This window comes from Grampus griseus (genome assembly GCF_964374135.1).
Source record: "Grampus griseus genome assembly, chromosome: 19".
Lineage (NCBI taxonomy): Eukaryota > Metazoa > Chordata > Mammalia > Artiodactyla > Delphinidae > Grampus > Grampus griseus.
Genome location: NC_139013.1, coordinates 54575408 through 54718550, shown reverse-complemented (window position 1 = coordinate 54718550; position 143143 = coordinate 54575408). Strand labels below are relative to the sequence as shown.

The window sequence follows — 143143 nt, the reverse complement described above, 5'->3', positions numbered from 1 at the left end:
TTCAAACTGTCCTTGGGTTTTCACAGCAGGGCTTTGTCATCTCTTAGAGCCACGCTGCTGTTCTTTCGCTCGCATTACGATATCTGAGTTGGGGGACTCTCTGAATCCAGATGTTACTTTGACCGCTCCCCAGCTTCACTGTTCCGTGATCCTCCATCAGGGTCCCTGTGGTCCTTCCAGTGGTGACCCCCTCCCCCCAGGAGCTCACCAACCTGCCCCCACAGCCCTATTCCCCATTCCCCACTGGGGCACACGGAACTTCTCAAACCCCCGCATGCCACTCCCAAGCCATGGGAAGCAGGGGTCTTCTCTCGGGCCCCAGTCTCCACCGTTTCTATTCTATCATTCGGGGCCATTTGGGAAGTGGTGCTGGGCTGTGGGGTCCTGGGCCTCTTTGCCTTCAAATCCCCTCCTGGTCCTTTCCTTCCTCTGTCCAGTTTCTCAGCCATTCCATCACCTGCATCATCAATTCCCTGCATTCAGTACCCTCCACTGAAATGCCCAGGAGGCTGTCTGCTTCCTGGGCTGGACCTTGACTGCTGCGTGGGCCCACAATGAGGCTCTCTGCCATGGGCCACCTTTCCAGGCCCACCGGGGAGCGGGGAAAGGCTGCATGGGGCCTCCGTCTCCCCAGCAGAGGGCTGCAGCCAGTCTCTGTCTCTCCCACTGGCCCTGCCCCCCAGCTCTTCCTCTCCATGTGCTTTTCTCTTCCCTCAGCTGCGTCTTGCAACCTCCCGGCCCTGATTCACACCGAGGTCAGTCCTCCTGCGTGACTCTTCATGGGACACGGCTCAGCAATGGGAATTCCAGGAATATTTACTCATGCTTGAAAGCCCGGCTTTCAAGACCACTGTCTCACCAAGGATTAGAAAGAAAACTCAATTATTTTCCTGCTCAAAGCTGTATGTTTATACCTTTGTAGTCATTCTCCTCCGCCCTGAGCAACAAGCCACATTTCGTGGCCCTGTTGTGATAGCAGAAGGGGTGCTGATAGGGGCACCCCCCAAAAAATTACTGGGCTATTTCCAAATCTTCTTCCCCTACAGGAGTAAAGCCAGTAGCCGGCAAGGAACAGAGCATATTCACGGGAGGACAACTTTTGTAGAAATTGGTGGATCCGTGGTTGCTGCCCTGTGCCTGCTCCTCTGCAAGGGCAGGTACTGGCGACTGGGAAGGCAAACTGGGTTCCGGGGCCAGAGGGAGACTTGAGTGCACTTTGGAACGGTCACACTTTCCGAAAATGAAGGAGGAAAAACATCTCCTCTCCCTCTCCACAAAGTTCATTTGGCTCAATCGCCCTGTCTGAAAATAAAGAAGAAAAGCAGCTGATAAACGTCTCCTGCTCGAGGCTGTCCTTTGAGGAAGAACCCAAGCCATGACTCATCACTCGCCTGTGATAAGCATTTGCAGTTTCAGGCAGAAACAGGCCACAAGCATGCAAGGGAGGGTGGGGGCAGCGGCCACGGGATCCCCTGCTTCTGGCTGGTTGGCGTTTATCTGCCTTTGGTAATACGGGGGGATTTGAGTGGCCATCATTCCATCGGCCCTCGTTTGGGGAGGGGGGGGTGTCTGTCCGAACACTCACAAGCACACACCCATGTGAGGTCTGAGATTACCCAGGATGCGAACGGGAAGGTAATCAGGGTCCCTCCCGTCCTGTCTGAAGTCAGACCCAGACCAGGCACCCGCTGGAGAAAACGCAGGCCAGCCAGACCTTTCGCTGTCTGGGCCTGCTCCACGCAGCCCTGGCATGTCCGTCTGCTGTCTCCTGGACAGCGTGGCTTGGTGGCATGCCATTTGGGAGGCTGGCCCCTGTGAGCTGTGTCCACCAGCATTAAGGGGCGGGCAGTCTCAGAAGGATTGCATCTCCACAGCCTGCGGGCAAGGGCTTAGACACAAGCTCAGGACAAGCCCTGGCCGAGAGCACTGCGGACGCCACTCCTCACACAACCACCAGAGGGCGCTGTCCAGCTCCAACCCCCGACCGCATCCCCTTCTGAAAACCTTCCGTGGCTCCCCATGGCTCTTAGGATACAGGCCAGCTTCATAAACCCGCTTACAAGGCCGTGAATGATCTGGCCGCTGACCTTTCCAACTTCATCTCCATCTCCATGCTCTGTGCTCCAGCAGTGATGGCTTTCTTCCAGTTCCTGGAGAGGACACTGCCTGCATCCACAGGGCTTTTGCCATCACTCTGCCCACTTCTCAGAGGCTCTCCCATTCATCTCAACCTACAGAACCCTAGTCAACATCTTTTAGGTTTTATCATAAGCATCAGCTCAGCCGCAGAGGGAGGTCTTCCAACGCCCCCAATGAGGTTATGTGGCCATGTTTGGTGCCCTGGTGTCTTGCGCTTCTTGGTAGCCCTTGCCATGGATGCAATTAAATCATTAATTCTGTCGTGGTTCGTTCACTGTCTCCCCAGCTAGACCGTCAGTGCGTGAGTTACCGTGTTCCCTGCTGACCCTCAGGCCCACATAACGCCCGTATTGCAGTGATAGTAGACGTTAGTGCCGGTCTCCGAATATCTCTGGACCTCATTCTTCCGGGCACCTGGTAGGATTGCGTTTTCCGCCCCCTTGTGGTGGGGACACGTCACTGCCTAGGTGAGAGCCTTTAATCGCCAATGTGACCCCTGCCACAAAGTTGAGATGGCGGCTGCTCCCTTGGCTGGGGTCCCTCAGTCCCTATGACGATGAGAGCTCCCCTGCCCCCTGTGAGGAACATGGAGAAGGACCACTCCTGCCATCTGTCACCTGTGACCCACCATCTGCTCGTCACATAGAAATATCTCACACACACATACCCCCCCGACACACTCAGAAACACACAGACACACGAGCATGGACATTCCTACCACCTAGCATAGTGCCCGGCACGCAGTCGGTGCTCAACATGTATCTATTTAGTAAAAGAATAAATCATTAAATGAATAAATGACTAAATCAATTAAGTGCTCACTGTGCGATAGGTGCTGGAGGAAACTCCCAAACACACAGTGTCTGGGGTCAGCGTCCCCACATCACACCCCCGAGGTGAGGCTTTGCGCGCAAGTGCTCCTGGGACGGCGGCCTGGGAGTCGGCCCAGTCCCGGCCTCAGCCTGATGCAACGTGCAGGAATCACGCGTGATACACACGGAGATGCTGCAGGAGGGAAAAACATCTTAACGAGCTTGCCCTGAATAGGAAAGGCGAAGGGAAGGGGGATTACCCGGCCACCTCTGCCAGAATCAGCCAGGGCCCCAGGGGCCTCAGTTTCCCCCTTTATAAATGCACGATGACCCAGGGTCCGGCCTGCTAGGGCTGCTGTTAGCCTCAAGCAGGGGGCTCCTACTGTCAGCTGTGACCGTCAACCATCACTCCGCTCGGGCACCCGAGGCTGCCCTGGTACAACTTCCTTCCGGTTGGCGTGGGGGCCTGTCCGCAGCATGAAATTAACCACATACCCTTCTGACCGAGGCAAGGTGGCATTAAAGCACGATCAAGACCAAGTACCAGCTTCTGGCCAAGCCCATCCGCTGCTCCTGCCCCGCCGGCCCCACCCAGGATCTGCCCTGCGGCCCAGCCTCACGGCTCTGCCTCTGGTAAATGAGCGGTGAGGGCCAGCAGCGGGCAGGAAATGGCTTACAGATGGTAGGTGGGCCAAAGGCAGCTAAAACTGAGCCAGATCGGGGGTCATTTAAAGGCTCGGTACGTTGAAAGCCCTGAGCTGGCCTGGCCCAGCCCAGCCACAGCTGAACAAGCAACAGGCAGGCCGGAAACACTGGGCTTTTTCAGGCTGCACAACGGTCTTTTTAAGTGGAAATGTCAATCGGCTTTGAGAAGACGACTCAGCCCTCGGAGAGAGGCCAGGGCTTTCCCTGACCAACGGCCTCGGCTCACACGAGCTGACCCAACGGGGAGACCCGCCCCTACGTGGCGTCAGGAACTCGGGGGGCCTTGAGGAGACCCCCAAATGGAGCGCAAGAGGCTTTGGCCTAGGAGGACATGCGATTCCTTCCTTCTCTCCCTGCCCACGAGCCAGTGAATGGATAAACCAAGGGTGGGCTGTCCTGATGGTGGGATATGATTAGGTCATAAAAGAGAAGGAAGCACTGACACAGCTACGACATGAATGAACCTCGAAAACCTTATGCCAAGTGAGAAGCCAGACACCATCGGTCACAGAGCGCGTGACTCCATTTACACGGGACATCCAGAAGGGATAAACCCGTAGACGCAGCAAGTAGGCTGTTGGCTGCCAGGAGCTGGGGGAGACGGAAAGAGGGAGAAACTGGCTAACTGTGTGGGCTTTTCCTCCGGGGTGAGGGGGAGGCTTGGGACCGGATGGAGGTGGTGCTTTGCAACACTGTGAACGTGCTAAATACCACTGAAGTGATCCCTTTAAAAGCGTTCATTTTATGTGATTTCACCTCAATAAGGTATTTTAGAACCGAAACGAGACCCACCAGAGTGGGCAAGGCTGAACTCCGGCGAGACCAGCTGGAGCTGCCGATCAGAGGAGGAGGGATGTGGGCAGAGGAGGGGCGGGGGGAGCTCGGCACGTGCGGAGATTCCGGAAGGGTGGCGTCCCCTGAACACGGAGGAAAAGGAGGAGATGCCCCAGCTTCTGCAGGGCCGGCTTGATGGTGGGAATCACCAGCGTCTGGAGCACAAAGGCCCCCGGAAGCTTCTGGAAGAAGAGCGATGAGCCGTCTGTGTGTTGAGTTCGTGGTGCCTGGGGCCCTCCCGGGGTCAGGGAGCGGGGCTGCTCACGTGAGCATCTTCCACCAAGTGAGTCAGAGGGAGGGCTGCTAACATCTACCTGGAAAGACAGGCCACATGTCCTGTCTTCCGGAAACAGCCCTCCCTCCCCACCCTGCTTCCGGGCTGAGCCCCGAGGTCAGAGTGGCTGCCGTCAGCTCAGCGGGCGGCAGACGGGGCGGGGGGGGGGGTCTGAGCCGGGTGGGGTCGTAGAGGCTGGGGCTTCCTGTGGCTGGCAGTGCTGTGCTCGTGTCAAAGGCACGGCCAGGATCCTCCCAGCTCAGCCAACCTTCCCTCGGGTTCGCCGGATTTGCCTCCAGCCATCTCTCTTTTGGGGCAGAATCCATTTGGGCATTAGGAGCCCCTCCTATCCTGATCGGGGCAGAAACACTGGAGGGCCCACATCAAGATGCCCGGGGCTTGCCGTGTGCTCAGCCGGCCAGGTTGGGGGCCCCCGGCCTCACGAGGGTCAGGAGGGGAACTTATCCTGCTGGATAAGCCAAACAGTCCCTCTAGAAGCCAGGCTGGGTTCATGGACATCTGGAAGCTGTTAGCCTACTTCCAGTCTCCGCCGATGCCCTTGGCGGTGGGAACGCTGTCCTCGAGACGCAGAAGTGGGCCCGAGGAGAGGCCGTCCCCGCAGGAGAGGGGACAGGGGCCAGAGCACAGTGGGAACGTCACGCTTGGTGGCCAGAGGGTCAGCGGAGGAGGCAGATCTCACTTGGGTCCTGTCTGATGTGCAGACATGGAGAGGATGGGCAGCTGTTCCGGAACCTTCCATGTGGTGCACCAGGCCTCATCTGAGGCCTTCTCCCCAGACCCCGGGCTTCATTTCCTCGTACGCCCCTAGCCTTCCCCACTAGGGGGGGCCTTCCCTGGGCTGTGGCCTTTGCATGCTCGTCAGCCCCCTTCCCTCCCCACCTCCCCACACCCCTCAGAGCTCATGGCAACATTCCCTGTCTCCCTAAACTGGGTCGGAGCCCAGTATAGGCTCTTGGAGCCCCTGGTGAAACAATGAATCACAGGTCTGTCTCCTGGTTGTCGGCCCAGGCGGGCAGGGGTGTGTCTGGCTGCTGACATCTGTCCATGCCTTGTACACGGTGGAAACTCAGGAAAGGATTTCTTGCATAAACGGATGATCATTGGAAAGCCCTGATAAAGGGTTTTTCTCGACTCCATTTGGTCTCTCCTATTGTAAACATGTTCAGAGACATGTGGCTGACAGAATTCCTAACTTTTCTTATCCTTGTGATGTTCTGAGGGAAAAGGAAGTAGAAACAAGAAGCAGCTGCTTGTCAATGTTGCAGCGACTGAAAGCTGCAGGGCACACTCTTCACAGCTCTTCAGCTGCTCCTAAACCTGCAGAGGTTGGCGCCCTGCGTGGGCAGAGCTGCCCTTTGCACTGGGTCCGGGAGGTGGGGTCGGGGTGGAGGGCTGAAGGGTCCAGTAGCATTCCAACGAACTCTTTCCTGAGGTCTGGGGTTCCCACCTGTGCTCTGGGAACTGTGGTACAGGATTCCACGTGCCTAGGTTTTCTTCAGTACAGCCGGGGTTGAAAACAGGGGTGTGCATCAAAATGCAGATACCTGGGCTTGGCCAATTCAGGAGGTCTGGTTTGGGACCCTCAGCGTGGAGGGGCTTGAGGAGCTCGGGGTGATGGCATGGCCTGTTGCCTCTCTAGGGACGGCCCCCAAATCTGGAGCCCAGGGATAGGGAACTCCCATGAACTACAGCTAATTTGGACATCCCCTCTCCTCCCCCACCTTGGTGACTTCGCGGGAATGAAGATAACTGGGGACCAGGGTGGCCCTGGTTAGCATTTAGATAAGCAGAATGGTCTGACTCATCAGCAGCCTCTCCGAAAGGCAGGTCTGGAAAATTTACACAAGGGGGAAAAAAAAAACACGGAAACAAACAAACATGAAAAGAGAGGGCAAAAATGTTTTTAAAAGAGGCTGGAACTAATTTGGGGGTTAAACCCAGCTGCCCACACAGATTCATTTCAGCTTTCCCAGTGTTATCCTGTATGATTTATTTCCTGCTAAAGCATTTGACCACTATTGTGTAAACCGTTTCCATTTATCCTGGAAAGGCATCTTTTCCGGCTTTGGGGAGGTCCGACCAGGCCCCAGCTAAATTGAACAACCAGCACCAGTTTTGATTTGGAAAAAACAGAACCCACAAAAAAACAGAAGAGTAAAATAAATGCTGAGTCCAGAAGGAATCTTCAGACAACCCGGAATGAGTCACCCAGGGCACCTCTGGCCCTTGGAAAGATCTAGGTTTGAGTCCTGCTATGTGTCCTTGGGCAAATGACTTAACCTTTCTGAGCCCCGCTTTCCTCATCTCTACAATGGGGACAGTAGCTGGACCACCTCACAGGGAGGTTGTGAGCATGGCCCATCACAAACACTTAAAAATGGTAGCCGTTACTATGCTTGTAAAACGGAAACATTGTGAACAGTGAAGGACTTTTTCTCCCTACGCATAAGATGTGAGTTCATACTGCAAAGTCTCCAAAGGGAACTGATAGCTCCAGGAATCCACTTTTGGACAGGAGGGTCACTTGTTATGGAGGAAACAGGTGAGGTTCAAGAAAGGCCAAGGGATTCCTTTGCTCAGGCTCACAGTCAGCTGAAGGTGGGGTTCTCTTCTGAATCTAAGCGTCCTTTCATCTGAAAGAAAAGGGACCCTCTTTTTGAAAGAAATGGTTTGCCAACCCCTCACCTGAGTCATTCTTTCATCACCAAGACCAAAGGAAAATCTTACGCCAATGCTGTGAAGCTAGTTAGAGGAAAAAAGAACTTTCCACGAACGGATACGGAAGCAGGATGGAATGCAGGTGTTGGGAAAGGGGCTTCCGGAAATGAGGGAGAGAGGGTTTCTTGTGTGTGCCGGGGTCCGGGGCAGTCTGGAAGGGGGCTTGGATTTTGCCATGAGTGTGTGGATGGGGCCTGCAGGAGGGCAGGGCGGCTCGCCACCTTACACAGCTCCAGAGCAGCTACCATTCTGTGGGTTGCGATGTGAGGGGAACCCCCTGACTTTGGCCCAGGAAGTCTACACTGGCCCACAGCTGCCGGCTGGAACCAAGGGCCCCACAGGTCACAGCACAGGAAAGGGCCACTTCCATCCGGTAAGTTCATCAGCACATCTGGGCTCCCCGTGGAAAGAGGAAGAGAGAGGCCAGGGGCTGGAGGCCAAGGGAATGATTCAAGGTCAGCACTGCAGAGCCAAGTGAGGGACAGATGGAACAAGTGCAGGCCGGGGCCAGCAGCCCCACACAGCCCCTGGGTTCCCACCAAGCCGGCGGCAGGCCAGGGTCAGCACAGGGATGCTGACCGGGCGTTGGGGAGCCCAGGGGTTCCCGGCAGTGACCCAGGCTGCGGCCGAGGACACAGACCATTCATTCTTGCCTGTGACCTTGGCTGCCTCCTGTCGGGAGGGGCAGGTGACGGGTGGGCAGGGGAGGCGGCCACGGCAGGGCACTTGGGATGCCCTAAGAGTCTGGGAGGTACCCTGTGTTTCAGCCTTTCAGCTGTGACGTCCATTCTGACTCAAAGCCAGGCTTAGCACAGGCCGGAGGGGCCTCAGGACGGGAACACCCCTGCAAATTCCACAAACCTTGCATGCACGTCAGGGCGACTATAGCTCCACCCCGTATTCTAATGAATATCTATGAATCCCCTCTGTCTTGTGTTTTACGTTGAGTTCTCTGGACACAGGGCCTGAGACAAGGATTTGGTACAAATAGCCTGTTGGGGAGGTGCTCCCAGGAAGCACAAGTGAGGAGGTGCCGGAGGGAGGCGGGCAGGGGGAAGACGATAAAGAGAGCGGTCCTGAGCGGGCAGCCTGCTGGGGACCCCACGACTTGGGGCGTGGCGCTGAGTTGTCCCATGGGAGGGGCAGGACCTGGGGTTTATATACCAGCCTCGTCCTTCCCTGCTTGAGGGCTGCTCCCTGGACGTTAACTCCTCTGCAAGGTGACCACCTGCCCCGGTCTGCCTGGGACTGAGGGTTTGCTGGGCTCTGGGGCTTTCAGTGCTAAAGCCAGACACGAGTGGGTCACCCTACTCTCTGGCCCTTCTGGGGACCCTGATGCACCCCGAGCTTGCTCCTGTGGCCAGAGAAAGCCCTTGCTTAGGGCACTGCAGGTAAGAAGCCGTTGGCATGAATCACGATGGCGAGTTCAGAGGGGACACGGGCAGAGGACATCTAGCATTCATCTGCTACACCAGGCCGGTCACCCCCGTAAATCGATGACTGCCACACCTCCCCACATCCTTCCTGCTGTCTTCCCTTACCCACCAGCCACCACACGCCGACCAGCCGCGACATTCCGCAAACGCTCCCGGCACCTCTGACCTCAGGGCCTTTGCACTGGCTGCTCCCTTTGCCTGGAAATCTTTTCCCCAGACACACCCATACTAAAATGTAACCTCCATGAGGGAAGTTTGTTAGGTTCGATCAGTGCAGTGATGCTCCCGCGGGCCCTGCTCTTAGACCCGGCCTTCAGTGGCCTCCAGAGGCCTCTTTTTGGAGCCATCCTCTACCAAGCACAGACTTAGCTTCCGCTGCCCAATGACGATCATATGTAACCCGGAGAAATCGCGGGCCCCACGGTTGCTCAGCAAGTCCTCAAAGAACCCGTCAGCCTCTGCCTTGTAACTACCAGGGAATCTTGAGAGAGCATTCGAGTGCATCCAATCCAGCGGTCGTTGCAATAGCGCTAGATGCCCCTTTTCTTTCCTCCCTGTTCTCTAACAGAGTGGCCGGTCTCACTGAGCCCCCCAGGCCAGGCTCTGTCTCCCCGACTCCCAGTGTCCGCTCTCACCCAGGCCTCAGCAACCCCAGCGTCCAGCGGGACCACAGCTCCTGGCCCCCACTCACTGAGGAGCCCTCTATCCTCTCTGACTTCAAAACCACAGTCCTCTCGTACTCTGCCTCTTCCTGGAGGATTCCTGATGATTTCTACAAATAAGCAACCTTTTTACAAATAAGTGCTATTCACCGAGGGTTTCTTGTGTGCCGGGCGCTCTGCCCAAGACTCGCTGGCCTACATGACCTTTAAACTTCAGAACCATCCTTCAGAATAAGGGTGGGTGTTATTACGCACCCCTCGCCCCTGCTGCAGGAAGGAAATGGGTGGAGAGGTCCGGTGCTTTGCCAAGGTCACCTTACTGGGAGGCAGAGGAGCGTGGGCTGGACCCCGGCCTGGCCGGGCACAGTCTCCAGCCGCTCCACCGCCTGCAGAGGACCATGTGCTCCGCCAGCCAGAACAGCTTGTCCATGTTTGCTTCCAGAAGGGTGGCCCTCGGGGTCCCCTAAGGCCACGGCTCTCTTCCCATCAGGAAAGAGCTGGCACTGTGGGTCGGCAGCTGGGCGGGGGGCAGAGGGACTCCGTGGCCAGGAGTGATGACTCAGCACGCACACGGCCCGGCCCGAAGGACGGGTTCTTCTCCGCCAGAGGACACGTGACCCCTTGCTCTGGCCGGGCCGGGAGGCTTTGCCGAAACAGCGTCCTGTCAAGGAGCCACACGGGCCGCAGAGGGGCCGCGGGTGGTACCACTCTCGCCCTCTCCCACCGTCTTGGAAACCTGGGAGAAGCTGAGGAGGAGAAGCAGGCTGGCTGGGAGCCCAGAGCTCAGAGACTCAGTTTCTCATCTGTAAAATGGAGCAATAGCCTGTTTCCTGTGCCCAGGTGCCGGGGAAGACCCAGTGAGATGGTGGAAGAGGAAGTATTTTGGAAACTCACTCACTCCCTTAAACACTTCGGTAGAAAGCCTGCGACGGGATGGGCTGGTGAACGGGACATGCAAGGGGGACCGTCCCGTGAGCCCTGCCCTCCAGGTGTGTGGCCAAGAAGCAAACAGGCCACCAGACCATCATAGATGGGCCTAGGAACCTGAGAGTGCCAGAACATTCCAGAAGGTTCCAACATCAGGAAGGGAGCTGCAGCTGGAAGGATGAGCGGGCAGTTAGCAGTCTGACTCTGGGGAAAGAGCAATCCTGGAGGTATGAGGCAGTCAGAACACGAACTCACCCCAAGACTCTGGGCCCTCCGATCCCCACTGGAATCGGAAGCTCCTCAAATGACCAGTGAGGATGTGAGGCCCGGGAGGGAGTGACTTGTCCAAGGGCACACAGCTGGCACCTGGTGGAACCTTCCCATGACAGCCTGTGCAAAGGCCCTGGGGTGTGGGGGACTTGGGAGAAGTGATAAGTTTGTACTGGGGGTAGGGGCAGGCTCCGAGACCTTAGGGCCACCCCCAGCCCTGAAACTGAAGTCGTGAGATGGTGATGGGAAGGTGTGGGGCGATCTGAGCCAGAGGGGAGACTGCGGACAGAGTCCTTCAGGCCCCGTGGGAAGCACACGTGCCAGGAGCCCCATCCATTCCCTGGTGGCTCTCCTCCTCCAGAGTGGGGTGGGGGGAGACTTTCTGGCTGGGGATGTGGGACTCTGCTTGGCCCTATTCTTCTGGACAAACATTTGGAGCAGGGTGGGGACATTTCCTCCTGGAGATAAGGCCAGGGCAGGCCTCCCGGGCAGTTGCCTGCAAGGACAGCTGCAGACACAGGGCCTGGCTCTCTGGGCCTGGAGATGCTGCAATTCTTCTGCTGATAATTTAGCCCCAAGCCCCCAAAGATCTTAGGGGCTTAACCCACCTCAGGGACTGTATGATGTTTTCAGACAAAATCCAGCTGCAAAGTCTGTAGCCTTTAAAAAAAAAAACAACCCACAATGTGATGGGCTGCCCTACTTTGCTGTGTTATGAAGGGCTGACCTTGAAGGAGAGGCTGCAGGACAGAGCCCTAACTTGGAGATGAAATTGAACTCGGGTACCTTTTCGAAACTTCTTTGCTCAGGGGTCAAGTTGGGAAAAAAATCAAAACGTTCACAGGTCACTCTTTCCCTCCCCACCCCTCATTAACAATAAAAAAAATAGCTTTAGGGCGTCTCATGGGCAAAACATGGGCTTTTTTTTTTTTTTTTTTTTTTTTTGCGGTACGCGGGCCTCTCACTGCTGTGGCCTCTCCCGTTGCGGAGCACAGGCTCCGGACGCGCAGGCTCAGCGGCCACGGCTCACGGGCCCAGCCGCTCCGCGGCATGTGGGATCCTCCCGGACCGGGGCACGAACCCGCGTCCCCTGCATCGTCAGGCGGACTCTCAACCACTGCACCACCAGGGAAGCCCTACATGGGCTTTTTTAAAGGAGCTCTTTTGGGATATAATTCACACGCCACACGATTCACCCTTGGAAAGTACACAATTGGGTGGGTTTTGGCATATTCAGAGTCTTGCAACCATCAATACAATGACTTCTAGAATATTCCATCACCCCTAAAAGAATCCCTGTACTCTTAGCCATCCCCTCCGATCCCCCCACCCCCACCCCAGCCCCAGCAACCACTAATCTGCTCTCTGTCTCTATGGATTTTCTTCTGGACGTTTCATATACATGGAAGCCTACAGGCCGTGGTCTTCCGTGTCTGGTTTCTTTCACCCGAGCATAACGTTTTCAAGGTTCATCCACGTTGCAGCCTGTGTCAGCGCTTCATCCCTTTTTATGGCCAAAATCCTATTCCATTCTGTGGCGGGACCACGTTTTGCTTACCCATACATCCGTTGATGGACATTTGGGTTGTTTCCACTTTTGGGATGCTGTGAGTAGTGCTGCTATGAACGCTCGTGTGCAAGTTTTTTTGTACCTGAGTTTTCATTTCTCTTGGGTGCATAAGTAGAATGGCTGGATCATACAGTAACTCTATAACTTTTTAAGGAGCAGCCGGACTGACTGGGAAACCATAGAGTTTTACAACTTAAACGACCCATTTATTAAAAACTCACTAACACTTGTTGAGCACTTACTCTGGCCAGAGTGTCACATGAACTATCATATTTCGTCCCCACAACAAGCTTATATGGTGTGTACTGTTGTCATCCCCATTGTATAGGGCAGGAGCTGGGGATCAGAGAGGTTGGATCACTGAATAGGGTGGCCCAGCTTCTAAATGTTGAGCAGGGATTTGAACCCAGGTAAGGGGTTCCCCTCCTTCCTGAACACCCCTGATGGGCAGGCTCTATTCTAGTGTCAGGAAAAGGACTGGGCTTCCTTTTTAGCTGTAGACGTTCTCATTTTGGAGAACTGACAACCCGAAGACCACTTTCTAATTCCTCCTCCCGGGAGTGGATTAGGGACTGGGTCACGATGCTGTATGACCATAACTGACCCACTCGCCCTTCACATTAACCACCCACCTGGCCCAGCGCGGGCCGAGTCCTGCCGGGCTGGATCCCTGCTCCAGAACAACATCCTTGCAGCAAACTGGACCAAACTGGGCTTTTCTTCCTCGGAGCAGTATTGACACGTGACTGAACACGAATCAGTGTTACCATCTTGCCTGCTACATTGAAAGCAGTGGTTCTCAACCCTGAGCTGATCAGGATGCCCTGGAGGGATGTTAAAACCCAAATTGCCTAAACAACCTAAATGTCCATCAACAGATGAATGGATAAAGAAGATGTATGTATCCACAATGGAATACTACTCAGCCATGAAAAAGGACAGGATAATGCCATTTGCAGCAACATGGATGGACCTAGAGATTATCATACTAAGTGAAATAAGTCAGACAGAGAAAGACAAATATCATATGATATCACTTATATGTGGAATCTAAAATATGACACAGGGAATTCCCTGGTGGTCCAGCAACTAAGAATCTACACTCCCAATGCAGGGGGCCCGGGTTTGATCCCTGGTCAGGGAACTAGATCCCGCATGCCGCAACTAAAGATCCTGCGTGCTGCAACTAAAAAAAAAAAAAAAAATGACACAAATGAACTTATCTATGAAACAGACACAGATATAGAGAAAACACCTGTGGTTGCCAAGGGGGAGGGGGTATGGGGGAGGGATAAATTGGGAATTTGGGATTAGCAGATACAAACTACTATATATAGAATGGATAGGGCTTCCCTGGTGGCGCAGTGGTTAAGAATCCACCTGCCAATGCAGGGGACACAGGTTCGAGCCCTGGTCCGGGAAGATCCCACATGCTGCAGAGCAACTAAGCCCACAACTACCGAACCTGCGCTCTAGAGCCCATGAGCCACATCTACTGAGCCCGTGTGCCACAATTTCTGAAGCCCGTGCGCCTGGAGGCTGTGCTCCACAACAACAGAAGACACCGCAATTAGAAGCCCGCACACCGCAACGAAGAGTAGCCCCCACTCGCCTCAACTAGAGAAAGCCTGTGTGCAGCAACAAAGACCCAACCCTGCCAAAAATAAATAAATAAAATAAAATAAAAATGAATAAAATCTATCTTAATAAAAAAAAGAATGGATAAACAAGATCCTACTGTAGAGCACAGGGAACTATATTCAATATCCTATGATAAACCACAATCGGAAAGAATAATGAAAAAGAACATATATACGTATAACTGAGTCACTCTGCTGTACAGCAGAAATTAACAAACACTGTAAATCAACTATACTTCAATAAAATAAATAAATAAATAAAACAAAAACAAATTGCTGGGCCTACCCTTAGAGAGTCTGATGCTGTGGGTCTGGGGTGGGACCTGAGAGTCTGCATTTCCAGCGAGCTTCCAGGTGAGGCTGACTCTGCTGGTCTGAGGCAGTATTAGGGCTGGTCCGTATGACTTGAATAAGGTGTAATGTGCTTCTTTCTCTAGTTGGGCAAAACTGCATGTGAGGAATGAGGTTCCTGATTCATTTGGGACCATTCTGGACTTCCACCTGGGGGATGCTTGGAGAGAACGTGGATTCACTTGGAAGGAAGAAGAGGGGCTGCCTAGACGGGGTGGGCAGGAGTTTCACAACTTATCAAAGTACAAATTCAGACCCCTCCCTTTGTATTTGTAAACTGATCCCTGGTGCTCTGCTGCCCCCTAGTGGTGGGCAATTCTGTACCGCCTCCTTTGGGAGGTGCCCCTTGTAGGTGGGGGTGCCTGCTCCCCCGACCCCAAGGCCAGGGTCCTGGTACTTGCTCTTTCTTGGGAACTGATCTGCTGTCAGTCATTTACACTTTAGTAAGAGTCAGTTCAAGTCCTTGAGCTCCGTGCCACTTAAATCCCAAAGCTTATGCTGGAGGACAGGAAGGATTCCCCACTGGCTTTAAGTTTCATGCAACAGAGAATAAAGGGAAGGGTCCTTCCAAGAACCTTGGAGAGCAGCTGCCTCCTCTGACCTGGGAAGGTGGGAGAACCTGGCCGAGGCCCTGATTCCCAGCTCTGGGCACTCCAACCTGGAAGGGCGGGTGTGCATTTTACATCTACCTCGTGAGATGCTCACCTCTGATTCTGGGCGCCTGCCCTGTGCTTAGCATTATTGCTGCATCTTACAGCAGCCCTCCAAGGTCACGGTTACTAGCAGGGGCTCAGATAGGCTCAGAGGCTTGCTACCTTCATAACCGGAAAGCCAAGTGTCTGGAAGACATCTGAGTGGGCAGGCCAGTGGGTGGTTGGCCCTGGAACTCTATGGACCTGGAACTCAGGGAGGCAAAAGCTGAAGGGGGATGTGGGGTGACCTGCACGTTAATGGCACTTACAGCTTTTCAGGAGGGTCGGTCCAAGGGGGAGGGAAGAGGCCCAGGGTCAGGCGTCAGAGGGGAAGGAAAGGAGCTGGCAGGAGATGCCAGGAGGGAGGGGAACGGGGCGGGGGGTGAGGACTGTAGGTGTTGACAGGCAGATGCCAGCTGGAAGTGTGCGGTCTCAGAAAAACCTGTCGTATGATCAGCCACTTTGCTGGCTGTAGGGCAAAGCCTGACTGCTTTGAAGAGGGGCCAGGGACCCAGCCTGCGGCTCTGTTCCTGGGGTGGAACTGAACTCAGGCACCTTCCCCATCCTTCTGTTTGAAGTCCAATTTGGAGGGATGCGGCCACAAGCCAAAGAAAGTCTGGGGCCACCAGCGGCTGGAAGGATCTTCCCCTAGAGCCTTCCGAGGGAGGTGACCCTGCCAACACCTTGATTTCTGGATTTCTGGTCTCCAGAAAATACATATCTGGGTTTCTTTTGTTTTTGTTTTAATTAATTAATTTATTTTTGGCTGTGTTGGGTCTTCGTTGCTGCGTGCGGGCTTTCTCTAGTTGCAGCAAGTGGGGGCCATTCTTCACTGCGGTGCGCGGGCTTCTCATTGCAGTGGCTTCTCATTGTGGAGCATGGGCCCTAGGCACGCGGGCCTCAGTAGTTGTGGCACACAGGCTCAGCAGTTGTGGCTCACGGGCTCTAGAGCGCAGGCTCAGTAGTTGTGGTGCACGGGCTTAGATGCTCTGCAGCATGTGGGATCTTCCCGGACCGGGGCTTGAACTCATGCCCCTGCAGTGGCAGGCGGATTCTTAACCACTGCACCATCAGGGAAGCCCCACGTCTGTTGTTTTAAGTCACTCAGTTTAGGTACTTTGTTATGGCAGCCCTAGGAAATTAATATAATAAATATCGAAATATCTGTATACATATATAGATATAAAATAGATAGCCTCCCTTGCCTATATATATGATATATTGTACAAAATGAGAGTATACCGGCTGTGTCAGTGTTTTTCGATGTGTGGTCTGAGGAACCCCTGCATTGCCTGGGGACCTCATCAAAAGTGAAGATCCCCGGACCCCTCCCAGACCTACAGGACAAGGCTCTCTGGGTGCAGCCCCCAAATGGGCATTTTAAGCCAGCTTCCCAGGTGATTCTGAAGGATCCAGAAGCCTGGAACTCCAGTGGTCTCCTGGATGTGGCCGTGAGGGTGACTTGAGGGCAGGTGGGAGGAGATTCGTCACTGAGGGCCCTGGAAAGCAGAACAGGAGGGACAAGGACAGAGTGTTCTGCTGAGGGGAGGTGGCTGGTGTGCCTTCCGCGAGGCTGGTGTGTGCTGGGCCCAGATGTCCGGGGTCACAGGGACCCAGCTCTTCCCCATTGCAGCTGCCTGTGGGAGGAGCCAGGAGCACAAGGCCTGCTTGACGCGCTCCCTCTGCACGCCTGGCCTTCCCAGACACTTCAGCAGCTGCTGCATGTCAGGATCTTCCAGGAATTCCAGGGCCCAGGAAAGAGGCCGGGGCTGACATCCCAGAAGCAGCTGGTGAGATGGGCCACAGGCCCATCTGGAAGTTTCCGGGCCTCAGGGAACACTTATGTAAGCAGTTCAGAGGGGACGTTTGGACGGTGGATTAGCTCGGGGGCTGAGGACAAAGGAGCAGCCCACACGCTGCGCCGAGGGTCAGGGCAGCCCCTCCCCCTCCCATCCAGTCCGTGTAACGAGGACCATCCCTTATCCTCAAGTGGGAGCCAGGGAACCCGGGAGAAGCCCTTAGCCCAGCCCTGGGAAGAGACTGTCCTTTATCCCGCATGATCCCCGCGTGCTCCACGCTGCCGGGGGAGGAAGGGCGGGTGCACATGTGTAAGCTCTCCTTTCGCTTCATCACTCAGTTGCCGGAGGGCTTGGCACGCGGTCGGCGTTCGCTGGAGTTTGCTGAGTGAATGCACGGACGCATGGACCATGTTTCTGCCCGGGAGGTGGGATCTGGGCCGAGCAGGACTTCTCAGAGTGGGGTGCCCGGCCAGCGGCATCAGCATCCCCTGAGAACTTAGTAGAAATGCAGGTTCCTAGGCCCCACCCAGACCTCTTGAATCAGAAAGCCGATGGGTGGGTGATAAGCTATATAACCTTTGTGGATCCTGCTGCCTCCCCGACGGAGAGAACTACTGTGTAGCGTGGTGACGGTCAACCCTGGCTGAGTGCCGGCATCCCCTTGGGAGCCTACGGCACGAAACCGGCACCAGGCTCCCCGCAGGCCGGCAGATCAGAGTCCCTGGCACGGGGCCGGGCCTTAGCTGCGTCCCGTGATTCCCTTGGGCAGCCGGATTGCGAACACACACCGGGCCTGGGAAGTGACACAGGTTTGGGTTCAAATCCTGGCCCTGCCTCTTAACAGCTGGGAGACTTGGGGGAAATCAGAGGACAGCAGTAGCAGGACCCTTCTCACAGGTGCCGTGGAGAGCAAGGCGCTCATTTCTGTCTCGTGCTCCCAGCAGCGTTTGGGACAGAGCGACTAGTAAGCGGGAGTTGCTATTATTGGCAGTAGTAGTATGACGATTCTTACTATTCCTCCTGCTATGTTATTACCACCATGATTACGATCACTACTATCACTACTGCTACTATGACTCCTGCCATCACTATTAATACTATTACGACCATCATTACCACTGCTATGACTATGCTTACTCTTGCTACCAGTATTCATACTATCATCACTGTTACGACTACCACTGCTATTACTATCATTACTAGCATTGTTATCATTGCCACGATTAATACTATTACCATTATTACTACAATCAGTAGTACATTGCTATTGCTACAGCTTCTATCGTTACTGCTGTTAGTATTATTACTATTAGTATTATTGCTACGATGACTCCTACTACTGCTGCTTTTTGTCAAGGCGGAAGAACTCTGTCTTCCGAAGTCCTTTAAGGAGGGACAGTCACCTCTCATGCAGGCTCAGTTCTGGACTCTCGGATCAGGAACGCAACTACAAGTCCAACCCTTTGCAGAACCAAAGGGGTCAAGGTCTTCCCGGGCCTCCAGTGCTACAGCACCTGGCTGCACCCACGGTGGGGGAAAGCCCTTTGGCAATCACTGGCTGGAGGCCGCAGAGGCCTGGAGCACGGCCTCCTTCCCCTGCATTTGCATTTGGGGGGTTCATCTCCCTGGAATGGGGCCGCGATCTTCCCCAGACGGTCGGCAGGGTCCCCCTGTGCCAGACTCAGTCCTTCAGGCGCACGTTTTAAAACGTTTCAACCTTCTGTCCTTCCTGAGCAAACAGATGGGATTTACGGGGGAGGTTGCTTCCGAGTGGCCCTTCCCCACCCAAATCCTATCTTCTCGGGGTCAGGCGTGAAAGACAACAGTGCACCTCTCCACGTTTTTAAAGCCAGGGAAGGGACCACCTCACTTTTTTAGAAAGGCCCAAGTACCGCAGGAAGATGTCAAGCACTTGGGGTGTGATGTGCTTTGCACGTTTCTTTGGGAGAGCAAGGGAGAAAATGTGACACTGAACTCAAAAAAGAAAACTCTTTTAGAATTCAGAATACAATCCACACACCTGGATTTAACAAATGGAGCAAAAATTTCTTGCAGAGATGGTGAGGACAGAGCCTGGCTGGCAGCTCCTGGTGGAAATGGGTGAGGTTAAACTATGGAGTCCCAACTATGGGACTTTTCTCTCCCTGCTCTGAGCAGCCAGACTTACTCTCTGGAAAAAACTGAAAAACGACCTCCATCAGAGGCAAGGACTGTCCTAGAATTGATCGAATGCATATCGATTTTCACTTGTGGTTTTCCCTAATTATTGTATTAGTACATGGTCATTAGCGATCATTTGGGAAACAGAAAAAGGTAGAAAGAGGAGAATCCCGTGTTCAGAGAGAACCTCTGTTGATCTTTGGTGAATTTCCTTTCAGTCTTTTTTTTGTACATTTTAAAACAAGGATATTGTACTGAAGATTATGTTTTGTATTTTTTTAATTTACCACGACAAAGATTTTTCTTTCCCCCTCCCACCTGAGTTACCTGGCCAGGCAGACACCACCTGGACCAGTTTCTTTAAGCCAGTCACCTGGAGGTGACTGTGACCCTGCCTTCTCCCTCTGCCCAAAGCCCATGAACCCCCAAGTCCTGTCAGGGTGGCCCCCTCAGTATCTCTCAACCCACCCACTTCTCTCCATTCCCTTGGCCACGCCGCCCAGAAGTGGGGGGAAGCACTTTAGAAATATTTGGCTGTGGGCCTCTCACCAGGGCTGGGCTAAGGTCTCCTCCCGGGTTCCCTGGCTCCCACTCTGAACTCCAACCATCTATTCTCCACACTGTAGCCAGAACACACTTCCAAAATGCAAATGTGATCATATCCCCCGCCCTGATTAAAACCTCAATTGCCGTAGCCCACTGCTCCTAGGATACAGACCGGATTCCTCCTCCAGGAAGCCTCCCTGACTGCACACACGAACGCGCCCACTTCATGGTACCGCCCGCCCCCGACTGCCATTCTCGAGGGTGTTGGCGGGTCCACTGCCCAGCATCCCTGAATCACGGCACCTTTGGGAACCACTCCATCGGCGGTGCTCAGCGAAGAGCAAGCTCTCTGAGAACGCATCTGTGGATGAACGAGCGCCATCCATAAACAGTGTTGGAGCAGCCTTATTATTCACACTGCGATTCCTTAAGTGTTGCCTTCTTGCCGGAAGTTAGGATACCTGGTCACGCGGTGTGGGGCATCTCTACACAGCCACAAAATTTTGGCACTGCCATCTTAAATGCTGAGAATGGTGTGATCACTCCAATTTCATCTGGTTCTTAGTCTATAGACTTTCTGGGGAAATAGCTCGGCAAAAAAGTGGAGACTAGAGACAGTGGTCCCTGAAAACCCTGTTAGTTACCTGCATCCTTGCCTCCCAGGCATGGAAGGAGCGGCCCCAACCTGGGATGTCCCCTCTCCTGGGGTCAGGAGATGCAGTTGTCCTGTGACCATTATACTAATCACTGAAGACCACTGTCAAAGAGAGAGCCTCCTGGGGCCATTCTGAAAGGCAGCTGCCCAGGTGAGCTGAGGCCACACAGGTCCAGCCCAAATGAAAACACTGTTGGAATCTTCCCAGGGACCAGCTTCTGAACTGTCTCTCCTCGACTAAACTTTGGGGTGAGGTCCCCAAGCCCCTGGGGCCCATGTAGCAATGACACAGGAAGAGGCTACTAAGGGGTGAAACGTGGAGCCTGAGGTTTGCTGGGACCCATGCCTGCTGACACTTTAGAGTTTTCCCAAGGTCCCCTAAGGTTTGCCATCACTGTTCTTTTGGTTAAAATAATAATTCTCTTCCAAAGGGGCAGGTGGTGAGGTTTGTGACTCTTGCTCTTGGCAAAGAAACAAGGGGAAAAACAAACCCACACAGTCTGGAAGGAAAGGAGCTGGCCAAAGAGTGAGATTTGGATGCAGTTCCTTAGCATCTGGGCCACGAATGGAGAAAATGAAGTGTTTCAGCCTCAAAATCATCGTCATTCTGATCAACATTACCGCCATCGTCATAAAGTTTGTCCAGCCCTGAGCCAAGGCTGTGGGCACTATTACTGTCTGTATTTTAGGGACAGGAAGGTGGAGGTTTAGACTCAAGATGTCAGGGCTTCTAAGTGGCAGGGCTGGGCCTGCCCCGCACGCAGATTCCTTACCTGGGCATCCTTGTCTGCGGTGTTCCCCTGCTTCCCGGACATCCAGGCAGCTCCGGCAGGTAGACGGCTGAGAAGTTGAAAGATCAGGTTGAGTGGGGACCTTGGGCCCAATTTTCCCATTGGTGTGATCACTCCAATTTCATTATCAGGGGGAAGAAATCTGGCTTTTATAGAAATTCTTATAGAATTTCTGGGGAAATAGCTCAGCAAAAAGTAGACACTAGAGACAGTGGTTCCTGAAAATCCTGTTAGCTATGTGCATGCTTGGCTCCTGGGGATGGAAGGGGTGGCCCCTCTCCTGGAGTGGGTTCTGGTCTCCCCATAGATGTCACCCCTCTTGCTCTTAGGAGGGTGTGGCATTGCTCCAGTGTGGAGCCCAAGGCCACCACGTCCTAGCCACAGCACCTCGGGCAAGTTAATGACACGCCTGGAGCCTCAGTTTTCCCACCTATAAAATGGGCTCAGGGTACCTAACTCACAGATTTGCCAGGAAGCATTTTGCCCCCTCTCCTCCTTTGGGCCTTGGTGTAAATTATTTCCACCTGGAAGCCTTTCCGCTCCCACCCTGCTCCGGACAAGTAGGTTCCCAGAGCACCTCTCCTTGGACCCTCCACACCCTTGAAATTCCTGTCCTGTGTCTGTTGCTTCCCTGAGGGCGAGGGTGGGGGCGGGGTCTGCCTCGTTGACCCTGGAACCACCAGGGTCAGCTCCAGTGCCTGGCACACAGTGGGTGCTTTTGGCACCTCTGGAGCTGGGAGGGAGAGGCGAGGATGTCCAGGGCAGCCGGGGCCTCTCAAACAATCCGAGCAATGGGCCACCCCCCTGAACGTGGTAATCTGCGGCAGCCAGTGGGGGACTGAGAGTGCACAGGTGTGTTTCAGTGTCGGTGGATGTCGAGAATCTGAAAGACAGGTGCCGGGCCGCGCTGCGACATCACAGATTTGGGGCTACTTCCTTTTTTTTGGTTGTTATTTTCTGTAACTTTTTATTTTGGTATAATTACAACAGAAAAGTTGCAATAATAGAGGGGATTCCCGTGTACCTTCACCCAGATTCATTTACATGTTACATTCTTTCCCTATATACGTTTTCATGTAAATATAATAAATACGTAAGTTGCAAACATCAGCCACTTTCCTCCCTGAACACTCTGGTGTGTGTTTCCTAAGAACACGACTTTCTATTACCTAAATACAATAAAATGACCCAAATCAGGAAATTTAGCATCTTACCAGAGTATAATACAGCCGAACCTCAGAGATGTTGCTGGCTCGATTCCAGACCACTGCAATAAAGCAAATATTGCAATAAATCTCCTGAGTTTTTTGTTTGTTTTTTTTTTCAGTACGCGGGCTTCTCACTGCTGTGGCCTCTCCCGCCGCAGAGCACAGGCTCCGGACGCTCAGGCTCAGCGGCCATGGCTTACGGACCCAGCCGCTCCGCGGCATGTGGGATCCTCCCGGACCGGGGCACGAACCCGTGTCCCCTGCATCGGCAGGCGGACTCTCAACCACTGCGCCACCAGGGAAGCCCTCCCGAATTTTTTGGTTTCCCGGTGCATATGAAAGTTATGTTTACACTATACTGTAGTCTGTTAAGTGTACAATTACATTAAGTCTGAAAAAACAATGTACGTGCCTTCATTTAAAAATACTGCATTGCTAAAACATTCTAGCCATCATCCGAACCTTCAGCGAGTCGTCCTCTTTTTCGCTGGTGGAGGGTCTTGCGTGGGTGTTGATGGCCACTGGCTGATCAGGGCGGTGGCTACTAAAGGATGGCATGGCTGTGGCATTTCTTTCTTTTTTTTTTTTAGAGAGCAGAAAAATAATTTATTCCAAAGGAGGGCAGACATAAGAAACTCATCCTGAAAATATACTCTGGTATAATTCTGATGGGACAGATTTTCCCTCTGAACATGTTCTCCTGCTGACTGCCCTGCTGGAGTCTTATTGTCATGTAACAGTTTTTAAACACTTCGCTGATTCTCACGTTGTGAGCAGGCGGGAGTCATCTTCACATCCACAGTCTCCAAGGAGGGAGTAATGTTATTTCTCAGAAGAACAGCACCTTCTATCTCGGAAGAGTACGTAAACATTTTATAGAGGCAGCACAGTTTAGATCCAATACGCACATCATTCATCAAAGTGCAAAAAAGGCGACAGGAAAAAATACTGCTTTGTAGAATAAGATATTCAAATGTGGTGGGAACGTTTAAGGCAGCTGACGGCCAAAGTGGGCGAGGCAAGGAAGGTGGTCTGGGTACGGAGGTGATTTTGCATCTAGAGGAGTTCTCTTTGTGACCTCAATGCCTGAGCCCTGGCGAGCAGGTCTTCTTACTCAAGGCCAATGATGCTTGAGGTACCAGATGGTTTCATTTTTCAACTGTGGTCCAAAGAGAGGGTTGAGTTGGGCTAGAATTGCAATCAGCCAAAAGAGGTAGCCGCAAACGGAACAGGTCACCAACATGGTGATGATAACTCCCCGGCTGGGACCCTGAGGGATGAACCAGGGCACCGGGAAACCGACGAAGCCCCAGAACACGCTCATCACGCTGAGAGGCACGGTGAGGCCGGTATACGCCATGGTTGCTGGGGGAGGGGCCAGCCCTGCCCCGCTGCCTCACTCACGGCAATTTCTTAACATAAGAGAACAGTCAAGTTTGCCGCATCGATTGACTTTGGTGACCAATTTCTCTGTAGCATACCGTGCTGTGTGATAGCACTTGACCCACAATAGAACTTCTTTCAAAATTGGAGTCAGTCTTCCCAAACCCTGCTTTATCAACTAAGTTAATATAATATTCTAAATCATTGGACATCCCTGGCGGTCCAGTGGTTAGGACTCCGCGCTTCCACGGCAGGGGGCGCACGTTCCATCCTTGGCTGGGGAACTAAGATCCTGCGTGCTGCGCGGGGTGGCCCAAAAAAAAAAAAAAAATCTAAATCCTTTGTTGTCATTTCAACAATCTTCACAGCATCGTCACCTGGAGTAGATTCCATCTCAAGAAACCACTTTCTTTGTTCATCTATAAGAAGCAACTGCTCATCCACTCAAGTTTTATCATGAGATTACATCAATTCAGTCACGTCTTCAGGCTCTACTTTTTTTTTTTTAAACGTTATTTCCAGTGCACTTTTGTTTTCTTAATTAATTAATTTATTCTTGGCTGCCTTGGGTCTTCGTTGCTGCGCACGGGCTTTCCCTAGTTGTGGCGAGCAGGGGCTACTCTTCGTTGCGGTGCGCGGGCTTCTCATTGCGGTGGCTTCTCTTGTGGAGCATGGGCTCTAGGCGCGCGGGCTCAATAGTTGTGGCACGTGGGCTCAGTAGCTGTGGCTCGCAGGCTCTAGAGCGCAGGTTCAGTAGTTGTGGCGTGCGGGCTTAGTTGCTCCGTGGCATGTGGGATCTTCCCGGACCAGGGCTCGAACCTGTGTCCCCTGCACTGGCAGGTGGATTCTTAGCCACTGTGCCACCAGGGAAGCCCCCAGCCTCCACTTCTAATTCTAGTTCTCTTGCTGTTTCCACCCCATCTGCAGTTCTTTCCTCCACTATATCCTGAACCCCTGAAAGCTGTCCATGAGGGCTGGAATCGACTTCTTCCAAACTCCGGTCAATATTTGGACCTCTTCCCATGAACCATGAATGTTCTTAATGGCTGTTTCCTCTACAGTGATCATCTCTTGCTCAGTGAAGCCAGGCATTGTCTTCCCCTCTCCAGCTCGGAAAGTCCTAGACGGCATCTTCTTCCGGTAGCAGGCTGTTTCCTCCACAGTGATCATCTCTGGCTCAGTGCAGCCACCTTCATGGACGACCTGAGCCGCAGCTTCCCCCTCAGCACCTGCGGCTTCACCTGGCACTTCGTGCTACGGAGGCGGCTTCTGTCCTTCAGCCTCATGAACCCACCTCTGCTTCAGACTTTCCTCCTGCAGCTCCCTCCCCTCTCTCAGCCTTCGGAACTGGAGAGAGTTGGGGCCTTGCTCCGGATTAGGCTGTAGCTTCAGGGAATGTGGCTGGTTTCGTCTTCTATCCAGACCACTCAGACTTTCTCCATATCGGCAGTAAGGCTGTTTCACTTTCTTATCATCCGTGTGTTCACTGGAGCAGCATTTTAATTTCCTTCAGGAACTTTCTTTTGCATTCACAGCTTGGCTGACAGTTTGGCAAGAGAGGCCTCGACTTGGGCCTGTCTTGGCTTTTAACAAGCCTTCCTCAGGAAGCTTCATCGTTTCTAGCTTTTGCTTTAAAGTGAGAGACGTACGACTCTTCCTGAAACACTGAGAGGTTGTTGCAGGGTGATTAATTGGCCTAATTTCAATATTGTTGTGTCTCGGAATCGGGAGGCCCGAGGAGAGGGACAGAGGGCAGAACGGCTGGTCTCTGGATTGGTCAGAACACACACGATACTTATGGATTAAGTCTGCCTTCTAACATGGGTGTGGTTCGGGGCGCCCCAAACAATTACAAGAGTCACCTTAAGATCACTGATCCCAGATGCCCACAACAAATATAACAACAACGGAAAAGTTCGAAAGACTGTGAGAATTACCAAAATGTGACACAGAAACAGGAAGTGAGCAAATGCTGTTGGAAAAATGGCACTGGTAGACTTGCTAGACACAGGGTCGCCACGAACCAGCAATTTGTAAAAAACACAGTAACCACGAAGTGCAGTAAAGTGCAATAAACCAAGGTTGGCCTGTACTATTAGGGCATCGTAGTATATTCTGTGTACTCTAACATGTCACAGTACTACTGTGTAAGCCACAGCTCACTCTCAAGGTCAGTCCAGCGAAGCCTCTAAAAGCCTTTATTTCCCGGGTCCAGGACCCACGTGTGTGTAGTTACCCCGTTCCTTTGTCTCCTCTGATTTGGAATGGTTTCCTGGACCGTCTTTCTTTCTCGACTTGCTTTTAAGACTGTCCTTCTTGGACTTCCCTGGTGGCACAGTGGTTAAGAATCCACCTGCCAATGCAGGGGACTCGGATTCGAGCCCTGGTCTGGGAAGATGCCACATGCCGCGGAGCAGCTAAGCCCGTGCACCACAACTACTGAGCCTGCGTGCCGCAACTACTGAAGCCCATGTGCCACAACTGCTGAGCCCGCACGCCTAGAACCCGTGTTCCACAACAAGAGAAGCCAACGCAATGAGAAGCCCATGCACCGCAACGAACAGTAGCCTCCGCTCGCCGCAACTAGAGAAAGCCCGCGCACAGCAACGAAGACCCAACACAGCCAAAAAACTATATAAATAAATGAATAAATTTATAACAACAACAACAAGAAGAGTGCCCTTCTTGTTTTGACACATGAGTTGGGAACTCTGAAAGCCATTCAGAGCCAAGTTTGGAGAATTAAGTGTGTTACAAGACTGATGCCCACCTTTCTGGTCACATCCTGTCACGTGGCCCTGAAATGTGGCTGTGAGCGACCCTGGGTCAGGGACTCCCTCTGAGGGTGGCGTGGCCTAGGGGTCAGGAGCAGGCAGTTTAACCCAACTGCCCGGGCTCAAATCCTGGCTCTGTTCCTCCCAGCCTGTGTGACCTTGGGTAAGTCACCTACCCTCTCTGTGCCTCAGTTTCCTCATCGGTGAAATGGAGATAATACTGGTAGCTACCGCATGAGGCTGTTTTGAGGACTGATAAGTTAATATTTGTAAAGAGCTGAGAACAGTGCCTGGCTCGGGTGAAATGGGGAGGATTTTTGGAATACGGTGGCTGTCTGGTTTCAACCATACAATCTTAAAGATGCAGTGTGTGTCACATTAATTCTGGGTACAGTGGCTCTGTCTTATGAAAGTATTCATGCTCCCCGCTGTTCCTTTACCCTGGACTCTCCCTACACACACACACACACACACACACACACACACACACACACACACACACACACACACACACACACACACACACACACACACACACACGAGGAAACACAAGATCTCCTTTTCTCTGTTCATTTTCTAAGCCCAGAACACCAGGCGGGAAGGACATTTAAACTGTCACCTGAAGCTCCCAGCCTCCAGTCCACTGCCTTCCGAGACTCTGGCTGGAAAAGGATTGGTCGCCACTCCCCAGGCAACTCAGCAGGAGCATTATTCCCCTTCACTATTTTCACTATTTTATCTAGAATCACTGAACGAGGCGGGCAGGGTGAACGTGGGGAAGGGGGCCTTGCAGAAACAAATCCTCTTCTTGTAGGGCTGGGGAAGCAGCCTGCGGATCCAGCTCACAGGTTTCCTGCACAGGGAAATCAAAGTCTCCCCCTTCCATCCGTGTGGGCTTGGGTTACAACCACACACATCCTCACCTACAGCCCAGGGCTCCTGACACCGGAAAAAAGGGCCAGGCTCCCGTGGGCTTCTGCTGGTCTAGTCTGGTCAGTTTCATGTTCATTCATTCACTCATTTGTTCATCCATGTGTTGCTGGTATGAGCACTTTTTGTTGCTCAGCTATTTTTATAACCATTCACTTATTATTGTGATACAATCAGACACATTTGCAGGGCTTCCTTTGTTATTGTATTATTCATCAGCCTTTGTTAAATAGTCCAGGTGTTGTTTTAAACACCTTACACACACTATCTCATCGACTCCTCGTGACCGCTCTATGAGATAGGTACTATTATTGGGCCCCTTGTACAGATAAGGAAATGGAAGCACAGAGAAGTTAAGGAATTTGCCCAAGATCACACAGCCAGAAGGGACCCCACAGGGACTCTAACCCAGGGGCTCCTCATTCTTTAGTTATACTCCCTTGCCTGATGATACCAGAGATGAAAAAGATTTTTGAGATGGTGAGAGAAGCTGATGGGCACGTGGTTTGAGGATGAAGCCCAGCTCAGGCCTATGAGCTGTGGGACCAGTCCCCAAGGCGGGTGGGTCTCCCACTGGGGCTCAGAGAGGGACCTCAAAGACCGCCTACGCTCAGCAAGTGGAGTGGACCTGGGATCCAGCGCAGGTGTGAGGTGCTGGCTGTGCACCTGGGTGCTGTGTGCCCCGGCGTAGCGGCCAAGGTCACAGAGGGGCAGCTGGGTCTACGGGAAGGTTCGGCTAGCATCTGGTTCTGCCTCTTGTCTGCATGACTTTGGCCCAATGATTGAACTCGGGCCTCTGACAAGTGGGCAAAATAACAATTCTTATGTCATGGGGCTGACGTGAAGACAAGATAAAGCATTTTAGCACGCTCAGCTCAACAAGGAGTAGGAAAGAGGGCCCTTCACTTGGACATTGCACTGTATTTGTTACCTTGAAGCCAGCCAAGGGAAAGCTCCGCAAAGGCAGGAGTGGAGGGGGTGGCAGTGTGGTTTGAATTAAGCTGTTTATGTGCACACTCGTCCAGTGACAAATGGCTGTAGTGACGGAGCAGCGTGGTTTCAATTTTCCATCTGGGATCAGACGTCTCGTGGCTCTGCCAGCCTTGTCCGGAAGTGGGCAGGTCGTCCTAGCAGCCCTGGGAAGGGGGGAAGGGGGGTCTTGGTCCTCCCGCCTGCTCCAGGCCTGGCCTGCCTGCGCCACCAGACCAGCCGGCGGGGGAAGACAGGCCTCGCTGACCTCGCCTGGGCCCCTCTGGGACTTGCGAGCTGTCCTCGCCGCTGTGTCCACAGGCACCCCTGCGTGACAAGGCCATCTTATTTGGGGGGCAAAACCGTGTTAGCCCAGGTCCACGCCCATCAGTAGAGATGCCTCATCTGAATCCACCCATGGGCCAGGGCTGGTGCTTCCGGGCCAGCCCAGCAGGGAGGGTCGGGCCGTATCGGCAGCCGGAGGGGCAGGCTGGGCTTCTGGTCATTTCTGTCTTGATTTCCGTAGTCCCACGGAGTGCAAGCGCTGGCCAGAGGCAACTCAGGCTGGAAAGAAACTCGTGATCAAGGCAGGTCTGGGACTGAGCTCGGGCCAGATAGGCCTGGGCGGGACCCGTGGCCCTGGGGGCCTGGGCAAGGTGCTCGGCCGCGCTGGGCCTCGGTTTCCCCATCTGTAAATGGGGTACTGTGGGGTTGTGGCGAGGAATAAATAGGGGATGCCTGTGAGGTGCGGTGAATTTTCCAGCCACCCACACCTGTGAGGAAACTTGACCTTTAGATCTCAAGTCCCCCCCGCCCCTCCCCCCCAACTAATGAACTTGGTAGAATAAAACTGGTCATTCAGGGAAAGGCATCCTCGTTTTCCTTGTTGTTTCAAGTTTAAATCAGTTCATTCGGAAGGCCCTCCTTCCCCCCTTCTCCTTGAGGTGGCTTTTAATGGCCTTTAAAAACAGAAGTCAGAGCCCAGCCCACCATGGCCCTGGACCCACCTGTGGCCTCCATTCCCCTGGAGTCAAACCCCAGTCCTTCCCACTGCCCGATGGCTGTCCCCAGTCTGTCCTCAGCTCTCGCCGCCCCTGCCCGTGCTCTCCCTCCCTGTGGCCTCCGTTGGGCCCTTGGACCAGGCGCGTGCTCTCCCCAGCACCTTGGGGCTCGCCGCTCCCTCCACCTGGAACTCTCTGCCCTCTGACTGCCACTGGGCTCCTCCCTCACCTCCATCCCCCTTTTCAAATGTCACCTTCTCAGGGACCTGACCTCACTTCCTGACCACTCAGTGTAAAATACCAACAGCCCCAGCCTCGGCACGCCCTGCCCCCTTCCCCGTTCTCTGACCTTTACAGCACTTCTCACCAACTGACATAGAACGTGTGGGACTTGTTTTGTTTAATGCCTGCCTCCCCCACATGAATGTAAGCTCCATGTGGGAGCAGACACACTTGTATCTATTGGTTTTTTTCATCTGTAGTGTCTCTAGGACCCAGACAGTGCCTCACACACAGTAGGTGTTCAATAAATGTCAGATGGATGGAGGGAGGGATGGATGAATGGATGGATGGGTGGGTGGGTGGGTGGATGGATGGATGGGTGGGTGGATGGATGGATGGATGGGTAGATAGATGGATGGGTAGATGGATGGATGGGTGGATGAATGGATGGGTGGGTAGATGGTAGATGATGGACGGATGATGGATGGGTGGGTAGATGGATGGGTAGATGGGTGGATGGAAGATGATGGAGGATGGAGGGATGGGTGGGTGGCTGTCTTCAGGCTGCAGGCTGGGGAATCCTGCAAGTTCTGGAAGGAAGTGGGGAACTAGCCCCTTCTACTCTCCAGTTTCCTGGAACTGACCTGGGGGATTCCTCCTTTTGTCCCCACCTGACTCCAACACAATGAGAGGCAGGCACAGGTGGCCCTTCACAGCACCCTGTACTTATTTAAGCAAAAAACGGACTTGTTACAAGAACACTGTGGTTCCCACAGAATATCAAGGAGGGCTGGAGGACCAGGCAGGAGGGTTCTGCAGCCAGAAATGACACCCAAAATCACTCTGCAGAATGGTCTGGTGGGACCTACCTGTGGGTGGTTGCCATACAGCCCGCCGGGGAGGGAGTCCAGACTCTCCTGTTATCCCATGCCTAGGGTTGCCAGATGAAACAGAGGTGAGCCGGTCCACTATGAACTGCACAAAAACAATAGTATTTTAGTAAGGGTACGTTCCATACAATATTTTAATGTTATTATTCTACTTTGTCTAAATCTGGCACCCCTGCCTGCTATCCCTGAAGTCCCACTGCTCCCCCGAGAAAAGTCTCTGGACACCACCTTCCTTGCACCAGGGGCTCCCAATTGGAAGTTACAGAAACACGTCCCATGCATGCACCCTAGCTGCAAGGGATTCTGGGAAAGCAAGTGTCTCCAAGTTTCTACAGCACGAGGTGGGCTCAGCCTCCTGGGGTTGGGGAGCCCCTCAGACCATGGCCGGCAGCTGGGTTTAGGCTTCTGCTCTCCTATTCTCTGCAGAGGCTGGGCAGGGTGAAGAACCAGATTCTCCCCAAATCTGCCGTGTGGTCCATGAGATGTGGCTTTTGAGATCTGAGCCTCCTTTCCCTCAACCTATTTTCTCTACCAGAGTTTCACGTATCTCTCCACCAAAAGGAAGTAGGGCTCCTTGGAGAAATGACTGATTCCAAGACTAGGGGAAGGAAAGCACAAGGCGAGCCAGGAGCACCTTGTGCCAGGAAGCTGAGCCACAACTGATGGGCTGTGTGAAAAGGACACGAGCCAGCTGGAAGGGGTTCCCACCGCTCAAATCTGGGATGATCTGAGCATCAAAAAAAAAAACAACAACATTGTAATGCACTGCATAAAATAAGAATTATTGAGTCCACAACAATAAATGCCTGTGTGTATACATTTGTATATAACATGTGTGTATATGTATTGTATATAACATGTATATTCCAAGTAATACACTTGGAATATACGTTTATAAAATACAATGTGTGTGTGAATAAATAAACGAATACGGGAGAAGGGAAACCTCTTCCTTAGAGGAAAATGCCAACCGATAAATGTGGAAGCTGCAGCATAATTAGAGCAGTCACCATGTGACAGCCGTCATAAAATACTTGTTCCAGGGAAGAGGCATCACTAGAGGGTAAAACCGGTGAGTGAGGTTTTCTGAGGATAGGAGATTTACATAGTTCCAATATGTCTCTCTGCAAGATCATTATCTATTACCAAAAAATATAGGAACTTCACAGCGGAAAAAGCTGGCAGACACCACCTTAATCAAGATCTCAAAACTGACATCAGAGCCCACAGCACATAGACACATGCCCTTGGTATGAGGCACTGAGCAGCTTACAATGTCACTTCTGTGAGATTCCTTCCAAAAACGTGTCATCTGAATCTCATAAGGAAGAAACACAAGACAAACTCGATTTGAGGAACGTTCCACAAAACATCTGGTCAGTCATCTTTTAAAAAATGTCAACATCATAAAAGAAGAACATAAGTGAGGAGTTGTCCAGATTCAAGGACACGAATTAAGACACGAAAACTGAATGTGACTCATTAGCTGAGCGTTTCTTTTGCGATAACGGACATTCCTGGGACAATCGGCAAAATCTGAGTAAGGTCCGTAGATTAGATCCCATAATGCATCCGTGTCAACTTCCCTGATGCAGACAATTATACCAGGTGTTGTAAGAAAACGTCTGCTTCCTCAGAAGAGAGTGTCCTTGTTCTTAGGAAATACTGAAGCATTGAGAGATAAAGGGGGGTCTCATGTCTGCAACTCCCTCTTAAATAGAAAAGAAAAAAGGCAAAGAAGGTGATCGCGGAAATGCAGTAAGTGTTCACATCTGGGGACGCTGCATGAAGGGTAGAGGGGAATTCTTTGGAGTATTTGTGTGGCTTTTCTGCAAGTCTGAAATGACGTCAGAAGAAAAAATTTAAAAAACCAGAAATCTGTCTAGTAAATCAACAGCTAAATAAAATGTACCTCTTTGTTCCTCCTATTCTGCTGTGGTCTCCCTTCCCTGAGAAGCAGGGGCTGCTGCCTGAAGGCCCAGGGCAGGGTTTTAGATGGAAAAAAAATGCCAGGAACGCACAACATATTTGTTAAAATAATGGTATCCAACTAACGTGTATACAGCATTTATTATGCGCCAGGCTTCCAAATGCTTTAAAAAAACTGTACTAACTTCTTGGAATCTCGTAACAACCATACAAAGTAGCTGCTATTACAGCACTGTTCACAATAGCCAAGACATGGAAACAACCTAAATGTAGACAGATGAATGGATACAGATGTGCTACATGTATACAATGGAACACTACCCAGCCATAAAAAACACATAATGCCATTTGCAGCAACATGGGTGGACCTAGAGATTATCATACTAAGTGAAGTCAGACAGAGAAAAACAAATACCATATGATATCACTTATATGCGGAATCTAAAATATGACCCAAACGAACTTATCTACGAAACAGAAACACTCACAGACATAGACGACAGACTCGTGGTTGCCAAGGGGGAGGGGGAGTGGCGGAGGGATGGAGTGGGAGTTTGGGATTAGCAGATGCAAACCATTATATAGAGAAAGCAGAAACAACAAGGTCCTACTGAAGAGCACAGGGAAATATATTCAATATCCTGTGATAAACCATAATGGAAAAGAATATGAAAAAGAATACGTATGTCTATAACTGAGTCACTTTGCTGTACAGCAGACATTAACACAACATTGTAAATCAACTATACTTCAATAAAATAAATTAAAAAAAAACACAAAGTAGCTGCTATTACTGTTCCCATTTTATATATGAGGAAACGGATGCACAGAGAGGTTGAGTAACCCGTCCAAGGTTTCACAGAGTATAAGTAGTAGAGCTGGGATTTGAACCCAGGCCCACTGGCTCCAGATTCTTTTCCCACCCCTCAAAAGTGTCATATTGGGGCGATTTAAAGGTTCAAACTATGAGGGGCTGAAAAGGGAAAATGGGACACAGGGCACAGACTGGACACTGGAGCCACAACACTCACTAATTCCCAGAGTGCTGCCCCAACAGTGAGCTACAGAGGGGCTGGGGCAAAGACCCCAAAGATTGAATGGTGACAAATCCAAGTGTCCAGGGAGATAAGCTATCACGTGCACAACCAGCTACCACTGCTCAGCCTGCAGGACTGGTGTCTTCCTGTTAGATTGGGTTGAACAGTATCCCTCCCAAATTCATGCCTTCCTGGAACCTCAGAACGTGACCTTGTTTTGAATTGGGATCTTTGTAGATGTAATTAGTTAAGGATCTTGAAATGGCCATGTAAGCTGGGGCAGAGTGATTGGAGTGATGAGGTCATAAGCCAAGGGATGCCTGGGGCCCCCAGAAGCTGGAAGAGGCAGGAGGGACACTCCTCTGAAATCTTCAGAGAGAGCGTGGCCCTGCCCACACCTTGATTTCAGACTTCTGGCTTCCAGAACTGTGAGAGAATACATTTCTGTTGTTTAAGTCACGGGACCTGTGGTCACTTGTTACAGCAGCGCTAAGAAACTACACCTGTGGAAGTTCCCAAGTGAGCTGCATCTTAACTACCCAAGGTCCCTTCTCCCATTCTTCTCCATAGGACCCGCTTTACAGTTGGATTTGCAATGTGCTCAGGAAAAAACATGCATCTCTCCCAACTTCCTTGCAGCTAGGAATGGCTGTGGACCCAATTCTGACCAACAAGTTGTCAGTGGAAATTTACCGGATGCGACCTCTGGGAAAGCTATGCTTCCGTTGTTTTTCTGGGTGAGTTAGACTTGGGTTCTACTCTCCCAGCGATGGCAGAGTAGCTACAATCAGACCAACCATTCTATACGTGGCAACCACAAACTCCAGACAAAATATAAAATACAAGTCTCTGATGGTTATTGGGAGAAGCAAAGGCAGGCAGAAATTGCATGGGAGTCAACACTTGGAGAAAGGGGACTGCACTGTGTGAGTCTCCAGTGGTTTTCAACTTTTTGCCTGAACACAGCCCTAGTCAGCATCCTATAGGAGTGGCTAAACATCTAAAAGAAGCCTTAAATCTTGAAGAACCAGGGGATGCAGCAGCTGGAAAGTGAGGAGGGAACCTCCAGAAAGGAGAGAGTTGTAGAAGAGGAATGCCAAATTCTGGGTACAAGCTCTGCCCAAGTCTCTGGCTGACCCCTGAACCATGCATGCACACAGCAGACTCCCAGCAGCTCAGCAAAGGCCAACAGAACCGAGAGTGATTTCAGTTACAGGCCACTGCAGTGGAGTAGCATTGGAGTCCAGACAAGTTAATTCCCTGCTCAAACAAAATGTAACAATCTAGAATCCCCAGGATGCCTTACTGACAATGTCCAAGATACCATCTAAAATTACTAGACATACAAAGAAATAAACCAAAAAATGTGTCCATCCTCAAGAGAAGAGGTCAGCACACTATGGCCCAGGGGACGGCCGTCTGCTTTTTCTTTCTTTTTTTTTTTTTTTTGGTTTACTTTTAAAAATGAAGTTTTACTGGAACACAGTCATGTTCATCCACTTACATATCACCTATGGCTGCTCTCAGACTACAACCACGAAGTTAAATCGTGACAGAGATGCTACCGCTCACAACCCTAAAATATTTATCAATTGGACCCTTTAAGAAAAGGGTTTGCCAACCCCTGTGCAAGAGAAAAGACAGTGAATGGTGACCGGTCCAGATACACGAATTAGCTGATCTACATCTATGTTGAAGTCATAAAGAAAAATACATTCGAAATAAATGAAAAAACGAGAAATTTCACCAAGAATTAGAAAAGTAGGAAAAGAACCAACTGGACATTCTAGAATTGAAAGATACAATACCTGTAATAAAAGGGGGCAACATCACCTGCCATGTGGCTTCTGCCTTTTGAAACGTCTCTTCCTTTCCGGAATGTCTATGACTTGCTGGAGGTGAACCAGTCATCTTTCTATTTTTAAAAATTAACTGATTTATTTACTTATTTTTGGCTGCGTTGGGTCTTTGTTGATGCATGTGGGCTTTCTCTAGTTGCGGCGAGCGGGGGCTACTCTTTGTTGCAGGTGTGGGCTTCTCATTGCGGTGGCTTCTCTTGTTGCAGAACACAGGCTCTAGGCGCACCGGCTTCAGTAGTTGTGGCACGCAGGCTCCGTAGTTGTGGCTCATGGGCTTAGTTGCTCTGTGGCATGCGGGATCTTCCTGGGCCAGGGCTCTAACCTGTGTCCCCTGCACTGGCAGGCAGATTCTTAACCACTGCGCCACCAGAGAAGTCCAAAGCAGTCATCTTTCAACCACAAGGACACATGCCATGTGCTGTGGCTGGCAGAGCAGTAAGTGGGAAGGAACCTGGTCCTTGAGAACCTCCCATGCACTGCACCCTGCTCATCTAGGAAATGGAAATTTCTCACAGCATCCTCACCCTCCTACCTTCCACTGTGGTTGGGTCTCTGTTACATGCAGCCCAACACATTCCTAGCTGACATTTTGACAAAGAAAATCTAATGAGGATGTGAATTATTATATTTGACAAGTGTATTGAATTAGCAAGTTGCTGATGGAGATGTGTGCTTATTAGATAAGACAGCATGTGTCTGGTGCCCATTCAGTCCTGGCACATAGTGGCACTCGGCACAGGTGAGTTCCTTTGCCATCTTCCTGGGTCAGGTAGGGGCGGGGCAGTGGGCCTGGGCTAGTGACAGCAGGATGGAGAGGAAATATCCTTGGGACCACAGCCATGTTTGGGGTAAGAAGGTGAGAGCAGGTGAGCTGGGAGCCTGCTGCCTGATGAGCCGGCCCATCCCCGTCCAGCGTGGTGGCAGCCAGGTCCCACAGGGAGGCCTTCTGCCCACCTCGGAGGCAGGCCAGGCACTGACAGAAGAATTGGTTTAATGGTCTGTCTCCCTGGTCCTTGGGTGAAGGCTGCTACCAGTTTAGTTGGCCAAGATGAAAGAGTCAAAGGAATGCCATGAGGTTTTCAACACCTGGGCCTTTGGCAACAAATTAATTTTTTTAAGGGGCTAAAAGACTTTTTTAAGGCCCAGTGGTCAGCTAGGACAGGTTTTGGTTTGGTGTGAAAAACTAGAAGGACAATGGATAAAACACACAAAATCGAACCCGGTAAGACATAACGGCTTCAGGACCACCTACAAAGTTGTAGGGTTTTTGGTTTTCCTTTATAGAATGAAGGGGCCATGGTTGGAGGAGCCAGGATTCCATAGCTCATGTCACCCCTTCCGTGGGTCCCCAGGGCCCTCTGGGCAGGGCGGAGGAGGGAAAGGCAGGTCTCTGCTGGGAGCCAGAATCCGGAAAGAGGATTTAAAGTAGATCTAGTCTGAGGATCCTCCAGCTTCTGCTTGTATTCTTCCAAGGATGAGAAGCTCACTCCCTCTTCACTAGGGCCATTTCATCTTTGGAAGTTCCACCAATTTGAATCTTCTTTTTTGTATTTGGTAGAAGAAATTTCTCTCCCTGCGGCATGTAACCACTGGCACTAGTTCCATGCTGCAAAGCAATACAGTGCTCAAATGTGGCAGCTGTGTGTGCCCACCAAGGGCTGAGCACGTCTCAAGTTCGCCCTCATTTAATCCGCATAACCACCCCTTCGAGTAGACACTGTTATTATTTCCCTTTAATGGAGGAGGCCACTGATGCTCAGAGAGGTTGAGCGACTTGCCCGGCATCACACAGCTGGTGAAGAGCTGATGTGGGAGTCAAACTCCGGCATGTCTGCGACCGAGCTCTTAACGCTTACACCGTATGACCCCTTCATGGCCCCCGGTCAGCCTCTCTTTACTCTAAACGTTCCTGTTCTATCCCGATTCCTCGTGATAAACCTAGGAATGGGCACGTGACCCATCCGTGATGAAAGGGATTTAGAAACAAGTCTGCTGGGTGATCCCGGGAAAGATCTTCTTCCCTGAGAAAGGAGAGAATGCTGTGAGGAGGACCCACCCCCTCATCCCTTCGTCCCGTCTCAGACTCAGTGTGGGGACAGTTTGCGGCCGGTGGCCGTCCTGACCACAGAGGATGGGGCGAGGTTTGCTGACCAGGTGTCCCGACATCTCTGAGCTGCTGTCCCTGAATCGTCTCCCTCCTGACTTCTCACGTAAGATATCTGAACGTTTTTCCGAGCAATGATTCTGCAATTGAACCAGCAGTAGAATCCCCCTGAGGGCTTGTTAACTCCCAGAGGTCTGACTCACTGGGTTTAGGCTGGGGCCTGAGAATCTGTCTTTCTGACAAGTCCTGGGGCTGTTAGATGGGGTCTGTGTTATCTGCAGCCCCAAAGCATGCCAACCAGTACGCAGAGTTGCCATTATTAGTCAAGCACCTTTCAGCCTACAGCTCCCCTGTAATCTCTGCACTGCGGTGAGGATGGTGTGAGAAATTCCCATTTCCGAGATGAGCAGCCTGAGGTCCAAAGAGGCAAGAGTGACTTGTCTGCGGTCCCTCGACTGGTAAGAGGTGGAGCTACCCAGGGACTCCCAAGTCCGTGCTCTGTCCCTGTGTCACCTTGTGCCGGCGCCCCCTCTGTCGGGGGTTCCCAAGCAGCGTGGCGCTGGCATTCAGCCTGCTTACAGCACTCCTGCAGACCTCTGCTGCGTCTCAGACGGATTCTGCAAGAAGGAAGGGCCAGCTCCCTCCTCAGCTGCCAGTACATCGTTTGTATGTTGGAGGTTTGGGGCCCAGAAGTTTGGGGCCTGGGATTGTGGCACCCTGGGAGGTCAGAAGAACTTCCAGAAACAGGAGAAAGAGGCACACCAAGGAAGGCTGCAGATTCTGCGGGAGGAAAGCTGGAAGGAAGGCTCCCAGTGCCCTGGGGTTGCTGTCAGTGGGGTTGGGGAGGGCATTTCTACGGCCTTGACAATGCATCCGTCAGAAACCAGTATTTCCCAAACATCAGTCACTATTCCTCCATCTTCGTGGGTTCTGCGGCCCACCTGCACACCTGCTTATGTGATATTTTAAAATCAACATTTAAAAAGCCTTAGATATACTTAGTAAAAAGGAAACCTGGGAGGGCTTCCCTGGTGGCGCGGTGGTTGAGAGTCCACCTGCCGATGCAGGGGACACAGGTTCGTGCTCCGGTCCGGGAAGATCCCACATGCCGCAGAGCGGCTGGGCCCATGAGCCACGGCCGCTGAGCCTGCGCGTCCGGAGCCTGTGCTCCGCAGCGGGAGAGGCCACAGCAGTGAGAGGCCCGCGTACCGCAAAAAAAAAAAAGGAAAGCTGGGAATCCCATGGTGGTCTAGCAGTTAGGACTCTGAGCTTCCACTGCAGGGGGCACGGGTTCGATCCCTGGTCGGGGAACTAAGATCCCGCATGCCACATGCACAGCCAAAGAATTTTAAAAACTTAAAAAAAAAAAAGGAACGCTAACCCCGCCATCAATGAAAATGAGAAGCACTTGTTATAAACAGAAGGCCCATGAGAGCAAAGGCGGAGGGTGGGTGGCGGGAAGGAAGTCAGCCAGGAGCTCCCTAAGTCGCTCGTAGCTGACAGCGTTTGGAACACGGGGACACAAGACTCAACTGGGCACAAAGGGGCTGATGCCTGGGAAGATGGTGACTGTTAAGGACTGAATTGGGTTCCCCCCTCCCCAAATGCATACGTTGGAAGCCTTAACGCCTGACATGACTGTATCTGGAGATGGAGCCTTTTAAGGAGATAATTAAAGTTAAATGGAGTCTACAGGATAAGGCCCTGATCCTACAGGACCCGTGTCCTTATAAGACGAGGAAGAGACACCAGGGATGCTCGAACAAAGAAGAGGACACAGTGAGATGGTGGCCATCTGCAAGCCAAGGAGAGAGGCCTCAGGAGAAAGCAGCCCTGCGGCCCCTTGATCTTGGACTGCCAGCCTCTAGAAGCGTGGGGAAATAAACCTCTGTGGTGTGAGCTCCCCCGCCTGCGGTGCCCAAGCTGACTAGGACAGTGCTGGAATGAGGCTAAGCCTGTCGTACTCACCACGCAGAGTGTGATTGGGAGGTCAGCAGTCTCAGCGCCACCCGGAGCCCGTGGAAACTGCAGCCCCTCAGGCCCCAGCCCAGACCTGCCAGACCCGGAACCTGCGTTTCAACAAGCCCCGCCCCCCGCCCCACGTGCTTCACGCACATCTCAGGTGAAGATACTGCAACAATTAGCATCTGGACGCCCCGGGCGCCACGTTCCTGGGAGGAGTGTCGTAGAAAAAAGTAACGAGCCTGCAAGGAGGTTTTCATTGTTTTATTCCACAGACTGTTGAGATGTGTCCGTAAGAGATACGTCCCAGAGACGTTTTAGAAATCAAACCAGTTTTATTGAAACGACAGCAACGTGGTCCCTGTTCATGCGAAGCACACACAACATTTACAATAAACTTTTGTACATAGGAAGTAGTAAAATACATCATTTTTCATAGAAAAAAGCACACACGTAAGCTGCGGGCTGAGTGAGCCTACAGACAGTATGAAAAATCAGAACACGATGGGGAACAAATCAGAAGGACACCAAAATTTTTCATTTTGGGGGGCCCAGTAACACTGTTGGCCGGAGTTATGTTTTTATGGGTTTAGTGCTGAGGGCATGACGGCCCTTTAAACACGCTAAATTAGAAGGGGGTCCCTGATTACAAGGTCTTATACTTTGTAGCACTGTGTCCATTTCCAGAAGATAAATGGTTCCAGTTTCACAATGTTTGTGAAGGTGAAAAAGACAGCAAGGTCTGGTTCTGGGCGAGGAGTTTCCAGCCCATTAGACGGCCGGTTAATGAGGCGTTCAGGAACTCGGGAATTTGATTTCAACATGAGAGCAGTCCACTCACACTGGACGTTTCAGATTCTCCCTCCGGCAGGATGCTTCAAAGGCAAACCTACTGAAATTCCCCAGGACCGTCACTAATTCTAAAAACCCAAGCTTGCAGTCTGGACGTGGCCACAGACATAAGGGCCTGGTGACAAGCAAAAGTCCGACAGCGTAATACCTAGCATCCGGACGGTTCCAAGGACTCAGATCTTTGGCAGGAACTAGACGCGGTATCGGACAGTCTGACCAAATTCTTCCGCACTGACATTTGGAGTCGAACAGTCAGTACTTACGCATTATAACAAGCCCACAACGCACGAAGCAAAAACACAGTCCGCGCATCTCAGCTCTGTCAAGCTAAGAGTTTCATTACTTTTACAAACTCCTTTGGGGTGGGGGTGGGGGGAAGCTATCTACCTTCTGTTTCTTCACTAATTAGGGTTGCCCTGAAACAACACACCAACGTGGTTCCCCAGGTGGAGTTCCTTGTCCAGACTATGTTAGGTTTTGTTTGTTTGTTCATTTTAAACTTTCTGCTGGTTCTTCTGCCTTTGAAATATTCTGATGGAGACTGAAATCAACTTTGAAGTCAGCATTCACGAAAGTGATCTACTGGCCAGCCTGGTGGAGGAGGGTGGAATTTTACCTTCTGCAAAGAAATGCTATTTACAAAAGGGTATTTTATTTCACTGTGGGTTTTGGGTCTAGGCTGCTGAAGAAGTTTTGTACAGCGACGGCAGCCAGAGAGCACCGCACTCCTCAGAGCCTCAGGAACGTTTGGCAAGAACTGTTTCACAAAAATAGGAAGAGAAATCCTTCCAGTGTGTTACCATCTCCTGTTGTTATGCCGCAGGACGGTTTCATAACTGCAGGCTGTCCCTCTTCCCAGAGCTGCTAACCTTGGCGAGGAATGTACTGAGGAATGAAGCCATTCCTCTCATGGCTAAAAAGATAGGTCATCCGACGGACGGGAAATCTGCACAATTCAGTGCCGTTTTTTAAAGGCAGCAACAAAACAGCCCTACTTTGGCTGTTCTTAGACATCTCGGTGGAACCCACAAAGACAAGGAGTCGGAAAGAAAAAAGTGGGCTTCAAACAGAATTGTTTGCCAAGCAAAGACCCTGGCGGGAGACACAAAAACCAGTCTGGGCAGGGTGTGACCCACAGCAGGGAGGGGATCAAGAAAGGGTCCTGGTTCATTAGTCCTCAGTGAGACCAAAGGTCACGGCAGCAAACAGACGGGCCACGTGGACGAAGGGAAGGACCAAGACAAGACACATCTCTGGAGTTACGGCTGAACTCGAAGGAAACCAGCACTGCTGTGTATAGAACCAGCCTGCACAGAGCAGGACGGGAAGAGGACGGGTGCCAGGGCAGAGTCCCCTTGTTCCGGCCCATTTGTCTGACCAGCAAACATGAAACCCATTTTTCTCCATTGGTAGGGACGGCCTGTGTTTTTTAATGTTTTAAATAGCTACCTCTACTCCATCCCTGAAACTCCCCCCTGAGCGTTCTCAGTACGCCCCTTCCCACACCCCTGAATGCCTCGCAGCGTCAGCTCCACAGCCTTTGGAATGCTCTCTGCATCCACAACAGAACACCTCCCAGGGGGAGACCCCCGGGCCTCAGCAGGATGGTCACCGGCTGTCTGCTCAGGACCCCAAGATGCTCCCCTGGGTGGAGCTGAGACCAAGGCACGGCGGATGGGACACGACGCCAATCAAAGGAAGTTTCCCCGGCCCACCCCCCAAACGACAAAATAAAAATAAAAAGCGAACCCCCGAAGCCCTCTTGAAGACGCCCCCTTCTCCCCGACCCTGCAAGCTCACGGCCTGACGGCAAAGATCCGGAAGGCCTTTCCGTCTCGAGGGGTCCTCAAGCTGAAAAAGAAGGGAGAGCACACGTTACCGAAAGATCTGCAGGGATGGAGCGGGAACGGGGGGGGAACTGGGTGTCCCCAAGTCCCCGCGGTGGAGGAAGCATGGCCGAGGGACAGTTGGCGAAGCTGTTGGGAGCAGAGCATGCCCCAGCCAGGAGGAGCTGGCAAAGCCCTCTGCCTCTGCAGACGCGCCTGGGTCTCAACTGAGGTCAGGGCTGTTAACTTGGAATTTGCTGGCCCCTGTCTGCCTGAACTGAACCCAGCCTCCAAGACTTCTGCCTGGTTTTTGGTACCACCTGTCAACCCAGAGAGTGGCCACCTGCTTGACCGATGAATAGGACGGCATTATAACAAGAATGCACGTGCTCCTGTTACTAGAATGGGCGCACCGATCCGACTGGGCTCAGATATTGTGCAAAGGATTTTCTATACGCCTTTACCTCCTTCCGATGAAGACCCATTAGTATCCCTATTTTGCAGGCAAAGGAGAAATTAAGCTTCTGCAAGGTCACACAGCCAGTAAAAACCACCCTCTCAAGATAGGAGCTAAATCCTTTAGCTAACTGCATGCCTTTAAAAACAACAAACAAAAACTTCATTAAGATATAGCATGCCATGAAATTCACACTTCTGAAGCGTACAATTCAATGATGTTTAGTGATGGGGGGGCGGGGCTTGTGCAATCATCTCCACGATCCAGTTGTGGAGTGACCCCGGCTGCCCTGCTCGTTTCTCGAAAGCTCAGATTCCAGGGTCCTCCTCAGGCCTCTGGGCTACAGGATTTCCCTGGATCCTCTGCCCAAATGACTAGTCTGGGAGAACCACCCGGAGCTACGAGGCACTCAGCTGTTGGACGTGGTGGGTAAGCCGCACTGGGGACCACTGCCAGGCTCCGGGATGCTGACTCACTACCAGCAATTCTACAGACGGCGCAGTGGGTGCCTCCACGCACAGGGCCCCCCGACAACCCAGGGACAAGGGGCCCCTCAGGCTGTCGTCCAGGCAGGTACCTTAAGGTTCCTGGAGGTCCTGCCCAGTCCTACCAAGCACCCCCATTGAACAACCGGCCCACCCGGAAGGCACGAGCGGGCCCCGCTGAACCGGGTGCGAATTTCTCAACACAGCACACAGCTGGCCGACTAGGTATCATGTGACACCAGCTGTGGTCCCTTCCACTGCTTCAGGCAAGGGGGGGGTTCCTATTGTTCAAGCTTCAAACATTTACTGAGCTCTAGTTCTCCTAGGAAAGTTGCCAGTTGTATGCATGTGATGAAAAACAAGTGTGATCGAATAAATTATAAAATAATCTCCTTTTCTAAATCTTGCCCTCTGACTCTTTTTAGCCTAGTTTGTAGCTCCCACAGGTATACGAAAAGGAATGTAAATTGGTACAGCATTTCTGGACAATTTTCACAGAAGGTACTGGATGAATTTTCTAAAAGATATTGAACAATGTTCGTAATGGGCATTAAAACTCCTACAAGCACTTCTGAACAAAGAGCTGAACTCAGCGTTTTGTCTGTCATTCAACCAGTGTTTACTGAAGACCTACTATGCACAGGCATCAAGCTGGGTGTCAGGGACACAGGGTTAACCAGACCGATGGGATTCTCGCCTTCAGGGAGCTTATACAGTCTGGGGGGTGGGAGATCAACAGCTAACTATGTGTGAGAAATACAATAATTTCAGACAGTGGTGGGTGCTGGGAGGAAAACAGTACAGGGTGACGGGATCAGATTAGATCGGGGAGGAGGGCTACTGGAGACCCAACAGCAGGAGGACGCTTCCTCGGGCAGGTGGCATTTGTATGTCGGTCTGAACGACGTGCGGGCCCAGCCATGGGAGGTATAGGAGCTGGGAGGGTCTGGGGTTGGATACCGGCAGGTGCAAAGGCCCTGAGGCGAGATCTTGGTATCCAGGAACAGAGAGAAGGCTAGTGACAGGCACTGCTGTGACGAGGAGGGTGACGCACCAGGAGGGTGGAGAAGTGGGTGGGGTGGTGGTAGGTGTGGACTGCCCGTAAGGGGTAAGGGGCAAGGATTTTATCCTCAGCCCTAGGGGGCAGGGTACCAACAGGAGAGAGGCACACTGTGCCTCCCAGAAAGAAGTCGATTTGGTAGCTGTGGCTACTCTGATAAAAGGAAGTTACCTAAGAAAAGTGTGGGGAAAGCACATGGGCTTGTGCAAAGATGTTCTTTGCTGTGTTGTTTACAAGAGCAAAAGAGAAAAAGGAAACAACCCAGATGCCAGTCAGCTGGGTAAAGAAATGATGGTCTGGCCACACAATGGAATAGCGTGGAGCCACAGGAGTGACGACGTGGCTATGTCAGGCATTGGAAATGTCGGAAAGACACTCACAACCTGTTGCCGATTGAAAAAAAAAATGAACCGAACGATGCAGAGAGTCTGATCCCTTTTTTTTGTAGAAACAAAAACAAAACAAACACATAAGAAATAAGCTGTTAGTGTGTAAACAGGAAAAATCTGGAAGGGAACATACCAGAATGTTTACAGTGGGTGTTTCTGGCTATGGGGTTTTCCATGAGAGTAATTTCTTTTCTCTCTTTTTTTTTTTAATTTAAAAAAATGTTTTGGCCACACCGCGCGGCACGCGGGATCTTAGTTCCCCAACCGGGGATCGAACCCACGCCCCCTGCAGTGGAAGCACAGAGTCTTAACCACTGGACCGCCAGGGAAGTCCCATGATGGTAATTTCTTAATATTATTTTCGCTATTTCTTGAAGTTTCTCTAATCTTATTATGAAAAGTAGGGGGGAGAAAAGGAAGGAAGGAAGGGAGAAGGAGAGAAAGGAAAAGAAAGAAAGAGAGAGAGAGGAAGAGAGAGGGAGGGAGAGAGGAATGGAGGAAGGAAGGGCGGGATGGATGGAAGGGAGGGAAAACCAGCACAAAAATCCCCTCGCAGAACTGGGAGAGAACCTCAGCTGGACTGAGAAGCTTCTGGGGCATCCCCTTGGGCTGACTTAGTGCCCAAGGGTCGCTGACCTATTGGATGAGCTGGGATGGGTGCTCTGGGAAAGGTCGAGTGTCTGCAGCCTCGGGCGGTGTCACCAGCCCAGCTCTGGTGAGTGATTCCAGGCTCCTGACGGCCACTCACCCTGCCCTCGGCTCCAGGGTTCAGCTCTTTGTGCCAGCGGCTGTACCCAGCACACACACCACCATATCCCAGACGCTGCCTCCATCCTTTAAGTAATCTTACCCCGTCCGTGCCTCACAGCCCCGCACGAGATCTCTAGGGTTCCTCCCACTTACAGAGAGGGAACCAAGGCTCTGAGAGGGGATGTGATTTGCCCCAAATCCAACACCTGTTCCAGGTACAGCTGGGAGGTGGATGCTCTGGGACCCTTTCCTAACCCTTATCGTAAATGGGTGGGCTGTGGCCACGCCATCCCTGAGGACCACACTGGCCAAGTCCGCATGGCAGTGGTGGGACTCAGAGGCTGGGAGCCCCTCGGAGGCGGGAGGTCGCAGGTCCTCCAGGAGCCGCAAGCATAAGGCTGCGTCCTGGAGGCTCCCTCCTGCCGGTGAAAATTACTCAGGCAGGAATTGATCGTCGTGCGGCAGCACACAACACAGACTGGATTAAAGAGAGAGGACAGCCAGCCATCTGTCCTGGGAGGGACGGAGGGGTTGTCCACCAGTTGGCCGCTGACCCCATGGAGTCACGGAACCCAGCGATAAAAGGATGGCGGAGTATTGCTCTTCTGGCTTTTAAATGTGCAATATCTTGTTTATTATTAATATCACTTATATGTATACACGTACGTCTTTGTATTTATATATGTGTGTGTGTTATACATATATATACAATTTTTCTTTTGAAGATTCTAACCCTACTCTCCCACAGTCGCACCCTCTACTGATCTTCCAGGAAAATTCAAGAGTCAGACACAGTTTCAGATCTTATCTGTCGGACCTTGGGGTGGTCGATCTATTTCTCTGAGTCTCAGTTCCCACATAGGTAAACAGGGTCCATAAAAGTACCCCCTCCTCAGGGACCCTGTAGGAAGTGAATGAGCTTATCCAGGGAAAGCATCTGAGTCAGTGCTTCGCAGTTAGCAGGCGCTCAAAGCCATGGGCCATGGATACCGTCACCCTGCTAGGTTTAAGCCTCGTTCTCCCATCAGGAGAATGGTGGGTACATGCACGGCGATGAACAAGTTATCCACACAGAAGCCCAATCCCCAACGAATCAGCAAACCTCTTCATCTTATTTCATGAACTATGAAATATTTTTTAGAGAAAAAAATTTCAGAGCAGGGTGTATACACAATCTCCATTTTCATTTTTACGTGTGTTGCCCGGGGGAAAAAAAGGCCTGGAAGAGCTATAAGTAAGCAGTTAACAGAGGTTAATGGGGGTGCCTGCGGGAACTCTTTTTTCTCTAATCCCTAGACATATTATTTTTATATTATTTATTTAAATTATTTAAATTATTATTTAAATAATAAGTATGTATTTCTTTTCTAATAAATATTTTAGGGTTACAAACAAGTATACCTTAGGACTGTAAGGCTCACCCCAACCCCTTCTGGGAAGGGCCTGTGCCCCAAGGTCAATGACTTGTCTGCAGTGAGGAGTCACGTGTGCTGGTTATAAGCATGGGTGCTGGAGCAGGCATCCTGGGTTCAAGTCCTGGCCCTGCTGCTTGCTGGCTGAGTGACCTTGGGCAAGTTGCTTTACCTCTCTGTGCCTCCCTTTCCTTACTGATAAACTGTCGTCCCTGCCTCATGGGGCTGTTGGGAGGACGAGATGAGCTAATGTGTGTACAGATCTTAAGAGCGCTGGGAAGCGGGAACAGGCAGGGAGGGAGACGGCAGAGGAAACCAGTTCAGCCTTGGTCCAGCTGGCCTGGGGGAGAGTGCTAAGCTCATTCGATCTGGAAATAACGGCTCAATGGTTTCTGCTTCCCAGAGTTTCTGGACATGTCGAGAGATTTTCAGACGTCCAACGCTTGAAACTCCCAGAGCTCACAGTGGCTACCGAGTGCTTGAAATGCAGCTCGCCCAAACTGAGACGTGCTCTGTGTGCAAAATAGCCGGCAGGTCTCCCAGCTCTTACGAGTGAAGGAGAGTGCAAGCTTCTCATCAATACTTCTATTCATACGTATTGAAGATCATATTTTTGATACACTGGATTAAATGAAATATACTCTAAATTCTCCCTTCTGTTTCTTTTTACTGTGATTACTAGAAACTTCAAAATCCCATATGTGGCTCGCGGTACGCGTCTGGGACATGCCGCAGTAAACAGAGGCCGCTGAGGATGAAGATTTTTGTCTCTTCCGTCCCTGCCATGGCTCCGGCCCCGAGGACAGTGTCCAGCACACAGGAGCTGCCCCATAAATGCTAGTTCAGTGAGTCTACTATTTGGATAAAGGTCCATCCACATACATACCATCAACCTCTATAAACAGGTTATATCTGTTAAAACCAAGTAACCAAGGATGTTATCTGTCATTGTGTGGTATATTTCCCAATCTCATTGTAAAATCTGTCTTAAAAAATGGTCCTGGGGGCTTCCCTGGTGGCGCAGTGGTTCAGAGTCTGCCTGCCGATGCAGGGGACACAGGTTCGTGCCCCGGTCCGGGAGGATCCCACATGCCGCGGAGCGGCTGGGCCCGTAAGCCATGGTCGCTGAGCCTGCACGTCCGGAGCCTGTGCTCCGCAATGGGAGAGGCCACAGCAGTGAGAGCCCGTGTACCGCAAAAAAAAAAAAAAAAAAAAAGTAGTCCTGGTCTCAGAAAAAATCCTGAACTGATATCCATCCAGATGTCCAGCTTCTTTCCGAGAACATCTGGACAAACCCTGGTCCCAACATCTGAAGCTCTTCCACACCCCTCTTCCTTCCCTTCCTTCATGCGCACGTGCGGGAGAGAGAAAGTGCCTGTCCTCTTACATTATCCCAGTTCTGCATGGTCATCTTTCAAAACTTTCAGGAAATCCTCTTCTAAAAACAGACAATTGCTAAACCAAAGCCACTCTGAAGCAGAAACAACTTTTGGCCCGTGTCCTGAGAATTCTGTAGAGGAGGTTTTGTTTGTTTGATGGATTGAAGGATTCCCTAAATTTAGAATGCAGCTTGCTGTGAACGGGTTGCTATATGTCCAGTGTCCACATCTCCCTTGGGACTGCTGTGACCACTCCACGGTCCCAGCAGACACTGGGGACAGAGCCACCCTCCGGTCCCAGGCTGGGTTCCCAGAGTTCCTAATGGGAACAGGCTCTGGGGAAATTTCTCAGCCCTCGTCTCTACGCAGAGGGCCACCGAGAGGTCCCATCTAAACAAGGGGAGGATGGGGCATGGCCCTGCCTGGGGCATCCAGATATCTCTGCAGGAGCCACGTCACCAGGGAGGCACCTCCAGATAGTAAGGTGGGGCCCCGCTTGGTGTACTCGGCTCCCTGGTACCTCCCTCCACAGCTATGATGCCTGTGCCCTGCTACAGATGATGCTGTTATTTCTGCATGGTCTGTGCCCCAACTAGATGATAGGCCCCACCAGGGCAGAGGTCCCAGTGCCTGGGACATCGTAAGGGCTCACCACGCATATGCCACCTGATGGGTGAGTGCAGGTGGAAAGGATGGATGCCAGGGCGAAAAAACAATTCCTGTAGGATGCTTTTGTCCTTGTCCAGAAGATAATCCATGCGGGCTATTTCCTACAACCGAGTTACCTGCCCCTACGTGACAAGAACCATAGCGTCTTGAGGTTTGCAACAGGCCTTAGAGGTTATGTCATAGCAACGAGGCCAGCGGATCCATCAGACACTTACTCAGAGCCACTGGGTGAGTGCTTTGCCCATACTGTCTCATTTAATCCTCACAGTAGCCACTGACAGAGGAAGGGACCGAGGTGTGGGGAGACTGCCTGCCCAAGGACACCCAGCTGGTGAGCAGTGCGGCGGGGTCGCAAACGCCATCGGACCCTGTGTGCCCTCCTGGCCTGGTCTCTTCCCTCTGTACGTGCAGGGCGGACTCTATCATGCTGGTGCCCACGGATCCCAGCACCGGTCCAGGCCACCCTGAATACGCAGGAAATCAATGACTCTGCATCACAAACTATCAGAATCATGGGCGGTGCCGACTGTGTGCCAGGGACGTGGTCACCCTGGCGTCACCCTCACAGTAGCGGCTCTCACCCTCCAGTGGGCATCAGGACCCCCAGAGGGCAGGTCCACGCAGCCTGCCCAGCCCATTCCCCGGGGGTGTGTCTGAGGGGGGCCGTAGAACGTGCTTTTCTAGCAAAGCCCCCGTTGATCTCGATGCTGCTGGTACGGGAGCCACTTGGAGACCCACTGTTTTACCACCACCCCAGGGGGCAGGTGCTATCATTTTCCCCTCTAAAGCTTGGGAAACTCACCCACACATTACCACAGATTCCAGCACGCAGGACCTACTCAGGGGAAAGGGTTCGAGAAGGAACGGAAGCAGAATCTCCACTTGCTAAAACTTTTCTGAATATTGTGGGGGGCATCAACCACCCCGGGGCCTGGAAAAGGCTGCCTGGAAGAAGACACGGCCGGCCTTCCGCATCCGCAGGCTCTGCATCCGTGCACCCACGATTCAACCATCCGTGGCTGCGGAGTCCGTGGATGTAGACGGCCTCCTGTACTCTGACACTGTAGGTAAGGACCTGAGCATCCGCAGATTGGGGTATCTCTGGGGGATCCTGGAACCAAAGCCCCGCGGATACCAAAGGGCCACTATACTTACAATGATGGCGCAATCTGGGCGGGTCCTTTGGGCAGAGAGAACTACAGGTGGCGGGGGAGTTAACAGTGGGGAAGTAGATACTTTGGGGGAGCCCCTCTCAGTCCCTAACCCTCCCCAGACACCCACCTGTGTCTCAGCCCTGGGATGGGGGTGGCGGCTGCTGGGGTCTTTTCTCTCTAAGGTGGGGAGAGAAAACAAAGCCCAGCCTACCAGCTTCTCACCAAGACGGTTTCTCCTAAACGGGCACAAAGAGCTCAAGGGATTGGGGTCCTGGCATTTCTTTCCAGCCTGGCCAGGAAATTCCACCTAATCAGCTGCTTCATTTCCCTCCCATTAAATCAATGGAATTTCCCTTCATTACGCTTTTCCCAAACAGAGGTTGCAAACTTTGAAGGAGAAAATGCAGAAGCTCTTAACTCTAGCTCAGAACCCTGGGATTCTGCGTCACTTGATTCTGCAGGGTCTTCCCATACCTGGGAAGCACCATCCGGGACCCAAAGCGCCCCAGGAGGCTGGGAGGGTGGGGACAGCCGAGAAGTTCCCTGGAGCCGTGAAAGCCCAGGCTTCAAGGGACCCAACATATTTTATATTCTTGATTTTACATCCCTTTTCTAAAGCGCTCCCTCAAATATAAACTCTTCAGCATTCCCCTCTGCTATGGGCTGAATTGTGGCCCTCCCCCAAGTTTATCTGGGACTTCAAAGAGGTGATTAAATTAAAATGCGGTCATTAGCGTGGGCCCCAATCCAATGTGACTGGTGTCCTGGCAAGAAGAGCTAGGCGGGGTACTTCCCTGGTGGCGCAGTGGTTAAGAATCCGCCTGCCGATGCAGGGGACACAGGTTTGAGCCCCGGTCCGGGAAGATCCCACATGCCGCGGAGCACCTAAGCCTGTGCACCACAACTACAGAGCCTGCGCTCTAGAGCCCACGTGCCACAACTACTAAAGCCCGCGCGCCTAGAGCCCATGCTCCGCAACAAGAGAAGCCACAGCAAGGAAGAGTAGCCCCCGCTCGCCGCAACTAGAGAAAGCCTGCGCACAGCAACGAAGACCCAACGCAGCCATAAATAAATAAATTAATTAATTTTTTTAAAAAAAAGCAGAGCTAGGCAACATTTCCACCAAGGCTCCCAACAGCCCCCTAAAGTGGAGACTATGGTTATACCCATGTCACAGGCGAGGAAACGGAGGCTCCGGCGCCCTGCTCAAGGTCACAAAGCTGGTAAGAAGCAGGGCCTAGGTCTGCCGCACTGCAGACTCAGCTCTTATTTATGTAACGAGATGCAACTACATTCTGATGCAGCTATACATAACCACTGTGTGACTACAATTTGATCCCACTGTTTTGTTGGGGACGTGGGCAGGGGGACGCACACACACATATAGAAAAAGGACCCTCTTTGGGACACACACCAAAAATCTCAGCAACTCTCCCAGGTGACAGGTAACAGATGCTTGTTTTCCTTTGGGCTTATCTGACGCCTCTAAATCGTCTACAAAACATGTGCTGGTCACAGAGAAAAGTTCTTATTGTGAAAAAAAAAAGGAAGAGAAAAGAGAAGGACAGGCTTGTCCTGGGCGTTCTGATATTTTAAAGGGCACTGTCTTTGGCCCTCCTCCAACGCCCCTCACTGGCCTTGGGTGTCGAGGGTCCGAGGACGCAGCCGCCCTACCTTTCAGACTGAACTCCGTTCCTGAGAGAGCCCACGTAGATCTTCTTTTTATCCACGGGCATCACGTCCACGTAACCCCCGCTCTTGTTTCTGATGACTCCTGCGTGCACGGCGGTCTTACAGATGCTTGAAGTCTGAAAGCCCAGGAAGAGCTGTGATCAGTGTCAAGGGCAGGTGCTCGGGTGAAGAAGCCCTGCTGGGGTCAACCGTTACTTGGCCTCCTGGCTGGTGGCCAAGGAACCCCTAGGAAGTAACCGCGGCCTAGGAAGTAACCACGGTGGTCTCTCCAGGGAGACCTGGCCTCATCCGTCCATTCATTCATATGTTCATTTTATCAACAAATATTTTCTGAGCACCTACTACGTGCCGGGCACTGTACTGGATATAGGAGGATTCAGCGGGGAACAAAATAAAGACTGTGCCTTCATGGAGTCAAGGGAGACGGACAAACAAGGGACTCAGGCTATGAAGAAAACAAAACCAGATCACGAGATAAAATGACTGGTGGAGGGAGCTCTTTTAGAACGGTTAACAAGGGAAGACTGCTCTTGACGTGACATTTGAGCTCAGATCAGAGTGACAACACGGGAACCAGCCACAGCCATGGGAATATCTCTGGCCAGAGCGTCCCAGGCAGAGGGAGCAGCTCGTGCAAAGGCCCTGGGGTGGGAATGAACCTGTCATGTCCAAAGTACAGAAGGAGGGACAGGGTGGCTGGAATACAGTGGGTCCAGCAGAATGTGGCAGGAGAGGGGGAGAGGTGAGAAGGGGCCAGTCACGTGGGTGTGTGAGGGCCACAGGGTGGGGTCTGGGTTCATTCCAGGTGCCAAATGAGCCACTGGGTTTCAAGCAAGGGTAGGATGTGTTGTTTTCTAAAGTCATCAAATCATCTAATTCCTGGGTAACAAAATTGTCGAGTTAAACTTTCATTAGGGGCTTAACTTATCCAATAGAAAAATGGCCCTCAGATTGGACTGTCTGAGAGTAACTAATCAACATTTCCCAAAGTTGGGGAAATTCATTCAGGGGTGCGATGGCTGGTGCCCGCTAAAGATGCAGCCTCCTGGGCCTCCCCCTGACCTACTGACTCAGAACCTCCTCAGGTGAGGGCCAGGTGATCCTGACACACACTCAAGGTTAGGAACCAGGTAGGTAGCACCCTCCTGCCTCTTCCGCGGTCATTGCACCTGGCCTGTGCTGGAACCTAACACTGGCCCTGGCAGTGACTCCCCACCCTCACTGCAGCTCAGAGCCACCTGCAGCATCTTTATGTGAAGACGATGCCCAAGTCCCCGCCCTTCCCATCCCTCCCACCCCCAGATTCACTTGCTCCGGGGTGAAGCCCGAGACTGAGTATTTTATTTTATTTTATTTTATTTTTTTGACTGAGTATTTTAAACACTTGCTGGGTGATTGTCAGGTGCAGCCGGGGCTGCAGACACGAGCAGAGCTAATCCATCTGTGGGGTGAACAGCCTCCTTCATGGTAAGTGGAGCTATCGTCGACTCTGAGCTTATTAAATACCAGCCTGGGCTGCCTTTTGTTTGTCATCTCATTTAATCTTCCAATGACATGGGTGACTACTGTCATTCCCACTTTACAGGCCAGAAAGCACAGGGTCAGCAAGATTAGATGACGTTGCCAACGCCCTGCAGACAGTTCAGGGTTTGGGAGTGATTCCAAATGAGGTCTGGTGGACGGCAAAGTCTGTGCTTCTATGGTCGGCAGAATAAAGGCCCCCAAAATGCCCATCCTTGTCCCTGGAACCTGTGGATGTGTGACCTGACATGGCACAAGGACTTCACATGCAATGGGAGAGGATCCTGGATTGCCCGGGTGGGCCCAGTGGAATCTCAGGGGTCCTTACAAGAGGGAGGTGGGAGGGTCAGAGGCAGAGAGAAGCAGCATGAGAAAGACCCAACAGCCTTTCAGACTGTCAGCTCCTGCCACGTCCCTTCCAAATCCAGGTCATTCCAGACAAGTTACTGGTTTTGCAGAAGAAGGAAAAAATGCTCACAGCAGAAGGCCCCGCCCTGCCTGCTCCCTGGGAAGTTAATACTGCTGTTAAAAGGTGGAGAGGCTCAGAGTTGAAAGGCACCCTCATGCTAAAGACGGGAGAACTGGATTTCTCGGTTTCCACCACTAATCGACTTGAGTAACTGAAGGCCAGTTTTTCTAACCCCGCACAAACATGTCTTGTCGTCAGTAAATAAATTAAATGGATGAGGGCAGGGTTCCTTAGCCTGAAGTGGGCTCTGGGGTGGGGGTGGGGCAGCCTGTGAGGCCCTGAGGCTACGGGCATAACTCTGTGGACCTACAGGGTCAGCAAGAACTTTCGAGGTTTTAGCACCGAGTCCAGGAAACCCCGCATCTCAGGCAAACTGGGATGGTTGGTCAACCCCGTCGGCACAAGGAAGCCCTTTTATCCCCCTGGAGGAAGGATCCACAGCTTTTCAGTTCTCAGAAGGGTGTGTGCCCCCAGAAGATTAAGAAGCAATAGATCTGCTGCCATCTAAAAGAGAGGCCGGGAGACCTTGGAAATGAAATGATCATTGTAGAATCCTTCGAAGTTCGCTGTGAGCGGGGCTGAGCTGTGGAAGCGAGCGTGGGTGGGGCTTCTCACCGGCAGGCAGAGCTGGGGTTTTTTTCTGTCTCCCTCAGTATTGCTCACCCTCTGAGTTACCAGCCCCAGGGCCTGCCTGGGGAGGCACATCCTCTGATGGTAGCTGCCAGGAGGTGGGCGCTTTGGTGTTGCGGCCTCTGTGACAGTCCTTTGCCCCGTCCCCGGAGGATTTCTGGGCAGCAGAGGCACAGAAGTTTCCCACGATAACATCCAGCCGTGGGAATGGAAACCACACACGCACAGCCTGATCCTTCCTGCACGGGCCCAGCGATCACTGCACGCGTCTTCCACCGCTGATGCTGGACAAACCCTTTCCTCCCCTTGCCCCCTACCTCTTCCCACCCCTCTCCTCTCCCTGCTTCTTCCCCAGAGGTACAAGTTATCTGCTTTCTCTCCTCAGGACCCAAGGCAACACCAATATCTGAATATTTATTAACAACCACTATCAACAAAGATCTGGTCTCAGCAACACTGTCCCCACCACTTGTTGGCTGTGTGGTCTTGGATGACCTATTTTAACCCCCGGAGCCTCTATTTTCTTAGTATAAAGTGAGGATCAGCGCCCTCCCTGGTGGCGCAGTGGTTAAGAATCCGCCTGCCAGCGCAGGGGACATGGGTTCGAGCCCTGGTCCGGGAAGATCCCACATGCCGCGGAGCAACTAAGCCCGCGCGCCTAGAGCCCGCGCTCCGCCATAAGGGAAGCCACCGCAGTGAGAAGCCCGCGCACCGCAACGAAGAGTAGCCCCCGCTCGCCACATCTAGAGAAAAAGCCCGCGTGCAGCAACGAAGACCCAACGCAGCCAAAAATAAAATTAATTAATTAATTAATTAATTAAGCGAGGATCATATTGGTCACCCTTTTGAGCATTTACCAGGGTGGGCCCAGTTCTAGGTGTTTCACATGATTGATATGGTAATCTCCCACTAACCTGCAAGGTAGGTATTTATTATTATTATTATCATTATTCCCTCTTAACAGGGGTTAAATGACTTGCCCCCAATCACTGGGCTAGCAAACAGCAGAGCTGCGACTGCTACCCAGACCAGCAAGCCACATACTGCTCTACAGGCGTCAGTAAGAACCTAAGAGGGCCTATTGAGACGATTAAGTAAGACCAAGGGCTAAATGCAGGCTTGCACACAGTAAGTGCTCGATAGATGTTCGTTAATAAGACAAATATCACCATGATCATCACTCTCACCACCACCGTTATCGGAAATTCTCAAGGGACTGTCCTCTCTAACCCAGTGGTCCTCAACGTGTAGTCCCAGACCAGCAACATCCGTGTCACCTGGAACTCGTTGGAAATGCAGATTCTCCGGCTCTACCTCAGACCCCGCGAGCCGGAAACACGTGGGGTGGGACCCGGAACCGTTTGAACAGCCCTCTGGGGGATTCTGATGTATGCGCGAGTGTGAGAATTTATCCAGCCACCGAGGGAGAGAGGACAGATAAGAAAACTCAGGTTCAGAGCAGGGAAGAAGGCTGGTCCACCATCCCACGACTGGTGAATGGCACAGCTGGGGTTTCAGTCTGCATCTTCCGACCCAGACTTCATTCGTAGGCTATACCCTGCTGCTTCTCCCGCCTGCAGCTCACCACAAAGCACGGGCTCTGCCAGCCAATGCACTCCGGGGGAGCAGGCAGGAACTGCAGGCACTGTTAGGCCCTTCGAAGGTCTGGAGACAACGCTCCCAAAATAAATCTCTCAGCGAAACAGACATTTTCCAAAAGGCATCATCATTTCCCAGAATACAGAGTGACCTAGAAACCAAGGCCAGAAAAGAACCTCTGATATGGAGATAGCTTTCTCTTTCTCCCTTTCTTGCTTCCTTCTTTTATTCTCGGAAGAGCTGTTTAAGCACTGACTACTGGAGTATTTTTGCTGATTTATTGTTTCAACAAACATGAATAGAACAATTATTGGGTGCCAAGCCCTGTCATGAGCACAGTGCTTCCAAAAGCTCAAAACCCTAGTGAAGAAGAGACTGTATACAGGATTTCACCAACAGGCCTGTTCACACCTGTGCATTTGTGAGTGTGGGTGCATTCAAACAAGGCAGAACAGGGTAGGGAAAGAACAGACCCTAAGGCAAGATACACCCTCATTTGCATCTCGCCTTTGCCATGTACTAGCTGTGTGATTTGGGGCAGGTTATTCTGAGCCTCACTTTCCTTGTCTGTAAGATGGGGATAACAATACCTAGAGATGGTGTTTTTTAAGAGCCTAAAATACAGTAAAAAGTAGCCTTGTAATATTACTAAATTTTCATCAAGTTCTTGTATTTCTAAATATTTTTTCTTTTTCTTCTTTTTTTCTTTATACGTTTAGCTGCTACACTGTTGGGAGCATACAGATTTGATTTTCACATCTTCATGAATTGTACCTTTCGTGCCACTGCATAACGAACTGTCTTGTCCCATTCAGTATGTTTAACTTTCAATTCCACTTCCTCCGACAGCAATATTGCCACTCCTGCTTTATCTATGTGTTTCTTTGTATTTGGCTGGAATCGTTTTGCTCATCCCTTTACACTTCAAGCACTTGAAAATCGAAGACGCTGTCTTTCAGTAGCAGATTTGGGTTCAAACATTTACTATAACAATGGATATACATTATTTTACTCTTTCATTAAACTTTTAGAACTCAATTTTGAATTAGCAGCTTTCAAGGAGAAAAAAAAGACTCATTTAATCGGGAAAGAAAAAAAGATGGGGGTGGGGGGCAGGTAGCCACGAAGGTTGCTTTGACTTGGCAGAACTCAATGACCTCCCATTTACAGGACTCCAGCATAAATGAAGGCAGATGGGGGCGAAGGGGATGGTCGTGGGTGAGGGAGAACGGTAAAAATGAAGGCTGAGTAAAAATGTCAGCTGGGGATGAGCGATGCTGATCTCATCATGGACTTTTAAACCTAGAAGATTTCCTGGACTAGAAAATCCCAGCTCTGGCTCATTCTACGGAGAGATAAACAACTTGGCAAGAAGATCAAATAGTCTGTTGGGCAGAACTGTGACCACAGTCACATCTTCTGGATCACCATGTCCCTAAAGCCTGGACCACCGGAGGGAGCAGACTACTTTTTGAAGGCCTCACTTCAGAAAAATCAGCCTAGGCAAACTAAATTATTATATATGGGACGGATCGACAACCAGGTCCCACGGTGTAGCACAGGGAACTATATTCAATATCCTGTGAGAAACCATAATGGAAAAGAATAGGAAACTATATATGCGTAACTGAGTCACTCTGCTATACGGGAGAAATGACCATAACACTGTAAATCAACTATACTTCAATAAAATTTTTAAAAAAGGAAAAGAAAAAGAAAAATCAGGCTAAAGCTTCCTTGCTAAAGTTAGGAGGGAAGAATGGAAGAACAGACTCCAATATAATAAGAGTGGTTATTAACAAGTAGTAAATTGGAGGTAGCTTGTATTTTCTCCCATGTGCTTTTAGCTCCGCGTGTACACAGCCACAAAGAAATGCAGTGAGTACAGTGGATGAACAGCTTATAAATGCAGCAGGAGAGCCAGAAGGGTGATTAGATATTTGGGGGAATGAAGTGTGTGATGCATGGGAGCCTTCATATGAAAAAAGCACGTCAGTAGAGAAGCAGAATTCAGTTCACCAAACTCTGAAGCCCTCTGTGTAAGAGGAGGTACACCTGTGTCCGTATTCATGAGCACACATTGGTGGAAGTTCAAATATTTCTGTAAATGGAGAAACTAGGGAAATGGTAGCAAAAATGAGTGATCTAAAATTAGCTAGAGGCACAGGAATGGGATCTCAAGTTTCTGGTGTCCAGACCTTGGAATGTGGTTTCTGTGGGGTGGCAGCTGAAAAGGCCAAAATACTCACGTCTGCATATATGTTGGTTCCAAGCACGGGAGCCCAGTAGGATGGCTCATCTTTGCAGTGCGCCGGACAATGTACTCTGGAAAACAAGCAGCATTTAGGTGATGGTTAGAATCAGCAGAAAACAAAATTTCTTGAGAAAAGCAGCTGGTCCTCTTTATTTGAACATCAAGATTTAAGCACTTGGGTGAAAGGCAACTACCACACGGTTTACTCTTTAAGAAAAAGATATGCCTCTCCTACCCTAGCAGTGATAAAGATATTCTTCCTTAAAAGTGCATATAGAATTTTAAAACCCCGTATGGGGAGGCATAAATTGGGAGACTGGGATTGACATATATACACTGCTATATATGAAATAGATAACTGATAAGGATCTACTGTATAGCACAGGGAACTCTACTCAATACTCTGTGATGGCCTAGATGGAATAGAATCTAAAAAAGAGTGGAGATAGATGTATGTATAATTGATGCAATTAGCTGTACACCTGAAACTAACACAACACTGTAAATCAACTATACTCCAATAAAATTTTTTTTAATAAATAAATAAAATTTTTAAAAGCTGTAACTAAAATGAAAGGAATGAAAGGTTTTTGTCTCATTTGCTGGTTGATCAGTTGATTAAAGTTGCTGGTTTACTCAGTGTGCCTTAGTAATGCATGCTTTCTGTTTCCTTTTTCTGACCAGTCACTTATTAATAAAATGGAATATCTTTATGGGAAAAAAACCTCCATACAACAAGACATGTACAAACGGCAAAGGTGAAAGGAAATAAAAATCTAAGAGAGGCGAGTATGGGATTGTAAGGGGTTGTGCCTCCCATTCTTGGATGTTGGCTGGTTCACACTGTGGCTACATTATGGAGATTGCAATCAATAGATTTTCGGAAACGCCGCTTCCCTGTGCAGGGGAGGAAAGGGTGGAGGCCTTCACCTCCGTGAGTCACAGAATATTCCAGGCAGGGGGCACTGATAACCCGGGGCAGGAAGGGTTGGCTCACCGCTGCGTCAGTCAGCACATCCCTGCCATAGGGGATGAGGAGAGTGCCTCCAACTGGAATCTCTCACACCAGGAAAGAACATGAGCTTTACTTAAACAAAGGTCTTTTGTCTTTATCCGGAACAGGTGCACCATGGGCTGGAGCCCAGGGACCAAGGAACCAAAACGGCATCCGGAAGCCCTCTGGCTTGTGAGTAGCAAAGGGGAGGATTCAGGAACTGGCCCCCTCCCGGGGCTCTTCCCTGCTCACACCTCGGGGTTCTCCACCTGTTAGATTTTTGTTTTGTGTTTGTTTTGGCCATGCCGCACAGCTTGTGGAATCTCAGAGCTACATGACCCAGCTTCTGACAGGATCTAACGGGTACTTTGGAGATACCCCTTCTTTGGTTCTGATGCAACATCCTCCCAAAACTCGGCCAATTAAGGTTTGGGCAGATGCACGTGAAACCCACTCCTTAGACAAACACATCGCGGTACATGCACAGAATGCAACGCCCGCCACTCGGCAACATGAAAGGATAAGACAAATCGCCGATTCCCTCCGCAACACGGAGGAATCGCAAAGCACTGTGCAGAGTGGAAGAAGGCAGATACCCAAGGCTCCGAGCTGTGACGGCTCCACGTATATGAGGTTCCAGAAAAGGCACGATTACAGGGACAGAAGGGAGGTCAGTGGTTGGCAGGGATGTGGGTGGGAGCTGGAGGGAGGGGTGCGGACAGCAAGAGAGCGCGCTGGGGTGATGAAAATGTTCTCTGCCTGGATGGTGGTGTACATATGTCAAACCTCATGGAACTGTATACTTGTAACAGGTGGATTCTGTTGTGTGTAAATTACACCTCCAAAAAGCTGAGTTTTAACGAGCTAGTTCTAAAGTGACCCACGGAAAGCGTAACAGATCAAGTACAAGAATCAAGGAGCTGATTCCAAGGGGACCAGTGGCACCCAGCTTCCAGAGCTCTCGACGGATCTAAGAGGCCAAGAATGACAGGTCCCAAGGTCTGTCTGGGGGCTTGGGAAGAGCCTGGGGGCAAATGAAGTCAAATACTCTCTCCTTCAAGTGGAGGTGACATCGAGAAGGGCAAAGCCATCTTTTCAGTTAAGTTCCCAGAGCGGGGCCCTGGGGCCTGGCTACACACGGGGCTCACCCAGAAGCTTCTCAAGATGTGACTGTCCTGCTGGGCCACGCCCGGAGATTGGGACTTGTTCTTTTAATGCCTCTCAGGCAATTCCAACGTGCAGCCAGGGCTGCGAACGAGGGGTCTCAGGGAGAGGCCAAGTGGGTCCTTGACCCGGAGCACAAAGCGACTGACGTCCTGGGTGGACACACACCAGGGCCACGTCTAGAACTCAGCTGCGCGTGGCTCCGGGCAGTGACCCGCCACCCAACCTGGCCCTCCTTCTCTCGGCCCCCATGTTTGCCAATCCAGATGCCAGGGAGCCTTACCTTGGGCAGTGGGTCCCCGGCTTCTCATATGGGCAGAGCTGGGCCACGGTGGTGTAGCAGTCCAGGTCCTGCACTGTGAATAGGAACACGGAGGGGAAGGGTCAGGTCACGGGCAAGCCTGGGCCTCAGGCTACTGGCCTGTGAAACAGGCTGCTGGACAACGGGTCCTAGGGGTTCCTTGGGCCCCCGAACCGGGATGAGAGCTGGGATGAGGCCCCAATGCTCCTGGCGCCTCCCCCAGGGGCACTCTAGGGATGAGATAAAACCCAAGGCCCAAGCGTTTCTACAGGTCGAAGGTGTCATCACCCTAAACAGTTGCTCTGTGGGGCGAGCAAACTTTTCATTTGCATCGTGCTTTTCCACCTTGAAGCCTCTGCCTCTACTTCATCCTGCTGGAGCCTCATGGCGGGTATTATACTAATTATACAGATGGGGAAACTGAGGTCCAGAAAAGCTAAGAGACCTCCTGGGGCTGCACAGGACATGGTTGAGGGTCCACGTTTCCGATTCCCAGCCTAGAGCTCTTTGCTCACACCCTTCCCAAGGGGCAGGTGACTCTTTCCTTCAAGGTCACATGTTGTGTTTTAACAACAGATGTAAGAAAGCGGTTCTAATACTGGCCACCTGTAGTCTCTGACAGCCCGTCCTTGTCCAGTCCAGGGCTCGGCAAACTCTTCCTTAAAGAGCGAGAGGGTAAATATTTCCAGCTCTGTGGGCCCTATGCCATCGTAGCAGGAACCAGCCACAGACAATGTGGAAAGGAATGGGTGCGGCCAGGTGCCACTAAAACTGTATTTACAAAACAGTCAGCAGACAGGATTGGCCTTGAGGGCTGTAGTCTGCCCACTCTTGGTCCAGCCGATCACTTGGACGGGCCAGGGGTCTATGCAGCAATCCAGCAAGGGGACTGGTTCACTACACCAAGGGTCTGCTATACAGTGGGATGCTGGGGAAATCATTAAAATGAGGTTTAGAAGTCCACTTAAACGTATAGAAGACTATTCTTGATATATTATTATTTGAAAAAAAAATCAAAATATCAGTTTACCAATTCCATTTCAATTTTTAAAAACATATCAATGCATACGTTACCAATGTATATACTCTTAATGCAGAGGGAAAAGAAACACTACAGCTATCCACCAAAATGTTCAGAGCAGTTATCTCTGAATGGTGGAATTTAGGTCTTTTTTCCAACAATTCTCTGTATTTTTAAATTATCTGGAATAAACAGGCATTACTTTTGTAATAGGGGGAAAAGCTGCTATATGCTTTTTTTGTTTGATTTTTCTTTTTTTTTGCGGTACGCAGGCCTCTCACTGTTGTGGCCTCTCCCATTGCAGAGCCCAGGCTCTGGACGCGCAGGCTCAACGGCCATGGCTCACGGGCCCAGCCGCTCCGCGGCATGTGGGATCTTCCTGGACCGGGGCACGAACCCGTGTCCCCTGCATCGGCAGGCGGACTCTCAACCACTGCGCCACCAGGGAAGCCCCTGCTATATGTTTTTATAAAGATATCTAACCAGATATTCTTGTATCCAGGGCAAATGACAAGAATTGGTTTCCCAAAAGAAGAAAGGGTCAGTGGGCAAGAATCAAGGACAGGGCCCAGGGGAGGGTGCTGGGTGGGGCACCCTGGCATCCCCACCTGCCTGAGACTATTCCAGTCAAGTGCCCGGTCTGGGCAACCATAAACCAGACCCCAATTCTGGTTACAGTGTGCTCTCCCGTGGATGCATGCCACCCTGCCAAATGAACATCCTGGAGGCCATACAAAAATCTGGGCCAGAGACAGCAAGTATGGGCCACGGACTTCCCCACGTTTCCCTCTCTTGTCCATGGCAGACATTACTAATCTATCAAGCTCCGTGCTCTGCTGAGCCCAGAATGAGGCCTCAGAATCCTTCTCAAAACGACGCTCCAGGTAGCCACTATCGCTCACTAGAAATTGACACTCCCTATGCAACCTATTAGCTACTCTAGACCCAGGCATTAGTACCTCTGTGACAGTCAGCTGGGAACCCATGCCTGTGTTTCAGGTTAGCTATCTAGGTCCATGGCCAAGTTCAGATTTTTTTTTTTTTCACCGTGCCCCACGGTTTGCGGGATCTTAATTCCCAAACCAGACACTGAACCTGGGCCACAGCAGTGAAAGCGCCAAGTGCTAACCACTGGACTGCCGGGCAACTCCCCCTAAGTCATGATATTTAAAAAAATTAGTTAAAGGATCGACCTCCTCAGGAACCTCTTAAACATGTTTACAGTGCTGAGAAGAGCAACATCAGCAGACACGGTAAACATTAAATCAATAACTAAGAGGAATGCAGTTCCAGGGAGATCCAAGATAACCTGCGTATTGCGGTCATATGAGAAAAGACTGGCCCGCTTACCTTTTACCTTTGACACCGTGAAGGAGCTGGAGGCCTTGTATTTGCTGTAAAAGGAATCATTGGGTAAATGCAAACAGAAACGCGTCTGAAAGTACACGCTTGTTCCTGCACTTATTTTATTTACGGCCTCAACTTCACATTTTTCTACTTGTTTCCCATCAGCCTGAAAGCCCTTGGGACACTCTAGAGCAGGATCTAGAATGAGAAGGTTCTAGAGCAGGGCTCGTTAATCTTCTTGGTGCCAAGGGTCCCTCTAGCAGCCTGGTACAGCCTACGGACACCTTCTCAGAACGATGGTTTTAAAATGCAATGATAAATTGAAAAGAGTAGAAGGAAATCAGGTATTAATATCATCATCGAAGTATTAAGACAAATGTGCGTCAGCGTCATAGCTCTGCATCTTTATCAACGTATTGAAAACAGAACCTAGCGGCAGGTCTTCTAACTGCTGTCATTTGGGGATCATGACAGCAGAGACTGTTTCAAGGTGTCTCTCCATCACGTGGATGCCCACCCGTGAGAAAGTCGCTGGCCCTACGAGTGCTACTCAGACTGGGGGCTGACACCCATCAGGGAAGAAAATACCACATTTCAATGAGAGGTGAGTGAAACTGAATTTTACATTTGCTTTGCATTCACACACTCCCCGACTCTAATTCTAAGACGTGAAGAACCCCACTCTAGATGTAAAGTTGGCCATTGGAAGGGACCAGAAATGGATTCAGGACAAGGGTCCCAGGCAATGCAGGACCTGAACCCTCGGTCAAGCCCACAGCTCCACCGGTGGTGGGGCGGAGCTTCATCAAGGCTGGGGTTGAGGTCACGCAACCGATATCTCCATGAATATTTTCTTTGCTTTCGTTTAAACTTCCTTGCTCTTTTTTTGTTTACATAAAATCCCCAGCTAAGACAGAAGAAGGAATATTGCAACACCGCCGGAAGAACCAGGCCTCTCCAAACAGAATGACTCACGTAGTTTTTGAAATGTTCTGAGTGGCCTCACTATTTGGAAGGGACACGGACGTGCCACCTTGTAACTATCACAGGAGCGTCTGCTGGGTGCCTTCCTGCTGCAGACCCTGGGATGGGCACTGACACGGGGGTCCCTGACATGCTGCCTCGTGGTGGGTTAGCTGGGTGTCAGCCCCGGGTCCTCCCGTGGGCCTCATTTATAAATGAGAGTACTGCCACCCCGATGGTATGAAGAAGCCAGCCCAGGTCATGCAAAGGGAGAAGTCAGAGCCGGGTCTGTTTGACCCTAGAGCCCCCAGTGGGTCCCACCAGCTCCTGGTCACCTTATGCCTCAGATGCCATGGACAGATCAAGACATGATCTCCCGCAGTTCTTCACGGTCCCCCCAACCCCATCAACCCCCAAAAGTCAGAATGGCGAAGATGGTCTGCCCCGTCAGCCATCCACATACCTTACATGAAAAACACCTTGCAAAAACAAGTAAGTATATTTTAAAAATGAAAGCTTCGTTCTCAGGGGGAAAAAAAGTGCCAATCAAGAATTAGCCAACAGGGTGGGATACAGAGGGTGGGAGGGAGGCTCAAGAGGGAGGGGATATGGCGATATATGTATATGTATAGCTGATTCACTTTGTTATACAGCAGAAACTAATACACCATTGTGAAGCAATTATACTCCAATAAAGATGCTAAAAAAAAAAGAATTAGCCTACAAACTCAAAGATACCATCAGTCATTACTGATGTGTCTGAAGAGTTCTCAGGGACAAGGAAGGGAGAAAAAGCAGGATTCAGAACTCAGATTGCAAGGCTATGCTTTTGAAGGTCATGTACGTAGATTATCTCTGGGAAGTGGGAATGAAGAAATTAGTATTTCTTTATTTCCGTTTTTCTGTATCTTCATGGCTATGTGTACATTTCATAATTAAGAGCAGTGTTCATTTTAAATACACAATAAACTTTCCTAAAACCTACAAAAACAAACAAACAAGAAACAAAACTCAACCACATTAAACACACACACCGAAACCCACTGGGATTAAATAGGCTGAACGGCCAATAGAGGCGATTTCTGAGTTATGGGATTAAGGTCATCTTCAGTGTTTTCCTCCTTCTTTATATTGTTCAGTACTTTTCAAAGTTTCAACAGTGCTCTCATAAGCAGAAAAGGAGTCTTCGGGAACCCTGATCACCGCATAGTTACCTCAAAGACTGCACGCCGTTTCTCTCAGACTTGACGAAAAAGGGGACCTTCCCATTCCTGGTGACGTCCACCAGGCCTCCCTTATCGTCCAGGACCCCGTAGTGAATGGCGGCCCGGCAGATGCTGGACGCCTGCGGGGGACAGGTCAGACTGTAAGTAAATCTGAATTCATCTTTGTCTGCGATCATTTCCCCAAACATCCAAGATGTTTGTCCTCAACCCACAAAAAGTCGGGCCAAGGCTCACCCCACTTCTCACTCTGGCTGCACTCTATAACACGTCTTTGTTCCAGGGGGCGCTTATCTCTAAGAACTCATCTGAGTTGCTTTACAAACTAAGAACAGGGACAAACAGCCCTTTCTCCCCATCCAGTGGAGCATTTAACTCTCGGCCTACAATGGAGACTGGCTGCTCGAGGGTCATCCCCAGTTCCCAAAAGTGGCTTCACAAGTTTGTGACCCCAGAAACACACATGGATCAGCTCTACAAAAAAGGGGGCTTGACTAAGGAGCGGAAAGAAAAGCTGTTCACCTGAAAACAAGCCACCTGCTTTTAAAACAGAGACAGGAGTCCACACAAGCCATTTAAAGAAATGCTGGCCATACTTACGCTTTCATAAAAGAGAGTCCCAAAGATCTTTGCCCTGTGGTGCAGGCAGCCTGCTGGGCACTGGTACCTGATGGAGAAGAAAGAAGATGATTTTCAGAGGTAAACATGTTCATGAAACCTCATCGTGAATTTATTGGGGGTTTTCCCTTCTATATTATTACATATAGAAAAGCGTCAGTGATATAGCATGCATTGTTTTGGAGCAACTCCCAATTCACCCAGGCTGAAGTTTCTAGCCACACAGACACAATTAGATTCAACTTGACCTCCTTAAAGACTATTTTCATGTGCTTCAGGTTCAAATTGAATAGATGGACAATTCTATGAACAGATAGACAATTCACAGAATAAAGACAAGTGGCTTCAAAGGCATGAAAAAAAAAATCCTCAGATATCAATCACCAAAGATGTGCAGACTGAAAGGAGTTGGCATTTTCCAGGCATCAAGGGTTTTTTAATCGAATAAAACTAAATGATGGTGATCATGTTCACAAACAACAGTTAGTCTTTCCAGAAAGCCTTCAAAATTCATATCCCTTAAACCATAAACAAAACGAAAAGACAACCTCTGCACTGGGAAAAAGTATTTGCAAACGATGCTACTGACAAGGGATTAATTTCCAAAATATACAAACAGCTCATACAGCTTAATATTTTTTAAAAAACCACAGCCCAATCAAAAAATGGGCAGAAGACCTAAATAGACATTTCTCTGAAGAAGACATACAGATGGCCAAGAGGCACATGAAACGATGCTCAATATTGCTAGTTATTAGAGAAATGCAAATCAAAACGACAATAAGGTATCACCTCACACCAGCCAGAATGGCCATCATTAAAAAGTCTACAAATAACAAATGCTGGAGAGGGTGTGGAGAAAAGGGAACCCTCCTACACTGTTGGTGGGAATGTAAATTAGTGCAGCCACTATGGAAAACAGTATGGAGGTTCCTCAAAAAACTAAAAATAGAGCTACCATATGATCCAGCAATCCCACTCCTGGGCATATATCCAGAAAAGATGAAAACCTCTAATTTACAAAGATACACGCATCCCAATGTTCGTAGCAGCACTATTCACAATAGCCAAGACACGGAAGCAACCTAAGTGTCCATCGACAGATGAATGGATAAAGAAGATGTGGTACATACATACAATGGAATATTACTCAGCCATAAAAAAATAATGTCATTTGCAGCAACATGGATGGACCTAAAGATTATCATACTAAGTGAAGGAAGTCAGACAAAGACAAGTATATGATATCACTTACATGTGGAATCTAAAAAAATGATACAAATGAACTTATTTACACAACAGAAGCAGACTCACAGACATAGAAAACTTAAGGCCACCAAAGGGGAAAGCGGGGCGAGGGATAAATTAGGAGTTTGGGATTAACATATACCCACTACTATATATAAAACAGATAACCAACAAGGACCTACTATATAGCACAGGGAACTGTACTCAAAATCTCGTAATAACCTATAATGGAAAAGAATCTGAAAAACAATATATATATGTATAACTGAATCACTTTGCTGTACACTTGAAACTAACACAACACTGTAAATTAACTATGCTTCCATTAAAAAAAAAATTCATATCCCTTAATTCTTGAATCTCCCAAGTAAAAAGACAGAAAGTCAGACCTCCATGTTACTCCAACCATTTGTAATAGGGAAAAACTGTAAATAAGTCATCAGGTGTCAAAGGAATAACCAAATATACTTTTGTGTGGCCAAATGTCAGAGTATTATGCAGCCACTAGAAATGAAGTTTCTGAGGAACAGTTATTGACTTTGGAAAACCTTAAGTGAAACCAGTAACACACGAGATTGCATAACAGTATAGCGTAAGCAGTGCACAGAAACTACATAGAATGGTTACTGACGTTCACGAGATTGTGGGACACTTATTCTTTCCTTTATACTTTCTTTTGGTGGTTGTTTTCCTGAATTACAATGAACAAGAATACCTTTTAAAGTCAGAAAAAAAGTCCAGTAAATATTATTTTTTTAAAAGCACCACGTACAGAAAACTGACGTGACAGATGGCGGGACGGCTTCCAGGAGCTGCACGTGAACGTTCTTGTGGTCGCAGGTGGGCTGAGTTCTATATCTTGACTGGAGGCATCTAACAGCCTTCATGTGGACAGACCCCTGCCTTTTCCGTGCTTGGGGAGGGTCCCACTACCCCCAACCCTGCAACCCTTTTGATGCTAACAACGAATGTTCTCCAGACTTGTCATTTGTTCCCATTGAATGCTCAGGCGTGATGCTCTTGTAACAGGCCTGCGGTTCAGAAAGGCACATCACCACCAAGGGGCAACTCGGGAGCGTCCCGGGAATCCCAGACCCGTGAGTTTGCGGAGTGGAGACCCCTTCCGGTGCGAGGGGACAGACGGTTATTCCACCACCCTCATTGCCACGTCCTGCTCATCTCACCAACAGAGTGCCTCGTTCTACTTTCGCAGTACTTGCTGGCCCATCGCCAGCTGCTCGTGGGATGACGTATGAGCCCCTTGAACATCTGATCCTGGGCTGCTCTGTCTGTCCCAGGACACTCCTGCCAAAGTCTGAGTGATGCATTGTCCTGGCAAACCAGATCACAAAGTCCCCATGGTATAAAATAGGACCCTCTCTTTTGGGTAATACCATATACCTTCTCTTCTAGCGTGTGCTTTAAAGAACACGATTCACGGTTTCCCTGGTGGCGCAGTGGTTAAGAATCTGCCTGCTAATGCACGAGACACGGGTTCGAGCCCCGGTCTGGGAAGATCCCACATGCCATGGAGCAACTAAGCCCATGTGCCATGACTAGTGAGCCTGCGCTCTAGAGCCCGCGAGTCACAACTACTGAACCCGCGTGCCACAACCACAGTACTGCCCGTGCTCCGCAACAAGAGAAGGTACCGCGATGAGAAGCCCGCGCACCGCAACAAAGAGTAGCCCCCGCTCGCCGCAACTAGACAAAGCCTGTGTGCAGCCACGAAGACCCAATGCAGCCAAAAATAAATATAAATAAAATAAATAAATGAAAAAAACATAAAAATGCAATTCCGCTTTAGATGAATGGATGCCAGAATCCATAGGAAGAAGAGTAAGGGCCCCTCCACCGATAACACAGTTTCCTGCCGTGAACCTGAGGACACATGCAGGGCCGCTACACCTGTTGGCCACTCACTGCCAGAAGGCGCAGCCCAGCAGCTACGTTGCCAAAACCAAGCTTGTTCTTCTTGGCAGGTGTTTTCAACATCTGAAATGGACGATACTAAGTGACTCCGTCAGCTACATGAATTTGTTCAACGCTGGGCGACACGCAGGCCGCTCTTTGTCTGGTGGGGCCCCTCGGGAAGCAGGCCGACTTGGATTCCACAGCAGCCGTGCTGGACCCGTCCACGGCCACACCTGCCCTAACGCTGCCGCAGCCCCAGTCGTCCCCGGCACAGAGCTCTGCGCTAGCCTGTGTTAGCTCTGGGTAACCCCTTCAGGCAGAGAGATGGGAGGGAGCCCCCAGCCTCACAGAAACATCGGTCAGGATCTCCCTGTCGATAGCACATCTGCTGCTGGCACATCTGGCATTTCTACAGATGTAGATCAGCTGACAGACCATGATGTGACCCAAGACCGAGAGCAGGTGCTTCAGAGGGCTGTAGGCAGCGAGATAGAGATGGGCCAGGTCTTACCTGTTGCACGTGGACCCTTTACACTTGTCCTTCATCTTGGTGTCACACTTGACGACTTGGGCTAGGAGAGAAATGCAGAAATACTTGTCAAGGCAAGAAGCGGGAAGATGAGTCTGAGTTAGAAGACCCCATCCCCCGCTCTGAGGAACTCTCTGGAACATTCTGGAATCCATGTCATAATGAAAACAAGAGCATGGCCCAATGGCTGCAGGCTTAGGGTGAGGTTCAGATCCCAGATCCTCTTTCTAGTAGCACTGTCACCTTGGACACCTTACTTCCCCTCTCTGAGGTTCAAATTCTGCTTACTAATGGGGATGAGTACAGTATCCACCTCCAACGGTTGCTGTGAGCCTGAAATGAGAAAGTAAATGTAGGCTTGGAAGGGAGCCTGGCACACTAAGTGCCCCATAGCCTCACAGGGCTCTGGAGGGCGAGCCTTGTCCAGCCCGGTTGGCGGGCACCCAGCCATTCTCACCCGTGTCGTCTCCCCGCCCCCAGCCAAGATGACTTTGCCAAGCTTTCCTTTTTGGTGTATTTTATAGGGACATATCAGAATCTTGCAGTAGTGTCACAGTTTGACAAAAAGACATATTACTTTGTAACGTTACATTATTAAAGAAAAAAAAACAACTGAAGCGTTTGGAATTTCTGGACAGACAAGAACACCAGCGTATTTCCTGGTCAAAGAAAGCCACAGCTGACTAAACAGGCAGGAAGCCCAGGAGAAAGACATCTGAAGGCCCAGAGGATAGAGACTAGTGGGGGCTGAGGGCAGGGCAGCTGACAGAATAGCAGAGGACTTTTGAGAAAGGTGGGCATGCGCTGGCCTCCTCACTCAGGGGTGAGTCCCGTTTTATGCTGTGTGAGGTTTGGAGGGAAAAGAGAGACATCGGTGGGCAGAGAACCCACACTTGGTGCCGTGTCTGTAAGAAAATGCCCTCCAGAGCCTCAACCCTTCACTAAAGGTGCCGGCATACACAGGTGAGCAGCGGAGGGGGTAAGCGGAGCCCGGCAGGGGAGGGCAGAAAGAAAGGAGCGAGCCCTAGCAGGCCAAGTGTCTTGGGAGACCGGGCAGAAGAAAGCGCGACAGAGGTGAGCGTGAGAACACTAGGCATCTGGGGACTTCCGGAAGTCTCTGGGAGGACATCCAGCTTCCGGCCTTGGGGGGGGGGTGTCGGAGGCAACTTGATGGTGAGCTCAAAGCACAGCTGACACTGGGTGGCCCCCGTTTACTGCATATAATCCCCACAGCAAACTGACAGAGCTGCAACTGCTATGGTAAGATGTGTGAGAGTAACAGATGAGAACGTTGACATACAGCCCAGGAGGTTTGCCCCAGGTCTAGAATCCATGGCCTTGTTCCCCAGTAATTGCTGCAGTTCTCCTTTGTCAAGAACACGATGCCAGGCTTCCCTGGTGGCGCAGTGTTGAAATCCACCCGCCAGTGCAGGGGCCACGGGTTTGAGCCCTGCTCCGGGAAGATCCCACAGGCCACGAAGCAACTGAACCCGTGCACCACAACTACCGAGCCTGCGCTCTAGAGCCCGCGAGCCACAACGACTGAGGCTGCGCACCACAAGTACTGAAGCCCGCGCGCCTAGAGCCCGTGCTCCGCAGCAAGAGAAGCCACCGCAGTGAGAAGCCCGCGCACCGCAACGAAGAGTAGCCACCGCTCACCACAACTAGAGAAAGCCCGCGTGTGGTAACGAAGACCCAACACAGCCAAAAATAAGTAAAAAAAAAAAAAAAAAAAGAACCCAATGCCTCTTGTGAAATATGGACATATGAAATGCACAGGTCCATATCTCACTGATTTAAAACAATGCTGACAGAGGCATCACTGCTCCCACTTTATGGACGAGCACATCGACTCTCAGAGTCGGGTGACTGTCCGAGTCACAGGGCTGGTGCATGATGACCACGAGAGCCGGGCTCCACGCTGCACGTTCATCCTCCCTTTGGGAGCCAGGCACTTCCAACAGGAACCCAATTTTAGCCCAAGTCCTCTCTGAAAGGACAAGAGAAGGTCTAACCTTAAAATACCTGCCAGGGGGGAAAAGGCCACCCAAGCACAGCTCCTATAATGCTTCTTTTGAAATGACTTAAAAATATCGTTTTTTAGAAACATCTTCAGGTCGTGCTTTTTGCAAGCTACACCCCACCCTGTTCCCTGCTGTTTGTCGACTTGGAGACCTCTCAACCCACCAGTTTCCCTCCTCTGCCCACCCCAAAGAAAACTGCCCCCTCCAGAGGCGGCTGGCAGAGGGCAGAGCCCCACTCACTCATGTGGTTCACGGCAGGGGCTTTCTTGGGCTTCGTGGGTCTGATCACCCTCGGCGGGACCCAGATGTGCTTCTCTTCAGGAATGGGGGCCACTTCCACCTCGTTCATCTCGTCCGTTTCAGGTTTCTGGTCGTATGTCTCTTAATAGTGAAGAGGGAGAGAAAAGCAACATGCTGGGATTCAACCAAAATGCATTTAGGAAAAAATAAAGAAGCAATTTGGAAACTAAAGTTGTTCGAGGTTTGGCTTCACAAAGGGTCATTTCAGTGGCAAAGAGAAAGTTACCTTTCAGGACAGTGCTGGCCAGGTGGAATTCTCCCCGCCAAGGGGCGGTGGATGGCTCTCTGGTCACTGTGTTTGCTTTGGACACAAGAGCGGCTGGGCTGACCAGAGGTTAGAAGGCCCTGGCGCCCACCCCTGGATCATCAGAATGGTTTCTTGTCCCGTCTCTGCCCAAGGAAGCAGCTTCAGGAAGCCGCCTCATCCTCTGACCCCAAACCGTAGCTGTCTCCGCTGAGGTGCCTCTGGCCCTAGGTTCTCACTGGAGGAGGGGTCCGCCTCATTTACACGCCGTCATGGCACACGAAGACCCTCGTCAATGGTCTTGGACCCCAATGCCCCTCACCACCAGCACATTCTGCTTCCTTCCCCACTCCTGCAGGCCAAGATCACTTAACCTTTCTCTGCACTGAAGTTTCGAAGCCCAATAACATTGGAACCATCATCTAGAACGAGCCAAAGACCCAACTCTTGGTTAAAACACTTAGTTCTTCGGGTCCCAATATTTTCCCCACCTAAATATTATTATTTCTCCAACCATGACCATGACCTTCATGTTTCAAAACATTCTAATTCACCGAATACATTGCATTTATTAAGCATCAGTTTATCTTCCAGTTTTCATCATGAAAGTCAACTATTAACCACTCACTGTGATGTGTAATCAGGCCAGCTGGATACCAAAGCATAAATTCCAGCCAAAGTAGAGCAAAGTATTGCTGTTTGGGTTTGCTTGAGCACCCTTATCAAAGATGAATCAGTGCGCATCTCTGCTGGGGGACCCCCGCCCCTCCAAGGATGTCTGTGGACCCGAGGTGGAAACCCCTGCCTTCCAAGCTCCTCCAATGAGAAAAGACAACAGATGTGTTTGGGTAAAGAACGGTTTCAAGGAGCAGAAATGAAGCGCCCTTGCAGCCTCTCTGAGTCAACGGATTAAAATTAAAGTCCCATCACGTGTTCACCAATCCCCAGCCTTATCCTTACTTCTTCTGAAGAGCAACAACTTTTCTCCAGAAAGCAGACCAAGGGTCTGCGTTGATACAAGACATTCAAGAATATGAAGGGCAAGTGACATCTTCTCTGATGCTTTTCAAGGCTGGGATGCTCTGCAGCTGTTTCACTGGCCGATTCATCACGGCACAACCACTACCCTGACTCATAGGAGGATGGACAGGATTTAAGCCGGAGGAGAACAGCAACCCTGAGTCCCAAGTTCATTATCAGAGCTCATGGACCTCCATGTACTGCTCCTGGACGGCGTGCTCACCACCACCCACCTCCCCCACCAGCTGGAAACTCCCTGAGGCCAGCAGCCAGCCTGCTTCACACCACACTACACCCAGCTCCCAAAACGTAGTAGCTGCTCAACAAAATTTGCTGAGTGGAGGATGATCAAAATGCCCAACAAATTCTGTCTTGGAATTCTTTTGGGGAAAACAAAAAAAAATAGTCCCAGCAAAGCTTAAAGACATCCAGGAAGGGAATTCTGAACACATCATTTGTAGCCAAACGCTATAGGTGAAATCTTTATGAAGATGCTGGGTTTGCAAATACCACTTGGGACCCGGCGGCCGTCTCTTGTCTGTCTTCCCGTCAGTGTGGCTATTCATGTTTGTCCTTCACTGAAAGCCAGAGCTGTCTCTGGAATAAGCCGGGTTTTCTTCCACTGGCCTTTAGGATTTTTATACCTCATAATCGTGGCTTTATTTAGCCAAATATAGTTGGGTAGAGCAGTCTAAAGCATTTGAAGGCTCACTATTTAAGAAAATGGGTAGACGGTCCTTGCCCTCAGACACACACATGAAAAGTGGAATGCTTACCCAGAGGACGGGCTGTATTTGATCACATCCTAATTAAGATCCCCTGTGTGGATCAGCACAGGCCTGGGGAAATTCCGTGCCCAAGTTCGCGGCAAGGTTACCCCGTGCACCGTCCAGCTCCGGCCCAGGGTCTCAAGGCACACAGCATTGCTCCATCATTCTGCAGACTCCCGCCTGGTTCCATAAGTGGGGATGAAGCTCTCACCTCATCCTCTCGTTTCCCTGGGAGGCATGAGCAGCTCCATTTTACAGACGGGAAAACTGAGGCTCAGAGAGGCTATGTGACCTGCCCAAGCTCACACAGCTGAGAGTCAAATCACCTTTCCCCAAAGTCCACGCCCTTCCTCGCCACACAGGGAAGGGCTGGAATCTTCTCTTACGGTCTATCCTTAGCCCTGTTCCATCTCCATTAGAGGTCAAGGCCTTGCCAGGAACCTCAATAAATGCTTATTAAGTAGCTTATGCAGATAAGCTGCTTTAGAAGAGACTTTCTGCATGGTTAGCTAAGAAAATCGGGACGCCCACCAAGTGAAGTTGGGCATTTTCCACCAAAAATAAAGAAACAAGTCTAGGAGGCTTCATTGGGTGGGTTAACCAGCATCTAGGCTATCTTTGTGTGCATTTGTTCTTCGAAAATGACCCTCTGTGGATATCAGGGGTATATTTGTTCAGACAACATGCAGAACACACCTGCTACGTGGCCCTGGAGGCCCGGGAGTGAACCAGCAGTTGTAACTACAGGTGAATCAAGTGCAAGGAGAGTCTGGGTGCAGTAAGAGCACGGAGGCAGGTGGGCTGCCTGTCTGTGGACTCAGGGAAGTCTCCCTGGAGGAGGTGTGACACCAGACCTGTGTTTCCCGAGAAGAGAAGGGGTCTGCCAGGATCCTGAGATGGATGGGGCCCCCAGGCTGGGAGAGGGCCCCCAGTACCTCCCAGGTGAGGAAGAACCCCACGCCAGGTGATAAGCGCAGTCATACCTCCCCACTCCCACCTCTCCAAGGAAGTAATGAGCTGTGTCCATAAGGCACCATGTGCAGGCTGCTGTCCTAGCAACTCACATCCTCCGTGTTGCATCCTTCCAGCAAATCATCTGCGGGAGAACGATGTCATCGCTCTTACAGATGGGGAAACCGAGGCTCAAAGAAGGCAAGCGGTGTGCCTGAGCACACACGTCCAGGAACGCAGAGACACCCCGCTCTGCCTGCCCTGCACCCTGACAGCCTGCCTTGTGCGCACGCGGAGCCCCCTCCCAATGCGAGAACCAACGGGGAGCCCCAGTGGGCATCCCTCCCTCACGGTCCCCAAATCAGCACTCAGGATCTGATGGGGGCATTTGCCCCTCTGGGTGACTGGACAGCAGCCACAGGACCTGCCTGAATGGGGATTTGCGGCCTGATATGCCTGGAGTGTCAGCCTGCATTCTTCTCAGCCCTCCTACGACCCCCGGGGGCTGACACATCACCCCATTTTCACACAGGAAGGCTGAGGCTCAGAGAGATGAAATGCCCTGCCCAGGTGCTCACCGCTGGAACATGTAGGGTTGATATTCCTCAGGCAGGTGTGCCGAACTCTAAAACCCACGCTTATCCCACGAATCCAGGAGTCAGAGTTGGGCTATCTGGGAATATTTCACGAAGGACAGGTGTGGGCACCTCCCTCTCAAAGAGAGTGAAGAGGTGTGGTGCCTGAGAGGGGGTGGGAGAGCAGGAGAAACTCCATCTAACAAAAGCTTACAGAGCCCCGGCTGCGTGGCAGGCACTGCCGGGACCTGCACATCCCTGTGGGCCCTTCTGCCTCACAGTCTCGTGACCGCGATGCCTCATCTTCCAGGCCTTTGCACATGCTGTTCCGCCTGCCAGAAACACCCTTCCCTTCTCTCATTACTAGGCCATGTCCTCTGCCTCAATAGCCACCTGCTTGGGAAGCCTTCCCTGACTTGGCTGATGGTGGATACTCCTGCTGTTAAGCCCTGAGGCATCTGTTACGTCCCCTGAAAGACGCGTGTCCCTCCTCGGGGCAGTGGCCCCGCTGGACCTCATGTTCCCGAGGGCAGGACCGTGACTGTCGGGTCCCCACAGGCATCCCCACCCCATCCCCTGGCAACGTCCTGGCACACGGCAGGCGCTCAATACACTCGCACCAGATGCACCGACTCTCTCATCTGAGCCCGAGATCCGTCATGGAAGGCTGGAGGTATCATACCCATTTTGCTGGTGGGTAGAGTGATCAGCTGGCTTGAGCGAACAGCCTCCAAACCTGCAGAGCCAGAACCAGAAGCCTAATGTCCAGACTTTGGGTTGAGGCCCCTGAGTTCCCCCTGGAGGCTCAGCCACCCGCATATAACTCACGACCCAGGGGACCAGCACGGACTGGACTCTCAGATCCTTGCTTCTGCCCCCCTGCAAGATCCCCACGCCCTCCCCGCAGTGGGCAGAATCAGTAGCGAACAGCGGGCCTGGGAGGGTCTGGGAGCCCCACGCTTCACCCCGGAGCCCAATGGACTGATCCTGCGTTTCCCCCCCAATCCCACCTCTCCTGAAAGACCCTTCTCAGCCATTACGAGACCTGTTAATGGAGCCACGGGAAAAAAAACACACCTCAACCTCAAAAACACGGTCAGCCCCTTGGCGGACTCTGCTCCTTCTGGGACGGAGCCGGAGGAAACAGTCCCAAAGGCGAGGAGCACTTGAGGCACGAAAAATGTGCGTTATTCACAGGAGCAGGGAACGTGGGAACATTCTGAGCCGCAGGCAATAAGCAAATGCTGGCATCGCCGGAAAACACGGCCTTTGAGAGCCTTTGAGAGCTCGGCTTGGCCTGAGCTGTGGGGTAGGGGAAACAGGTTTCTGACGAGTAAGGGCCGGACGAGCTGCACACGCGGCTGGGTGGCCTGAGGGGGACAAGGACGGGCAGGAGGGGCTCTGACAAGCCGCGGAGGCGGCCCCTGCCCGGCCTGCAGCTGGCCGGACCATCAATCACGTGGCTGTTTTAAATTCCTTGTTTGTTGTCTGTTTTATAACAAACTCTGAGCATCAAGAGAGCAGGGATGCCTCCCATGGGAGACGCCCACTGGGGGGACGTCCCAGGGGCAGCCGTATCCCCGGGGAGCTGGGGCTGAACCCTGAGTCCAGAGATGGGGAGGCGAGGAGGGGAGGGCCGAGGGGGAGGGCAGGAGGGACCAATTTCCCCCCCAAATTGTCCAACTTCCCCGTTTCACGTCAGCCACTCTGTGACTCAGGGACTGGAGGGGACGCCCATTCCAAAGGGTTTTGAAGTCGTTTCCTACCTCGGTAACACAAGTTGTTCCTGCAGCTGCCTCCGTACCTGGGCGGGCACTCGGAGCAGGGCCGGCCAGCTCTGTAGGGGGCTTCTCCGATCCAGTTCCCCCTGAGGACAGACCAGAAACCCCGTCAGGGGGCCGCCACGCCAGGGCCCGGGGGGCTTCTCGCTCCTTTCTGGAGCCTCTCGGGACCCCAGACACGGTCAGGGAGGAAGGAAGGTGTGAAGGGGGAAAGGCACCTGCCCTGAGCCCCCTCCTGTGTACAGAGTCTAGAGAATTCCAGAAGAATCCCAGTCGGGAGCTACAAAGCATCCTTCTCCCTGCACCTTTGTCCTGTGGCCTCATGCAACTCTGAATGCTGTCAGCCACCCCCAGTCCCAGCCCCGATGCCTCTGCACTGGAAGCTGCTGGGGTCCTCTGAAGCCATTTCTCAAATGAGTAAAGGTCAGCCTGTTCCAGGGAGTGCCTCGTGTTTACTACGTACCTACCTGCTCACTCCATCCTTCCAACACCCCAGGAGGGACGTGCTGGAGTTCAATCCTTTTTCAGAAGAGGAAACTGAGGCTCAGAGAGGTTAAGGGACTTGCCCAAGGTCACACAACGAGGGAGTGGGAGGGCTGGGATTTGAACCCAGGCTGTGGGGCTCAGAGCCTTTGACCACACTCTGCTCTCGGGGCTGGGACCAAGGTCCCTCTGGGCATTGCAGGTGCCATCCGCCTCCCTTTGAAGTTCCCAGGGCAGGAAAACCAGAGGCCGGTCAGTGGGATTTCTCCAGGGGCCAGGTTGCAGGTGGTGAGTGGAATTCTCAAGCCCTTCCCCCAGCACCTGGGCCTTTAGCAGCACAAGCCGGAGAGGTGAGTGACTGGGAGCCAGTCTTCGTGATCTGTTCTAGAAACTTCCTTCATGGGTGCCCCGTCACCTGTCTGTCCACTCAGGAAAGAGACTGGTGGCCCCGATCCTGGGCCAAGCATGGCCGAGCGGTGATGAGCAGACTCCCGGGGCTGGACGTGGCCCTGCCAGCCGGGTGAACCCAGCCAATGTCCCTCGACCCTGAGCCTCTGCCCCCTTCTCTGTAGTGGGGTAACCACGGGGGGTGGTCATGAGATGAAGAGGGCGTCTGTGTGGATGCCTCAGACTGGGGCCAGTCCCTGGTGACGGCAACATGCTCTCTGAGCATTTGCTAAATCAACATCCTCACTGCGTGACGTTTCTGACGGCTGTCCAGGGTGGCCAAGGAGGGGTCCTGATAGTGATGGCCGGGAGACAACTGCAGAAAACACACTCTCTGTTTGGCCCCAGACGGCTCAAAATAGCGGACCGGCATCACCCAGGGCCACGCGGGCATCGGGCCTGGGGATGGTGGGAGGGCGGCTGGGGGGTGCTGTTATAGTCTGCACCCGTGGATGGAAAATAACACCGCCCACCAGGCTGCAGACCCTGCCTCGCTGAGCACCTCGGCCCCATGTGCAGGTTGGCTAGGGGCGCACGGGGGCCTTCGGGATGGCCCTCCCAAATGGACCATCACCCGGCGGACCCAGGGGACCCCAGCACCTGCCCTGTCACCGGGTGGGGCTCAGTAGGTTTCTTCAGACACTCCGGGCCTCCCAGACAGGCTCCTCCCCTCCCCCAGCCACGTGCACCAGCACAGGTAGCTTCCACATTTCCTCAGCGACAAACCAAGTCTCCCACACAGCTGGAGCAATAGCTCTCCGGGTTACCGGTCGTGGATGCGGGCTGGGGGCTACGCGTCTTGTAGACGGGCAACCTCCCCGCTCCCAACAGCCCCAGGAAGTGAGCACCCTCCCCCCACCTGTGAGGCCGTCAGGGCGCAAGACCACCCCACCCCACCCCCTCCCAAAGAGACCTGAGCCCAGACACCACCCCAGGGCCCACCCTCTCAGCCACTGCCCCCTGCATGGCAGGGGCTCGGACTCTTGAAGAAAGAGGCTTGTGGACATCATGGAAAACCACAAAGACATCTGAAAAAAAATGCCCACCAAACACACAACACCACGGACGAATCTCCCAGACACGGTGTTGAAAGGCAGACGGCAGGCACAAGAGGGCATATCTGTCCATTCACAGGAGGGTCCGAACCAGACAGACTGACCGATGGGGAGGGGTGTCAGAATGTCAGCCACTCTGGGGGGCATGAGGGAGCCCCCCACTTCCAGCCTGGGGCCCTGGAAATACTCCCTCCCTTGACCTGGGTACTAGTTACACAGGTAGACATAATGCATACATCATGCATATACATATGCATGGACTGAACGTGTGTGCCCAGCCCCCCCAATCCGTATGATGAAACCCAGCCCCCCAACGTGGCTGCATTTGGAGATGGGGCCTCGGAGGAGGTGATTAAGGTTAAATGAGGTCACAAGGGTGGGACTCTGATAGGATTAGTGTCCTTATAAGAAGAGACACAGAGAGCTCAATTCCCCCTCCCTCTCCCTCCCCCTCCAACCCCCAGCACACGCTGAGGAAACGCCATGTGGAGACACAGGGAGATTGTGGCCATCCGGGAGCCAGAAAGAGACTCCTCACTAGAAAGTGACCCTGCTGGACCCTGATCTGGACTTCCAGCCCCCAGAGCTGTGAGAAATAATGTGTATTGCTCAAGCCACCCGATCTGTGGTATTCTGTTACGGCAGCCTGAGCTGACTAATACATGTCTATATGTGTGAAAATTTATCCAGCTGGGCTCTTAGGATTAGTGTACTTTACTGTACACAAGTCATTATTTTTTCAAGAAAGCGGTAAAGACTAAATAAAGGAAGAATGGTATTTCTGGTTCGATCTTCTAGTGTATTTTTTAATATAAAGACTTAAATCAAATGATTCCTCACTCCCCACCTGCCACTCTGCAACGAGTTCCACCACGGGGACCACCTTACTGCTCTTCCATGGGGCTCAGGTCCCTCCCATGGATGACGTAACCCCCCTGCCCTCATCCCCGTGGGCTGCCTGAGACATCATTACCACAGACGTCCCAGATGGTTTACGGAGAGTTTCTATTTTCCTCCCAACCTCAGCGATTCCCTCTTCATCCTACCTTCTCACGGCTACTCCTGATCCAACCCAGTAAATGAGGTCATTCCTGTTTCATGCAGTCATGGAGAAAACATGCCTCAAGGGCGCACTGCGTGCAGGGCCCAGTGCTAGGAGGGCGGCCAGCCCAGTGGCCAGTGTGCAAACCACAGGCTATAACTGGGTGAGCGGGTCTCTGAGAATCAGCACACACTTGTCTGATGAGCAACGGAGGCGAATGAGTAAAGGGATAAGTGACCCACTGACGACATCAGGATGCTGTCAAGAGAAAGTGGGACTATGACCTAAAGGTGTGACGAGGTCCCTTCTGGGAGGGGAAATATAAAGATGCAAAAACTAGGGCTAGCATGAATACCTATTTTCTAGAGTGCTATCTGCTGCGTATTTTCAGAGAAAAAGAATCTCTATGACAGACCCCACTGGCTGCCCAGCCAACTACTCCTGCTTCTGACTTATTCAAGTAGCCCCAGGGGGTGACGTGCAAAGCCAACTGGGGCGATTCCATTGGTCAAAGCCAACTGGGGCAATTTCATTGGTCAAAGCCAACTGGGGCACTCTTGTTCTCCCTTGTCCATGAGTGGTCTAGTTCTGGCCAATGACATAAGGAGAAAGTGGGCCAGGGGTGAGAAAAGCCTAAGGAGACAGGCCTTTTCTACCATTCTCTTCCCTTCTGTTTGGGAAGATGTGATGCCTGGTGCTCTACAGCCATCTTGGGACCATGAGGAGAGGACAATACAGCAGAAAGACAGAAAGTTCTCATTGACATGCTGAGCTATTACGCTAACCTAGACGCACCAACCTCTAGATGCCTTGTTATGTGAAATAATAAAGAGATTTTACCACTGAAGTCAGTTTCAGTTGGGTCTTCCATAGCAGGAGAACACACCCCAACCCATAAAACCACGTCACTTGTTCTTACTTTGGAGAGTAATTGCAGACGAGGTAGACCGCATTCTCCCAAACATCTCCCCAGACATTCATCCTCTCGCAGGTGTTCACAGCACAGCCAATCTTGGTGGTTGTGGCCCAAACTATCTGAAAAGATGACATCCATACATCTGAGCTCAAGGGACCAATGACCAGGGTGATATAATCTGGTCTGGATCCACAAGGTGCTGGCACTAAAGGGGTGTGTGGTGAAGAGGTGAAGGACCAGATTCCTCCCCTAACCCATTAAAGAGCCACACATTCCTTTAAAACAAAAGCAAACAAAAAAAAAAGAACAAAAAAACACACAAGGAAAATTCCCCAGCAATGTAAAGCTGCCACAGAAGTTTCCAGCGCTTACTCTCAGTTTCCATATTTGTGAACTGGCCACAAACAGCCTGGCTCACCGGCTATACTTTGAGTAGTGCTCAATTAAAGGAAAAACTTAAGGCAATGATAGAGCAGAGGTTTTCTGACTGGGCAACAGTCCCACAGGGCCAGGTGAGTGACAGTGTTTGGGGGTGCCAGGCTGAGGTCACACCTGATCTTCAGCCTTACCTGTGTGTAGTGGGTGCACATGGCCCCAGAGCACCTCTCTGGACACCAGGGGTTGCACTCGTGGGGGTAGGGGTAGGTGTAGTCCTTCACCTCGTCATACCAGGACTGCACGTGGAAGCCAGGAGAGCGATACCTGCAGGGGCAGATCAGCTTGTTACGTGCCAGCCACCAAGCACCCAACGACAGAGACCCCCGCTGGCAGCACTGCCACCCATGGGGCAGCTGGAGGGGGTGCTTCTTTGGGCCAACAGCCCCATATCCCACCCAGTATCTGTTAAAAGTGCTTAAAACCCGAATTGGCCTCCTCTGGGTTCCAGGAGTGTCCCTGGGTGACCTACAAGCCACCAGTGTGTGTGGGAAACTTTTACCTGGCTCCCGGTGAGTTCTTTTTTATGTTAATAATTATGTATTAATTTTCACGTACGTTTGGGGAATCCCATATTTCACAGATGTTACCGCTTAAGAACAAATCCCATATTTCACAGATATTACTGCTTAAGACAAAACTGAAGGTGCAAGTCCATTTACAGTCAATGTAGAGAAAAACAGTAAGTAGATAACTGAACAGATCCTGCCCAGATAACTGAACAGTGGCAGGGGAGGGTCTGGAAGTTGGGAAACAGCTGGCTATGGCAGACAGAGCAGACAGGTCCCTGTCACACACACACACACACACACACACACACACACACACACACACACACAGACACAGACACAGACACACACACACACACACACACACACACAGCCAAAGAGCAGCCTAAAGCCTCACGTTTCTGTAACGTCAAGACCAGCTTCGTTCCTTGGCTGCCTGGGGACCCGAGGACTCAGACTCAAGGAAGAAAATTCATTCAAGGCACAGGAACCCACAGGTGTGCAGAGCCCTGCAGTCAGCTGGGCAAACCCTTGTACCAAGCTCCCCTTTGGGATTTTATCACCTGAGCCCTCCCTCGTCCCCAACCCTGAGGAGCACGCCCCCAGCCGCTGTTGGTGGCCACCACCCCCTCGCTTCAGCCCTGTCCGCCAGGTTGGCACCGGGAAAGAAAATAAACCAGATTGGAACCCCCGGTCGCTGTCACCAGCAAGTGTCAACAAAGCGGTTTCAATAAAGAGAACAGATGTGGTGGCGACTGGTGACTTCTGAGGGCACCGTGGGGACCCGGGTGGTTAGAGGTCTTATAACAATTACTGTCAGGACGCAGGGAATGGTGGTGGTCAGTGCCGTGGCTGGAGAAGCAGCCTCCCTTCCTGGAGCCAGCTCGGGGAAAGAGACACACGCAGCAACAGAGCTCTACGGACACAGGGAACCCATCACCAGTCTGTCTATTTCCCTGGAACCTCACAGCCAGGCTGGGGTGGTTTTGGAAAGAGAACGGTTGGCTGCAGAGGGGCCTTCAGAAGAGGCTCTCTTTTGTAAAGTGAGTTGACAATATTCATCCAGAAGGGGGACAGTCTTTGTGCCCTGGGACCCATCAGTCCTACCCCTCAGAGTTTTCCTACTGAAATCATTCAAATGAGCCAAGGGGGAAAAGAAAAAAAAAAAACAACCTAGCTACAAGAATGGAATGGCTTGGGCTTCCCTGGTGGCGCAGTGGTTAAGAACCCTCCTGCCAATGCAGGGGACACGGGTTCGATCCCTGGCCAGGGAAGATCTCACTTGCCGCGGAGCAACTAAGCCCGTGCACCACAACTACTGAGCCTGCGCTCTAGAGCCCGTGCTCCACAGCAAGAGAAGCCACCGCAATGAGAAGCCCGCGCATGGCAACGAAGAGTAGCCCCCTCTTGCCTCAACTAGAGAAAGTCCACGCATAGCAATGAAGACCCAACATAGCCAAAAAAACCCCCAAAAACAAATTAATTAATTTAAAAAAAAAAAAAGAGGGGCTTCCCCGGTGGCGCAGTGGTTGAGAGTCCGCCTGCCGATGCAGGGGACGTGGGTTCGTGCCCCGGTCCGGGAAGATCCCACATGCCGTGGAGCGGCTGGGCCCATGAGCCATGGCCGCTGAGCCTGTGCGTCCGGAGCCTGTGCTCCGCAACGGGAGAGGCCAGAACAGTGAGAGGCCCGCGTACCGCAAAAAAAAAAAAAAAAAACGAATGGAATGGCTAAATTCCAGTCTCTCAACTTCATGGCCCAAAGGCAGCCTTGAGGAGGTGATAACCATGGCAACTATGTAACAGAAAATTGTTTGATATCGTAGGAGAAGGAAAAAAAAAAGAATTAACAGCTGTCCTGGCCACAGTTACAGCTACGTGAAAACATGCCGGCCCACAGCCAGATGCAGCCCAGAAGCCCAGGAACACGCAAATTGCTGGACCAGGGCAGTGGATCGATGGGTTTGGTTCCCTTTAGACATTTTCTCTTAATGCTGTCACAAGACTGACTTCATAAAAAGCAGAAAAGAATGCTGGGTTGCTGTGGTTCCACGAAGTCACACCTCTGGACACACGGTGACACCTGCCCAGGTCCTTCCCGGAAGGGCACTGGCTAAAGGAAGATGCAGCTACTCGTGGCCCCATTACACTCCCCGCTTAAAGAGCTGGAAATAGAGTAAACAGGCGGTTGAAGGCAAGCACACCCTGACGTGTACTTTGAGGGGCCGTTTCCAGCCCCGGCCAAATTTTCAATAAGTGCGGCTCAACGAAAGCAGACCCAGGGACCCTGGGCCCCCGTTCGGAGGACTCGTGTGCACAGCACGTGGTCAGTGAGTCTTAACCGGTCAGAAGACATTTTGCTCATTTCCTCTAAGGCAGCCAGGCCCTAGCCCGGGAGGGGCTGCCAGCTGGCTTGGGGGCTCAGGAATGTGGCCCGGTTGACCTGGGGGAAGGTCCGTGGACGACATTTAACAGACACCGTCAAGGCCTTGGAGGTCTGGCGGCGTGAGTGAGACCCTGTTCACGAGTAGGGGGTCACAGTGGCTCTTACCTGCCCCAGTGCACGGCCAGGTTCTGCCCGATGGACACCAGCAGGCTGTTGGGCCCATGCTCCCAGATGCACTCCTGGGCCCAGGCCACCGCCGACTTCTCCAGCTCTTCATCCCAGGTCTGCAGGGGGACGAGAAATGGGCACCAGGAGGTCAGGGTCAGGGGTGGGTGTAAGAACCCAAACCGCAGAGATGCCCCAGCTCAGGCCCTGGGAGACCCCGAGGGCCGGGCTTCGGCTTCCGCGACACTAGACACAGGGCCTCCGTGCATGTCTCCGATGGGTTCCTTGCTCGGGAGGTGGGAAGTGGCCGGTCAGCAAAGAACCTAGAGGAGCCCCGATCCTCAGAGCACCTGCTCGGCCACTAACTTGTCGGGGACACTGGCAAGTCCCTTCTCTCAGCCTCAGTCTCCTCATCTGTGAAATGGGAGGATGAATAAATCCTGGAGGTGAATGACGGTGATGGCGGGGATGGTTGCACAATGGTGTGAATGTAGTTAATACCACTGAATAGTGCATTTAAAAATGGCTGAGATGGTAAGTTATATATTACGTATATTTTACTATTATATATATGTATATATGTATTTTTTTAGGTAGCAAGAAATGCCTTCAACTCGCCCAGTCCTGTTACCCTCCAACACAGCCCTCCCTGAGTCAGGGGTCTGGGCCAAAGAATCTGCAACCCTCTTGCCTCCCAGCTGGCCCAGGGAGCACACATAACTCCTCAAGAAAGAACACGGTGAACAAGGCAAGTAGGGTCACTTCTCTTCTGCGGAGGAACAGATGCCAAGCGGCCCTCCCAGCTGCGAGCCAGCGGCTGTCCCGCCCCCTCCCGGAGTCTTGGGGAAGATGCTGCAGCTCATGGGCAGCCAGGGCCTGTCCCTCGCTCTGGGAAGCCCCAGCCCTGGCACGCAGTAGTTGCTCACTGAAAGCCTATCGAGGCAGAGCCCCGGGACCATCCAGGAACAGGAACAGGAGACTGGTTGAACCAACTGTGGGACCCCTGAATGGAAGCTGCCCACTGCCCTCTCCTCCTCCTGTCTCGCTGTCTCCTTCTGGCCAAGATAACTGCGACTCCTCAACACCCAGGGGCAAGTCCTGCCCCAGGGCAGACGCCTGGGGAGGGGGGGCAGGGTCACACCTCTGGACCCACCGCCCATTTCAGCTGCAGGGGACATTCTGGGTTTCTCCCCGACAGTGCCCCACCTTCAGTGCCCACCAAACCCTGTACCACTTCTGCCTCGGATCTTTCTCCAGTGCCCAAGCACAGCCTGAAACAGGGGGTCAACACCCTCTGGGGGCCACACTCAGTCAGTGGGAGACAGGCCTGTTGATAAGAGCACGCACCTCCCACCTTCAGAGGGCGGGGCAGTGAGGTGCTCTTGTTAGGTGAACCTGGGTACGGTGCCAGGCTCTGCCTCTTGCTGGCTGTGTGACTTCAAGCAAATGGTTTCACCTCTCTGTGCCTTTGTTTCCCTATCTCTAAATGGGCTAATGGTACCTGGAATAGGATTTGGGGGAAGGCTGAATGACAGCAGGCATGGAGCCCCCAGATGAGAAGCAAAGGAGCTCTCAGTCAATGGTACCTGGATATTAAGGAAGTTAACTTTCTCAAGCACCCGCCAGGGCAGTCATCATCTGAACACCTGCCCACTGCAGGTAACATTAGAACCATTTTCTTATTTAACTCCCCCAACAAGCCCTGGAGGTATGTTTTATCTCTCCACTGTTGCAGATAAAATGAACAAACAAACAAAAACCTCTGAGTTTAAGAGAGGTTAAGTAACTTGCCTAAGGTCACCCAGCTAGGAACTTGTTAGAACTTTAACAGCCCAGCCTCCAAGGGAGATCTTCCATCTTCCTGCTCTGCATGCTGCCACCAGGTGCTGGTCCCACTCCACTAAAATAATGGTGACTAAAATAATAGCAACAGTCTAATTCACATTTATTTAGTATCATGCATTGTCTTACTGACTCCACCAAACAACTCTGTGAGAAAGGGACTTTTGTCGTCCCCCGTTGTGCTTGGTGGGAATTATAAACACAGAGAGGCTAAGTTACCTGCCGAAGCCACACAGCTGGCACGTGGCAGCTACCTAACCCCAGAGCCCGTCTGCTCACAAGACCTCAAAATGGGGTATCTTAACTTCTGGAGTGTTAAGATCCACCTCTCAGTGCTCAGCCTGTTTCAAAGGACTGTGGCTACAAGCCCCAGCAGGCAGGGCCGAGCAGGAAGCCATGACTCTGAGACACTTTCTCAAATCAGTGTCACTTGTCTGGGTGGAGACGGGCCGGGCAGCACTGCACCGAGGATGCCCAGGGGGAGGGGACGGTGCTGAGGCTCGGACTGCCGGCCCCGCCCCGAGGGCCCCTGCGCAGAGACGGCCTCAACAACACCCCTAAAGGCTCTGCTTCCCCCACAGGGGGGCTGTTGAGAAGGAAGGAGCGAGATCCCAGCTCCCATCCTGAGATACCATGAAATAAACAAATAGGAAAACACAGCAGGCTAGTCGCAGGCTGCCCAGGGCCTGTCCCTGCCTGCTGCGTACCCAAGCTCCTTTCCGCTGCCCTGAATCTCCCCCACAGGCACCAGACAAGCACAGGGCATGAGGAGAAGAGCAGCAGAAACCCAGCCTGCTCCCCACAGGAGGCAGGAAACAGCCAGGACCCCGGCGGGGCTGGGGCTCAGGCAAGCTTCAGGCCCAGGAGAATGCCTGCTCCCTGGTAGGCACCACACAGGGCCTTGGGGTGGGGAGGGGCACAGGATGGAGGGTGACTGATCCAGAAAGAGGCGGAGAGTGTCTTTTCCCCACAGGGACAGAAGCCAAATGACCAGTTGCTGGGAAGGAGCGGGGAGGAGTCCGTGCCCTGAAAAGAAAATCTACCCTGACTCTCTCCATCCTTAACCCTGTAAAGGTCTGCGCAGCTGCCCCCGGCGTTAGGCGCCCCACGTTGAAAGGGCGCCCACTCTGCCTCCTAAAATTATCACAGCCCCTTCGGAATAAATGTCTGGACCATTTTCTTCAGAGAAAAAAGAAATGGTTTCATAACGAGTTCCCAGAGGACTGGGGGCTTGCTCAGGGCTCTGCGCGGACGGGCATCCATTCATCCGTCCCACAGCTGGTGATGGGCCACCTCGCGCAAGCACAGACGTCGAGGGACTCACAGGCACGCGGGCAGGGGACCGACCGTGAGGGTGGCCGAGGTCGGAGCACAGGCCACACGGAAAGCGGCAGCTGAGAGTCCAGAGGAAGGAGAGGGCCTGGGGCCAGGCCTGCAGGGAGGTGGATACGGGAATGATGAGGGTGCAGCCCTCCTGGGGGGGGGGCGGGGTCTGTAACACACACAGCACCCAGAGGCCTCTCCGGCCAAAGGCAAGGGAGGGAAACAGGCTATCCAGACAGACAAAGGCTTGCGATAGGAGGCCTCTGATGCCGGGAAGGAAGCACAGAGGGCCACCGAGGCTCCTGCCTGGGCAAAGGCTGGAAGAGAGTGAGATTTAGAAACTATAACGCGATACCAGGATGCAGAAGGGGCCGGAAGAGGGCAAGATGGGAGGTGAAACAGCCCCTGCCCCCACTCCAGGGCTGAGGCTGCCCCGATAATCAGGGGAGGATGGAAAAGGCTGGTGGGGTCGGGGGAGGGGGGGAGGGGTTCAACTGAGCATGGAGAGGGGACAAGAGCACAGGTCCTGGACTCAGCCGGACCCAGGTCAGCATTCGCCTCCGCCTCTACAGCTGTGTGACCTCGGGCCTCAGTTTCCCAGTCTATAACGTGGGGGGATACCACGGCGCCTGTTTCACAGGGCTGGGGGGATGGGACACGGAGACACACGAGTGAGGGCAGAGCTGGGGACGTGCACTGGGGAGCTGGCTGCCCCTTCTGCTCCGAAATGCAGGGCTTCTCCAGATGCACAGGGGACCCTCCACTGTCCCTTCTCTACTCCTTCCTCCCCAGCAGACACCCCATCACTCACGGACTCGGCCACCCCTCGCTACTCAGACGGAAGGTGCAGCTAAACGGTGGGGTGACGCTAAGGGTGACACAAGGACAGCGGTAACAGCACAGCCCCAGGGCTGAGCATCTGTGCCAGGCAGTCAACACACGTGCCGTTAGATGGTCACGGGGCAGGGGGGGGTGGGGGGGGAGGTGGGGGGTGGGGGGTGGGGGTGGGGGGTGGGGGGGCACATGAGGTGGGATTTCCAAAGTAGACACTGAGACTCAGACTAGCTAAGGAGACGTCAAGGTCACACGGTGAAGACATAGCAGAGCTGGGGTCAGACTCACCACAGCCTGGCCCTTGACCCTCCCCCTCCCCCTCCCCTCCCCCTCCCCTCCCCTCCCCCTCCCCCTCCCCCTCCAGGAGGGCCGGGAGCTTGGGCTGAGCTACAGAGAGGTGCAGCCTGTGCTGATCGGGTAGGGCATCCAGAACAGAGGCAGGGGGCCCTCTCTCACCAGACGTCCCCAAGCCTGCCATCCCCCCCTCCCCCCGCGGATGGGGCCAGCCCCTGTGGTGCCCCCGCGCTCACCATGTACTCCATGTTGGAGGCCGGTGGTGACACCTGGCCCCGCAGCCTGTTGTGAAGCATGAGGATCTCCTCCTTGTCCGCCCTGGGGATGGCCCTCCGGACCCGGGAGTGGGGTCTGTCCTGCTGGTACTTGCTGAGCAGCTTCTCTAGGTGTGTGACATTGGGCAGGAAAAAGCCTTGGGCTCCACAGAGCAGTAGCACCAGCCCCAAGGGCACAAGGCCGTTCAGGACACAGCTCATGGCTCCACGCTGGCAGCAAGGGCTGGGATGACAGGGGGGCCTGGGCTCCTGAGGCGCTCGTGTGCTCTGAAAAGAAGCAGAGGGCGGCAGGAGAAGTCAATCAGTGTCAAACCCACGACGGCACTGACCGTACTGGACATCATTCTCCCCACTTTGCAGATGTGGAGACTGAGGCCACAGAAGCTGAACCACCAAGGTCCCGCAGGCAGGAAGTGGTGGAGCTGGGACTCAAGCCAAGGGTCTCCAGCAAGGCAAGCGGCCTGATGCCACATGGGACATCCTGGATGGGTCTGTCCTGGACTCAGCTTCTCACGGTACCATCTATTCTCACTCGGAGTCAGCATTTGGACTCATTCAGGAGTCTACGGCCTGAATTAAGTTCCATCTCCCGCCCCCCAAAGAGATCGCTAAAGTCATTTCACATCACGAAAGGACGTGCCGTGAACCAGCGTGAGTGGCAAACTTCCTGGTCCCTGTGAAGTAAGACTCAGTTCCCAAAGCGATTGTCAGGCATCCCCAGACCCATCACCGCATGAGGTCTCACCTATCACGGCCCTTCCACGGGGCACCACCCGTGTAACCGTCACACACTACGACACCATCTCCCAGGACCCAGCCAGGGACCCAGCCATGCACTCTGCCGATTTGCTCCTTGGAGAAAGTGACAGTAGAAAGAGAGAGGACCTCCAGGGGTATCTGTGTACCCACTCTCATCCCATCCCTGCCTGGCAGAGCCCCTAAACAGCCTGGCGTGCAGCCTCCCTCAGGCAGCTTCTGTCTGACAGTGAGCCCGTTACAGGCACTGCCGGGTGTTACCCTGTTGGCTGCTAAGTTAGTGGTTCATAGGGGTTATTAGCACCCAACAACGGCATCAGCAGGGCCGAGGGGACAGAAGATGGTGGCTGGGACTCCCGGTCCTGCAAGGCCCATCTTGGAGCTGCACTTCCCAAGGAGTATTTCTGGAACCCTAACCCTGACACGTGCCGGGCTGGGGGCCGTGGCGCACGGCCTCGTGGTCACAGCGGTTGGGATTTGCCCCTCTCAGAGACCCCCAGTGCCGACTGCACTGAATCCCTCACTTTATGACCCAACAAGGATCTTGACGATCCCTCCTTGCCTTTGGGCAAAAGGCCCTTTTCCCAAATAACGCCGCCTACTAGCCTTTCTTAGTGTCTTAGGAAAAGCTGCCTTAGTCTTGGAATACACTTAGTAATTTTAAAATTCCATGGTCCGGAGTTAATTTATGAGGTGAATTTCCGCTGTGCCTTGTGTTCCTTCCCAGAACCCTTCCTGAGCATCTACGTGGGCCCGCCACCTCATTATGCCGTTTCCAATCCTCACGACAACCCAGGAGGTCGGCCTGTTATCGCTTCCATTTTACAGGCAGGAGGCTGAGGCGTGACATGCTGGTCCCAAGGCCGCTCCACGGGTAAGACTCGAACCCAGGTGTGGTGTCTCTGAGGATCCTGGATTTCCCATCATGCTACCCTGGTTCCACGGGGTCACACTAAAGGTCACAAAGCATGGTCTTCCCCCTGGCTTATTGTCCGGTCCAAGAAGACAAGGCGGGGCTTGAATGAGTGTGTTGTTCACCCTCTCGCCTCTGCTTTACTCCCAAGGAGAGTCGGTCAGTCACCCAATGACCTTTATTAGACACCTACTTTGTGCTGGGCGCCGGGACACGAAGATGAAGAGGGCCCTGTCCTGGCCTCAGGGAGCTCCCAGTTGGGCGACAGGCGAGGAAACCCAGAGCCCCTACCCAGCGGGACAGGCCTGACAAGACAGCGCGGGGAGCTGGAGGGAGGGGCTCCAGGGCCCCCCTGGATTGGGGGGAGGCAGCCAAGCCTGGACGCTGACCCACCCGGAACCCTGGGTGGCCCCTCTGGTCTTCTCCTATACCGGCAACAGCTGCGTTTTCACCAGTCGCGTGGTCTGGGGCTGCAAGCCGGCAGCTGGAGGAGGACATCCTCAAGGGCGCATCCAGGGCATCCCAGGAGGCAGAGCTGCAGCGGAGGAGCTATGGGAACGCAGCAGTTCCCATCTCCAACCCTGGAAACTCTCCAGGGTCCTGACCGAGCTTACGCCATCTAGGGGGAGGCCCGACTCCTTGGAGTGGGTGAGATGTGGCCTCCCTCCCGAGGAGTTCCCTTTGGGGCAGAGCCTCAGGGACCTGGGTGAGGGTGGGGGACTTCTGAGTGCTCGCTCGCCCTGTGGGCATCAAGCCAGAGACGCAGACGCTCTCAGGGTCCCTGACGTCTCCCTGCTTAGTCACACCACCATATACGAGCATTTCCCAGCGGCAGAGGCCAGGCTGAAAAGGATGCCAAAACGCACTGACACTGGGTTAAGCTTTAGGACAAAGAAGGAGCGGAATCGACATCACGGAGCGTCCGCTCGGGCATCACGGCCACACCCGACTGGCTTTACTTTTCAGCATCCCGAGGGGCAGGGCACCCCAAAAGGCATGAAATAGGAATTGCTTACATGACTCAACTAAACTGGCTTTGGTTTAAATCACCAACGGGCACAACTCAAACGACTCTCAGCAGGGGGATGGGTAAATGAACTGTGAGTCCGTGCGGGTGGAATATTATACAGCAAGTAAAAACGATGGCCTGGAGCTCTGTGAGTGTTGGCATAAACGAAGCTCAAATCTAATGTTGGGCTAAAAAAGCAAGTTGTAGAATACTATGCTAATGGTACTATCTGTGTGCATTTTAAGGCATATAAACCATACCTTGTATAGTTTATAGATATGTGTACAGGTACATACATCTGCGTATACGTGTGTATTATATACACATGTACTATACGTGTATGTACATATATGTATACGGTGCGTGTGTGTGTGCGCACGTGCACCTGCATGTGCTTGTATGGTAAAACCAGGACTGAACAGACCAAGTTCATGGTAGTAGACGATGCCAGGGTGAGGTAAATTGAACCGGGAAGGAGAATATGAGGGAACTCACCTTGATGTCTAACATATTGTTTCTATTAAAAATCTCGGGACTTCCCTGGTGGTGCAGTGGTTAAGAATCCACCTGCCAATGCAGGGGTTTGAACCCTGGTCCAGGAAGATCCCACATGCCGTGGAGCAACTAAGCCCGTGTGCCACAACTACTGAGCCTGCGCTCTAGAGCCCGTGAGCCACAACTACTGAGCCCGCGTGCCACAACTACTGAAGCCTGCGCACCTAGAGCCTGTGCTCTGCAACGAGAGAAGCCACCGCAATGAGAAGCCTGCGCACCACAACGAAGAGTAGCCCCGCTCCCCGCAACTAGAGAAAGCCCGCGCACAGCAACGAAGACCCAACACAGCCATAAATAAATAAATAAGTAAATTTATCAAAAAAACAAATTCTCAAGCAAATATTGCAAAAGGTAAGCTCCATTCACGCTGAGTGGACAGGCTGAGTTGGCAGGAATGTGATGTAGTCACCAGAGGAGGGTGTCCTCGGGGGCCGGACATCGGTGGTGAGCGCATACTAGCCTTTGGACTTGTCTACTTTAAACTTTTTAAAATATTAATGAATAAAACAAAGTAAAATGCCAAAGCATGAAAGGACAGTGAAACCACTGCTGGTTCCAAGTGCATTCTCCCGGCACGTTCTCCTGAACAAGGGTGACCTTACTCCGGAAGACTTGGTCGGCCGCCTTCACTCTGAACATTCAAGGGCCTTGCTTGGTCCATGGGCCGCAGACGGGTCCTTCCCTCCAAGGGTCCAGAGACAACTGATAAAGCCTCAGCTGGAGCTTCAGAGTTGGGAGAACCATGGGGTTTGTTCGTTTGTTTGTTTGTTTGTTTATGGCCACACCGCGTGGTTTGCGGGATCTGAGTTCCCCAACCAGCGATTGAACCTGGGCCTTCGGCACTCAAAGCACAGAGCCCTAACCACTGGGCCACGAGGGAATTCCCAACCATGGGGTTTAGTCAAACCTTCCCACGGGGAGAAACACAAGTGTAAAGAGGCGTTTCTCCAAGTGGCTTCTCCACCTTGAGACAGTCGCTAGCCTGGACCACACCAACTTGTCTTGGGTTGGGCCATGCGGGATATGGTGCTGGGCGGCACTACTGGGTCTGAAGACGGTCTGGCCTGGCTGCAGCTCAGGGAGGGTTGGTGGGGTCCACGCTGGGGAGGGGGCAACGCCTGTACCTCGATGGCCTCCGCTAAGTTTGGGCCATAGGAGAACACTGAAGATTTAAGCAGAACGGTAACAGTAACAGGGCTGGCATCTCACATCTACATTCCAGAGCACAGCACTGGGCTGGCACACAGGGAAAAAAAAACAGAATCTTGGACTGAGCTGTGTGGCCTGCAAATTCCTGTGTCGAAGTCCTAACCCCCAGCACCTCAGACTGTGACTGTATTTGGAGAGAGGGTCTTTAAAGAGGTGGTTAAGTTAAAATGAGGTCATATGGGTGAGCCCTGCTCCAGTATGACTGGTGTCCTTATAAGAAGAAGGGATTAGGACACAGACACACACGGAGGGACGAGAGTGTGAGATACAGCAAGGAGACCGCCGTCTACACGCCAAGGAGCAAGGCCTAAAAGAAACCAGCCCCGCCGACACCTTGATCTTGGACTTCCAGACTCCAGAAGCGTGAGAAAATGAATTTGTGTTGTTTAAACCACTCAGTCTGTGGTACTTTATCCTGGCAGCCCTAGCAAACTAATACAAGCATCAGATAATAAGCGAGGAGAACTGTGTTCTAAGTATCCCACTGGCAGCTGTATGGAAGAGGGTAAGAGAGGAGCAGCGAGGCAAATGGGGAGGCCAAGGGTGGGATCGTGGCTGGAATCTGGGCAGTGGCGATCAGCGCTGTGTCACAGCACAAGCCCATCGGCCAAGGCGACTTGGCCGGGGCCCCGCCAGCCTGCCTTGGCCTTCAGCTTCCACTGCCGAAACAACTCGGTAAGAGCCTAGGGAAAAAGCACTTCAGCCCCCTTTCCATCTACAATTTAAAAGAAACAGACTCACAGACATAGAGAATAGACTAGTGGTTGCCAAGGGGTAGAGGGGATGGTGGGTGGGGTGGAGTGGGAGTCTGGGGTTAGCAGATGCAAACTATTATATAAAGAATGGATAAACAACGAGGTCCTACTGTATAGCACAGGGAACTACATTCAATATCCTGGGATAGGGCTTCCCTGGTGGCGCAGTGGTTGAGAGTCCGCCTGCCGATGCAGGGGACACGGGTTCGTGCCCCGGTTCGGGCAGATCCCACATGCCGCGGAGCAGCTGGGCCCGTGAGCCATGGCCGCTGAGCCTGCGCGTCCAGAGCCTGTGCTCCGCAACGGGAGAGGCTGCAACAGTGAGAGGCCCGCGTACCGCAAAAAAATATATATATATATCCTGGGATAAACCATAATGGAAAAGAATATGAAAAAGAATATATATTTGTATAACCGAGTCACTTTGCTGTACAGCAGAAATTAACACAACATGATAAACCAACTATACTTCAATAAAATAAATTTTAAAAAAAAGTTTTCCCAATGAGACACACACACTGCCCACCACCACCAGGGGCTTTCCAATGACACGTACAGGCCCCCACCAGGGAGGCCAGCGGGGCTTACATGGAGGGAGACCTACCGCAAGCCCGTTGCTGCACTTCTCACTTCACCCTCCCGATGATTCAGAGGTTTGGGCTCTATTGCTCCCATTTTACAGGTGAGGAGACTGAGGCCCCTGGAGTGTCAGGAACCTGCCCAGGGTCACACAGCTGCAAGCAGAAAACCTGGGGCTGGAACGCAGCTCCGTCTGACCTCCAAGCCGCTTCCTCAATGCCACAGTGCCTTCCCAAGGGGTGGGCTTCCTTGGGGATTTCCCGTCACTACCCACACAGGGGAGGGCCGCCCACAAACAACCCAGCACTCACTGCGACCCTCCCTTCCCTTCTCTGCTTCCTGCGCGGACAGTGGGGCTCAGTGGAGACAGGCACCGTGCCCCACCCCAGGTAGTGACTCTGTCGAGAAGGCATCCGTTTGTCGCCCCCAGGGGAATGAAACCTTTACATCATGGTTACATCTCACCAAGATACTCCCCGTCATGGGGCTTGGCACCCACCCAGTCTCTATCTGCTGACGTACCTTTGACTAAAATATGACGCCCACACCGACGGACCCTCTCTGCCGGGCACCCTCCAGCCGTCCTAACGTTCCCGAGGGGCTCACACTTCAGGGGGTCAACCCGAGCTCCCTTCTGTTCCTGGAGACGGAGGCCCACACTCTCCAGCTCTGCACTTTTGTCCCCGCTTTCTCCTAGGGTTGCCAAAGGCAAGCTTCATTTCTAGAGAAGCCCTTCTCCACTCTCTGTCCCTGGCCTCCTGCCAAAAGCCCGAAACACCCGCGTGGACGGCCGTACAATTCACAGAAACGCCGTCTGGGAGACATCGTCTCCTTGGCCCCAGTTGCAAAACCCAGCCCGGAAGACCACAAACAAGATAACAGCGCCAGGGTCCCATAAGCACATACCAGGGGGCGGGGAGGGGACCAAGAAAACTTTCACGCCCCACGGTCAACGTCCAGACCCAACCTGGGGTCAGATTCCTGCAGCACAGCCTCAGCTTTCAGAGGCACTTGGACCCTGGCTGTTTTCTACCCCATTTTCTGGAAAACAAAAACTGAGCCTGGGAGACGTTATGTGGTATCTGTGAGGTTGCGGGTCTGGTTTGAAATGGAACCAAGGCTTGAAATCCAGCTTTCTGGAAGCGTGGGGAACTCTGAGCACGTGGGTGCTGCAACGTCAGCTCTGCCATCACCCCTCTACCCCGGCTAAGGCTCTGGGGACATTTAGGGCATCCACAGCCCCGCATGTCCCCCATCTAGCCAGGGGTCTCCTCAAGGGCTAGCTCCTGGGGGACGCTGCCGCCAAATTCAACCCTCAGGAACGAGAGAAAGAAAGAGAACGTGGTTGGAGTTCGATGTCATCCCGCCTGGGCTGCCTTCGCCTATGTTTAAGAAAGCCTGCCAGAAAGATGACTCGTAGGACGGAGCCTGCCAGCCGTCAGCCCCGAGACCGTGCCAAGCTCTCTGCTTCTGCACATGCTGTTCTCGCGGCTCATCTCATGACCCCAGCCTGCCCCTCCCCCACCCGGGGCCCACTGAGGAATGAAGTCCTGCTCGTGGGTTAAGACACAACTGCAGGGTCGCTGCTTCATCACGGCCCCAGACCTGTCCGCCTTGTTCACCGCTGAACCGCCGGTTTCTGACCTCGTTGGGACGAGGAGATCTGTACATTCACTACGTAAATATTTATTGAACACCGCTGGCGCCTCTGTGGGTGAACAGGACTGACAGGTCTGCACATGCGATTCAGCTCCAGGAGGCTTCCAGAAAGTGACGACCCTTCGGCTGAGTCTTCACTGCTGAGCGGGGACGGATCAGCCTGCAGGGGAGGGGGCAGGCCGGGGTCAAGGGACGAGCCGTGGTACGAGGAATGATGGAGATGAGGAACACGAGTGTTACAGTATTACAGGGTTTGCTACGAGGTCTACGGCTAATAGTACTGGCTGTGACGACAGCGATGGTAATGCTAAATGCTCCACAGATGCACGGTGTGGAGGGAAGTGGGGAAGGCTGGAATTAATAATGGGGAACACAGTGAAAAGGCTATTCTCTCTTCACCACGTTATTTCAAAGCCCCACCTCTGGGCTTCCCTGGTGGCGCAGTGGTTGGGAGTCCGCCTGCCGATGCAGGGGACACGGGTTCGTGCCCCGGTCCGGGAGGATCCCACGTGCCGCGGAGCGGCTGGGCCCATGAGCCGTGGCCGCTGAGCCTGCGCGTCCGGAGCCTGTGCTCCACAATGGGAGAGGCCACAACAGTGAGAGGCCCGCGTACCGCAAAAAAAAAAAAAAGAAAAAAAGCCCCACCTCTGCTTTGAGACAAAATCTAATTTTTAAAACTCCAATAAATGTCTTAATGCTTGTCGGGGGGGGGGGGGGGAAGCCCCCCCCTGAACTTGAAACATGCTTCGGCTCACTGCATGCCTGGGGCCCTGGACACGTTTTCCCAGCTTTCTGGGGAAGTGGGTTCCGAGACGTCACAGACCGGGTCTGCAGCGTGAATGTGACCAACTGGCCGGGACCTGGATTCACAGTGGTGACAGTCAGCCGGTTCACAGGCCAATGCGGTTGCAGTGCTGGGTCCCCTTCCAGGGCTCAGCTCGGCTGAGTTCACCGGCCGTGGGTGTCGAGGCCTCAGCAGCCTGCCTCCTGTCTGCTCACACTTGCTGCCTTGCCCGCTGAGACTGGGCGCTTCTAGATGGCTGGAACCACTGCTGTGCTGGTAAATGTTTAACAACTGATGCTCGAAAAACCCCAAAATACCCACCCTGATCTGCAGTGTCTGCCAATTCTCTTGGTGTAAATATTCCCACCACGGCAACTTGAAGCCACCAACGTGGGGTCACTGAGCATGGAGTTTCTGGAAAGAGCCTCATGATAACACAGAATGATGTCGTTTTTCCATCACATGCACAGAATAGACATCAACCACCCCAAGGGCAGAGAGAATAGTAAAGCGAGGTAAAAGAATTAGGATGCGCTAAGTTTTGAGTATTTATTATCTTTGTTTTAAATAAGACTTATTTCACTATAAGTTTATATAACATTTAATGTTGGTGGTGTTCACGGGGAGTTATACTCAACATTTTGTAATAACCTATAAGGGAAAAAAAAGTATCTAGAAATACGGGTATATATACATATATGTGTATATAACTGAATCACTGTGCTGTACACCTGAAACTTACACGACATTGTACATCAACGATACTTCAATTAAAAAAAAACAAAATGATGGTTGGGTTGACCTTTTCAGAAACTTAACCACAACTTTTCTGAATACTTAACCACGGGCTCTCACAAGCCGGGACAAGCCAGCATGACCCAGTCGGCCAGTTCCAGCACAGCACTGGCCAACTGGGTCTTATTCAACTTGAATCCTCAGCGCGTATTAACTGCCCAGCAAACACTTATCCCCAATAACCCAGCCAACACTTGATGAGTGAGGGCGAAGCGGCAGATGTTGTTCTGGGTCCTCTACTCCCAGAATCTCCTCTGCACAGACTGATGGGGTCACTGCAATTATGATCCCTATTTTACAGATGAGAAAACTGAGGCTCAACACAGACAAGCGGCTTGCTCACGGTCATACAGAGTGCCTGCATACAGGAGCCTGACTGCCTACCCATCCTGCTCTCCAAAGAGTCAGGACAGTTCTGACCTGTGCCCCGACGTCAGCCGGACTCAGCGAGAGACCTCGAGGCTAACCCCCAAGCCCAGGGTGCCCCAGGCTCCTCTCTTCTTCAGAAGCACAAGGGAGAACTCAAAACGTGAGCGAGGCCAAGGGCAGAGCAGAGTCAGACCCACAAACCACCCAGAAATTCCAGGAATGAAGTGGTGGCTGGGCGGAGGGGGGCGGGACACCCCAGCCTGTCTCAGGCAGATCCCAGGACTGGGTAAGTATCAGACACCCCAGGGGTGGGGATCTCCCTCCTCCACTGGAGCCAGTTTTCCTTAAACCTTTCTCAACAGAATTAGGGCACGACAATGGAGGAAACAGGCCTTCCCTTCCCTTGCCAACTGCTCTGCCCTCAACCCCACAAAGATAGACACTAGGCTTAACAAAAATGCCACCCCACGCCGCCCCGCTGCAGGCACTCTTTCCTCCTGTCCCCTCAGCCAGAGATACATCCTTATGGGACACACAGGGCAATATCTCGGGATGCTTACTTGAACAAATACAATATACAAAACCCATTCAGTTTTTTAAATACTATGCTGAGAATATACACAGTTCTGAACAAAAAGAGAACACTCCCTCAACAATCATTTACTTAATCTACTCTGTGTGGGAAAAAAAGAACTAAAAACCAGGTTTGTTCAGTGCAAGCCAAGATAATATATGAGAAGCCACTTTAAAGTGACCGGATAATAAATTAATATGTTCTTAAAATACCCAGTATGTAACTCCTAGGGCCCCTTTCTCCCTTCTTGCAGATGTGTGGATGCTTCCTTGGAAACAATGCTCCCAGCAAAGCTTTAGATAGATGGCAGGAAACCTCCACCTCCAAGGGACAAGAAATCAAGGACCCCCAGGAGGCAGCGTCGATAAGCGTGGACATGGGGTCAACCCTAGTTCGAATCCTGACTCCACATCATTGAGCTGGGTGCTGCCCAGAGGGTCCCTCAACCTCGTGGAGTCTCCAGTTCCTCATGGGCAAAACGAAGCCCTGAATTTCTCCCAGGGCTGGGGGAGGGTGTGCAGAGTATAGAGATGCTGGCTCTAAAGAGCCCAGCAGCAGAGTCCCAGGATCCACCGGTGCTTAATGGCTGTTCCTCCCCTTCCTCCTCCTGGGTGAATTCGGGCATCCCAGATCATCTCTGCTCCAGGCTACGAGGCTGACAGCACCTGGACCAGCCTCCCACCTGAAATGCATCATTCACTGGTATTGGGTGGTACCTGCAAGGATGAGTCACAGCCTTGAACCAAGCTCAAGAATTCTATAGCAGCAGGTTATGGAATCTCCACACTGCTTCACAGAGGAACATCCCCAGGGCAACCCTCACACGGCCACGGAGTCCCTGGGATAGGCCAGTGAACAAGCCTCTGTCCCCAGGAATCGGGGGGCGGGGAGGGAGGGAACATCGCAGCAAATAGACGATACAGAGGCTGGAGGAAGACAGCCCCGGGACACGGGATGGTGAGGCTGGGCAGAGGGAGGGGCAGGGACCACTCTGGCTGGGGTGAACTCCAGGCAGCAGGAACCGCAAGCACAAAGACTCTGAGATGGTCACCATCTTGGCTTGACCAAGGAAGGGTGCAAAGCCAGTGTGGCCGGGGAGAAATGGGGTCACAGAGGCGAGCAGGGCCAAGCAGCCAGGGCCCTTGGGGGCCATGACAAGGATTTTATTCTAAATGCATGGAGGCGGAACTTCGCTGGTGGTCCAGTGGTTAAGGCTCTGCCCTTCTACTGCAGGGGGTGCAGGTTTGTTCCCTGGCTGGGGAACTAAGATCCCGCGTGCCATGTGGCATGGCCATAAAATAAAAACAATAAAAAATTTAAAAAATAATTGCAAAGAGGGGTGTGTGTGTGTGTGTGTGTGTGTGCATGCGTGCGTGTCGGGTGCAGGGCAGATGAAGCCGATGGTGACAGGGTCTGATTTATGCTTTGAGAGCCTGGCAGATGTAGCATTGCAGACAAAGCTCACAGACATAACACTGAACCAAAGCCAGACTCCAGTGACGAAACATGCATGGTTCATTTACGTAAAGTTCAAAACCAGGCAAAACCAACCTATACCGTCAGAAGTCCGGAAGTGGTTACTCTGGGAGGTGGGGCTATGGGAGGGTTCCTGGGGGACGGTCAGGCTCTGTAGCTCTGGGGCCACGGCACGGGTAGGCGCACTTGGAGAAAATTCACCCCCCGACGCACGAATGCATGTGCATTCTTCTCTAGCATGTTGAACTTTAATAAAAAGTTTAAGAGAAATTTAAAGAAGTTCTGGCTTCTGTTGGAAGAACGGCTCCAGAGAAGCTGGAGAACAGATTATGCAAGAGAAAATCCTCCAGGGCTCCCCCAAGGAGGCTCCGCAATGAGACAAGTCCGGGGCCGGGTCTCCTACAGCCCTTCAAAGTGAACTTGAAGGTGCTGGAGCCCAGATAAAGCTCCGTGCTGCCAGAGCCTCCCACTTGGGCCAGACACCGACTCTCCCAGACAGGGCCCAGTTCATCCCCCGTCTGAAGGGCACTTTGTCCAGCGATGCCAAAGCCGAAAATATCTCAGTCCCCGGGAAGCCCGGCCTTGAAGGTTCCCGGGAATAAACAGTGTTTTTACAGCAGCCCGTGCTTCCCCCATGAGAACAGACTGGCTGTGTTGGGAGCCGGTTTGGGGGCGGGATGGGGAGGTGCAGCGCACACGTGCATACACACAGATGTATTTTAAATGCTGGGAGGGAAACAACCCATTCTTTCACAGGGGCCGCTTAGGGGTTACAAACAGACGGACTTCACAAGCTCCTGGGCACGCGGGGCTCTAAATACAGGCGGAAGGAAAAGGCGGGAATCCTCAGGACACTTGCTCGGGCCCCAGAGCAACGGGTGCCAACGCCGAGCGCTCTTCCAGGAGAAAGTCCTAGGCGCACGTCAAGAGCTTGTTCTCAGGGGCCTCGGCTCTGGACAGAAGAGGTCATTCTAGCTCCCAAGCCACTGGCTCCATTCTCGCCACGTGATCTGTTTCTGGTCATACCAGGTCCTGTAAACAGAACCTTCTGCCCCCATCAGCCAGCCCCGCCCACCCCATTCTGGGGCCGGGGCCCAGGGCAAGTCTTCTCAGCTTTCCAGGGCAATGGGTCCCACCCTGGAGCCCGCACCAGAAAGTGCTGGAAGCCGCGTGAAAACGCAGATTGCCGCCCCCCCCCCATAGCTTTAGGAGGCCTGGGGCAGGGCCTGAGAATCGGCATTTGGACGAGCTCCTGGGAGCCGCTGCTGGTCCGGGGACCCCACTCTGAGAACCGCTGCTCTAGGTGGTAACAGCCTCTCAAATCTTCTCACGCCGCACCTCAGTCCAGTGTCTCCCGAACTCCAGCCCTTGGCACACCCCCTCCCCAAGCTTTGCCCACCTTCCTACCATCTCCCTGTTCTAGTTCACACTTCGTATTTTATTGAAGTTGGCTTGCTTTGGGGGTTCAAAGAAACTTACTTTAAAAAGGGAACCTTCTCTCATCAGCAGGGGCAGAGAACCTGAGGCTAGAGGAAAACGGAGCACGAGGAAAGCGGAAGAGAGCTGGGGCCAGGGGCGTCACTGTAGAGGGCGCTCTCTGTTGCAGCGAGGTCAGGGTGGGGAGGCATTCGGGGCAGAAAGCACCCCCTGAGACGGTCGCCTCGCTGTGACACAGAGGAGAGAACAGCGCCTGGGTGGGAGGCCTTTGCTGCTGGGTCACTAGACACGCTCAGTCACCTCGGGGACCAGCAGGATGGGCTCCCCACACTTTGGGGGATACTGCTCATCCCACAGTGATCTGTTCTCAAGTACAAAGGCCACCCTGTGACTCTCCTGTGCCCCGCAGCCCAGAGCGGGAAATCCAAGCTCAGTACCGCTGACCCCACCGCAGGGCAGGCTCCTCCGCCCTGAGCCTGACCCTTAGACCCCAGACACCCTGAGCTTGTCATTCTCAGGGTGCCAGGACCCTCCCCTCCTCCAGGCCTTTGCACATACCTGGTCCCTCCCCTTGGTGTACCCCCCAACATCTCCCCCGCACAACGTCACCTTTCCTTGCCAGAGAATACTGCCTCCTTGCTCTAAAAGGACTTCTAGGATCTTAGCAAGTCAGCCTCAGCAGTTGCCGGCTGAATGCCAGTTCCCAGTTCTAGAGAGATCCAGGAGTTTTTTTTTTGCTTTTTGTTTTTTTTTTTCCAAAATGGCATATAATCAACTTTATTCATAAGTTTTTGGAAATTTACATCTATCCAGGAGTTTTTCAACACAAAAGAACCTCAGGGCGGGGTCCATTCTGGGACACCTGACTGCAAACAAAATGGAAGCTGGATTCTTTTCCCCTTTTGGGATTTCACCATTCTGTATTCACCGTGGGATGCGATCCAGAAACTTGGACTGAAAATGTGGGATTTCATAATTTATATTTTTAAAAAATGATGGTCCAAAAGTTGCATAATCCTCATTAGGACTTTCCTTTTTCCCCTAAATCTGTGGTTTTTGTCTAAGCTGACACAGCATTTGAGACAATCAAAGAAGATATATCTCCCTCGGGCTGTAGCGTGAGAAACTGTCTATCCCCACAGCCTTGAAGAGGGGGTGTCTGTCGGTGAGTACCCACAACTGCACAGCCTGGGGTAGAAAGTTGAGCTCCCCCAGGGCAAAATCTCCGACACGAATCTCTGTCAGTTGCTCTCCTGGTGCAGAGGCAGGGGAACTGTGGACACCTCCCCCCAAACACCCAGACGCCAGATTCTCATTCCTGAATGAGATGATCTCAGTTGATGTTTCTTCAAGAGGGAAGTCAAGAAAATGGGACACGTGTTCCTTAATACCATGTGACCCAGCTATTCTGCTCCTAGGGGTAGACCCAAAACAACTGAAAACAGGTGTACAAACAAGACTGTGTACACAGATGTTAACAGCAGCATTATGCACAACAGCCAGAAGGTGGAAATGGCCCAAACTTCCATCAGGGGAAGAAGGGATAAATGAAAGATGATGTATCCATACACTGGAATAGCATTCAGCCATAAAAAGGGATGCAGCACTGACACAGGCTACATCATGAATGAACCTTGGCAACGTTGTGCTCAGTGAGAGAAGCCAGACACAAAAAGCCACATACTGTAGGATTCCATTTATATGAAATGTCCAGTATAAGCAAATCCAGAGAGACAGAAAGCAGATGAGGAGTTGCCAGGGGCCGGGGAGGACAGACGGGGAGTGATTGCTAATGATGGTTATGGGGTCTCCTTTTGGGATGACGAAAACGTTCTGGAATTAGACAGTGGTGACGGTTGCAGAACACTGTTAACGTACTAGATGCCACCCAACTGTGCACTTTAAAATGTAAAATTTATGTTGACGAGTATTTTACCACAATAAAACCTTTTTTTTCAAGGAAAAAAAGAAAGAAAGGAAAAAGAGCATGGCTGGCCCTACCAACCACGACCCAGATCTGCCTGACCCTCCCTGTTCCAGAACAGAGTGTGCTCCCTTTGGGACTTTATGAGGGGCTCCAGATGCCCTATCCCGTGAAGGTCTGAGAAGCTATTCAGCTCAATGGACTGAAGATGAAATGAAATGACGCCTGTGTTATATTTTCCTTTCTTGACAAGCCATGAACCCCTTTGAGTGATGCTGGGTTTGCACATCTGGGACTGATCAAAAACCAGTGAGTCTGCAAAAAAAGGGGGGGAAAAAAGCTTCCTAGGTCGGGAGCAAGCAGACACAGAGGCACCTCCCATACGCAGTAAATTACTCTGGTGACAGAGAGAAGAAATGTTCCAGCTCCCACAAGCCCAAAGAGGTCGGCATTTGGGGGTCCTGCCTTTAAAAGCTAGTTTTCAAATGCAACCTACCACAAACCCCAGATATCCAACGTGAGGTCTCTGAGGGAGGGATGCAGTCTGGGGGCTTTTCAGAAGCTCATGCTCTTCGGCTGAGCTCCAGCCCCTCCCCATCAAGCCAGCTCTCCTTTCCAGACGCAGGACTGTGGGAGCAGCTGGCATTGCTCCGGGCTCCCCAGTGGGGCCCTCTGCACGTTGATACAGGTACCTGTCAGTAGAGTGGATCCCAAGCCCCTCTCCAGGCCCACCCTTAACCGGGGCCAGGGATTCAGAACCCACATGGCAGAAGCCTTGCGCAGCAGCATGCTCTGCGCTGACAGTCCTGTGGCCGGCCACCGGACGGGCATCTTCTTCCAGAATCTTGGGTGGGGTCCAGCCAGGATGGCAGCTCTTCCCCGCTCTGGCCGTGTCACGTGGGGTACATACCTTAATCCCTCTGAGCCTCGACTGCCTCCTTGTAAAAAGCAGGACAGTCCAGCTCATAAAAAAGCCAGCAGGATAGGTCATCCGTGTAAAACCCCAGGCGCGTCTGGGCCACGGTGTGCGCCAGATAAACGTCAGCTGCTGGGAGGATTACAGATGCTCTCGTTACTATTCGTACTCCTATTTTTTAAGAGGCTGTAAAAATCAAAATCACTCTCTTCATTCTCCTCCCTGGCTGCGTCAGCAGGGACGAGGCTGGGGCTCAACTCTGCTGCTGTTTCACGCGGAGCCCCTCTCAAACGAAACGGTTCCTTGTTGAAGGTCAGGTTCAGACGCAGAGTCAGCAGTTGGGCAGAGAAGTACCTTAAAGGAGGCAGGACCCAGCCGCTAAGCGTGTAGGGTAAGTGGACAGAGAGACCTGGGGTGACAGCATCACACACAAGCCAGGGGACCTTGGGCAAGCACGTCACCTCTTTGAGCCTCGGTTGCCTCATCTGTAATGAAAACCTAGAGGCCTCGTGCCCAGGTGTGTTGCAGGTAAAGACGACGGCAACGGCCCTCAGAGCCAGCACACCAGCAACACAGCTCCCACACCTTCTGCTCCTTCCCCCACGTGCAAACAGCCAGGTCAGGGGCAGAAACCGAAAATCAGGTGCACAAGACAGAGAGCCCTGAGAGCTCCCCTCTGGGTCTATCTGGAGAAGGGGGCACGGCCTTCACCTTGACCTTCACATGGTCTCTCATCTGTCAGGCTCCAGACCCTTGGTGTCCTGACCCCACTGGGGAAGGCAGGCTCACCCTATTCTGCCCGGGCAAGGAGACCAAAGGTTCAAGGTAGAAACTCACAAGCCCACTCTTGGTTGGAAGTTGAGCTGGGCGCCTGTCAGACTCCCAGCTTCTCTTGACCAGAGGAGTAACTCACCTCTGGATAAAAGACACCCAGTTCAAATCGGACTGCGATGAGCAGACGTCAGCTAAGCCCTTCCTGGCTTGTCCACCAGCCCAGCCCTTTCAAGGGAGGTTCTGGGTCTGCACTGCACGAGGGGCTCGCCCTGGCTCTTCCACCTGGGGCTGCAGATCTCCTAGACTCCAGAGCTGAGCCCTCAGCTCCCAGCTGTCCCCCCACAAGAAGTTTATGCAGATATCCACTCTGGTTGAAGAGACCCAGGAACTCTTCCCAGACCTGTAGGAACTCTGATATGCCCCACGCCTGGACGCATCCACAGCCACATGGAGCTTTGGAGGCAGACAGAACTGGGTCCCAGCCTCCGCTCTGCCTGGACACTTCACCTCTCTGACCCTCAGGAAGACTACCTGGAAGGTTTGTTCCAAACAAAATCATAAAGGGGCGTGGCCCTGTAAACTTGCCAAGCAGGACGCACACGCCCTTAGGATCACCCCGGCCCTCCACACGTGGGCAGGACACATTCGAAGTCCTGCCACATACACACCATCAGCTTTCTATTTATTGACGCCCACTGTGTACACAGGAACGCAACAGATGTTAGCGAACTGCACAGGTGAGGGAGGAGTACACAGCCTCAGGGAGCACGATTCTGCGGTCAGACGGCCTTTGAGTCCTGGCTCCCTAGCTTGCAGCATGTGAGGTCTCAGCCAACTTGCCCTCGCTGAGCCTCAGTTTCTCCATCTGTGGACGGGCATGCTGCCGAGCACGGTTCTGAGATACAGGTGGCGCGCTCAGCTAAGAGCCTGCACACAGTAAGCCCTAAGAGACGGCATCTGCTCTGGCTATTTCAGCTTCTCGGAGATTGCGGGAGCGGATCGTACGGTGCAGAGAGGAGAACAATTTAAGTCACACTTACCTCCCTCCGCAGGGCTCCAGCCACCTCCTCGCCGGCGTCTTCTGAGTGGAGTGGCGGCAGCGTCAGCAGCAGCACAGGCACAGCGGCCACAGCGGGCAGGTCGCGGGATACGGGACACCGGTGCCGCCGAGAGATGCAGTGGGTCCGAGGACCCTGCGCGCCGCCTCTTGTAGGCTGCCCGGAGCCCCGGGGCCACGCCCCGCGGCGGTCGGCGGCGCTCATCGCGCCGCGCCGTCGCGGCCCCGCCCTTGTACTCCCGGCCTCGCCCCGCCAGGTCCTCCCCCACCCCACCGGCCCCGCCCCTCCCGGCCTCGCACCACCCCGGGAGCCCGGAGGACACCCGGAGGCGCGGGCGCCCGGGGTCGGATGGGGGGCGTCGCAGGGAGCGCGGGACCACCCGCGCCCAAAGAACTCGGCTTGACAAGAGGAGGACGCACTCAGTTTCTCGTCATGACCATAAAAGTATCGTTTCCATTGACAGCTTAACGATGCACCCAGCGCGATGCCAGGCACTTTCCACCAGGGGTGTGCAAATTTACCAAATTCCACTTCTCTGCGGCTCAAGTGGAAAATGGGAAAAGGGAAGCTATCTCCTGAAATCAGGAAGGGCGGGGGCTCCACCAACTATGGTGCAGAATATACACTTGCTAATTTATTTCCATCCTCTACGCGCGGATAGAAAACTTCACTCTTGACACACACACACACACGCACGCACGCACATTTCCAGGGTGCGAATGAAGACAGGAAGACCTTACTGGATGAAGGCAGTAAAGCTGAGGTCCAGGCTAAGCACTTTACCGTCATTATTCCAGTACAGGTTCACAGGAATCCAGTGAGACGAAAATGATCCCATTTCACAGATTGGGCAACTGAGACTTGGAGAACAGAGTGCCCCAAGTCCCCAGAGGACAGTGCAGTTTAACACTCTAATCAATTGAGAGCCAGAAGCAACTGCCTTTGAGGGATGTAAAGCCAAGGCCCTTGTTGGCAGGGGAAGAAACCAAGGCTGCAGGAGCTAAAGGACTCCCCCGTGCTCCCCACTCAGTCACATAGTGTGGACCTACTGTGTGCTGGTGGTACCCAAGGGCGAGATGGAGCCTGTCCTCACCACGTTGCTTATTCCTGCATGAAGACACCGAATCAGCTCACTCAGAATCGACTCCCCACACACAACCCCCATCCAGTCACTCTGCACCCGCCCCTGTGCTATGCGGGCGATCTCAGAGTCTGGGGCACCCGGACAGGTCAGAGCACACGGGGCGGGGAGGGGGTGTGGACAGGGATAGGGCAAAGATAAGGAAAGAACCCCAGTGATTGGCTAGACATGTGTGACACGGATTCAGAAAGCTGGAAGCTCTTGAAGATTTTGGTGCAGCTCAAATGCAGATAAAAAAGTTATCTTTTTTAAACTCATATTATTTTCATTTCTTTTACTTTTCTTCCTTTTCTCAGTTTTTGAAGCATCATTTTCAGCTCAACATCCATTCATCCAATACTTATTAAGCACCTACTATGTCCCAGACTCTGTCCCAAGTACTGGGGCATTTAGTGGTGAGCAAAAGACTGCTGCAGAACAAGTGTCCTCGGTTTCACAAAGAGCAAATCCAAGGGGAGAAGAGATTTGTATTCTTTTTTTTTTTTTTACTTATTTATTTACTTTGGCTGCATTGGGTCTTCGTTGTTGGGTCTTCGTTGCTACGCGCGGGCTTAATATAGTTGCGGTGAGCGGGGGCTACTCGTTGTGGTGCGTGGGCTTCTCATTGTGGTGGCTTCTCTTGTTGCAGAGCACAGACTCCAGGCGCACGGGCTTCAGCAGCTGTGGCACGCGGGTTCAGTAGTTGTGGCTTGCAGGCTCTAGAGCACAGGCTCAGTAGTTTTAGCGCACAGGCTTAGCTGCTCCGAGGCATGTGGGATATTCCCAGACCAGGGCTTGAACCCGCGTCCCCTGCATTTGCGGGTGGATTCCCAACCACTGCGCCACCAGGGAAGTCACAGATTTGTATTCTTGACAGATGCCTCTCAGGTACCCAGCCTCATACCCATCATCCTGGCAAACTCCCCACTCCCAGCGGCCCTCTGAGGCTGCTGCTGTCATCATCAGGAAACTGGGCACAGAGAGGTAAGCAGCTTTCCCAAGGTTACACAGCTCCCTAGTGGAGGAACTGGGATTTGTTTTTTTGTTTGTCTTTGTACTAGGGGAGAAATTTTATTTCACATTTGCAATTTCAATTAAACTTTGGTAGAATAGTGACTGTGCATCTGAATCTTAGGAATACTGAGCAGCTTCTTAAGGCCTCACTCACCTCTCACCTACCAGGCTGGTTCCCTGCTCTCACGCACACTCCCTCCCATCCCAAGGAACTGGGATTTCAGCTCACGCTCACCCCCACTCAGCTGCCCCACCTTGTGTACCATGAAACCTGGGGTCCGGGGGAGTGGGAGAAAGTGGTCCCTGCCCCAGCAGAGGGGAAGGGAAGCCACACAGAATCAGATTTCTCACGGGCCCAACATTTGGGTTGGGGTGGGGAGGTGCGGTCAGCACCGAAACACCCACAGCTCAGCTTGCTCGGGCCTCCGCCTCCTTTTTGTGGCAACTCTGCAGGCTCCTCACTGGTCCCGGATGGCTCTGGGGACACCTTTCCCAGCTCAGGTGTTCCAGGGGGGCTGTTGGCAGAGCTGCAACCTGAGGGCGCCTCTCTACCATGTCGCCCCCCAGCCGAGCTGCCAACTCCTGCCCAGACTGGCAGCCGCTGCCCCAGGACCCTGCACCAAGGAACTTCCAGACCCCCATCTCCCGTTTCTCCTTTCCTCTCCCTCTCTGGTCTCCTCTTCATCTGTCCACCTGCTTCTCGTCTGCTGTGCTGAGAGATGGGATCTGACCGTGCCCAGCACTGCCTGCTGACTTCCATCCAGCAAGCACTCACGCCTGTGACCTTGGCCCTGAACCAGGTGGTCTGAGAACAGAGAGAAGGACTGCCCACAGTGTGAACCCGCCGGGCATTCTGAGCGACTTCATTTCTCTTTAACATCTCAGTGGGGTTAACACTTCTCAGACGGGATGTTATGGCCACTGGTGCTGTGTAACAAAACATCCCAAAATGTAGTGGCTTAAAACAACCATCTTATTTTGCTCATCGTTTTGTAGCTCAGGAATCTGGGATGGGCCCCGTTGGATGGTTCTTCCTTGCTTCACTGTGTGGTTGCAGTCAGAGGTTGGCTGGGCTGCAGACGTCTGAAGGTTCCACTGGGCTGGTCGTCCGAGCTGAGTCACCCACGTGGTAGGAGAGCCACGTGGCCTTTCCAGGAAGGTAGTCTCAGGGTAGCCAGACTTTTTACTTCCCCCAGAGCAAGGCTCCCGAGAGAACCAGGCAGAAGATGCGGCACCCTTAGTGGCCTGGCAATGGAAGTCACAGAACATCACGGCTGCCGTGCCCTTGGTCAAGACACAGCCTGCTTGGAGTCAAGGAGAGAGGGCACGGACCACACTTTTTAACAGGTAGAGATCAAAGAATCTGCAGGCTTGTTTTAAATCCTCTCCAAGTTTTAAAACGGACACGATAGGGAATTCCCTGGCAGTCCAGTGGTTAGGACTCTGCACTTTTACTGCCACGGGCCTGGGTTCTATTCCTGGTCAGAGAACTAACATCCTGCAAGCTGTGCCGCGCGGCCAAATTTATTAGTTAATTAGTTAAATAAATAAATAAAACAGACACAATATGTGGAAACACACAGACAGTGCCAAGCACCGAGCAGACACTCAGTGAAAGATAATCAATCCTTCTCAGGGAGCTAACTAGTTAGTCCAGGGGAAGGAGGGTCTAGATGGATGTTTGAATCCCGACTCCACCAGCTTTGTGTCTTTGCTCAAGTCACCTGGCCTCTCTGAGCTGCAACTGCCTCCCAGGCTGGATCACCCCACGGGCAGCTTAAGTCTGAGTCTGTAGCCTGTGGGTCGTGCCACCTTCCGGAACCAGTGGAGCTGAGTTCAAATCCTGGCTCCTCTACTTCCAAGCCTGGCCTGTGTTCAGCTGCCCATCTGTAGAGTGCGGTGATGATAACAGCATCTTCCTTCTTCAGGGCTGCCATTAAATGGTTAATATATGGAAAACAGAACACGGCCTGGCACTTAGCAAGTATTAGTTAATATTATTGTTATTAGGGGCCAACAAGGTACAGAGAGAGGGGTTTGCTTTCCATCAACTTTTCCATCATTGTGCAATCTTAGACTCTAATTTCCAAAAAATAACATTTGAATTTGAATAAAATGGTGTGTCATGGGCAAATGGGCTCCTGGGAGGTCCTGGATAGGAAAGAACCGAGAGGCACCCAAGAGTCCTCCTGAGAAGGGACTGGCCACTTATATCCTTGGAAATCCCAGCAAAGGATCCCGTTTGTACCCAGGCAGGAGTTAAGTCATGGAGAGTCTGAGACCAAGGAAAAGGCCCTTCTGGTCATAATGAAGCACGATCTGGAAAAAGGAACGCTCCGGCCTGGAGAGGTTCCACCCCTCTCTCCACTCGCTCTCTTGGAACCAAGGTGGGCTGATGGGAGGACCACACACGTCTGCAAAACGGTGGGGTTGCGCCAGACGGCCTCAAGGGCTTTCCTTCCTATCTCGTGAGGTGGTTGCCATAGAACTAATGGGTCTTGAACTCACACCAACATCTTCTCACCAGTTGTTTTGATTGGCGCCTCTGATTTGGACACCAAGAGCTAAGGCTGTGGAGTTCCAGCTTCTCGTCTGTTCCTGCCACACCCATTCAGCAGCTGCACTGAGCCTCAATTCGGCATCAAAGACCACTAACAGTTTGAGTCAAGGAGACACAGGCGTACCATCTTGTGATGGGCATGGCTTAGAAAGAGGAACGAAAAGGACGGGGAAGATGATGACACCTCTGTTGACAGGTGCCGATCACGCAGTCCTCCGGGATCTCAGTGGGGTGGATTTGCTTGACTTGCCGGAGAGGAAGGGTACAAGTGTGAGCTCCGCATCTTATATTGGCAGGCAACTCTTTGGGGGAGGGGGTGTAAATCTAGGGTAAGATCTTGATCAATTGAAGTTGCAAGTAACAGAAACCCACTCAAGTTAGCTTAAGCTCAGAAGGGGGGCTCTTGGTAGGATACTGGTTTATTGGGGAATTCAAGCACTGCCAAGACCCTCAAAGAACTAGCATGAGTCCTGGAAGGGTGTCAAGCACGCTGGCAGTACTGTCTATGTCTCACACTCTGAAAGGGGTCCCTCCCTTCTCCCTCTGCAGCCAGGCCTTGCCCATCCCCTGTGGACATGACCATCCCACCAGCATGGGAGTTATCATCTCCCTTGTTCCAGGTTCCAGCTCAGGTTGTGCCCGATCATCTCCCAGTTCTAACTTCGTAGAGAGAGAATCTAACGGGCCCTGCTGGGAGCAAATGTCAATCCACGGCCAATCAAATGAGACCAAAGCCCCCAAATGCCTGGGACTTACTTAATGCCCCTGAGGCATCGGCTGACAGAGGCTAACAGGGCTGGGGGTGTAAATACCCCAGATCCTGCGCTCTCGGCTGAGATGATTCCGAGGTGGATGTTTCCCAGGATTCTCCAGCCGATCACACAGTTGTCGGCTGAATGCTGTACACTTAACCACGTTCCTTCCCTTCCCTGTATCTCTTTCCCGTATTCCTTGCATCTCTCAAATAAGCTGCCTGCCCTCAAATCCTCAGTTCAGGGTCTGCTTCTAGGAACCCAAACTAAGACGAGGACCCTGAAGTCTAGGGAAGGAAATCCAGGAGTCTCTCTATTCTCTGAGGAAATCTGTGCCTTCATTCTTCTATGCACTGAATATTAGTTGAGCACCTACTATATGTCAGACAAAGTGCGGGCAAATATAGGAGAGAAATAGGAAAGAACTGAAAAAGTCTAGCCATACAAAGAGGAAGGCTTTTTACAAGAAGAAATTGGGACGCCAAAGGCTGAGCTGTGGTATTATTTAACTATATAAAAACTATGACTCACACAGGAAAAGTGAACACCAAATCCCAGAATATGATGAACACCCCCTTAAAGTTCGAGAGAGGTAGTTTAGAGCAAATTAAAGGAATTCTTCAGCCAACAGTGAAAAGCAAGTTTATCCACCTCAAGTTACCCCGCCAAGAAGTAATACAGGCAGAAAATGTAAATATATTTTTAAAATAAATGAATGCTGGAGTTCACTTTTTATTCTATTTGATGACATTTACTGAGGACTTCCTTTGGACCAGGCATTCTGGGAATAAAGAGATGAATAAGGCAGACATGAGACAAGCCTTGTGACGGGGGGACCCCGGGTGGACAGTCAATGCATCCTCTGTGCTGAGGGCAGTGACAGGGATCTACAGGCTTCCAAGGAGCCCAGAGGGGGCGGGTGTCTGGACCGAGGGGTGAACAGAGGCGTCACGGATAGACGTCATGGGGGGCCAGATGCAGGTTATGGAAACTGCCAGATGCAGTCTGTTATGGACAGACTGAGGAAGAAAAAGAGGTGATGTATCAGCTGCTATGAGTGGGAGGCCCAGAGGAGAGACAGTTTCAGGTACACCTGGGACCAGGGCCTCAAAGAAGATGGTCACATCCCTCTCCCCTCCCCTGACCTCCCCCCATCTCTCTGGGCTCTGCCTGGCTCCTCTGTTCACCCCACGAGGCAGAGAAGGTGGCCACTGGCAGCTATGATTCAACAGGCCACACCTTCCACCTGGCTACAAATTGAGAAGTAAAATCCCAGGGAAAGACACGATTGGCCCTGCTCAGGCCACACGTCCACTTTAGGAGATGCTGTCATGCCCCATCCTGGTCCTTACACCCTGACGGCTGCAGTGCCTGCCTGCCTGACTTCCAGCTGCCGGCAGACATTCCTTTGCCTCTGGGCACGATGCCCATGGCAGGCCAAAACTGGCATGGAATCACACCCATTGGAACAGCATCAACCAATAATTTTTTTTTTAGATGTTGGGGGTAGGAGTTTATTAATTAATTAATTTTTGCTGGGTTGAGTCTTCGTTTCTGTACGAGGGCTTTCTCTAGTTGTGGCAAGCGGGGGCCACTCTTCACTCCGGTGCGCAGGCATCTCACCATCACGGCCTCTCTTGTTGCAGAGCACAGGCTCCAGACGCACAGGCTCACTAGTTGTGGCTCACGGCCCTAGTTGCTCTGCGGCATGTGGGATCCTCCCAGACCAGGGCTCGAACCCGTGTCCCCTGCATTAGCAGGCAGACTCTCAACCACTGTGCCACCAGGGAAACCCTCAACCAATAATTGAATAAGACCTGGAGTATAGGTACCCCAGCTCCCTCACCGCTCAGGGAATGACACTTGCTCCCAGAGAACCCAGGGGACTATGCTCCAGGTGCCCCAGTGATAGCTGACATGATGCCCACTCTCCATTCGCTCGTTCCCTTTTCCCCCTCCTCCTGGTATTTCCTGGGATCATCTCCCCAATAAACTACTTGCACTCACATCCTGTCTCACAGGCTGTTTGGGGGGAACCCAAACTAATACACCCAGCCATCACCACAAGCCTGTGGCCGGGGGACAGGACGCGGCGCACGTGTTCACCCAGTGGCCGGGGCAGCCAGAGCTGTTGATCCGAGTGGGGAAGGATCCAAGGCAGGGGGGCTTGGCAGAGAGCTGGCCCAGAGAGATGGGTCTAGAAGGATGAACAGGGAACACAGGGACATATTGGGGAGGCGAGGCTGGGGGTGGGAGCCTGAGCGAGCCTGCTAAGCAATGTAGATGTGAACCTGGGGGGAGAGAATTAGGAGCCCCCAAAAGGCAGACTTCCATCTGGGGAAGATCATGAGGCAGCCATGGGGAGGATGGCCCGGGGCCAGGGGAGCTGGAATGGATGTCTTGGGGGGAGCTCCTGGCACCAAAGAGGACAGTCAGCCACAGCCCCCCAGACAGCTCCCTTTCTCTCTGGGCACCTGGGTGCTGGGTGAACCCCGAGCCCACAGGAGGGAACTAGGAACCCCAGCTCATCATCTACTGAGTGCTTTGCATGAATCCTGTCTCCCATCCTCATGCCGGTACTGTGAGGCGGGATCTGTGGCATCCCCATTACACTGAAAAGAAAACTGAGGTTCACACGCATAAATAGGCGGCCCAGGATCTCACAACAAGAGATACAGAGGCTGTGAGCCCAGTGGACCCCAAAACCTGGGCTTTTAACAAATCTGTGATGTGGTAATTGATCACTAATAGGTCCAATGGGGGGCTCCCTCTCTGTCTTTCTTTCCCTCCCTCCCTCCCTCCCTCCCTCTCTTTCTGAATCTATTCAGGTCCCGAGTTCCAACTGTGAGCTTCCAGCTAGCAAGGGATACCTGTTGAAGCAAGGAGGTGGTCATAAGGGAGTAACCTATTAAATTCTTTGGTTAGAAAGTACTAGAACATTCAGGGAGCTTTTTTTTACAGGATTTGGGATGGACACGCTTTAATGGTTTTGAAGTACAAACAATTATCCTGGAACACTCATGAATCCTTCCTCCTCAACCGAGGAAAAGCTTATGAAAAGTGATAAGGTTGCCAAATCATCAACACCCAGGGTGACACAGTTTGTGGCCACCCTGGGACAATAATGCCAGCTTCCCAATGCTCCATCTCAGTGCTAGATCCCTTTCACCACAAAATTCCCCAGCAGCGACACAGAATGCTCAAGTTGCCTCCAGATAGCTCATCTCTTTTCTTCCTTAAAAATAAGAAGCTTCTTGATTTCTAACCGAGTGCACTGTCACTCAGCTAAAAAATGATACTTCTCGGCCAGGCTTGCACCTTCTCCTTTCTGTAGAACTTCATCTAAGTCAAGGAGGAGTGAGTGGAATAGTTTTGTGTGGCTTCAAGGAAGTCTCCCTAAAGGGAGGGGGAGGTTTGCCCTTCGCGGTTCTCCTTCTTCCTTCCTGCCTAGAATATGGGCATGATCGCTGGAGTGCAGCAGCCACTTTGGACCATGAGGTACCTTGGGAACAGAAGCCATAAATGGTGGCACTCGGGTCCATGACTGATACAGGTCTCTATATCAGTTCTACTACCTACATCGGACTTCTTTTATATAAAAGAGAAATAAACTTCTATGCTTATTTAGGTGGGGAGGAGGGGTGGGGTTTTTGTTCCTCCCTAGTAGCCAATCCTGATAACGTCTTTAGTTTAAAAGTGATAATAAACCGAACGTCAGAACAAGGGAGGCTGTTTTCTGCTGTTATTGTTTCTTTGTCTTCTCTTTTGTTTTTTTGTTTGTTTGGTTGGGTTTTTTGGGGCTTTTTTGGGCCGCACTGCGCGGCATGCAGGATCTTAGTTCCCAGACCAGGGATTGAACCTGCGGCCCCTGCAGTGGAAGTGCAGAATCTTAACCACTGGATCTCCAGGGAAGTCCCTGTTTTCTCTCTTTTGAATCATCCGTCTGGAACCTCTTCATTCTTGGAGGCAAACAACAAAATGGAAGTATGATTATATCTTCATGAAAACGGGAAGACTACATTTCACAATTTCATGAGACTCTGCTCACACTGCTTTGAAATCATTAACCTGAAACATGCCTGGGTTCCCGCCATCACCAGGGTTTCCGCCCCCCCCCCTTCTCTCCAATATCCAAGGAGAAGAGCCAGAGAACACGGATGGCTGCGGCTGGGAGCGCCTCAGGAAACGCAGCTCTTTTGGCAAACGCTACGACGGTGATTGCTTTCTCCCCGGATGACGATCAGGCTGTTCCAGAGGAGGCTGGGCCCTGGGTTTCACACCCAGGGTGTGGCACTTCTGGAAGATCCTAAACCTTTCTGCCAGCCTGGGGGGAAGCCAAGCATCCCCATGCTGCCTGTTCTCTCACGAACGGCACCCCCCAGTGTGTGTGCTGGGTCCTTATGTGAGCTGGACCCCTGCACACCAGCCGGGGGAGTGACAGATGAACAGAATGAAAACTGGTCTCCCCTCCAGCCCCCAGGAAGGGAATCACAGCACTGCACCCTCCTGCTAGGGAGGGGCCCTGGGCCTCTAGATCTCCTGCTGGACCTTGAATCCAAGCTCTATCCCTCTTGGCTTGAGACCCTGGGCAAGTGCTTTGACTTCCCCGTCCCTTGATCTCTCCATCTGTGAGATGGGAATAGTAACAGACTCACTTTACAGAGCTGCTGTAGTAACGAGTTAATTGTCAAGAGTTCTCAGTATCATCCCTCTCACCCCTGTCCTCTGAGTCGTCAACACTCCTGTTTCTTTTTTTAAATATATTTATTTATTCATGGCTGTGTTGGGTCTTCGTTGCTGCACGCAGGCTTCCTCTACTTGTGGCGAGCGGGGGCTACTCTTCGTTGCGGCGTGCAGGCTTCTCATTGTGGTGGCCTCTCTTGCTGTGGAGCACAGGCTCTAGAGGCGCAGGCTCAGTAGTTGTGGCACGCGGGCTCAATAGTTCTGGCTCATGGGCTCTAGGGCACAGGCTCAGTAGTTGTGGCACATGAGCTTAGTTGCTCTGCAGCATGTGGGATCTTCCCAGGCCAGGGCTTGAACCCGTGTCCCCTGCATTGGATTTTTTTTTTTTTGCGGTATGCGGGCCTCTCACTGTTGTGGCCTCCCCCGTTGCGGAGCACAGGCTCCGGACGCGCAGCCCCAGGGGCCATGGCTCACGGGCCCAGCCGCTACGCAGCATGTGGGATCCTCCCGGACCGGGGCATGAACCCGCATCCCCTGCATCGGCAGGCGGACTCTCAGCCACTGTACCACCAGGGAAGCCCTGCATTGGATTCTTAACCACGGAAGTCCTGTCACTCCTGTTTCTATAAATACCGTCCCTCCCAAGCACTATTGCCTATGGGACACCCTCCCTAATCTCCCCCACCCCAGAAAACTATCAAATAAATGGAGTCTGTGGTCAGAGTTTGAAAAGCAGGGTAAATGAGCGTACCCGTGTCACAGGTGTGCCAGAACAAATGACCACAAACTGGGTGACTCAAAACAACAGGAGTTTGTTCTCTCACACTATCCGAGGCCAGAGTCTGAAATCGAGGCGTCGGCAGGGCCAGGCTCCCTCTGGAACCTTGGAGGGGATGATCCTTGCTCTCCTCTTGCAGCTTCTGATCTGCCGTGTCCCCTCCTCTCCATATAAGGACACTAGTCACAGCGCATTAGGGCCACACTAGCTCAGTATGACCTCGTGGTATTACACCTGCAAAGGCCCTTTTTCCAAACGAGGCCCCATTCTGAGGTTCCAGCGGACATGGGTTTTGCAAGGACACTATTACCTTGACTCTGAACTGTGTGACCAAGAATACGGCAGAAGTAACGCTGTACTAGGCCTTAAGAACCTGGTAGCTTCCACTTCTTCCTCATGGGGCGCTTGTACTTGGAAGCCCACCGCCATGCCGTGAGGAAGCCCAAGCTGCCCCGGGGAGGAGAGCCGGCAGCCAGCACCAACATGCAGTTGCAAGTGCGGGTCCTCCAGACGCAGCTGATGCACGAGCAAAACCAATGACTGGTGCTGTCCTCGGGTGGTAAGTTTGGCGGTGGTTTCTTGTACAGCAGCGATAGGTAACAGGGACGGGAAGGGTCAATCCGCTCCTTGCTTTTACCGCACAGGGCCAGGCACACAGAAGGCGGTCATCAAATGTTTGCTGACTGTAACAGAATCATCTCTGACTCCCAAGAAAGCACTCGACAATGGCAACAACCGAAGTCATTAATACCCCATGATCTACTGAATAGAACGTGACAGGGCTCTGTCTTCCTTCTTGTCTAAACCAAGATAAATTGAGATTCTTATTTCCAAATGATGGGGCGGCCTCTGTGTTCCTATTAAATACTGGCCCTAATGGAAGACAGACTTCTGGAGTCCCTGGCAGGCTGTGGCGGGGTGAGTCAGTGGATTCGTGCAGATGTGCAAGCCCTAGCGGGTCTCCCACCCGGGAACAATTGTGAGAAGGGCCTCTCCCTGCGCACATGTGTTCCCAATCGTCAGTTGAATGACCTGGGTCTGTTGCTCACTGGGGCTTGCTGTCAACCCAAGCCAAACCTGGAATCGTCTCCTCAGGAGAGTCATGACCACGTGGCCAATCGTTAGCATGACGGCTCCCAGTGACCCCCGCCTCCCCGTGTCCTCGCCCCGCTGTGGCTCTGCCCCTCAGCTCCTTACCAGGTGGAGTCTATTCTTTGGCCCTCATACCTGGCTTGGCTGTGTGGTTTACTTTGAACAATAGATTACAGTGGAAGTGCTGGGGCACCTGCTCCAAGCTTGGGACCCACAGGGTCTGCAGCTTCTGCTGTCACTCCCTCAGACCCAGAGACAACTGTGCTATAAAGAAGCCCAGTCTAACCCACTGGAGGATGAGACGATGGGGAGTACGGGGGGCTGGGGACCGCAGTACCTGAGCTGAGAGCCAGCCCCAACCGCCAGGCACATGAGCGAGCGGCCTTGGACCCTCAGCCCTGGCCAAGCTGTCAGTCCCCTGCAGTGACACCACAAGACCACCCCACAGAACCTGAGGATAATACACTGCATTGTGTGAAGCCCCTATGATTCGGGATGCTTTGTTACATGGCAAAGGCTGACCAAAACAGACCACGCCATGTAACCTGGTCAAGGATAGAATGTTCTGAAAGCCATACATTCCCCCTCCAAACAGCCAGCTTTCCCAGGGAAGAATCCCAGGGAATATTTTGTATTTCTCTTATAGGCTGAACTGTGTACCCCGCCCCCCAAATCTGCATGTTCAAGTCTGTTAAAAAGAAAACCACAGGGCTTCCCTGGTGGCGCAGTGGTTGAGAGTCCACCTGCTGATGCAGGGGACGCGGGTTCGTGCCCCGGTCCAGGAGGATCCCACATGCCGCGGAGCGGCTGGGCCCATGAGCCATGGCTGCTGAGCCTGCGCGTCCGGAGCCTGTGCTCCGCAACGGGAGAAGCCACAGAGGTGAGGCCCGCGTACAGCAAAAAAAAAAAAAAAAAAAAAAAGAAAACCGCAGGCCCGAAATGGCGTCACTTGCGCTAAAGCCCATGGTAGCAAACCTAGACTTCATACCTGGGTTAACTGCAGTCTCCAGCAACTCAGCTCCTCCCCAGCATGGAAGTTTCTCCGCTCCTCCAAGGCTCTGTGACAGGCTGAATAACGGCCCCCCAAGATGTGCACATCCTGATTCCTGAAGCCCGTCAATGTGATTTATATGACGCGTTAGCCTCCTACGGCTACTACAAAGGACCAAAAATGGAAAGGCTCAAAACAACAGAAACTTATGCTCTCACGGTTCTGGAGGCCAGAAGTCCAAAATCCAGGTGTCAGCAGGGCCCTGCTCCCTCCAAGGCTCTGGGAGAGGATGGGTTCCACGCCTCCGGCAGCTTCCACTGGTCGCAAGTTGGGGTTCCTAGGCTCTGCATCCCTCCAATCTCTGACTCCATGGTCACACGGCCATCTTCCCTGTGCGTCTGTGTCCAAATTTCCCTCTTTTTACGAAGACACCAGTGACTGGATGAGGACCCACCCTATTCCAGTGGGAGCCCAACTTGATTACAGGTGCAAAGACCCTATTTCCAAATAAGATCACATTCTGCGGGCTGGGTGAAGATGAAACTTGGGGGAGTGCTAGTCAACCCACTACACATTGTAAAAGGGACTTTGTTAATGTGATTAAGGATCTGGAAATGAGGACGTTATCCTGAATTATCCTGTGGGTCCAGTGTGATCACAAGCGTCCTTACAAGAGCGAGGCAGGGTATTATGGGAACAGTGGCGACACGGTGTTCCGGAACCGGAGTGGGGCGTAAGTAATCTTGCTGCTATGCTTCCAAGCTGTAGTTGTGAATCCACCTAAATTTTAAACAGAAGGTGAACCTCTGAGAAAGTCAGATATACTTTAAGAGTCAGGATGTGGATTCGAGGAGGACAGCCTTGGCAGCAGTGGCCCTGGCATCAGCAACAACGGATGAAGTCACTCCAGCACCAGGAGGATCCCAGCCAGACTGGCTGGGCTGCACTGGCTCAAGCTTGGGTTTGCCCAAAGAGTAGCTTCAGGACAGCAAAGCATGGCAGAGCCACCACCAGGAATGATGCCAAATGCACAAGGTACGTCTACCATGGAGTCTGGTCCAAACAATCATGGGAATTTCCAAGGGGATTCAAACTTTTAACAGAACGTGGCAACCAGGCTGACAGGGGCTGGGAACACTGGAAACCTCACCGGGCATCTAGGGGAGACAGCATTCGAGGTCTCTCTGTTGCAACCTATGGCCTTTTTAGCAGCAGCCCTGGCAGAGCAAAACATGTCTGGTCTCCAATTAAAGAAAATTTGTGTCACTATGTGACAAATTAGTCTGTCAGAGATACTCTGCCCCTACCATCACCCATCTTTCTCTTCCCTTTTTTTTTTTCAGATAGTGAAGATCTTCCATAAGCTTTTATCTGTTTTTGTTTGTTTGCTTTTTTGACTTCACAGTATGATTAGGTTCCTTGATGCTAGTTCAGTTTTCTAGGACTTGTGTTATTATTTTTAACAGTCACTTCAAATTATTTATAGGTGGGCTTCCCTGGTGGCGCAGTGGTTGGGAGTCCACCTGCCGATGCAGGGGACACGGGTTCGTGCCCCGGTCCGGGAAGATCCCACATGCCGCGGAGCGGCTGGGCCCGTGAGCCATGGCCGCTGAGCCTGCGCGTCCGGAGCCTGTGCTCCACAACGGGAGAGGCCACAGCAGTGAGAGGCCCGCGTACCACAAAAAAATAAAAAATAAAAAAATTATAGGTGAATCTTATTTTGATTATGCTAATGGTGAAGTCATAGCTCCTTTTCCTTATTAGTACTTATTATTGTTTCTCAGTGTAAGAATGGAAAACTCAGGAAGTAATCCTCTAATATCACTTTTAAAAGAATAACGAATATTCTAATCTTTAACACTAGGAAGTAGTTCATTTCTAGTTTTCTGGAATCTATACCAAATGTTCCCACACCTGAAAATGTTTTGGTTCCTAAGTTCAGCAGTGATTCACCCTGGCATTCCCACTTCCCCGACTTTATTCTGCTGGTGTTCTTTGTGTCCCAGGCAAGTGATTTAACCTCTGTGTGACTCAGTTTCCCTTCCTGAAATTGGCAAAAAGAGTACCTGATTTCTCCCTACCTCACAGGGATGTTGTGACGATAAATGTGTTCACGGAAGAAAGAAATTATATAAAAATCTCAAGGTATTATTTTTATGGTATTGTTACTGAACAGAAATAGAAAAATTCAACAGGAAAAAAAAAGAAAAGGGAGGTGAGGGTCAGAGTCGGAGAAGGAGGAGGTGTGATGCAGAAGCAGAGGCTGGAGGGGTGCACTCTGAGGCCGGAGGAGGGGCCAAGAGCCAAGGGATGCAGGCGCCTCTAGAAGCAGGAAGAGGCCAGGAAACAGATTCTCTCCTGGAACCTCCAGAGGGAACCAGCCCTGCGACACCCTGACTGTAGTCCAGTGAGACCCATTTTGGCCTTCTGACCTGCGGGCCTGCAAGACCATAGATTTATGTTGATTTATATGCTGTTTTAAGTCTCTAAGGTTTGGTTCACTCATTACAGCAGCCAGAGGACACTAACACTGATCCATGATTCGCTGTGACTGCAAAAGGGCATCGGGGCAGTCATGAAGCTGGGCCACAGGCTCCCGTGCTGCCCCTCAAAGGGGAAACAACCGTGAGTCAGCTGCAACGCAGGGAACGACTTCCACGCAGCGCGGCTCGCACACCACACGGCACTCGGCTCAGCCCTGAGTCGTCTGGCTCCAGAGGTGCCGCTTTAGAGCCTCTTCACCGGAAACGACCCGGGTTCGCCTGCTTATTTTTCTAGCAATCAAGTAACACTTTCCAGATGCAAAAATCGGACAGGGGCCAGGCTCAGCCTTCATCCCCGTGGGCAGCAGCCACCCTCCACCATTGGGGGAGCCCCAGGACGCCCGCAGAAGCTCGGACCAGACTGGACGTGACCGTGGCCGAGACCGCGGGCAGAGACTCCGGGCATCCTCGGCGTCTCCCCTCGTTGTCCTGCTCCTCCGTGCACTTCTCATCCCCGTGGGACTGACAGCTACGCTCACACATGTGCTCAGAAGTGTGTCTCTATTGTCTATAACGGGGCGGTTGGAGGTGATGTGGGAAGTGGTACTCGGACTTGACAATAAGCAGTATCCCAGTTTCTCTCACTTGAGAGCATCTCTGCTCATTCAAAAAGTCTCAGGTCACTAATCTGAGATGCGCCACCCAGAGCCTCTCACGGCTGCTTCTTCCTTGACTCTCTCCTTCCTGTGATGCCTCCTGCGGTGGGAGGAAAGTTTAGGGTCTTTGTGGTTTTCCCGGGGGAGGGGAACCCACCCAACCCCCAGATCCTTTTACGAGACACAGGAGTCAATATTAGCATCCTGGGGCTGCCAGAACAAATGACCACAGACAGGGGGGCTTAAGACAACAGGAATTCATTTTCTTGCAGTTCTGGAGACCAGAAGTCTGAAATCAAAGTGCGGGCAAATCCTTCCCGCCCTTTCCAGCTTCTGGGGGCTCAGGCGTTCGTTCCTGTGGCTGCATCACCCCAATCTCTGCCTCCGTCCTCACACAGCCTCTCCTCTTCTCAGAGGGACACTGGTCATTGCAGTGAGGGCCCACCTGGGTGATCCAGGATGATCTCATCTTGAGATCTGCTACATGACCACTTGATCACATCTGCAGACTTTCTCCAAACGAGGTCACACTCGCCATTCTGGGGGTTGGCGCGTGGCCACAGCTTTTTAGCAGGCCCCTTCAACGCACTCCAGCAAGCCTGGGCTCAGCTACGGCCACTCCCTCCTAGCCAGGCCACTGCAGCAGCCTGGGCCCACGGCGCTGCCCCATGTTGGAGCTCGCCCGGTGCACGGTGCTCTCCCCTCCATGTCGCACTGGGGGTGGCTCTGAGTCCTTCTGCTTTCAGCCTCCCCCTTAATCTCCCTCCTTCCCTCAGCTCTGGCGGGGGGGGGCACCCAGGGGGACAGCCCAGGGCACTTCGCCACCCCCATTTCTTTCTCATTCCCCCCTCCCTCACCCGGCTGGAGCTGGGAAGGAAGGATTTCCCACCTTCTTGTGTTGCAAGGATGCCCCTTTCACAAAGCCCTGAATTTTACTCCCCTATGGCTCATGATCAGCGTGGAGGCCAAATTCAATGCGCTTTTTTTTTTTAATTGCAGTACAGTTGATTTACAATGTTGTGTTAGTTTCAGGTGTATAGCAAAGGGATTCAGTTATATATATATTGTTTTTCAGACTCTTTTTGATTACAGGTTATTAAAAAATATTGAGTATAGTTCCCTGTGCTATATAGTAGGTCCTTCTTGTTTATTTTATATATAGTAGCGTGTCTTTGCTAACCCTAAGCTCCTAATTTATCCCTCCCCCCTACGCTTTCCCCTTTGGTAACCACAGGTTTGTTTTCTATGCCTGTGAGTCTGTTTCTGTTTTGTAAATAAGTTCATCTGTATCACTTTTATTAGATGCCACATATAAGTGATATAATATGCTATTTGTCTTTGTCTGGCTTACTTCACTTTGTATGATAATCTCTAGATCCATCCATGTTACTGGAAATGGCATTATTTCATTCTTTTTTATGGCTGAGTAGTATTCCATTGTATATACGTACCACATCTCCTTTATCTATTCATCTGTCGACGGACACTGAAGTTGCTTCCATGTCTTGGCTACTGTAAATAGTGCTGCTATGAACACTGGGGTGCATGTATCTTTTTTTTTTTTAATTTATTTTTGGTTGTGTTGGGTCTTTGCTGCTGCACACAAGCCTTCTCTAGTTGTGGCGAGCGGGGGCTACTCTTTGTTGTGGTGCGCAGGCTTCTCATTGTGGTGGCTTCTCTTGTTGCACAGCAGGGGCTCTAGGCGCACGGGCTTCAGTAGTTGTGGCATGCAGGCTCAGTAGTTGTGGCGCACGGGCTTAGTTGCTCTGCGGCATATGGGATCTTCCCAGACCAGGGCTCGAACCCACGTCCCCTGCATTGGCAGGCGGATTCTTAACCACTGAGCCGCCAGGGAAGCCCGCGTGTATCTTTCTGAATTAGAGTTTTCACCTTTTCTGGATATATGCCCAGGAGTTGGATTGCTGGATCTTATGGTAGCTCTATTTTCAGTTTTTTAAGGAACCTCCATACTGTTCTCCACAGTGGTTGCACCAACTTAAATTCCCACAACAGTGTAGGAGGGTTCCTTTTTCTCCACACCCTCACCAGCATTTGTTATTTGTAGAATTTTTGGTGATAAGAGGCCTGGCTCTTGACGCATAAGTGGGAGCTAAAGGGATTTAGAAAACCTTTCTCTTTACCGGTGTCCACTTTCAGGCCTCTGATCTCAGTAAGAACTCTAAAAGCTAGACTCCGACTCCTCTCTCATGCTGAGCTCCTGAAGCATCCCTGGTCCCCCAGAGGCAGACAGAAGCCTCAGCTGAGAAGGGGAAAGGCCAGGTACCCCGAAACACAAAAGAGGAAGGGGCATCTGCGTGTTCTCGTATGATCCCCTTCCACTGACTAGCGGCGCCCACACTGACCCAAACCCACCAGCAGGGGGCCGCAGAGGCGTTTTAAAATCAAACCTATAGGAGGTCGACTTCAAATAGAGCTCAACCAGTTCCAACAAACGTCTATACCGCACAACCACAATCACAGGTAGAATGTTTCCACCACCTCATGCCCCTCCCCAGTCAGCCCTGGGCCCTCCCTCACCTCCCACCCCCCTCCCACCTCCCCCAGCTTTGCCTGTTCCAGCAGGTCCTGTAAATGGTGTCATACAGTGCATTAAGAGATGACTCTTCCCTTCCCCTATAGGTGAGCACGTTCAAGCCTGCAGCTCGTCAAGCCTGGCCAGTGAGGAAAGACTTTACAGTAAGTTAAAACTCATTGATTTGTATGCTAAAAAAAATAATACAGGGGACTTCCCTGGCAGTCCAGTGGTTAAGACTCTGCGCTTCCAACGCAGGGGGCACAAGTTTCATCCCTGGTCGGGGAAGTAAGATCCCACACGCCAAGCAGAGCAGCCAAAAAATAAAAAATTAAAAACCACTCCCCCCCCCCAATAATAATAATACAGATGTCATGAGGTGGTTGTGAGGTTTAAACGCAAAGTGCCCAGCACTTCTTTAAAAACCTGTAAGCGATAGGCATTATTGCTGTGCCTCCTCTCTTCTCCGCTTTGCGGCCAGAACTGTCATCTGAAAGTTCAAGCCTGACCAAGACACTCCAGCTTCATCCCTGGCTGCCTTCCGGGGTCCTCTCCCGCTACTGCACCCACTTCCCTGCGCCTCCCCTCACACACACAGCCGCCCATGCTTCCGCCTCCTGCCGCTGAGCCCACAGGGCCCTTCCGTGCCCCTGGGCCTTGGCACGTGCTCTACCCCTCCGCCTGGGGAGCTCCCGCCTCGCATGACCCAGCACAAACGCTACCTCCTCGGTGAAGACAGATGGTTGGCAGGTCACAGGTGCTTAGGTCACTGTCTTCCTCAGCGGCACCTTGTGCTTCCTCTTTTCTTGCATTTATCATGCAATTTACTTTACTCACCTGTCAAAACGGATGAAGTAAATGGAATCAACTGAATTACTGATTCGTCACTAGGCTGGAAGACTGTTCTGCGGCCCCATGGCCTGGGGGCTTGCATGGCTGGGGGGCAGAGATTACGCCCCATCTCTTGGCTTTGAACTTGGCCATGTTTGATCACTTTCTTTGTTCAAAGGGCTTCTGTGATGGCCACAAAGAGAACAGGCCACACTTGGGGGACTGGGCACAGAACAAAGATGTGGGAGCTGGAATGGGATCCAACCTGCCGCCTGGAGGCAAGCCCAGCGCAACCTGGCACAGATCAGGTGATCCCCACCCCCCTCCCCAGCTACCTGCAGACGTGGAAGCCAGGTGACGCCAGCAACAGCATCTCTACGACAAAGACCATGTCTCGTTCCCTCTGTCTGCTCAGCACCAGCACAGGGCTGATTCCTAAGGGGAAGACGTTTCAGAAGGCCCTGTTAAACATTTCACTGTTCATCTCAGCCGTGGGGGAGAACAGACAAAGATGGGAGATCCGAGCACAACGGGCCCTCTCGGGGACAGCTCCGGGGTTCAGAGCATGGGTTCTGATGGGTGGACAGCCCAGACGTGAATTCCAGCCTCTGCTGGAAGGGCTGGAGCCTCAGTTTCATCACCCACAAAGTGGGGCTAACGACAGCGGGGACCTCCCAGTACTGCTGGAAGGAGCAGATGAACTGACGTAGACAAAGCTCTGAGCGTGGTGCCTGCTGCGCTGTCACTCACGCCCGTCACCACAATATGCCCTAAAACCGATGCGCTGGAGAGACACGCCAGCCAACCCAAGAGTAATTGCTGGACTTCGCAATTACTGGAAAACACTAGTCAGAAGTATGCTGCGGCCAGGGACATTCTGGAGCATGGAACACGCAGCTCCGCAGAGAGACGCTTAGCACAAGGGAAGGGAGGGAAACCACAGGGAAAAGGGGAGCCGAGGTGAGCTCGTCATTGCTGCGGGCTGGGCTTTTAGCCATTACCTCACTTCTCCCAAATTTCCAGAACTCTCCATCTTGCTCCTTTGACAATTCAAACCATAGACACCACACCTGTGAGCTTGGGGAATAAGAGGCACGTGGCTTCTGGGGTAGGTTTACTCTGTTTCCTACTGGTAACCAGAGGCAAACCCAAATATGCATTTTTATTATTATTGACCTTTTCCTTAACCAATTCATTGTCTCATGACTGGTCTCATTATTTTAGGGAAAATGGCTACTTTCTGTACATCCCTAATGAAACTTCAACTTTCTAAATATCTACAAGTAAATAAAAGATAAATTAGAATCAGACAAGCTATGCAATTAATCTAAAAGAAGAGAAGAAAAAATGATAAAAAAGTAACAAAAGATAAGACAAATGGAAAGCAAAGAGCAAGATGGCAGGTTTTAACCCAACGATGTTATTTATTTTAAACATAACTGATCTCAACACTCCAATTAAAAGGCAGAGGTTGTCAGATTGTATAAAAAAGCAAGGTGCTGGGGACTTTCCTGGTGGCGCAGTGGTTAAGAATCCGCCTGCCAATGCAGGGGACACGGGTTCGAGCCCTGGTCCGGGAAGATCCCACACGCCGCAGAGCAACTAAGCCCATGCACCACAACTACTGAGCCTGCACTCTAGAGCCCATGAGCCACAACTACTGAGACCGCATGCCACAACTACTGAGCCCATGCACCACAACTACTGAAGCCTGCGCACCTAGAGCCCATGCTCCGCAACAAGAGAAGCCACTGCAATGAGACACGCACCGCAACGAAGAGTAGCCCCCACTCACCGCAACTAGAGAAAGCCCGCATGCAGCAACGAAGACCCAACACAGCCAAAAATAAATCAAAAAAATTTTTTAACAAAGATTAAAAAAAAGACACCTGTACCCTTATGTTCATTGCAGCATTATTTACAATAGCCTAAGGTATGGAAACAACCTAAGTGTCCACTGATGGATGAATGGATAAAGAAGATGCTGTGAATATATACGATGGAATATTACTCAGCCATAAAAAAGAATGAAATCCTGACATTTGCAACAACATGGATGGATTTAGAGAGTATTATGCTAAGTGAAATAAGTCAGAGAAGAACTAATACCATATGATTTCACTCATATGTGGAATCTAAAAAACAAAGCAAAACCAACAGACAAAAACTCATAGACTGTACACTTAAAATTAACACATTATAAATCAACTATACTTCAATTAAAAAAAAAATCTCATACAGAGAACAGATTAGTGGTTACCAGAGAGGAAAGGGGCTGGAGGGTGGGTGGAAAGGGTGAAGAGGGTCCACTGTATGGTGATGGGTGGTAACTAGACTCATGGTGGTGACGACTCTGTAGTATATACAGATGTTGAACTATAATGCTGTATACCTAATACTTATATAATAACAACAAAAAATCATCACAGCAAGTTATTTTGGGTAGACATTAACAAGCAGATCCTAAAATACACATGGAAACACAAAGAATATAAAATAGCCAAAACAAATTTGAAAAAAGAAAAAAGTTAGAAGGTTTACATTCCTATTCAAGATTGTTAACATAAAACAGAAAGCAAGACCCACACACATATGGTCAATTTTTTGTCTGTGAAAGTGCAAAGGCAAATTTGATGAGAAAAGGATTTCGAGTACCTTCAACAAAAGGTGCTGGAAGAATTAAATATCTAAATGCAGAAAATTAACTTTGATCTATACCTTGTACCATATACAGAAATGAACTCAATCAAATCAGAGACCTACATGTAAAACCTAAAATCATAAAACTTCTAGAAGAAAACACAGGAGAAACTCTCTGAGACCTTGGGCTAGGAGGTGATTTCTTAGATACAATATCAAAAGCACAATCCATAAAAGAACAAGTTGATAAATGGGATGACGATGAGTTGTTGGTTTACAATGTGTATAGAGACGATATATGTGATTACAGTGGCATTTAGTATGGGGGAGGGGTACATGAAAATATACTGTCGCAAGGGTCCTGTATTCTCCTGGAGTAATTCAATATGAACACTACGTAGGTTGTGATCAGTTAAAGATGCCTATTGAAATTCCTAGAACGACCATTAAAAATAACGGTGTTGGGCTTCCCTGGTGGCACAGTGGTTGAGAGTCCGCCTGCCGATGCAGGGGACACAGGTTCGTGCCCCGGTCCGGGAAGATCCCACATGCCGCGGAGCGGCTGGGCCCGTGAGCCATGGCCGCTAAGCCTGCGCGTCGGGAGCCTGTGCTCCGCAATGGGAGAGGCCACAACAGTGAGAGGCCCACGTACCGCCAAAAAAAATAATAATAATGGTGTTTTCCATGACAAGAGGGAATACTTCTAAAACATACTAAGCAAAAACAGAAAAAGAGCATCATATAAGGGTACAAGCCTAAAAACATACATATACATACGTGTGTGTGTGTCTGTGTGTGTGTGTGTGTGAGTGTGTGAATGTAAAAAGGCCAAAAAGAAATATTCACACATATGAATGTTGAGATTACAGAGGTTTGGGATTTTTTTCCTTACTGTTCAATGACTAACAAACACGTTTCCAGTGAGCACGTATTACCTTAGGGGGAAATGTGCAAAACAGGAAAATGAAAGAAATATGAGGGAGGGAAGAGAAAGAAAAAAACAAGGAGAGAAGGGAGAGGGGGAGGAACAGAGGGCGCAAAGGAACACCTGTTGCCAGGGATCTTGGACAGCAGATGGGGGAGGGCTTCCCCACCCTCTAAGGCACCATCAAGTGTATGACGACCTGCCAGGTACCTGCAAGAGCTGGGCATCCGGTGAACGTGGAGGAGACACGTGCCTGTCAAACAGTTCGCACCTGGAGCCGCCTGGTCTGTCCTCAGTATGGACTGAGGGCAGCTGGAGGCATGGTGCTGCTTCCCCATTAATTGAGAAGAGCAAGCAAATCCACTTCCGGCCTCTGTGCGGCGCACGCACAAATGATGGGGATCAAGTGCTTTTGGTGCGTGGGTGGGGTCCCAGGGTAGCCCCACTTGCGGTCTGTTTCTGAGATTGATCAAAATAATGAGGAGGGGGCTTCCCTGGTGGCGCAGTGGGTGGGAGTCCGCCTGCCAATGCAGGGGACGCGGGTTCGCGTCCCGGGTCCAGGAGGATCCCACGTGCCGCTGAGCGGCTGTGCCCGTGAGCCATGGCCGCTGGGCCTGCACGTCCGGAGCCTGTGCTCCGCGATGGGAGAGGCCACGGCAGTGAGAGGCCCGCGTACCGCCAAAAAAAAAAAAATGAGGAGTAAGGGAAATTCCTACTTCCACCTCTTGGCAAGCCCTAGGGGACGACGGGTCAGGGTTCGGGCCGCTGAGTCAGTCTTGCTGACCAGGACAGGCATGGGTCAGCGGAAGAGAAGGTTCTAAAGGTCCCGTGAGTGACGGGATCTTGCTGCATCTGCAGAAGGAGCCAACTCTGGCAGGGAAACGGCAGCTCTCTACAGAGAAAGGCATCTCTGGCCTCCCAGAATTCTTAATCAAAACAAAACATCATCAACGTACAAACTCTTCAAGGATAACTCTTCTTTTGCCAGTATTTCCTGCCAGTAAACAAAACCCATCTGAGAGGTTAACGACTTAGCTGTTTACGAGGTCTCTGTGACACAGGGGCTGATCCGCCGGTTATGAATCAGAAAGGTTGTGACCAGCAGAACGCTGAAATTGCGAAAGTATGTCCCTGAAGGATGAGCCAGCCAGCCCGCTGTGTTTACTGGGAAGACGTGTCTTCAGAATTTGATTTTTTAGTTTATCCTGGCTAAGAGGCACCATAAAAATGGGCCTGGGTTTGAATCCCTGCCATAGTGCTTCCTTGCTGTGTGCCCTTGAGAAAATGACTTGCCTTCTCTGGCCCTCACTCCCCTCTGTAACCGAGGATGGTAAGCATGACCTACCTCCAAGAGCCGCCGTGGAGATAAACGAGAGGACTATGAAGTGCATATTGGTCAGGACGCATTAAGTGCTTACTAAGTGGTAGCTCTTATAATTAGTATTTAAAATACAGACTCTGTGCCACGTGCGTTTGACCCAAGTGTTCCACTGCCTAGATGCATCGTGCTCTGTTAGCCGAGACCCCAAGCACCCTCCAGTGGTGTCACAGCCTGGGACCGGGACACAGAGACCAGGTAGGACCCTCACTCTGCCACACCTGTCCTCTCTGTGGCTTAGTTTCTCCGTCTGTAACATGACAGGCCTCAGCCAGCTCCCTAAGAACCCAATCCACTCTGACCTTCTCCACTTTTCCAACGAAAAGCAGAACGAAAATCAGCTCAACACACACAATCGGGATGGAGATGGACGCACACGCGCCCAGGAGAGTTGAATTCAGGGTGAACCTTAAACTATTGTAGAGGAAAAAGGCTTCTAAGCTTAAAGCTGATTGACTTCTGGGTCCCTGCGATGCCAGGACGTGCTGAGTTCCTTGACACCCTCAGCTGTCATGGGCTCCCACAGTGATTATCATTGTTAAAAATAAAACCATGGAGGTTTGGTGCTGTCAAGATGCACCAGCACTGTCCTTCCTGCCTCTCCCGCTGAAATCAACTCAGAAGTAAACAGAGGCAGACAGACTGGGGGAAGAGCTAGAATTCAAGGCATCCTGGGGCGGCGGTGAGTTTCCACGCTTCTCCTGGTATCTCCTGGCCTGAGCTCATAGGCACTGGGAGGGAACCGCGCACCAGGCGGGGCAGAGAGAGCTCCGAGAGAACCCTTCTGTTTCTGCACTGGGCAACAGCAAAGGGAAGAGTTAGAGAGAGTGGGGAGTGCCCTGAGTTATTCTCCCTTTGTTCTGTTTTTCCCCGTTGTCTCCTGTCCCGGCCTCCAGGGAGTCTGCGGCAGGGAGGCGGTTGGGCAGGCACCTGGAACTTCAAAATCCGAAAAGCTTCTCTCTAATCAGAAAAACTGTGGTCCCAAGAATGCGGGGGCACCCCCGTAGCTTTTCCCTCACTCTGACCTCTTGCCACTTGGTCCTGGAGGTAGACAGGGGCAGGAAGAGCATGGCAGAGCCAGGAACTAAGGCCCAGGCTCTGTGGCCATGGGAGGGGGAAGGAGAACCCGAGTCTGGGGAGGTGGGAGGAGGAGGGAACTCAAGAAAGCGACCCATGAAGTGGCAGAGGAACTCCTAGGCTCATCTCTGTGCTGCACATGCATGGAACTCTCAAGACATATTAGAAAATGTTTTGAACTGAAAATGAAAATACAAAGTATCAAAATTGGTGGGATGCAACTAAAGCCATCTTTAGAGGGAAATTTATAGCATTAGAAAATACTAGGAAAAAAATAATAAAGATCTCAAATCCACCATTTAAGCTCCCACCCTAAGAAACTGGGAAAACAAGAGTAAAATAAACCCAAAGCAAGCAGAAGAAACTAAATAATAAAGACGAAAAGCAAAAATTAATGACACTGAAACCAGTGACAGAAAACCAATGAGAAAATCAATGACATCAAAAGCTAAAACTTTTAAAAGGCCAGTAAAATTTGACAAATCTCTAACAAGGCTGACAAAAGAGAGAGACAGACAGACACACACAAATGGCCAATATGCGGAATAAAAAGGAGTTAACACCATAGATAGACCACAGAGACACTAACAGGATAATGAGAGAACACCCTGAGCATCTCTTTGCACTTAAACTCAACAACTTAGATGAATGAGAACTATTTCTGAAAAGCCACAGATGACCGAGACTCACCCAAGATGAAAGAGATTATCCAGGAGTCCTGTATGTATTAAAGTAATTGAACTTGTAGTTTAAAACTTTCCGAAAAAGAAATCTTTAGGCCCAGATAGTTTTACTAGTGAAAACTACCAAACGTTTCAAGTAGAAATAACACCAGTCCTACACAAGGAGGGAACACTTACCAATTCATTTTAAGAGGCCAGTACTATTCTGACACCCAAACCGTACAAAGACAATACAAGAAATGTGCATGGACCAGTGTGCATCACAAACACAGACACGAGAATCTTCAACAAATATTAGCAAATAGAGTCCAGCAATGTATAAAAAATACACTACACCATGACCAAATGGTGTTTATCCCAGGAATGCAGGCTGGTGGAGTGTTAAAAAACCAATCAACACACTCCATCATATTAATAAACTAAAGAAGAAAAAACACAGAATCATATGAATTGGTGTAGAAAAAAACATTTGACAAAATTCAACACCCATGCATGATTAAAAACGCTCAAAAACTCAGAGTAGAAAGGAACTTCCTTAATCTGGTAAAAGACATCTACAATAAGACTAGGGTTGAACTCACACTGCCCAGACAGCCCCTCCTCTGAGCTCTCCCAGCCCCCAACTCCTGTTCTGTGACCAGCACTCACTGCTTTCTCCACCCCACTGCCTAGGTCCTGCTTTCTCCCACTAACTGTGAACCCTTCAAGACGGGAGCTGTCAGACTTCTCGCCTCATTTCATTTATGAGCTGCCTGCAACAAGAAGAAAAACCTAGCACTGAGTCGGTACCAAATAATGGTCTGATGAATGAATTAAATTCAGTTAAAATTAACCCAAGATCTGATTCTCATAATAGTTACGAGCATTCCTGGAGGAGGGGGAGGCTGTTACGTGATGGCGGAGACAGACTGGCCAGAGCTGCCTGATCCCCAGACCCCACTGGCACCAGCATAAATTCTCAGCGCAAAGGTCTCCTTGGCATTTACGGTACTAAGAATGGACAGAGAAGGGCCGTGTAGACACAGTTATTATCAATTAGGACCGAGCTGGAACTACCTGGGGTTTGGAAAAACGTTTTCAGATTATTTTCCAAGTGTTCGATGAAACCCCAAAGACATTTTCCCAGGCATTATTTCCCCCAGAAGTTGTAAACCCATAAGCATTTACATAAGAGTTTAACCCGCAGATTGAGGATTTGTTTGTGCTGAACTCATCCCAACAGAACGGCCCGCGGTGCCCAGACAACTTGTGCTCTCTGTATTCATTCAAACGTGGACTTCGATGCTTGCATTCGAATGCACTCAACTGAATTTCGTATTAATTCTCAAACCAGTGCTTGAATTCCAAGAGGGTACTGGTTTGACAGATGTGTTTCTCTAATTACTGGAATCAAGATAAGCCTCTGGCATTGCAACATGGCCAAACTTCAGAACTTAGAGAACCCCGGACCCTTGGTCTTCGAGAAGTGAGGGATGGGAGGGGGGGCTACAGCAGCTACCTGGTCTGGCAACACAGGCTTGGAGACACAGAGGAGAAAATATTTCTAAACTTAGAAAGTAAAAAATGCCCTGTGTAGAAAAACTGGAATACACGAATAGACTGGGGGCAGGTACCTACAGAGACAAGCACTGGTGATGTTTGGATGAAGGTATTTGCTTTCAGGTTTTCTGGGGAAGGGGGTTGTTCTGTTTTTGTTTTGCACTGGGCTTTCGGAATTGGCTTTCAAGGTGGCAAATGCATGGGTGAGATGAAGGGGCAGGGCTGTGTGATTAACCAGCCGTTGGCCCCTCCACTAAAGCTTGGAGCCACCAAGATGCACTGGTCGCCCTCCTGTGGGCAGCAGGGTGAGCTGGCCCGGGGACCAGAAAGCAGGATCCCGGCACTGTCACTCAGCAAACTTCCTCCAGAGAACAGGGACACTGTTTTCTGACCGTCTCTCCAAGGCAGACTGACAGGAGGCGCTCCACGGTGGACGGAACGCAGCGACTGCAAACCACCACCAGGTAAGCTTGCTTCCTCGTTTAGCGGGACTAGCCGGCCCCCTTTCTAAGATTTTGGCGAGGATTAAGAAGATGCTGTGCGAAAACTCAATGTCACCTGGTTACCCTGGCATTTGCTTATCAGGTGACCATTCAATCACCAGTAACCAGGAATAAAAGGGTTTTCTATCCGGACTATAGAGTTTATCATTTTGAGAATCATTTACCAGTGGATACACTGATACTTTAGTAACTGGCGCTCTGCATATATTTCTGTGAGCTTAAATCTGCCGCCCATCCTGACCCTGGCCCTGGCCGCAGCCGGCCCCGGCCCCCTGCGGATTTCGACACAGAGGGATTGTGTTAACGCTGCTACGGGGACGGGGACGATTATAACTGCAGATTATCTTGGGTGAAAGAAGGTGCGGAGTACATGTTTTTGTTTGTTTGTTTTTTTTGGAGTACATGTTTTATGATGCTGTTTCTATGAAGTCCTAAGCGGTCAAATTCGCTATGGCAGTGGTTCTCACCTAGAGGTGATTGGTTCCCCAGGGGACATTCGGCCATGTCTGGTGATGTTTTTGGTTGTCACAACTGGAGGGGGAGTGCAACTGGTATCCAGTGGGTGAGGCCACGATGCTCACATCCCACAATGCACAGGACAGCTGGCCACACGCAGGTGTCCACGGTGCCGAGGGTGAGAAGTGATGTATGACGGACGTCAGGTACTGGTGACCCTTAGGGAGCTTGGGGGCCCTGGGGCCCTGGAAATACGCTACACGTTTACACGGGTAAATAAACATGCAAACGGCTCCTGAGTTGTCCATTTCGACATGAGTGCCTGGCCGCGTGCAAGTCACAGCTCGAGGCCCGGCCCCGCCGGGCCCAACCTGGGTCCCCTCCAGTGTGATATCACCACCCTCGCCACAGCCCCCGCTTAAGTAGGACAAGGCGTTTTCGTCAACGCATCACTTTTTATTCAAGTGAAATTAAAGGGTTTGGTTGTGGGCGCTTCAAGTCAAACACAAACCTTGTGAACGTGCAGACTCATGGTAGCCACTTGGTTCTTTTCCACAATATTTTCCAAACCACCCAGACGCAGACAGCAGTTCTGTGAAAAGCGGGCAGGGAGGGCCTGGCCCACCCCTTCCTGCTCCACCGGCTGCAAACCTGCTTGGGGTGTCAGCGCTGGGGGCGTGTAAAGACCCGGGGGTCACCTGCTCAGTGGGCCAGGAGGTCAGATCTGAGAGCTCAGCCGCTGGCTGTGCTCACACCATGAGCTGCGATGTCACCCATCCAGCCCAGGGCAAGGGCAGGCTGAAGGATGCCCTGGCCGGACCCTGTGAGGATGTCTTGCTGTGGCTGCCGCTGCCCATTTGTTCTATTCTTTTTGCAGTGCCTTTTATTTTCCCTTTGAATCGTATTACGTACTGTCACCATTAGGACTAACAGGACAAAAACACTGAAACAGACTTGGTTTCAAAAGGGAAGCACTCAAAGGTCAGAAACAATGTGGGCTTCAGAGGACAGCCTCAGGCACAGCGACCTAACGGGGTGCCTGAGAAGGCGACACACCCGCCAATGAGCAGTGAACAGGCCGAGTAGGTGGACAGCTCCCTACACCCAAAAGGAAGGTCTAAACGAAGACACTGAGACCTTCAGAGCTCGGAGTAAACTGTTTCCAGAAGAGAAATGATGACCGGCCATTCCCTGTAGAGACCGAGGGCTAGTGTTAAGTTGAGTTCACTGTCAGCACCGTCTGCACAGGAGGCCCAGGCTGGACCCACGCGCTCCCCTGGGTCTGCGCCCCACTCCCCGGCACCCTTCCTTCCCCTCTTAACCTCCATCTCTTTTGCCTCTCCCACGGTATCATCCCTTCTGTGCCCTGAACTGGTCACCAGACAGAATAAAAGCAGATTTCAAGTTTGCTGTGTTTATTGAATGAAGTGTATGTTTTCTTCTTAGTTGTAAACATGGGTCAGTTGAACTTTTTTTTTTTTTTGCTGCACGCGGGCCTCTCACTGTTGTGGCCTCTCCCATTGCGGAGCACAGGCTCCGGACGCGCAGGCCCAGCGGCCATGGCTCATGGGCCCAGCTGCTCCATGGCATGCGGGATCCTCCCGAACCGGGGCGCGAACCCGTGTCCCCTGCATCGGCAGGCGGACTCTCAACCGCTGCGCCACCAGGGAAGCCCGAGTTGAACTTTTAAACTTTATTTCTTTGAAAACAAACGTTAGGTTGGATGCAAATCTTAGGTTGGACCAGTCTTTGGTTCATTTTTTCTGTGCACTGATGAATTTTACTTCTTTCTTTAAAAAGTCCCATGATAGGGCTTCCCTGGTGGCGCAGTGGTTGGGAGTCCACCTGCCGATGCAGGGGACACGGGTTCGTGCCCCGGTCCGGGAAGATCCCACATGCCGCGGAACGGCTGGGCCCGTGAGCCGTGGCCGCTGAGCCTGCGCGTCCGGAGCCTGTGCTCCGCAATGGGAGAGGCCACAACAGTGAGAGGCCCACATACCGCAAAAAAAAAAAAAGTCCCATGATAGCTGTAAAGAAGAACAGTAACAGAAAACTCCAGGTTGTGTGTGTGCAGCTAGTCCTGGGTGGGCATCTGCATAAAAGGAAGACAGGGAGGAATGAACATTTCTACTGAGCGATCCGGGGGGCACCGGGGTCAGTTGGAGACAGGCCGCCCACTACCCAGACACTCACACTATTTTCTAGTGGAAACTCAGCCAGCAGCAAACATGTCCCTATCCTGGGGGGCCCTGACCAGGCAGGAGACAGTGCCCAGCTGCCTGGCTTCAACAGAAGCATCCAGAACTGACAGGACAGCAGAACTCAAACGAGGGGACAGGCAAGCAGGGCCAAGGGTCGAGGCAGGAAAAGATGGGAAATTCAAAAGGTGAATTACCAGAGATGAGGCCCGGCCCCAAGCCCTGTGATGACGCCAGAAGGGACACAGGTGAGCAGGGCTCACTGAGCCCCCAGGCTCTGCTTAGAGATCGCACCTGTTACCTGGCCTAACCCTGTCCCTGACCCCGTGGGGCAGTGCCACCCCCAGCCAGTTCAGACACTGGGCCACTGCCCCAAGATCACAGGCTGGTTAGCACAGGGAGAGTTTGGAGCACCGGATGGGTGCTTCCGCACCCGTTTTTAATCATTTCACTACTTTGTTCTGTTTTAATGCCACAGCATTGAGAGTTCATCCAGATTTCCCTTCTGTTTCTCTGCTGTATCACCAGCCTCTCTTGGCCACTCTAGTTTACTCTCGAGTGCCAGGACTGACCTGGGCAGGCCGCGGGGATGAGGGGTGGGCGCCGGCACACAGCACAGTGCAGGGGCTCCGAGCAGACTCTGAGCCGATGCCAACTCCCCAGCTGCGCGGTGTAGGCAGAAAGTCCTCCCGCGACTGTCAGAGGGCCAAGTGCCTGGAAGGAGCTCAGAAGTGGGCCTGGAGCTTCCCTGGTGGCGCAGTGGTTGAGAATCCGCCTGCCAATGCAGGGGACACAGGTCCGAGCCCTGGTCGGGGAAGATCCCCCATGCCGCGGAGCAACTAGGCCCGTGCGCCACAACTACTGAGCCTGCGCTCTAGAGCCTGTGCTCTGCAACAAAAGAAGCCACTGCAATGAGAAGCACCGCAACAAAGAGTAGCCCCTGCTCGCCGCAACTATAGAAACCCCTTGCACAGCAACGAGGACCCAACGCAGCCAAAAGTAAATAAATTAATTTAAAAAAATTAAAAAGTAATTTAAAAGCAGAAGTGGGCCTGGCCTATAGGAAGCCCCATGTCTTCTTAGCTATCATGAGCACGTTAAGAAAATACGCTGTCCGGAGAGGGGAAGGGAGAGGGGCAAGCAGGAGCGCCGCCCCAAGGTGACCACAGAGGACGCTGCTGTGAGTCGCTGGTCCCGACACCCCTGGATCTGCTCCAGATCATGAGCCTCACGTCGGCAGCACCCCCGGTGGAGGGCTCCACTGGAGTCAGTGGTCTTGCAGTGGGAGGTGTGGTCCCAGTGCAGCAGGGAGGGTTTGCAGCCATAAGAAACAGGAGAAATCTTCCTAGAAAGGGAATGTTACTCACTGCAAAGTTAGTTCACACCTTTACGAACACAGAACAAATTCCACATCAGTGCATCACCCCCTTGCTGGCCTCGGATGTGAAGGGTGAGTGTCCTCAAGAAGGTCAGGAGGCACCGACTGATTCTCCACGGAGCACAGGAGTGCTCGGCTTTCAGCTGCAGGTGATAAGATAAGCACAAAGCAAATCCGACCCCACAGGTATCAGAGTCCAGAGCTGGGCCCACTGCTGGCAACAGGGAATAAACAAGGATGAGTCCATTTTCAGACCTGGCAGGAAATCCACGCTTAAGTAAGAGTCCTTCAATCTTTTTTTTTTTTTTTTTTTAAGCAGAGGGATTATTTTTTTTCTTAAATTATGTAGGGAATCCCCAAATGCTCATAAAATGCGTGAAGAGATCTGCTTTCTTTGGAGGACAGATGAGCTCGAGGTCAGGTTCACCAGACCCAACCCCAGCATCCCAGTGCCACCCCGAACACGGCGCAAGCCTCTCAGAGGGCCCGAAAGCTGAAACCAAAAACGCTCCGCATGGGTGAAGATGTTTGAAAAACAAAAACCAACTGCAATTTCAAAAAAGGACAAAAAAACCCCACGGGGCTGAGGTTTACCCGATTCCTGAACTTGCCGACAGGGACATGGGGTTTCTCAGGAAGGGATCAGGAACCCTTCAAACGCACACACGCATCTGACTGGATTGCTACCACAGAATGAACAAAGCTACCCTAATATTTACTCGTTAGAAAACCGACAATAAATACATCCAACACATGATAGATAACATGATAGATAAGACAAAGAGCAGCACTTAAATGGGATCTGGGAGGAAATGGAGTTTATGAAGATGAAAACATCTTGGACGGCATCACTCAATCAATGTGAAGTCCTAGAGTCAAAACACTTCCTAAATCGCACGGCAGCTAGGATCCCCTTAACTGAAAGAAAAAAAAACACTAATTTTTTTAAATTTACTTTTTATTTTATATTGGGATATAGTTGATTTACAATGTCGTGTCTGTTTCAGGTGTACAGCAAAGTGATTCAGGTATACATATACACATACATACATCCATTCTTTTTCAGATTCTGTTCCCATATAGGTTATTACAGAATATTGAGTAGAGTTCCCTGTGCTATACGGTAGGTCCTTCTCGATTATCTATTTTATATATAGTAGTGTATGTTAATCTCGAAGTCCTAATTTATCCCGCCCCCCCCACCTTCTCCTTTGGTAACCATAAGTTTTCAAAGTCTGTGAGTCTGTTTCTCTTTTGTAAGTACGTTAATTTGTATCATCTTTTTAGAGTCCACATATAAGTGATATCACATGTTTTTGTCTTTCTCTGCGTGGCTTACTTCACTTAGTACGATCATCTCTGGGTCCATCCATGTTGCTGCAAATGCCATTATTTCATCCTTTTTATGGCTGAGTAATACTCCATTGTGTGTGTGTGTGTGTGTGTGTGTGTGTGTGTGTGTGTGTGTGTGTGTGTGTGTGTGTGTGTGTGTGTGTGTGTGTGTGTGTACATATAACATCTTCTTTATCCATTCCTCTGTCGATGGACATTTAGAAAACCCCACTAAATTTAAAAGCTTACTTGCCAGCTGTTTCCAACAGAAGACACCTGACAAAATGCTACTGTGCTCAGCAAATCAAGAGCTTAGCAAGTCACCCCTAATTATGACCGGACTGCCTGAGAAACAAAAGGGAAGCCCAACTGGCAAACAAATTTACAGTGTAAATCTGCTAAAAGCAGCCCACACTCACTAACTAGGATGATATACCCTTTCTTGTAGGGGTGGGGGGCAGGGGGAGGTTAAGAAAAGAGAGTGAAAGATCAGAAAAGGGACCAAGCATTCGTTCACTGGTTCGTTTATTTACTTCTGAAGAGAAAGAACATCACCACAGGGTGAAGCCAAGCTACAAAGTGAATCTCATTTTTCAAACAAACATATTTGTCTCCAAAAGGTATAAGTAAGATGGGAATAGTCAGTCCAAAAGATGAATAATAACAGATTAAAAAAAAAAATCCTAGGAAGCAAGAGCAAACGTCTGATGAGGAAAAAGCACACCTGCCTGGCAATCTGCTGCGATTGATTTTAAAAAGACAAAATAGCATTATGTGTAGAGCAGGCTGTTAACACACGGCCTTGTTAGACTTTTTTTAAACTCTAAGATTTTTTTCCTAATGTTTTCGAAGCCCACTGACGCTCAGGAAATTGGTGTAATGGGTACTACCCTCACCGGGCCAGTCGACAAGGCATCTTTCCTTCTTGAGCCAGAGAAGTAATAGAGAAGTCTTTGGTCTCTCTTGATGGACTAAGCACTTCCAAAGAGAAGCTTAACGAACCATGAGTGAAGTGGCCACACTGGCAGGACGCCGACTCCTGCAAAGTGAGCTGAGAGCTGTGCAGCATTGAACTCATAGGTTTACTTGGTTAATCCAAAGCAACTGACTTTGACTGCAATCTTAGCTTTCTAACTAGTTGGCCCGGTCAAGTACAAGCACCCTATGAGAACAATCACCAGAAATTTCCACTAAGGAAAAGACATAAAATGATGCATTTGCTGATTACAAAGTTACTACTAGCGGGACCCACACATTGGACCATGACTACATGACTGACCACCTGAAAAATTAAAGAAACAGCTTCTCTGAGCCACCGGGCAGCTGAACATGGCTGTACAAACAGGACAATGGAAGGGCCGCCATTTTTCATTCTGAATGGAACCCATTTTTCCTTCTTTCCTTCTGAAAGAGGCACATGCACTTTCTTGGCTTGGGGCAAACAATACACCAACCAGATAAACCTGATTACGTTCTTCGTGTAAGACAACTTCCAAGTCTTGTTAGCAATATTTCACACAGTAAAGAAAAATCTCCCTGTGTTGTACTTCTGACGGTACCCTAGCATTCCCAGTGGTTTAAAAGCCACTGAGAAAGACATGTCAAATGCTAATGAAGGAAAATCACTAAATTTATATCCCCAGCACCAAGGTTAAGGGGCCAAGTTCTTAGTGTAAATGACCCTAAAGCCAACGAAATAGTCTTGGAATTATAAAAACACTAAAAATTGCAGCAGGAAACACTAAACATTTAGCTCAAAATGTCAAGAACAACATGGACAGGCCCACAATTCACCTGGGACCCTAGAAAGCACTGGATTTGCTAGAATGATCGGGTTTTCTATCCAAGGGCCGATCAATCACTGCAGGGACCAAATGCAGGTAATCGTGAACTCCAGGCTAGCGTCTCCTTGCTATATATTCGGCCCCTTTAGGAGCTTTGCTCTTCGCCTGCAGCTGGGCATCCCGATCCCACTTAAGCACAGGAAAATTGGGAAGCTATTATCTGTCATGCATACAATTGGAGCTGTCGGGGGTGTGGGAATATGCATGCTCTTTCAGACAACACACTCATGTACAGGGTAACAGAGGAGCCATCTGAGGGCTACCAGACAGCTGAATCTAAAAGTCCGATGTGCCAGAGGGGACAGTAGCCTGAAGAGTGAATGCAGGACTTGCCTGGTGGCGTCGTAGTTAAGAATGCACCTGCCAATGCAGGGGACACGGGTTCGATCCCTGGCCTGGGAAGATCCCACATGCCTCGGAGCAACTAAGCTCGTGCGCCACAACTACTGAGCCGGTGCTCTAGCGTCCGCGAGCCACAACGACTGAGCCCTGTGCCACAACTACTGAAGCCCACGCGCCTAGAGTCCGTGCTCTGCAACAAGAGAAGCCACCGCAATGAGAAGCCCATGCACCAAAATGAAGAGTAACCCCCGCTCACCACAACTAGAGAAAGCCCACATACAGCAATGAAGACCCAACACAGCCAGAAATAAAATTTAAGACGTGAATGCAGTACCTCTCCGCACGTTACAGGGTCACCCGAGACACTGGAGGCCCCACTGCACTTAATTCATCTCTAACCACTTTTGAGAGAGACGAGACCTTCCAAGGGAAGGCCTTAGTATCTCAGTTTCCAACATATTTTGGGCTTGACAGAATATGTAACTTAGCAATTTAATGATTATGTAGAGACCCTCGAACGACATTTGAGGGAAAATTTCCTCATCTAAATGCACAAGATGTGTTCTAACACTTGGAAGCAGGCTGGTGTACCAACGACGGCACTGTATGTCCGGGCTCCTGTTACAGATCCCTGAGAGAGGCCTTGTTCTGGACAGGGCGTTCACTGACTCACGGGGACACTTTAGCCAACATCGCTTATGGAGGCTGCATACTCAAGACAGATAAGCCACTTGTACAGATCGGACCTGACCTGGCTCACGGATCACAGTGCAGAACTCAACGCCGGGCTTCAGAACAGGCTCCTTATTCCACGTGTGGCTGGTTTACTGCTGGTGTGGGTTGCATCCCCCAAAGTTAATTTAGCGTTCGAAGTCCACATGTTCCATAAGAATTGTACATTATTTTAATGAGAGGCTAATGATGACTTCTAAGTAGCTAAGCAAATCAGAGTAGG

General features: G+C 51.6%; 2 protein-coding genes and 1 pseudogene across 4 annotated transcripts; 1 reads left to right on the top strand and 2 right to left on the bottom strand.

The window, feature by feature from the left end:
- Window positions 1-23324: 23324 nt before the first annotated feature.
- LOC309836980 (V-type proton ATPase subunit e 1-like) lies at window positions 23325-23570 on the bottom strand (the record flags this gene model as incomplete). The annotated part of the gene is made up of 1 exon (XM_082677229.1): window positions 23325-23570. The coding sequence occupies one exon, from the start codon at window positions 23568-23570 to the stop codon at window positions 23325-23327; it is 246 nt and encodes an 81-aa protein (XP_082533355.1).
- Window positions 23571-39552: 15982 nt separating this feature from the next.
- CRISPLD2 (cysteine rich secretory protein LCCL domain containing 2) lies at window positions 39553-106499 on the bottom strand. 2 transcript variants are annotated; one of them, XM_082677025.1, is made up of 15 exons: window positions 106383-106499; window positions 88820-89125; window positions 84291-84409; window positions 81368-81500; window positions 80802-80917; window positions 76841-76941; window positions 71455-71595; window positions 69173-69233; window positions 65482-65548; window positions 64873-65003; window positions 62699-62742; window positions 60310-60382; window positions 57864-57939; window positions 51378-51511; window positions 39553-41973 (listed from the first exon to the last, which is right to left on the bottom strand). In XM_082677025.1, the coding sequence occupies exons 2-15, from the start codon at window positions 89057-89059 to the stop codon at window positions 41919-41921; spliced, it is 1491 nt and encodes a 496-aa protein (XP_082533151.1). In that variant the 5' UTR covers window positions 89060-89125; window positions 106383-106499; the 3' UTR covers window positions 39553-41918. The 2 variants fall into 2 exon arrangements, 1 of the variants encoding a protein (XP_082533151.1); XR_014298181.1 differs by lacking the exon at window positions 39553-41973 and having other exon boundaries at window positions 51454-51511; window positions 60310-60377.
- Window positions 106500-120228: 13729 nt separating this feature from the next.
- On the top strand, window positions 120229-120512 carry LOC309836277 (arginine/serine-rich protein PNISR-like; annotated as a pseudogene). Its single transcript has one exon. The product of its transcript is annotated as an arginine/serine-rich protein PNISR-like (transcript).
- Window positions 120513-143143: the final 22631 nt, after the last annotated feature.

Excerpts from the sequence above, each read along its gene's own strand:
- CRISPLD2 (XM_082677025.1), bottom strand. The coding sequence starts at position 89,059 with ATGAGCTGTGTCCTGAACGGCCTTGTGCCCTTGGGGCTGGTGCTACTG. Across the intron at positions 76,942-80,801 it reads GTCTGCAATTACTCTCCAAA|GGGGAACTGGATCGGAGAAG; the intron begins GTAAGAACAAGT and ends GTCTGTCCTCAG. Across the intron at positions 65,549-69,172 it reads AAAGGGTCCACGTGCAACAG|GTACCAGTGCCCAGCAGGCT; the intron begins GTAAGACCTGGC and ends CTTCTCCATCAG.